Source organism: Bubalus bubalis, chromosome X (assembly GCF_019923935.1).
Source record: "Bubalus bubalis isolate 160015118507 breed Murrah chromosome X, NDDB_SH_1, whole genome shotgun sequence".
In the NCBI taxonomy this organism is placed as follows: domain Eukaryota; kingdom Metazoa; phylum Chordata; class Mammalia; order Artiodactyla; family Bovidae; genus Bubalus; species Bubalus bubalis.
In genome coordinates, this window is record NC_059181.1 from 78,493,682 (window position 1) to 78,637,860 (window position 144,179).

General features: G+C 37.5%; 2 protein-coding genes across 3 annotated transcripts; one reads left to right on the forward strand and one right to left on the reverse strand.

The window, feature by feature from the left end:
* Window positions 1–4,033: 4,033 nt before the first annotated feature.
* On the reverse strand, window positions 4,034–101,076 carry PLS3 (plastin 3). 2 transcript variants are annotated; one of them, XM_006054252.4, is made up of 17 exons: window positions 100,947–101,076; window positions 53,828–53,912; window positions 50,677–50,757; window positions 35,067–35,230; window positions 29,092–29,221; window positions 28,227–28,359; window positions 25,444–25,525; window positions 24,522–24,687; window positions 22,471–22,613; window positions 14,845–14,940; window positions 11,012–11,207; window positions 9,390–9,468; window positions 8,545–8,659; window positions 8,231–8,364; window positions 7,247–7,370; window positions 6,900–7,024; window positions 4,034–5,279 (listed from the first exon to the last, which is right to left on the reverse strand). In XM_006054252.4, the coding sequence occupies exons 3-17, from the start codon at window positions 50,747–50,749 to the stop codon at window positions 5,147–5,149; spliced, it is 1,893 nt and encodes a 630-aa protein (XP_006054314.1). In that variant the 5' UTR covers window positions 50,750–50,757; window positions 53,828–53,912; window positions 100,947–101,076; the 3' UTR covers window positions 4,034–5,146. The 2 variants fall into 2 exon arrangements, with proteins under 2 accessions (XP_006054314.1, XP_006054315.1); XM_006054253.4 differs by lacking the exon at window positions 53,828–53,912 and having other exon boundaries at window positions 100,947–101,071.
* Window positions 101,077–135,260: 34,184 nt separating this feature from the next.
* Window positions 135,261–136,994, forward strand: LOC102412241 (V-type proton ATPase subunit C 2-like). The gene has a single exon (XM_044936537.2). The coding sequence runs from the start codon at window positions 135,529–135,531 to the stop codon at window positions 136,324–136,326; it is 798 nt and encodes a 265-aa protein (XP_044792472.2). The 5' UTR covers window positions 135,261–135,528; the 3' UTR covers window positions 136,327–136,994.
* Window positions 136,995–144,179: the final 7,185 nt, after the last annotated feature.

Below are 144,179 nucleotides of genomic sequence, written 5' to 3' on the forward strand. Positions count from 1 at the left end.
TTGATAGCAAATGGAACTCTATTCTTCAATATTCTGTGATAACCTATATGAGCAAAGAATATAAGAAGAATGAATATATGTATAAATGAATCACTTTGCTCTACACCTGAAATAATACAACATTGAAAATTAACTATCCACCAAGAAAAAATTTTAAAAAGATATTTTTGCTGTCTTGCATACAGGGTTATCATTACCATCTTTCTAAATTCCATATAAACTAATACAATATTGTAAAGTAATTAACCTCTGATTAAAATAAATAAATTTATATTTTAAAAAAGATATTTTTGGAATCATCTGGAAATTTTTAATTTACACTTTGTATTAGACATATCTATGTTATATTTTGGAGATATGACAATGTTGTAGCATGTGGGAAAATGTCCTTATTCTCAGATTTATGATGAAATATTTAAGAGTAAAATGTCACTATATCTACAACTTACTTTCAAATGGTTCAGCAAAAAAACACGCAGATACAAAACAACTATGTCAAAATGCTAACAACTGAGGAATGTAGGTAAAGAATATATACATGTTCATTGTAACACTCTTAACTTCATTTTAAGTTAAAAAAGTTCTGTTATTTGCCTGATTATGGTAATAGTGTATTTTAATCTTAACCTTCTGATATTATAGAAATATGTAATATAAAAAGTAAAAACCCCTTGGTATCACACTCCATCTCTCCAAGTATAACTACTCAAATATATTTATGGAATTTCTAACACTTTTATCTATCTATCTATGTATATATATACACTATCATTTATTTTTCTAAAATGGGATTAACACAGGGCATCTTTCCTTGTCATTATAGAGCCACAGCCATCTTTTATTTTTTAAACTTTTTATTGGAGAATAGTTGACTTACAATATTGTGTTAGTTTCTGCTGTACAGCAAAGTGTATCAGTTATACATATATCTACTCTTTTTTAGATTCTTTGCCCATACAAGTCAGTGCAGAGTATTGAGTAGAGCTCCCTGTGCTATACAGTAGGTTGTTGTTAGTTATCTATTTTATATATATAGCAGTGTGTAAATGTCAATTTTATATATAGTAGTATGTATATGTCAATCCCAATCTTCCAATTTATCCCCTCCTTTCCTTGCAGTAACCAAAAATTTGTTTTCTACATTCAAGACTCTACTTCTGGTTTGTAAATATTTGTACCCCGCCTTTTTTTCAGATTCCACATAAAGAACAGACTATTGGACTAAGTGGGAGAAGGCGAGGCTGGGATGATTTGAGAGAATAGCATTGAATGTATATATGAATGTACATATGGTAATATGTAAAATAGATGACCAGTGCAAGTTCTGTGCATGAAGCAGGACACTCAAAGCCGGTTCTCTGAGCCACAGCCATCTTTTTAACAACTACATAAATATTGCATTGTGTAGATGGACCACATTTATCTCACCAACCCTTTATTGTATTACAAGATGTATCATGGCACACTGCTCTACTGCTGGCTGCAGAGTTGAAGGATATGTCAGTTTTGGTTTCTCTGTAATTACCAAATTGCCTTCAACAATCTATAAACTGATCACTCTTCCATCTGTGGTGTCAGAGGATGCCTGTATGCTCATACCTTCATCAGCATCAAATAATTTATCAATTACTTTTGTAAAAAAAATCAATAGCAGGCAGTTCATAAAACAGGCAGTTCTATTAAATGCCTATTACTCAGTGAAAGAAAACAATCTGAAAAGGTTATACTGTATGATTCTGACATTCTGGAAAAGGCAAAACTATGGAGATCGTAAAAAGATCAGTGGTTTCCAGGGGTTAAGGGAATACGGAGGGATGGCAAGGCAGAGAATAGAAGATTCTAGGGCAGTGAAAATCCTATATATTATACTATAAAGGTAGATTCATGTCATTACACATTTTTCAAAATCCACAGAATATCCAAGATAAGCTATGGACTTCAGGTGATTATGGATGTGTCCATGTAGGTTCATCAACTATAACAAATGTACCACTCTGGTGGGGGATGTTGTTAGTGAGGGAGGCTTATGCATGTGTGTGGGCTGAAGGTATATGTAAAATCTTTGTACATTTTACTCAATTCCTCTGTGAACCTAAAATTGCTCTAAAAATAAAGTCTACTAAAAAAGGCAGCTCTTTGTTGGTTGAAACTACATAATCCTCGTTACTTTTTGAGAATCAGCATTCCCTTTTAATGTTCTTTGTTTAATTATAGGCTTTGAATTGGATATTGATCTCCTTTGCCCATTTTTCTAATGGAACTTTCTCCTTTATAGATTTGTTAGATTTCTTAATATATTAGTGATTTTAACCCTTTATTTGGAGGAAAAAAGAAATGGTGTGTTCAGGCCAAGTTTCATGTGAACACTTAAGTAACCAAAGGTGCATTCCTATAGATGGTGGGCTCTGTACAGTGAACCACCCAAGAAACTAGCTCCTGTTTTGAATAAAGGACAAGATGGAATAAGTCTTTTTATTAATATCTTGCTTCAAAGCCACTTCAAGGTATTACAGAGAATTTTTGTACCTGAAGGGAAACATGTAGATAAGAATAGGAAATACAAAGTAGGAGACAGGTCATAAGATACAACTATCCTGTCTAATCAGTTACCCTGGTATATATTTGCAGAGACTGGTCTTTTAGCCTTATATTAAGAAAATCCATCATACAGATACTATAGACTAAATGTTTCAGGCTCCTCCAAAATTCATATGTTGAAACATAATCTCCCAGTGTGATGGTATTAGGAGGTGGGACATTAAGTTATAAAGGTGAAGTCATGAGTGGGGTTAGTGCCCTTATTAAAGAGACTCCAGAACTTCCTTGTCCCTATCACAATGTGAGGTTACAGCTAAAAGACAGCGATCTATGAACTAGGAAGTGTGCTCTCACTACACAACAAACCTGCCAGTGCCTTGATCTTGGACTTCCAGACTGCCTAACTGTGAGAAATAAACTTGGTATTTATAAATCACCCAGTCTATAATACCATGTTACAGCAGCCTGAATGGACTAAGACAATGGGACCAAACTTTTTTTCTTAGTCATCTATATTCTGACTTTGCTTACTCATTTATTGCAAAAGCAGAATTGTCACATTTATCTTTCTTTTATGTCTCTGGGGTTCATATCATATTAATAAAGGTCTTTCTTATTCTTAGGCTATAAATAAAAAATATTTTATAGTTATCACCATGTAGTTCCTTAAAGGACTGCATTTCATATTACTCATTCACACAAACGTTAAAATGGTACCATAAACAACAGTTTGTCAACTAGAGATGATTTTTCCCCCACCTTGGAACATTTGGCTAGTTCTGAAGACATATTTGGTCTACACACTGGGGGTATGCTACTGAAATCTAGTGGATAGAGGCCAGGGACACAGCTAAATGCCCTGCAATAATGTACAGGACAGCTCCCTCCCACCTCCAACAAAGAATTATCCAGCCCAAAATGTCAGTAGTGATGAGGCTAAGAAAACCTGTCACAAACCACCCTGGTTGTTTGGATCCCCATTGTTTTGACCTGTATATCATAGAACAGGCTTCCTTGGTGGCTCAGCAGTAAAGAATCACCTGCAATGCAGGAGTTGCAGGAGATGCAGGTTCTATCCCTCTGTTGGAAAGATCCTGTGGAGAAGGGAATGACAACCCACTCCAGTATTCTTGCCTGGAGAATCCCGTGGTCAGAGAATCCTGGCAGGCTACAGTCTGTAGGGTCGCAAAGAGTCGGACTAGACTGAGGTGACTTAGCACGCATGCAAACACATATCATGTCATTACTGAACACTGAAAAGATTGAGTAACATGGAAAAGAAAGAAAAAGGGAGAAACTGGATAAGGAAATTTTAGTAAGTTGGAGAAAACCATCTTACCTCATTCTGTCCATCCGTGTAATTCAGCTCCAAAAGCATAAATTTAACAAACATCATTTTATAAAATACACCAGAAAATGAGTTAGAATATCGGAGAAAAAAACCTGGCAAACATTATAGGCATACTACGAAGGGACAGAGGCGTGAAGAGACTAATTATGTAAATGCCTTTATTTGAACTAATACATTGCTATCAGAGTACATCACTTTTCAGAGTTAGAGTAACATTATGATCTTAAAAACTATAGCAAACAGCTTGACAAAGCAAGAGTACATTAGAATACATTAAGTCCTACATACATGTTTATTTTTTAGTGATCACATCTCCTTATCTTAGGTGTAAAATTAGAAAATTTAATATACACTTAGCATACTTGGCCTATCATATTCTTCCTAAATTCTGAGCCCACTCTCTCCTCAAAAGTGTCATATTCAACAGCATTTAAAATCTAAAGAGAGAGTTTGATGGTACATGTTTTAAAACAAAGAAGTATATATTGAACCAAGTGTTTCAGGACAAAATATGTCAAGTGTTTACAGCTTTAGTGTGGGAGAGAAGATAGAAATTCAAGGTACATTTCCCTATACCTATAATGTATGTTTTTTACTTACTTGAAGACCCCTTAAAAAAAGTAGCAAAATCAGCAGTCTTATTTAATGTAATCAAAATATTCTTAAATGTACAAAAAAGGATCATGTAGAAAGAATACTGTAAAAAGATACTGATTTTAAGAATAAAAGAATATGAAAAGCTTCTATTACATTCTGCACAGCCAGTTACTTCTGTCAATTTTCAGTACTAGAAAGACAAGCAAAGGATACTCATATACAAATACCCTCTGACCACAGTTCTTGAATAAGAACTAGCATACTGGATGGAAAGCAAATTATTGTCTAATACCAATAATATTCATATTCAGTCATCTAAGCAAGTCCCAAGAGGTGGACATTCTAAGAGAAAAACAGATACATAGAAATACGTACAGCAATGGGAAACGCCAAGGGCAGCGATCTAGGAGGAGCGAGTAAATGATTTGACTATGGGCACATTTCAGGTGGGCCTGACAAATCCACCTTGACTATGGGAAAGAGGAGTTGTTGTTACTAAAACTCTTTCACCTGAGGGCTCCCATGATGAGCTTAGTCTTGTTAAAACTAGTCCTTTCAATAACCAAAAGTTTCTTAAGCCATGAGCACTTCAGCCAGAAATTGCTGTACTGCTAAGCATGCACCTGGGAGCAAGGTTGTTTTTTATTCAAATTGGTTATTTTACACTCTCTTCATACCCCTGCCCATCAAGCATGCAAACACAGTCATGACCATCTTGGGCTTTACTTCCACAAGGTCTTCTGGTAGAGCATACACCCTGGCTCCAATTCTTCTAGCCATCGACACTGCGTACCTATTTTTTGGAGGAAACAAAAATTGAGGTTCAATTCCGGTTAGTCAAGGGCACAACATAAGGCATCTATTTCCTCTCATATACTCAATTGTCTGGGATACAAAACTTCTACAGCAAGAGTTCAAATCAGAATGACTTCATTTTTCATTGTTTTCTCTTTTGTGAGGTCACTCATAAGTGATACCAGATTTTTAAGCTCTACTATTTGGGGCTGATAATATTTATTCACTCCTTTTCTACAATGTAAAATGAGAACAATTTAGGAGAACTGATATGAAAAAACATTTTTCCAGAATATGTGTGTGTGTGTATATATATATATATATATATATATATATATACCCAGATGTTGAAAATATGTATATATACTCAGATGTTGATATTCTCATTGAGCATGTAATAAGATAACATTGGCTATCACGAGATCTTAGAGACACAGTGGAAAACTGTGCCATATGCAAAATACAATTTCACAGATGCAGTGAATACTTCCAAATATTCAAGGGAAGAGACAGAGTCTATATGGTACATGCCAGAGTGGCTGAAGCAAGGAATGAAAAGGGTAGAGAAAGGAAAGGAGTTAAGAACTGACATGTCCAGCTGAGGAAATTTTCAGGAGCACCCCTCAATTAATATACAAGGCATTTCTAGGTGTTCTGTAACAGAAATCTTTAAATATGATCAAGTTTCTGGAAAAAGAAGTTTAAAGAGTTCTCTATAAATCTTTATCATATTATGCTGCAAATATTTTTTTCAAGGAGGGAAGAAATGATTTGACACAGTATGTGATGCCAAAATGAAGTTTTGCAGTAATTCTTCTTAGCTATATTGTGAAGCCTTGTTGGGAGCTGATTTTCAGTGTATACTAGGAAAGCTTTCATGAGTTGCCCATGAAACCAGATCACAGTCTAGGTCTTTGGAGAAGAAGGGAAGAGGCAGGTGGAAAAGACCTTCTCAATATTGTCAAAATGCAGGAAACTTTCAAGGCACGGTTTCAGCTGAGGGTTTAGCATCCTGCCCACTGAAGGGACCAAGATAATAAACTCAACATATGTTGTAAGGTGGGCTATGCACAGTAAGTTTTACATTCATTCAAAAGAATTTAACAAACTCAATGGTTAAAATTTTAATCTCTGTAATTAGAAAGCTTCTCATAAGTCATTTAAAAAATCAAATTGAAATTTCCATTTAAAAATAAAGATATACTGAATCATCAAATTTGTCTAAAAAAATAAAAATAAAATAAAATAAAATAAAAAGAGTGTGACAAAGAAAACCCTATCAAAGGCATGCTTATCCTTTGCCCATTTTTCCCTTGCTTTAAGTTTGCAGCTAAGTTGCTTTAACACATACATTATTTCTATAACCTACAAACCAATGGCTGACTTAGCACCTACCTACTAGGTCAGGTGCAACAATGGTAGGCTCTTACGTATTTTACTCATTTCAAAATCTCCAAGGTAAGTATTATTGCTCCCATTTTATGGATGAGGAATCTGAGGCTAGAAGGCGTTTCCCCCAGCTGACACCATTCTTAAGTGGCAGAACCTGAATGATAATGCAGATCTGCCTGCCTACAATGCCTATGCCCTTATCAGGATATTAGGCAGCATCCCTTACTTGGCATTATTGTGCTTGTCATCTTCTGTCAGAGTGCCACTCTTAACAAGGTCGTAGTTTATGCAGCCTGGCTGGATGGCGTCAATCAAATCCACAACTGCCAAACTGGAGCTGATTGTCTTATCCTTGAGTAAAAGGACAATACATTTAAGAATTTCCATGTGTAAAAATTAATGCATGATCACTTATATAAAGTTGTCAAAAACAAAGTCTAGTGAATTAAAAAAGAATCATGTCATTACCCCCACAACAATCTCACTCACAAAAAAACCAAAGTCTAGCCTTCCAAACTATAGATACTTTCTATAGCAAACATAACGTTTAATAGTCAAAAATGGAATTCTTACCTTAAAACTCTGAATGGAGGTTGATTTTCCAGCTTCATTCAATGTTCTGTTCACCCAGCTTACAATGATGTCATCATTAGCTTTCTGACCATCACCAAGATCTTCCAGGACATTGAGGGTATATCTAAATGAAGCAGCAGAAGAAACAGGTAACTAATGAGAAGCTACTGTATAGCATAGGGAACTCTACTCAATGCTCTGTGGTGATCTAAATCGGAAGGAAATCTGAAAAAGACGGGATATATTTAAACATATAGCTGATTCACTTTGTTGTATTGCAGAAACTAACACAACATTGGAAAGCAACTACATACCAATAAAAATTAATTAAAAAAAACAGAACAGTTTCTGTTCTAGTTTATTAGAAAAAATACAAATATTAGAAAGATGCTCTCTTTCATTTCTTTTCCTTAGGTTTGAGAGATTAAAGAAAAGATTTCATGAGAAGACATTCACACTATATGAAAAAAAATTTCAAGTAGTAGTGGCTTGCCGTTGAGCTTCTTTTTGCATTGGTGGCAGGACGATTTTCAGTGCTCTAATGAGTAAGTCCACCAGTCTACTGCAGGCTCACTTTGTACTAGGCCAACCAATGGTAACAACTTAAAGTAAGCAGTGCTTTGGCTGGTACCCAGTTATAATGAATTGCTTTTTAGCATTACAGTTAAGAGATCTTCTTTCTCAAATGTATACATGTTCATAATTTTTGCTGCTTTTATTCATGAACACTAAATCTGTCACAAACACTAAGTCTGTGTCAGGCATATTATGAAAAAAGGGAAATATTCACAGTTCTGCTGCCTCACTTTCAAGAAGGCATTTCCCATTGACCATCCCACATATATTCATTACTTAAGCTCACTTCATAGTCTAAACACAAAAATTTCAAAGGTAGTCATTGATACGTTTCCTTAGAAATAGTAAAGACTAGATCACAGATGTGTATGATAGTGAAGCTTAAGCAGTTAAAATTGTGTACCATACCTTCTCATCAGCTGCCAGACTAAAGCTAAAGTCAGGGTTTGATTTCCATCATTCAGGTCTTGTCCTCCAATGCCAACCAGAGAGAATTTGGCAGGATGCTTCCCTAATTCAACAGCATAGTTGCAGTTTTCTAGCTGCAAACAAACAAAAGAAAATGTTTAAAGATTTTCACTTGTTTAATCTGTATATGCAGGTGTGCACAAAGTAAGACATAGTTTCTGTCCTCAAGAAGCTCAGAGTCAAAGAGTTTCCCAAACACAAAATGAAAACAAAAACAGTCTGTAACAAATATGTGCAGCAACTTAATTAGCTACCTTTTTCATGTTGGCTCCAAGTTTCGGGTATGGAGGTTTATTCACCTTACTCCAGTCAACAGGAACTTTAATTCGTTCATATAGCTGTAAAATTACCAGGGCATCTTGCAGGTCACTGATGATTTAAAGAGAGTTTGATCAGTGATTTCAGAGAGCAGGGCCTGTTTCCTTAAAAACAAGGACACTACACTGTCAAAAGACTCATGCATTTTATTAATCTGTGCTAAAAATAGAGCTAACACCATCCAATTCACTTAAAAGTAGTTATTGAGAGTTTACTGTTTGCAAAGAACTGTTCTAGAAGCTGGGCTCATAGGAGAAAAATCCCAGCCCTTTAGAGTCAGAGAAAGAAAGAGAATAAACAAGTATATGGATAAATGGGTTAGGGGAATGTATTTAATTGCTATGAAAAACAAAAAGAACAAGGTTAGGAGTTAGGGAGTGGTAGGTGGCGGCGGTTAGAATCTGAATCAGCGGCTTGAATATAGCAAGGGAATAAGGTATTTAATGTGGAAAAGAACATTTCAGGCTGAGAGAACAGTGAGCACAAAGACCTCAAGGCATCATGGATGATCTACTTAATGTACTCTCTGGTCTCCGTTTCAAAATATAAAGTCTCTGTTCCCTAGGGTGTTAGAAAGATACTTATACATTCTTTCACTTAATGACCATGTAAAGAAATAATCTGGGCTTTTGTGTATTTGGGAAATGATAATGGAAGTCATCACATTTTTCAATAAAGTAATGACTACAAACTAACATTTAGAAAAGGTTTAGAGCTATAATTATTTATGCAGCATCCATTCATGATGTTCAAAACTTTACAATAGCATTGGAAGGCTTACGCATAGAGATGGTTTACATGGGGATTAACACCAAGAGAGTTCATCCAGTTACGGAAGGTTCTTTCTTCACGAGTTTCTCCTATTAAAAATATTCACAGTGTTTATAAAATCATGAAACACCTTACATTTGTGCATATAACATCAACCCACAATTAGATTAGTTTATTTTTTTTTCAGATCTAGAGGTTTTCTCAAATATGAATCTCCAAGCAGTCTCTCTGAATACATTCTCTCTTATTCTTTAAATTGGATGACTTTATTTTAAAAGTAAAAATATAACCGTATTATAATCAGCTAAGAGGTATATGAACTTTTTATAATCTCTTCTCCATCTCCTCCTTCTCCAGTATCTCCCCAAATCCCCATACTTCTAAAGTAACTGGTATTATCAGTTTAGTTTTTATTAGAAAAATTTGCCATGGTCATACAAACCTCTATACTCACATTAACTTACATCTTCTCTCTACCCATTTAAAAATACTAAGTCACATATATGTACTTTTTTACATGTCTATATTAGAGCAACAAATTATTTGAAACTTCAAAAGCATAAAATTTAAAGATTTTATAGTAATCCTAGTATATATGCAATGAGCTGCTAACTGAGAGTTCAAAGTATTAGTTGCTAAGTTGTGTCCTGCTCTTTGCCACCCCATGGACTGTAGCCTGCCAGACTCCTCTGTCCATGGATTTCTCAGGCAAGAATACTGGAGTGGGTAGCCATTCCCTTCTCCAGGGGATCTTCCCAACCCAGGGATCGAACCCAGGTCTCCTGAACTGCAGGCAGATTCTTTACCATCTGATTTCATAATAATGCTAGTGGATATGCAATGAGCTACTAATTAAATTTGTTAATTTTTAAGTACTATACTTCATGCATATATAATCTGGCAAATGTATACTCTGCCTTTCCCAAATTAAATGAATATTTACATGCATTATTATTATTTTTTGAGTAGGTTAAAGGTGAAAGGAACTGAGAGCAGTTTCAGTTAGTCTGACTATGGAAGAATGAAACAAATACTGCAGATTTATATAGGTCAAATTTTATGCACATGGGCATTTTTTTGGAGGGAGGTTTAAAAATAAGTGACCTAAATATAAAATATTAAAATAAAACATTGGTTTACTAAGTGGCCTTATACTAAGTGATCCTAGGCTAGCTTACTTTAAAAGTTCCCAGACTTCCTTGGTGGTACAGTGGATAAAACTCCTCCTGCCAAAGCAGGGGACACAGGTTTGATCCCTGGTCTGGGAAGATCCCATATGCCGTGGGGCAATGAAGCCCAACTACTGAACCTACACTCCTCAACAAGAGAAGCCACCCCAATGAGAAAGCTGAGCACCACAACAAAGAGTAGCCCTTGGGTGCAGCAACTAGAGAAAGCTGGCATGCATCAACAAAGACCCAGAGCAGCCAAAAATAAGTAAATTAAAATAAAAGTTCCCTTGTTATCATCCCTTTCTATCAGGTGTCACTTATTACTCAGCCCTTGGGACTACTTCTAGTAGACAGTTGCTAAATGGATAAGGAAACTTATTAAATCAAGATTATGAAATCATCGTGGCCTATGTATTTCCACTGTGTAGCCCCAAACATAATTTAAGAAACCTTTAGTTACCTTCTAATAGAGTCCAATCAATATCTTGGTTCTCTGGCTTAGTGAGTGCTGGGTATTTATTAAACAGGTTAGCCACAAAGGCTAAGTTCAGTTTAGGGTTCCCACTGACGACATCAGCTGGGGTAACAAACTGTCTGCAACCTAATTTGTCTGCTTGCTGAAGCATACTCTCAGCTCTCTTCAAATCATCTGTTTCCTATTGAAGTAAAATAAGACTTTTTTAAAAAAAAAGGCCATACTAAAAATATAGAAACTTTGCCCTACAATGATAGGCTGGATACACAATTCTATTTTCTCTTAGCCAACACATGGTACTTATATTACTGTTTTGAATGCAAAACAAAACAAAACAAAACAAAAGTTGGCTGTGCTGGATATGCAGTACCTTGAGAATACCCTAGATGGCACCAGATCATGTATCTAAGGACACAATAGATTTAACTCAATTGAGATTACTTCTCTCATGCCAAAATTCATTAAGAAAAAAGTGAAACCTGTTCAGATTTTAAATTTAAACCCTAAAGAGGGTGTAAGGCTGAAAAAGATGAAGGAATTATGAAGAAATTTTTTTTAAATAATAATCAAGGATACCAGGCTCCAATAATTTTGAGGTTTAAATTGCATGTTTCAAATTATCATCTTTCTCTTAAACTATTTTTTGTTTTTACTTTTCCATCCAGGAAGCAAAGTTGTCTATTTCTGTGTAAAATACTTACTTTTAACTAATTCCTAGGACTCCTAACTTCGTTTTGTCTTCTCCCCCACCCCAACTTCTTTCCTTTTGGAAAGATGCATGCTGATTTCTTGACTAACGTACAGTTTGGTGAGGATTATAAATTATAGATCTGATAACTTGAGACCAAATTAAAAATAGTTTCCCCAGTGCTCACCATTCCCACCTCCCAACAATAAAAGTCAAAAACCTGAAGCTGCAGGAGGAACAATTGCTTTTGGATTATTCGTTTCTAGTGACCTGCCCCCTCCAGACTTCTCTTGGCAGCTACTATAGACAGGCCACCCCAGTATGCCCCAGGGTAAATGTAGCTCTTCTGGAAAACAGTTTCAGGTAAGAAGGGATTTTTATAATAAGGGGGAAATAAGAGATAAAGGAAATTTGAGAAATGTTACTTATAAACCAACATAGTTCGGATTCTATAATTTGAGTCTTAACTCTGTCTTTAATGGGTGATGCTATCTTTACTTTTTTCATCTCCAGGGAGGTGCCTCGATCATCTAGGTCTCCAGAAGAATGGGTATTTACTGTGTTACCCTTCACTGTTACCAATGCAGAGCAATCAGTAACCACCAGCAGATGGGCAATTGACTGGGATTCAGCCTTTGGGATTCTCCATGAGCCTAGTGAGTTCATCTCATAGAGCCTATTCTATTTCTTTTAATCTGTCACTTGTTACTTTAATGCTTCTGGTTCATGCTTTTTACTATCTATTTTTAAATCCCGTATTTTTTTAAATCATCTTGGCATTCTTAAACAAAAAGCATTGATAATATTGGAGTAGAAGGAAACGTTGAAATAGCAACAATTTTTAAAAATTAAGATACAGAATAATGAAACAAAAAATAATCAAATGAAAATATATATATGCCCAAAACAACTTCAGCCCATACCTCACATCATATTCAAAATTAACCTTCAATACACACGCACATGTAAATGTATGAACTCAAAACTATCAATATAAAACTAAATATAAAACCCCAACTATAAAACCTCTAAGAGAAGACATAAGAAGAAATGTTTGTGACCTTGTGTTAGGCTAAAATTTCTTAGATACAACATCAAAAGCATGATTTGTCAAAGAAAAAAAAAATGACTAAATCTGACTTTGTCCAAATTAAACAATGTCTGTTCTTGGAAAAACACTGGGACTAAGTATCTGAAAATCATATATCCAATCAAGGACTTATATCCAAAATATATAAAACACTCAAAACTTGATAAGAAAGCAAACAATGCAATTAAAATGGGTAAAGTGTTTAAACAAAAATGTATAGACAACAAATAACTACATGAAAAGATATTCAACATCATTTGTCATTAAGGAAATGCAAATTAAAATCACAATGAGACACCTCTACCAGTGTTAAAATTCTTAATGTTTAAACTAACCACATTAAAGTGTCAGTGAGCATGTGGATGAACTGGAACCTTCATGTACTACTGGTAGCAATGTGCAAGGTACAACCATTTTGAAAAACAACTTTGCAGCTGCTTAGAAAAGTTAAATGCACATATACCATTACCCAGCCATTCCACTCCTAGGTATTTACCAAAGATAAATGAATGCCTAAACTCACACAAAGACTTGTATATGAATGCTCAGAGCTGCTGTATTTGTAATAGCCCCAAACGGGAAACAATCGAAATGTTCATCATGGTGAATGGGTAACAAATTATAGCATATCTATCCACTGGACTATTATTCAGCAATAAAAAGGAATGAATTTCTGATTTATGTAACAACACAGATGAATCTCAAAATAATAATGCTGAAAGAAGCTTGATTAAAAAAAAAAGCACCTGTTATATGATTCCATAAAATTATCAAAAATTCAAACTAAATTGAAAGAAAGCAAATCAGTGGTTGCCTAGGATGGAGGAGTATGGGACAGAGAGGGATCACAAAGGATCATGAGGAAACTGGATGTTATAATGGAGATATATATCCCTAAAGAAGGTATAAGACTGACAAAAGATAAAGGACACTGAAAAATAAGGGAAAAGCATGATGAAAGACTCAACAGTAAAATGAGTGTGTGGACAGAGCAGTAGGAAATTGCCCTGGCTAGAAGAGATGGAGCAAGATGGTGTAGCAGGCCTTCACATGCTCAGCAGAACATTTCAGACTAAATTCTTGAGTCAATGGGGAATCCTTAAAGGATTCTGAGGACGATAGAGACAATGAAGGGAGTGCTTTAAGATCAACCAGGGAGAAGTGCCTAGAGAAGAGGTGTATCGTAATCAGAATCAGTACACTGGTGTTATCTACCTAGGCATAAGATCACCTGACTAGCCATCCCAGAGAGCTTCCTTCACGCACAGGAGGGCCCCTCATTTGTGCCAAGAGTGACCTGAACTGAAGAATTTCACATTTAAAAACAGACAGAAATATAAGTACTACAAGTCAGTGACAAATTCAGTTCTGGTAAGGGCAGCATAAAAGGTTTAGCAAGTGTAATCCACTCAATCTGAAGTGGATATGAAATATGCTAGAAATGTGCATTTTTTAAAAATCAGTAGAATCCATTCCATATCTAATGAATATAAAGAACAACAGGATCCTAGAAAGTTGAGACTCAATAGTCTAGGCCAACTTGTTACTTCATGTACGAACAAAGGAACTTGTCCAAGGTCATTGAGCAAATAAGTGATGTAACAAGGGAACATGGTCCGTGACAGTAATTCACCAAATTGGATTTCAGGGATCAGGAGTTTGTAAACACATTCACATTACTCTCAACATAAGAATATTACAGATGCATATATGAATATGTTTTCATTAAATCTATCATTATGATTATAATCCAAAAACTCAGAAAAGGTTAGCCTCTAGTGCTTATTTCCCTACATTTACTCTGAATATTTTATGCCATCCATAAAAACCAACACCACCATAACTACAGAACTCACTAATAAACTATTAACATAAATCAAAGCTGGTCTTTCTGTCTACAAATTATATCTACAGTAATAAAATTTAAGATAATACTTAAAACTGCCAACATCATAACATGCAATTATAAGCATTCTTGTTATTTATAAGAAATTGACAATTTTGTAAGCTTGTAGAATTCATAAGAACACCTATACTTACATTGAAACCTGACATGTTAATATCTATCCGTGGTTCACCTTCCTTTTGTCCTTTTGGTGCAATTTGATTGAGAAGATGAAAATAGGCTTTGGAATCCTAAAAATGAATTGCAAATATCAGTGAGAACACGTTTACAAAGAATGAATGTATCCTATTGTGCCATGTGTGGAAGGATATTTGCATTGGATTTTGTAAGAATGTGACACAAATCTCTATCTTCTAATTTAATAGTTCCTTTTCCCAGAAAAGTCCACCTATCTGGCCTTATGTCTGCCTTGAATATGGATTAACTGGATTTTGTCATGACTTTACAGTTTATTGAAATCATCAATACAATAATGCTAGAAAACATATAACTAGTTCTGTACCTTTACTGAGTTACTGAAGTCAATAAGCTTGACAGATAAAACAAGCACGAGAAACAAGTAGGATAGCAGAAATCCAGGAAGCATAGGGAAAGAGAAAATAAACAGGTTATATCATGACAAAGCATAATATGTATATACCATAACCTATGGAGAAGAGATTAGTTGTGTTAACAATGCATTAAATTATAAATTGAAATGACAAAAAATTTGAAATGAGTTCTACTTGAGGTGGTGAAATAACAGTAAACCCTTAATCATCTGAATATATTTAACCAAATGAGCTTCTCTTTAAGCCCTTGACCTTTCAACACTTGAACATTTTTACTTGGAATCCCAATACCTAAAACAAAAACGGCATTGCTCATATGGGATGTGGGCTGGATGAATTCAGGCTGTGTGGATGCTACACAGAACAAAACCTGAAAACCACTGTATTACTGTAAACATTTAATGAGGGTCTTCAACACACATGTCAAGTACAATTCTGCCTCTCTGGAATACCAGAGGACAGGAATTGGAGTGGTTCCTTTATCATGTTGAGGCAGGACATACAGGGGCCCCATACTGAACAGTTGGACAGAAAACTCCATAATATTAATAGCAGAAACTCCATAAAAGCTGGATGATGGATCAGGCTGGGCCCTGCCCAGATAAGAGATGGAAGAGGTAGCATCACGGTGATTTTGGGTAGCCTCAGTCCACAGTGCCTTGAAGCAGGGCTTTGGTTTCCAGCCAGAAATTGAGGTGATACCCCCTCCCTTTTGACCTCCATTGAGCCTTTCTGTGCATGTGTAGTTGGGAAGGTCTCCTTGACTTTAAGAATGAGGAATATATGGTCTTTTATCTCTTATCTGGGCAAGGCCCAGCCTCCTCCATCATCCAGCTTTTATGGAGTTTCTGCTATTATAGAATTTCTGTCCACAGGGGAGAAAATCTTCAGCCTGGACCCATGTATCTCCTGTCTCAAGCTCAAAGTAAGTGATGTCAACCTACCCATAGGCCTCTTCACTAGAATCCATCTTGGCTAAGAGATACACATGCACACATGGGAGGATCCTGAGATAAACCAAATATGGACTCAGAACCAGACAAAGCAAGATGACTGGCCAAAGGAAACCCAGAAGAAATGCTCCATGAAAGTGATATAAACCACCAAGAGGGTGCAACTGTATCTCTGAGCCAACCCATATGAGTCTATTCACATATACATTTCCCTGCTAATAAACACTTGTTTTACTCAATCTCTATGTGGAAATTCATTTCTACACAGCTGATGGGCCAGGGCCTTGGTCCCACTGGTCCCTGGTGGTCTACTGGCTAGGATTCAGTTCTCTCACTGCTGTAGCCCGACCTCAATCTCTGGCTGGGAACAGAATCCCTGCTTCAAGCTGCTATAGGCCAAGGCCACCTGAGATCAATGTTACATCTGAAGATCACCTTCCCAGCTTTGGAAGTTTTCTATTACTGGGCCTTGACAGTCCAAAGAGATTATAAAGGAATGTTTCTCATGGTAACTCCTATGGATTGTGTGCATTCTAATCCCCCAGGGAAGTTGCTTAATATGGAGATGGCCAGATGTAAGCTCTGACCTGCCAACTACAGATCTCTGGGAGAGGCCTAGAAAGCTGTATCTTCAATGAGCCAACTATATACATTTGATACATTTGCCAGAAATTATTCTAAGAATGGGGAGAATCGGGTGAGAGTGAAAGCCACTGCAGAGCAATTCATGGAATGCAAACCCAGATCTTACCATTAGTGGCACAGGGGTTATCTCTTAAAGAGTAGTGCATTACAGTTGTGAAAGTGCTTTCACTTACAACTACCTACTAAAGGTACAGAAAGAATTTGTATGTGCCTTCTCCCTATGCACTTGAGAAAGACAGGTAAAGAGTAGACCCCAAAGAGTCTGTAATTTACTACCCTGAAAAGAGGCTTTAGGTGAAAATTTGAACTCGAACATAAATTAGAAGTTCCTTTTCACATTATCCAGCAATCCTCTGCTTTTTAAAAATATTAAAAGCAGAATATGTTTTTTAAAAAATATCAAAGGATAATTTTTAAAATATTCATTTAAAAATAAGATTCCCTTTCTAAAACAGCAGAATACACTTTTTTCTCAAGTGCACACGGAACACTCTCCAGGATAGATCACATCTTCGGTCACAATCATCAGGAAATTTAAGAAAATTGAAATTGTATCAAGCATTTTTTCTGAACTACAATGCTATGAGACTAGATATGAATTACAGGGGGAAAAAAAACTAAAAAACACAAACACATGGAGGCTAAATGACCTGCTTCTAAATAACCAACAGGTCACTGAGGCATCAAAAAGGAAATTAACAAATGACAATGAAAACATGACAACCCAAAACCTATGGGACACAGCAAAAGAGGGAAGTTTATAGCAATACAAGCCTACCTCAAGAAATGAGAAAAACATCATAAACGACCAGACTTTACACCTAAAGCAAATAGAAAAAGAAGAAAAAAAACAACAAAAAAAAATAAATTAAAAAACCCAAAGTTAGTAGGACAGAAATAGTAAAGAAATAAATGAAAAATACATGAAGGAAACAATAGCAAAGATCAATACAACTAAAAACTGATTCTTTGAGAAGATAAAATTGACAACCCACTAGCCAGACTCATCAAGAAAAAAAGGGAGAAGACTCAAATCAATAAACTTAGAAACAAAAAAGGAGAAGTTACTACAGAACACAGAAATACAAAGGACCATAGAAGACTACTGTGAGCAATCATATGCCAATAAAATGAACAACCTGGAAGAAATGGATAAGTTCTTAGAAAAGTACAACCTTCCAAAACTGAACCAGGAAGAATTAGAAATCACAAATGGACCAATCATAAACACCAACATTGAAACTGTGATTTAACAATCTTTTAGCAAACAAAGGCCCAGGGCCAGATGGCTTCACAGGTGAATTCTACCAAAAGTTTAGAGAAGAGCTAACACCTATCATGCTCAAACTCTTCCAGAAAATTTCAGAGGAAGGAGAACTTCCAAACTCATTCTACATGGCCACCATCACCTTGAGAGCAAAAGCAAACAAAGATACCACCAAAAAAGAAAATTACAGGCTAATATCATCAATGAATATAGATGCAAAAATCCTCAACAAAATTTTAGCAAACAGAATCCAACAACACATTAAAGGATCATACACCATAAACAAGTATGATTTATCCCAGGGATGCAAGGATTTTTCAACATATGCAAATCAATCAATGTGATTAACCATATCAATAAACTGAAAGATAAAAGTCATACAATCATATAAATAGATGCAGAGAAAGCTTTTGACAAAATACAACACCCATTCATGATAAAAACGCTCCAAAAAGTAGGCACAGAAGGAACCTACCTCAACATAATAAAGGCCATATATGACAAACCCACAGCAAACATTATTCTCAATAGTGAAAAACTAAAAGCATTTCTTCTAAGATTAGGAACAAGACAAGGGTGCCCACTCTTGCCACTATTATTCAATCTAGATTTGGAAGTCCTAGTCACGGCAATCAGAGAAGAAAGAAAAACAAATAAAAAGGAATCCAGATTGAAAAGAAGAAGTAAAACTCTATTTGCAGATGACATGATAATATAGAAAACCCTAAAGATTCCACCAGAAAATTACTAGAATTAATCAATGAATATGGTATAGTTGTAGGATATAAAACTAATACACAGAAATCCCTTGCATTCCTATACATTAGCAATGAAAAATCAGAAAGAGACATTAAGGAAACGATTCCATTCACCATTGCAACAAAAAGAATAAAATACCTAGGAATAAACTTACCTAAAGGGACAAAAGACCCGTATGCAGAAAACTATAAGACACTGATGAAACAAATCAAAGATGACACAAACAGATGGAGAGATATACCATGTTCTTGGATTGGGAGACATATTGTGAAAATGACTATACTACTCAAAGCAATCTACAGATTCAATGTAATCCCTATCAAACTACTAATGATATTTTTCACAGAAATAGAACCAAAAAAAGTTACAACTTTTATGGAAACACAAAATACCCTGAAAAGCCAAAGCAATCTTGACAAAGAAAATCAGAGCTGAAGGAATCAACATTCCTGACTTCAGACTATACTACAAATTTCCATTCATCAAGACAGTATGGTACTGGCACAAAAACAGAAATATAGACTGATAAAACAAGACAGAAAGTCCAGAGATAAACTTATACACACCTACAAGCACCTTATCTTTGACAAAAGAGGCAACAATATACAATGGAGAAAAGACAGCCTCTTCAATAGGTGGTGCTGGGAAAACAGGACAGCCACAAAAGAATGAAACTAGAACACTTCCTAACACCATAGACAAAAATAAATTCAAAATGGATTAAAGACTTAAATATCAGGTCAGAAACTGTAAAGCTTAGAGGAAAATATAGGTAGCATGCTCCTTGACATAAATCACAGCAAGATCCTCTGTGAACCACCTCCTAGAGTAATGGAAATAAAAACAAAAATAAACAAATGAGACCTAATTAAACTTAAAAGCTTTTGCACAGCAAAGGAAACAATAAACAAGATTAAAAGATAACCCTCAGAAAGGGAGAAAATAATTGCAAATGAAACAACTGACAAAGGATTAATCTCCAGAATATATAAGTAGCTCATATAGCTCAATATTAGGAAAACAAACAGCCCAATCAAAAAATGGGCAAAAGACCTAAACAGACATTTCTCCAAAGAAGACATACAGATGGCCAAGAAATACATGAAAAGATGCTCAACATCATTAATCCTTAGAGAAATGCAAATCAAAACTACAATGAGCTATCACCTCATGCCATTCAGAATAGCCATCATCAAAAATTCTACAAACAATAAATGCTGGAAAGGATGTAGAGAAAAGCAAACCCTCCTATACTGTTAGTGGGAATGTAAACTGATACAGCCATTATGGAGAACTGTATGGAGACTGCTTAAAAAACCAGGAATAAATCTACCATATGACCCAGCAACTTCACTACTGGGCATATACCCTGAGAAAATCATAACTGAAAAAGACCCATGTACCCCAATATTCACATGTGCTTAGTCACTCAGTCATGTCTGACTCTTGCAACCCCATAGAATGTAGCCAGCCAGGCTTCTCTGTCCATAGGATTCTCCAGACAAGAATACTGGAGTGGGTTGCCATTTTCTTCTCCAGGGGATCTTCCCAACCCAGGGACTGAACCCAGGTCTCCTGCGTTGCAGTAAGACTCTACTGACTGAGCTATGTGGGAAGCTGAATATTCATAGCAGCAATGTTTACAACAGCCAAGACATTGGAGCAACCTACATGTTCATCAACAGATGAATGGATAAAGAAGATATGGTACATATATACCATGGAATATTACTCAGCCATTAAAAAGAAGGGATTTGAGTCAGTTCTACTGATGTGGATGATCCTAGAGCCTGTTATACAGAGTGAAGTCAGTCAGGGAGAAACAAATATAGTAGATTAATACATATATATGGAATCCAGAAAAATGACACTGATGAACCTATTTACAGGGAAGGAATGGAGACAGAGATGTAGAGAATGGACTTGTGGACATAGTGGGGGAGGGAAAGAGTGGGACCAATGGAGAGAGTAGCATCTACATATATACACTATCGAGTGTAAGATGGATAGCTGGTGAGAATTTGCAGTGTAGCACAGGGAGCCCAGTCTGGTGCTCTGTGATGATCTGGAGGGATGGGATGGGGAGAGGGGTAGGAGGCTAGAGAGGGAGGGGAATGTATGGCTGATTTGTGTTGTGGTATGGCAGAAACAAATACAACATTGTAAATTTTTTTTAAATATATTTAAATTTTAAAAATAGGGGCAGGGCTGAGGTAGGAGATGCAGACATACATAAGAGTATATAACCACTTCCAAGAACTGAATGCCTGAAGGAGGCAGCACATGAAAGAAGAGTTGCCAAATAAGAAAGGGGATGGGGAATCCTGAGTCCCTCTCTATTCTAGGCCTTTACTAACACAGGTACACTGAGGCCTGGGAAAGGCACTTAGGAACAGAAGTCATGACTGCCGATCTTTTCGTACAGTATGTTGAACGGTAGGCAGAATAGAAAATGTTAGCACTATAATACTTAAACCCCTTTCCACAAAATGAAAGCTAGAATTAGTGGTGGCGCTCTTACTTGGCTCAGTCTCTCTACTGAAATCTACCATCAGGGCCTAGAGGCAATGAGGCTGGGTGATAAACTCATAGGATTTTCCGTCCTTTAAGCTGGCCTGAAGTCTTCATGTTATTATGTGCCCATGAAGTAAGGCTGTATATTGTCACCCTGCTTATTTAACTTATACGCAGAGTACATCATGAGAAATGCTGGGCTGGAGGAAGCACAAGCTGGAATCAAGATTGTGGGGAGAAATATCAATAACCTCAGATATGCAGATGACACTACACTTATGGCAGAAAGTGAAGAAGAACTAAAGAACCTCTTGATGAAAGTGAAAGAGGAGAGTGAAAAAGTTGGCTTAAAGCTCAACATTCAGAAAACGAAGATCATTGCATCTGGTCCCATCACTTCATGGCAAATAGATGGGGAAACAGTGGAAACAGTAGCTGACTTTATTTTTGGGGGCTCCAAAATCACTGCAAATGGTGAAATTTCATTGCAGCCATAAAATTAAAAGATGCTTACTCCTTGGAAGGAAAGTTATGACCAACCTAGATCGCAAATTCAAAAGCAGAGACATTACTTTGTCAACAAAGGTCCGTCTAGTCAAGGCTATGGTTTTTCCAGTGGTCATGTATGGATGTGAGAGTTGGACTATAAAGAAAGCTGAGTGCCAAAGAATTGATGCTTTTGAACTGTGCTGTTGGAGAAGACTCTTGAGAGTCCCTTGGACTGCAAGGAGATACAACCAGTCCATCTTAAAGGAAATGAGTCCTCTGTTATCTTTGGAAGGGCTGATGTTGAAGCTGAAACTCCAATACTTTGGCCACCTGATGCGAAGAACTGACTCAGTTCAAAAGTCCCTGATTCTGCGAAAGATTGAGGGCAGGAGGAGAAGGGGACAAAAGAGGATGAGATGGTTGGATGGCATCACCGACTCAATGGACATGGGTTTGGGTAGACTCCGGGAGTTGGTGATGGACAGGGAGGCCTGGCATGCTGCAGTTCATGGGGTCGCAAAGAGTCAGACACAACTGAGCGACTAAACTGAGCTGAACTGAAATATTTAACTAAACAGTTACCTTGATGTCAGCACTAAAATTGTTGATTTTCTGCCAGCCTGAGTTTTCCAAATGAAAGTTTGCCCATCTAAGCAGAAGCTCTTCTGGAGATAATTTCATAAGCTCCTCCAAAGTCTCACCATCTCGGAGTAAAGCAGCCAAGGCTATAAAGGTAAAAAAGAAAAACCCAACCGATATATTACATGGTAACAGTCATTACATGTTTATGGAGTCTTTTGACACTCTGTTAAGTAAGTAACAGAGGTACAAAAAGTACTGTGACCTAGTTCCTAGTTTTCAGGTACTCACAGTCTAATAATAAAGATAAAAGTATATAAATAGTTATAAGATGATACTGATAGAAACACTTAATTACGAGAATACACAACATTACATATTTTAACATCTTGATTATTCTTCATATTCCAAATGCCAAGTAAGTTCTAGCTTTTAAGTTGAACATTGTCACATTATGTCATATATTTACATAAATTGTTCTTAAATAATATTAAAATCAGAGGCTTGGGGGAGTATGTTTAAAACTTTGGAGCCTTTTGATTAAAAGAGTATTCAAACCCTATGGTATTTATATTTAAGCATAACTAACTCTTGAAGTGTTAAACCTGTTTTTTAAAATTAATTTATTTATTTTAATTGGAGGCTAATTACTTTACAATATTGTAGTGGTTTTTGCCATACCTGTTTTTAAAGAAAAAGAATTCAACTTTACATTTTCTATAGCACCTAACATGTAAAGGCTCTTCAACAATTTTTTATTGTTGAATTGAATGTGCAGAAGCAGCCAAGGGTTTTTGGGTAAATATCCCCAGAGGTAAGAGGTAGCAGCTTGAGCATCTGCACAGAGAACTATCTAAATTTAGGCACTGTTTCCATGGAGAAGTTGTATAGTCCTTATGCAATAATTACCTCCCATAAGATAAAAGGAGATTTACACTGAACAAGAAGACTAAAACTGCCTGACTTCCAAAGAGGTCTAAGTAATATCTCTAATGGGCAAGTTTCATCATTCATAGACTCCACTTCACACCATGTCACTCTGGCACTGAGGGATTTAAGTTAGGGCAGAGGCAACATTGTCACTTGTACAGAAACCTCCACATGTTCTCCATCTCCAAGTCAAAAGGCTGGAAAGGATTAAACAGCCTGACCTCTCTGCACCTGAGACCTTGTCAGAGATAAATCATTTGACTTATTACATGAGCCAATGTAGTTTTTGTTGTCTTCCTTTCCTTGTTCAATGGACTTCAACTCTAACAAGATAAATACTTCTCTGAAGAGACCAGCAGCTAGAAAATTTTTATTTGTTCAAATACAGGCCACTTTGAGTGGACTGAAAATTGTAAGTGTCATAAAGTCTTGGATAAATATGCAGAATAGGACTGTTGACAGGTATTGTGAGACCCAGAAATACTGAGAACTCCCAATATATATTCTTCCCCCAAAGTAACTGAAGATTGATATGGTGATTTCTGGAAGAAAATGTGAATATTTGCAGTGATGCTTAATATTTTAAACTTCAAAAGGAGAGGACAATGTAGCACTTCCTAGGACCTTAGGACAATTGTATCACATATGCTTATACATTCTACAAGTCTATGATGTGATATCAAAACCTATGCTATAAAAATGGTGCTTCTGCTAATTCAGGAAATATGAAACCATCAAGGGCAGGTTACAATATTTCTGAAGAGCCATAAATGTATAATAGAATAGAAAAGGTATTAAAATTAAAGGAGATGGTGTGCCTGAGGGTGGTAATGGGGTGGGGACTATGTGAGTAGAGCAGAAAAGAACTTTGCACAAATTCCTTAAACTCTCTAGGTTTTCATGTCTTGATTGTGAAATTAATTCTAAAGAGCCAGACAAATGCTAATTACTACTAAAGAAGAAAGTTGTGATTAGGCTGTTTTCCTGAATAACACTATAACATTACCTTCTGTTAATTCTAGTTATCATCTAATCACCGCAATTAGGTGAAAGCATGGCAGTCTGCATGACTAGAAAAAAATAACCAATAAACAATTTTCAAGATCATGACTGTGTTTCATTACCTTCATTCCTGCTTAATTCAATGTCAGCAAACAAACCGATCTTAATGATCTGCCACAGCAGTCCCAAAACCAGGTGAGGTTTCCCAGCCCTCAAATCCTCTGCACCAATGTTCACAACATGACATCCAATGGCTGAAGCCGAGTTCAGTGCCAAGTTCAAGTTTTCCTGCAAGACAGCCAATTTATAATACTTGCTTCTTGACATTTCTGGTTTTTTAGTCTTTTTTTCCCTTCACTGAAATGAAATTATGTATTAAGTTTACCCATACATGATCCACAGAAAGCAATATCCAAGCTTTGGTGTTAAAAGCATAGCTAAAACAAATCTAGCCTCTTTTTTATAGTCTTTTTCAGATTTCCAAGGCAAGTTAACGGCATTTTTAGTTAGTCCCTATTGAAAGATACTGACCCTAAAGGAAAAGGCTGAGTTACTAGAGTAAGTATATCCATGTGGGTTATGTGTTGAATTTCTTAAAATGCCTAAATGAGAGGTCTACTGAATACACATGAGAGTTCTACAAGTTCTGAATCTCCTCATCCCAAGAGATGGTCTTGCATGAGGAAATACTGCTATATAACACCCTAATACTAGATGGAAAATAAAAGCTTTCTATTCTTAAAGCATGCTAATTAACTAAGAGCTTAAACATGCTTGCTTATTTCTGTATGTTTGAATGCAAAATGTAATGAAAAGAATATAGGGCTTTGCAGTTAGACCTGGATTTGAACTTTAGTTCCAGCATTATTAACCTTGGTACAGCTCTGAAATCTTTCTGCATCTCAGCTTCTATGAAATCTGGAAAATAATCCTCAACTCAGAGCTGTTGTAAGAATTAAATGAGAAGATGCAAAATGCAGAGCCTTCAGTCTGTAAAACAGGTCCTCAAATAATAGTTTCATGGAAGGAGAGAAGAGTGCATACCTGAATGATGAATGGTGTGAGTTTCTTCTTGTTGATTGCTCTCTCATCAATTGTATCAGGAACTGAAAGGTTGATCATTTTACTGAAACAGAAATTTTAAAATATTGACTTATTTTTTAAATAAACCATAAATATTCACAAATATTTTAAGGCTTATTATAACACGTATCTCATGTAATCTGAAAAAAAAGCAATGTATGACTTTAGTCAGGTTGATCAAAAAAAAACATACATATAAAAATGCAAATAAAGGAAAGACCAAAGTGTTTATAGTAGTTGAATATTTCTGAGTTGGGGATTATGGCATATTTTCTTATTTAATGTTTTGTACTTTTCACATTCTTTTACAAGAATGAATTACTTGGATATTAAAAACTTTGTTAAGTGTTAAAAACAGATAACATCCCACATTGAAGCTGAATCTCTCTGTTGGATTATATAATGTATAATTAAAATGATTTCATCTACAAAGAGTGAAAATTAGTTGAGCATGAGATTCTTCCATTCACCAAATATTTATTGAGTAACTAGATGATGCACAGGTACTATATTTGGTGCTAGAAATACAGTGATAATATTGATAAAAAGAAAAGTTGTATTAATTGGGGCAGGATCTGACTTAGAACAACCTCATTTGGTAAAATTTGGAATTAGACTCTAACATTTTAGATGTTTATACTACTGCCCTAAAACAAGTTATTTTTAGAGAAAACCATGCTTATTTCCATGCAAAATTTAAATATTAAATAAATAGTATCATATGAGTCTCTCTATTAAAATATTGGAAATTATTTCTTTACAGCCTATAAGTGGCAAGTAAAAGCATATCTCACATTTTTAGAAATCATCTTTTTAAACAACCAAAATGATCGTATTGGAAAAAAAATGAATTTTATATATTGTACACTGTCATCAGAAATGTACCCACTGCACTGTTCTAAGTGTTCCAATATGTATTTACTTAATGCTCACAACAACTTTCTGAGCAAGCACAATAATATGGGGATCATAATGGATGGATCCTGAAATGCAAAGCAGTCAAGTACCTTTTTTTAAAAAATAATTCTTCCCTGCTATGGTTTATTACTAGAGAAAGAAATGGCAACCCACTCCAGTATTCTTGCCTGGAGAATTTCAAGGACAGAGGAACCTGGTAGGCTACAATCCATGGAGTCAAAGAGTCAAATGCAAATGAACACACACACATGGTTTATTACAGGATATTAAATATGGTTCCCTATGATATACAGTAGGACTTTGTTTATTTTATATATAGTGTATGTCTATGCTTTTGAACTGTGGTGTTGGAGAAGACTCTTGAGAGTCCCTTGGACTGCAAGGAGATCCAGCCAGTCCATTCTGAAGGAGATCAGCCCTGGGATTTCTTTGGAAGGAATGATGCTAAAGCTGAAACTCCAGTACTTTGGCCACCTCATGCGAAGAGTTGACTCATTGGAAAAGACTCTGATGCTGGGAGGGATTGGGGGCAAGAGGAGAAGGGGACAACAGAGGATGAGATGGCTGGATGGCATCACTGACTCGATGGATGTGAGTCTGAGTGAACTCCAGGAGTTGGTGATGGACAGGGAGGCCTGGCGTGCTGCGATTCATGGGGTCGCAAAGAGTCAGACACAACTGAGCGACTGATCTGATCTGATCTGATATACACTATAAAACACTATAGTGCTTTACATATAGTGTATAGTGTACTTTATATATATTGTGTGTCTGCTAATGCAAAACTCCTAATTTACCATCCCCCTTTTCCCCTTTGGTAACCATAAGCTTGTTTTCTATGTCCTTGAGTCTGTTAGTTTTATGAATAAGTTCATTTTTTTAAATTTCCCATATAAATGATATAATGTAGTACTTGACTTTCTCTGACTTCACTTAGTATGATAATCTCCAGGTCCATTCATGTTGCTGTAAATGGCATAATTTCATTCTTTTTATGGCTGAGTAGTGTTCCAGTCATTTTCTTTATGCATTCCCCGTCGACTGACATTTAGGTCATTTCTGTGTCTTGGCTATTGTAAAACAGTGCTGCTATGAACACTGGAGTGCATGTATCTCTTTTAGTTTTCTCCAGACATATGCCCGAGAGTGGGATTGCTGGATCATATGGTAACTCTATTTGTAGTTTTTTAAGGAACCTCCATACTTTTGCCTATAGCAGCTGCAGCAATTTACATTCCCACCAATAGTGTAGGAGAGTTCAAAGGGGTCAGTGTCTTGATTACAGTTATACAGATACTGAGAGGCAGAGCCTGAAAAGGAACCAGGCAGACTGATTGTAGAGCATGCTGTTAACCACTGTGCTCTACTACTTCAAAAGAGAGGTAAATCTACTGACAAGCTGTTGATAATCTTTTACCTTTTTGGCTGAGACACTGTTGGGTCTAGGGCAGCAGCAGTGACAAACATATTTTTCAGAAATAAGTAATTGGAGATTGAAAAGTGGCAAGTGGCCTGTTTTTCTCTTGTGGAATTTATGGTACTTGAGAATAAAGAGATACTGACATAAAAGGCTTAACAAAGTTGAAATGCTTAGCTTGCTCCGTGATTAGAAGAAACTGGAAGCTGAAAGCTCCTCTAGGAAGATGTGTCCAGTCTGAATGACTGAGTTTTATATTCACCTTTGGTGGCACTTTCACAGACAGACCTGAAGATGAAATGGACAGAACCTAGACAACTTTCAATTCTAGTTTTCCCCAAGAAGAATCTGTCAGGCATCCAGAAACGACTGTATCAATTACATGGAACACTACTCTTGGAAATCTTACCAAAGCACAATTCCATCACCAACAGCTTTGAACAGGTCATCGGTATTTGGGTTCATTGGTATGACGTGCCGGCAATCTGGATCATTTTCCAAAGCTTTGTTTATCCAGTTAACAAAAGCATATTTTTCTTCCTCTAAAATTATGTGGAATAAGAAGACATTAGTTTATACTCTAGGTTAAATATTTGACTCCAAAGCCTAAAATAGGTGTTCATGAGCACGGCAGTTAGTGTGTCATAATCCTGTGTTATCCTCTTTGGAAACCCAAACAATTGAATGCAACACAATAGCTCTTAGCAGCTATAAAATTAACAAAGAAATAGAGCAAGGTTAACTGATATTTACAGAAATTACAAAATTCTTAGAAGTTAGTTACAAAATTCTTTAAAAATTCTATTTATATTACCACAGGTGGTGCTAGTGGTAAAGAACCCACCTGCTGATGCAGGAGACAAAAGAGACATGGGTTCCATCCCTGGGTCAGGAAGATCCCCTGGAGGAGGGCGTGACAACCCACCCCAGTATTCTTGCCTGGAGAATCCCATGGCCAGGGGAGCTACAGTCTATATGGTCATAAAAGAGTCGAACAAGACTAAAGCGACAGCACACACTGCTATAATAAAGCCTATTATTGTATCATGTGTTGTATCATATCAGTATTGTGCACATATTGTATCATGGCTCTTAAAAGCTAACAAAACTATATAATAAATACCTGTAATGCTTTTATGGCAAGTATTAGCCCCAGTCCAAATACAGATCACAACAACTTCAACTGTATTCTTACCTAGGAGGCAGGGTTTTTCTAGAGCCTCTCCTTGACATTATAGCAGGTACCCTATGTAGTTCACTGTGTTAACCATTACCTGAGTAAGAATGCTGCGTTCCTTCACTGGACAGCTCGGAAGTTCCTCCCAGAGCACAAATCCCTTCTTTCCTGTTGATGGCTTTGCGGAAGGTTTTGGCTATATCACTGCTTTTTACCTCTTGGAAAATCTATTAATGAAAACATGTTGCTGATTCACAGTTTTCAATCTGGCACAACTATAAGCATATTGATCTTCTTTTATATGCTGGTAACCTACATTCCCCCCCACAGGTGATGAGTGTTAAAAGATAAAGCAAACTAAGCTTGAGTTTATAAAATGCTAAACAAGTACTTCAATACTGCTACCAAAAATTAAGCACCAGAAATCAACTGTACACACTTGTCAAAAACATTAAATGTCACATGCATTGAAATCTGCTTTAAGCCAAAAACTAGCGTAGTTCAAAGGCATAGGTAAATCTATAAATTTTTTAGAACAAGGAAGACTCTGTTCTTTTCCTGCAAAGAAAAGACTGAAGGATTTCCCCCTTCCTTAAGCACAATATACAGTGCAAAGAAATATGGAAATTTTATAGCTCAACCAAAAAAAAACTATTTCTTATCCTAGGGTAGCTTGGTAACAGCTAGAACAGAATAATAAGGGGGAAAATATGCTTAGTTGGCAGCAGGAGATGAATAAACCCAGAAAAGAGGCTTTTCAGTGATTTTCTCTTCACAATAAGGCACAAAACCAGGATGGAACAAAGCAAATTTCACACCCTACTCTAACCCATTGACTGAATGACTGGACATTCCAAAGGTCTGCTTATGTAAGTCTGAAATACTGGAACTTACCTAACCTCCAATGTGTTCCTGAGCTATCAATGTGCATGGCTAAATTAGCCACCACCAGAAAAACAAGAGCAAGATGTAGTATTTTGATAAAAACTCCTTTAAAAGTTGTTTGGAACATACCAGGCTTATTGAAGGAAACTTAGAACCCTAATGGAAAAGTCACTGAGCAAATAGAAGATAACCCAAAGCCCTTTAGCATTATTGACAAGTACATACTCATACACACACCTCAGGAGGGGTAGCCTATATGTGAAGGTCACAGAACAGAGTCGTGGTATTTAGCAGTTCAGGCTGTGTCTGTGACAGCAGGCATGAGCAGGCATGAAATGCAGCCCACACTCCCCTAAGCAGGCCTGGGGTCTTGTGCAAGACTGTGGCAGGCAGAAACACGAGTGCCTTTTCACATTTAGTCTTTCCAGGAGGACACCTTTTTGTAATTAATTAATCAAGAGAGAGTGACTTTTGTAACCAGTAGGAAAGTTGCTATAACCCTGTCACAAAGTCATCTTTTCCTGTTACCATCCTTAAATTCTGGCCTTCCTTGGACTTATAAACCCAATTTTATTTAGGAAAATGGTAGGCACGAAGTTTTACAAAATCAAGCTTATTCACTTTCTATAGCTGTGATTTTGTGCTATGCCTGTAATTTCAGAGGTCGACTTTTAGAATGGGTGTGTGTGTTTGTGTGTGTGCACGCCTCCATCTATTATGTATAATATATAGACACACACATACTGACTACCAATGAAATCACTCTTCCTTCTCTCTGGCCATTATACTGACTCCTATTAAATATCAATAGTGTGGAGCTGACTCATGTACTCTGGGTAATTTTCAAATTATTAAAATCATTTTTACTCACACTCTGATTTCAACTGGAATTTCATTTATTTCACTTTACCATCCAAGCCAAGGTTATACAACAAAATGGTTGCTTGGGAATGTAGCAGTTTTCATTGTGATACATTTTGTTCAAACAAGTCCCTCTTTGGTAACTATCCATCTGCTCAGTGAAAAAGCAATATTCACTATCCCACCTCATTCTGAACTCTACTTCATTTAGTAGAACAGTGTCTAGTAAATTAAAATCCAAAATCTAAGCCTTTTCCTCAAGACTGAGATACTATAAATCACTGTAATGACAAAAAAAAAGCTCCCAATGTGAATGCCTTGGAGTTACTGCCTCAGAATGACATATGAAAAGTTATTTTTCTTATTACAATTATTTCTGTCTTAAGGATCATTACTTTCTAAAATTAGGTTGCTTCTGTGATCACAACTTCAGCTGAAAAAATCCAAATTTGCATACATCATGCAAAAGAGGAGTAGTATAAATAATAATCATTTAAAAAAAGAATCTCTACAATATTCTAATGCAATTACATAGCTCTACTTAAACCCTTGATGCTTGGGAATGACATGTTGAATGCAAAGATGCAATTAAATTAGTTACATTTTCAATTGTCTTACGAAATTTACATGACCTTTCTTTTCTAAATATCTCTAAATAAATTCTTCAAGCCAAGTGCAAATTTGCAGTTTCATGGTATTTTCATCTGTTCTTTATATTTTAAACAAATGTTAAAAGATAGGAGATGACTGAAGATTTATGTATTTATTCAATAGATTCACCATGTGAGAATGAACACTTTATTTTCTACTTTAGTAAAGAAATCTCTCCAGTGGATGATAAGGCAATTTGAGTATAAGCCTTGGCTTAACAAGAATCTCTGAAATCAGAGAAAACACCAGGCCAGCTACAGTGCTGGAGAGTTGTCAATGAATCTATTCAAAGCTGCCTGTTGTGATACTAATGAGCTCACTGTTTCATGCTGTTTTTCCTCCAGGAGGAGGGACTTGCTTTATCATGTATGAACAAGCTCTTGGTGTACACTGCTCTCTCTGGTTCTATACATCTTTTCCAGTCTCTTTTATGAAACATATATGTCCTGTATTCCTTTTAAAAGTGTCATCACCTTCCTAGATGAACACTAGTGGCTAAACCAAAGCAATGCAGAGACATAGGCGTTTAAGAAAGAAAGATTTCAGAAAGAATTGCAAAAAAATATGACTGGCTTCCAGTGTTTGAGGTTTGTTTCCAATATACTAGGTTTGAATTTTTAGTATTTGGAAATCTGTAGTAGGCCTAAACTTAGTAATAATAGGAAGAGAACACTGCCAGTTTAATAAATAGAAATAACTACCAACAACTAACACTTCTATAGTATTTGCTATATACCAGGTACAGTTCTAAGCACTTTGCTTATATGAAGTTACTTATCTCTATGATATACCAGTCTTTTGATAGATGTAGGAAAATACCTTACTACAATCTAAGAAGTATAAAAATCTAGTAACTTAGTTTTGAAATACTCAAGAGAAACAAGATCAGTTAATATATATTTAATTTTAATGTGTGAAGTTTACATATAATTTGGGGACTCTTTTCTGATATATATATATATATATCCTTCTCCAATATTAATACAGACATTTTGTTGGTAGCCTGGTTTGCAATTAATACCTTTTAAGCAGCAATTAAATAAAAACCAAAAATCTAACATGCAAGAACATGTTTATTTCTATTTCCTTATGTTAATCCCTGACAGGAATAACGCGCTTCTTTTAGGGGAAGCACACTGACTGAAATGGCCCACCCTGGCCAGGCACCATAATAACCATTTGCATGAGTTGTTTTATGATAGGAGATCCTGGTAAGGAACAGGGAACTAATAAGCCACCACCAACCGGAAGAGTTCAGAAAAGGTCAAAAGGAGACACCACATGTCCGACCACCTCCCAGAATCCTTCTCTCTGGCATCCATCTTGGCTGAAAAAGGTGTGCACCACCAGGAGGGACTCTGAGTCAGAATGATTGGCTAAAGACAACCTGGAAACTAATCCCATCACCATAAAACTTCGAGCCACTGGCAGAGCTGCCTCCCGGGTTCCCTTACCCTACTGCTCTCCACCCGGGTGCCCTTTCCCAGTAAAATATCTTGCTTTGTCAGCACATGTCAGCACACTCCTCAGACAATTAATTTCTAAGTATTAGACAAGAGCCCAGTTTCGGGCCCTAGAAGGGATCCCCCTTCCTGCAACACTTCCTTTTTCTCAGATAACTAGGATCTACCATATTTTGTCTAATGATTTGTAAGAGGTTTCATTGATGACAAGTCAGATGGGAGTGAACAGATGTCTGCTTGGTTAATCATACACCCATCTTTCTTTCAGTACAGTCATGGTGGTATCATTCTGAAACTGCAGGTGAGTTATTTTACTGTCTTCCTTACCAATTTTTTGAACAAAGAGGGGTAACTGACAAAGCCACTAGTTCCCTGTGTAATGCTGGGCAAGTCACTTCCTTTTTGAGAAACCCAGGCTTTTTTTTTTTTTTTTAATTTGAGAAATGAAGGCATATAAACATATTGATTTCTTCCAATTCTAAAATACATATATTTTAACCAACAAGGTTCTCATTAGTATTTTATTTTTAAAAAAGTCCCAGGTGATGCCAAAATTATGAAGCTTATTATTCACTTTTAAAGAAAATACTAGGTTAGTCACAGCCACAAACAGCTGTGTGGAATCAGCAACATTTCAAAATATACAAAATTAAATATTTCCCTAAGATGATTTTTCTCAAAGACAGTTTCATAACCGTCTCCTTAAAAATACTGGCACACTGCACATCTTGATTATTTAAGTCTGTTCTTCATAGTAGATTAAAAAATTCTAAGCAGCAAACTATATCAAAAGTAAGCAATCGTAGTTCACCACCACTCTAAGCTGCTTTAAACTCACAATTAAACATGCAGTTACAAGAGGGGCAAGTTATACATCAGAGGACATGCAAGTGCTCACATTGCAAGTCAATTGCAACTTACTATTGAACACAGGATTTAAAACAAAAGGCTTTGGCAATAGCTGGAGGCAAAAAATGGTGGGGAGGAAATCAGTATTGCAAAAGAAGATAGCAAGAACTATAACAGCATTATAATTCTGACCCTTGTGCATTTTAAAACAGTAATGCTCCCTTCCTCCCTGCCCTGCCCCCAGGCAAATGCTATCTATCAGAAGAGCAGACATCATTACTTAGTCAATTTGCTTCTGGAACACTCCAAGTGTTCTAAAGGGGCTAATTCTAATAGGAGAAAACATATCAGAATTTCACTTGCTATATTGAGCTGTGGTTACTGATGGGAGTATATGTTATCATTTCAGGTGTCTTGGGGCAAAAACAAACCTTAGAAGAGATAGGAGTGCTAGGAAGTTTGTGATAATATTAGGCACTAATTACTATCTGTAATACACATAAGGAATGCCAAATAAGATCTAGTCAAACTCAGTCTTAAATGAATAATAAAATGATGAAATCTTAAGAGTGTTTTTAATTGAGGAAACAGCTATTCTTTAACATCTATCTCAAATACTTTGTCAATGAATATGGATGGAAAATGTCCTATGTCCAGAAAAATTTTGACCCCACTAGCTAGCAGCTAAAAGCATTAAATTTCAATAATGAGTACCACACACACACTCTCTAAGCACTGAGTATGGAACACTAGGTGCTTGGGGGTAGAATTAAGAAATCAGCCCCTAACCTTGAAGAGTATTTGATGATACTAGAGAAGAAAACAAGAATTTTAACTGCCTCTTCCAATGGGTTAAAAAGATATGTTTCTAACTTTTAATTATCAAAATCATTATCCTAGGGAAAATGGTACAGTTAACTACTACTGCCACAAGATTAGCAAACATGTTTTTAATCAGAAAGTTGAACTCAGGAAGCTTCCAAGACTGTGAGTCAGGGTGTATCATTAACGTTTGGGACCACGCTGTTCACCTATAGAAAGAGCACTTCAAGGATGTGATTTCACACCTTGAAAAATGTCCTTTAATGATGCCCCTCCGCCAAGGAGACTGTTCACCTTACACAGCAAGCACAGTGTTATATCTTTGATTCTGTCAGTGTTTTTTTCTCAGTTCTTTTGTTAAGATATTCTAATAGCTAAAAGAATGAACTAAATGCAGTGGATGAGATGAGAGAAATTTTATTAGTTATAACAATACTACTATGATATATTTAGGAACTTAATAGGACTTATTACTAAAAGACCCCACAAGACAAAGAAGCAATCATTACTTCTAATAAATGGTAGGTTTTCACATACTTACATAAACAAATTCGTCAAAACTTATCTTCCCATCTTTATTCCTGTCACCATCCAGCATGAGTTTTTGAATAATTTCTCTCACTTTATATCCAGGTAATGGCATATTAGCTTCCTTGAAAAGCTCATGAAGTTCATAGTCACAAATGAATCCATTGCTGTTGAGGTCTTTTTGATAAGGGAGAACAAGCAAAAAAGTAAATAAGTTAACCTACAGAATATTTTTCTTCATTTTAGACTCAGTTCTTAAAGCTTAAAGTTTATAAGCTCGCCTAAATACAGTACTATCCTTTCTTATTGTTTGCTACCTAAAGAGGTCTGAAAGGGAAATGCAAATTTTAACTGAAAGGGCATGGCTTACATCATGTTTCTTGTATTTTGAACTGTATAAGTAGCTTAGCTTAAAAATAGCATCCCTAATATTAGGAAAGCACAGTTGTCTAATAAAATTATCATTAAATGATAAAGCTGACAGGACTTCAGAATAGATTATACACCAATAAAACACTGCCATGCTATAAAACAATTCTTACTGTAGCTATTTAGCAGTTTTATGCCCCTTATTCTCCCCTTTGTCAAAGATAACAGTTTGTGATTAATGCTAATTATATTACATAGAACACCTGAAATATGCTATCCTCTTGAGTGTCAATTTTTCAAGAGTTAATGTAAATAAATGTTAATCCAAAACAAATACAGAGTTCACAAAAATAAATATAGTCATAAGTAATGCAAATGTTTAAATGAAGTCTACAAATAATTTAAAAATTTTTGTGCTTTCATAATTTTAACAGAGTGTATCTAAGTGCTGATAATGCTTATTCTGAAACAATTAAAAATGAAAAAAAAAACTGATCAATGACTAAAAGTTAATTTATTGGAAAAGAGGGCTAATGTCCTGAGGTGTAATTTTTTAGTAGACAGTTGGACTTTCACCAGCTATTTCATATACTTAAATGTTCAGAAATGCTTTTTGTTCCTTAGGTCCTCCACTGATTTTCATATATAAATTTAATTATAATAGAGGGAAACAATCTGAATAGAGAAATGACTCAAGATGATGCCAACACCATTCAAGAATATATACTATGAAGTTAATCTATTTGATATATTACTTAAAAACTGTACCAAAACAAAAAATAAAACAAAATTGCACCAGATACCATTCCTAAGATTGGAGATACTGCAACCAATGAAACAAAGTCTTGCTAGACAAAAGCTCACCTTCTCATGACAATAAGCAAGTAACATATAGCATAAGTGCTATGAAGAAAAATAAAGAGCGGTAAGGGATTAGGATGGGGGCTATTTTGCCCTCCAGGGAACATTCAGTGCACAAAGGCCAGGAATGCTACTAAAAATCGTCCAGTGCATATGACCCCCACTCCCACTCCCATCCTGCAACACAGAATTGTGCAGCTCAACATTTCAGTAACGCTGAAGTTGAAGAACTCTGGGTTATAGTGACAGGTGGGGATATGGGTGATGGTGTGAGTGCTATTTAGATAGAATCATCAAGGATGGCCACTTTGATGAGGTAATATTTGAATGAAGACTTACCCGAGGTAAGAAAGTGAATCATGTGGCTATTTGTGGGGGGCAGATTTTAGGTAGAGGAAAGAGCAAATACAGTCTGTGATGTGAAAGTGTATCTGACGTGTTTTGGGGACAGCAAAGATCCAGTATGACTTGAGCAGAGTAAGCAAGGGAGAAAATGAGAGATGAGGTCAGGGAACTGATCATGGAAGCTCATATAGACCATGGTCCACACTTTGGATTTTCTTCTAAGTGTGACTGAAGCAAAACTGATATTAGCCAATGTGGGCCAATTATTACAATATTAAATCCCCGTATGAAACCATTTCCCTAATAAACTGAAAGCTGATGAAATTGTTATGTTTAGTTTTAATGAAGTATATGATTCTAGAGTCAAATATTCTTAAGCATAGATTACCCTATTTTAAATCTATCAATTAAAATATTCATACTTTTAAAGCATCATCACCAAAGTACCCAACACTTCTGAAAATCACTAATAGTTCCTTCAAGGTAAAGTACTTGATTCCCCTTAGGGCACATCTTCACTGTTTTTGCTTTGAACATATAAAAGGCCATACATCAAACACTTTATTAGTAAGTGTTTATATGCAGAAATCAATCCAAAAATGACATCTGCATTTGCTAAAAAGAACAAAGTAATCCACATGGCACTGCGGTAGGATTTTAGCAACTTCTGATGAATGAAATTCTTGGATTTAAATACACCTTTCCCTATGCACATACCAATCTGTTTCTCCCATTTTCTTTAAAAAGCGAAAAGACAACTCAGTTCTAGGGAGTGTGACAAAGCAAAAGATACACAGCATACACAACAAGAGGGAGTAATGTGACACAGGCTCTAACTACATTTAATTCACCTAAGTCATCTCTCCAGATCATAGTTTTCTCATCTGTAAAAGGGGGGCTTCATTTGATCTTAGAGAAGACCCCCTTTTAGCTCTAAAAAACTGGAGATAAAAAACCGTCATACATATGAAAAACAAATATAGAGTAATAACATTCTGATCATTATTAAACCTCAGTATCCAACCAGCATATTCCTTCATTTTATTATATCTATAGAGAAGGAGATGGCGTATTCCTTTTGACTATCAAAACTTGTCCACACAACCAATTTCTGATAGAAAGATATTTTAAAACATACTCTATTTTCCTCTGACTTCTGAAATGACATATCAGAACATAATTTAATTGTGTTACTTACTTCACCTTGGACCTAGCGTGTTGTTCTTTTTGTATTCTCAGTGATATAATAGAAGTGGAAGGCAGAGATGTTTATTTTTTTATTTATTATGCTGGAGAACTATAATGAATTCAAAGCTACATGAAACTGACAAAGGCACTGAGTCTAGTCTGTCTGGCAGTTTCTTTGCTTCAGGTAGAAGAGAGGTGCAGGCAATGGGGGAACTACCACTTGTGTGCACCCTCTCTGAAATAACCTCTCTTGAGCATTAATTAGAAGCTCACTGATGTGATTAAAAGATGCCAGGAAATAGCCACCCTAAAATATAACTAGCATAAAATAACCACATGTGGAAATACCATTTTGAAGTAAGAGAAGTAATAACAGATGCTTTCAGCAATGGACAGAAATGTTTTAAAGGGGGTCTGGAGGAATATGAGTTTGTCATTACCTGACAATCTTATGATATTGTAAAAATCTCCTGACAAAGATTCTCCTAAATCTTTCTCCAACCCCAGTATGTAGCACAGTACCTTGCACAAAATAAGCAGAGGGAAAAAATTATTTTTGTAGAACCAGCGATCCTGAAGTATTTTTAAATTAATTTTTATTGGAGTATATTTGATTTACAATGTTGTTGGTTTCTGCTCTACAGCAAAGTGAATCAGTTATACATATACATATACCTACTCTTTTTTAGCTTCTATTCCCATGTAAGTCATCACAGAATATTGAGCGTTCTCTGTGCTATACAGTAGGTTCTTATTAGGATCCTCAAGTATTAAACCAGGAAAATAATGCTCTAATCTAATGAACATTTTAAAAACATAAATAAGCAAACAACAATGAGCAAAAAATGAAGAAATAGCACTGATAGACTGAATGGCACTCCATCAGGAAACCCTGAGGACAGAAATATCCCTTAAATAACATTCAATCTTATTCCCTTTGTTCTAATTCTGTCCCCACCCAGCAGCCTTCAGATCTGTAATTTGGTTTTCTAAGTGAACACACCCACCAAGGAGTATCCAAGTAGACTACCAGTGATGGCTGTCAGGTCAGGACCTCTCTCTCATTCTAAATGTAGAAACCTGCTTTGACTTTATTAAGAAAAACTGTGCACTTGCATAGCATGAATCAATCTCCAGAGCAAATCAAGTACCTACTCTGTGGCAGGCACAGGGCTAGACACCAAAGATACAGAATTAACCAGACAGAACGTCTGGTTCTTACTTGAAACTATGGCTTCAAAATCCTTATAAAATCTGGAGTTACTTGGAATCTCTCTCCTGTATCTTTCCTGGTATGGGAAAAGAATAGTTGACCATATGTCATCTTCTTCTACATATTTGTAAAGTTTTACCTTTTACCTACTCTGTTTCTCCATATTTTAAAAGCAGGACAAGCTTGTACTACCTCCTGAGATCAAAGGCATTTTAGTGTTAGTACTAGTAAATTACTGCAAGGCTTTCTGTCTCTAAATCATACCTTTTGAAGAAAATAATTTTAATTTCAATAAGGCAGAGGGAGCCTTAAAAGGCAGCTTGCGATTAATTTTAGAAAATCTCCCAGCTGCTAAAGTACTTGAAAGACAAAATAGGGTGCAATTACTTTAAAACAGTTTTAGGCTAATTTTATTCCCAATCTCCAGCCAACACACACACAAAAAACAGTTTTAACAACTGGAAATCACAACCTCCTGGCATGATGGTAGTCCTTTATTTTCTCATTAAAGCTGTCAATATTCTGGAGGCCCTTTCTGGCTCATTTGCGCCTTCTTCATTAACTACCTATTGGCATGGGGTGGAACAAGTTTTGCATTTCGAAAACTCTTCTGTCCAGCATGGTATTTTTGACCACCTGATAACATAGACATTATCATACAGCCTATATTATCTAGAGCATTTTCAATGTTTCTGCAAGCACGGGTCTCAACCTTTTGGTTCACAAAATATGGTCAGTGTAGGTAGACACTGACGGGCTGGGGAGAGGAGGGAAGAAGAAACTCCACCTACCTACTGAACAAAGTTCCCACATAGAGTCTAGAGCTAAATTTCAAGAAATGAATTAAGTGTTCTATTTTTAAAGAAAAATTGCTACACTTAAAACACACACACACACACACACACACACACAAAGATGCTCCCAAGGGTGTAACAGAGAGGCCTCTGTCTTTTACACTGGCTGCTGAATTCATCAGAAAGGAATCAAATGTTTTTAACAACAGATTCTGTCTGTCTGTCTATGATGACATGTGTAGATTCACATCTGCACTTAAAAAAAAAAAAAAAAAACACAAAACCTTACTATGCTCTTAACAAGTATTATTTTAGATGTCAGTTAACTCTCCCCAAACCCTCCCCCCAAATAACCTTAAAGTAAAGAAACTTATTATACAGCCATGTTCCTGCAGAAGTTTGAATCACACCAAGAATGCATATCCTTAAAAGGAAATGTTTTCCCTCCCCTTGCATCCTGTTATTTAAGCTATTTTAAGTACTTGTCTGGAGAAAGCTGAGCCAGAATTCAAGTGGTTTTGATTTTAGCTGCTGTTTTACACTGCCCATGTCCAGGTGGAATGTGGTGCAATCTATCACTTCAAATGCATCTTTTGGGGTGTTACTTTGTCTTATAAATCTGACAGTGAGAAAAACCGGGATTTCCCTTGACTCTTAGGTTTGTGTGTGTGTGTGTGTGTGTGTGTGTGTGTGTGTGTTGCTTTATCCAGCCTTGATTCTGTCTAAATGTAGTGTCTTTCTTTATAAACAGGTCACATGTGTGTGTCCTCATCTGCAATACATATGCAACTTCTTTACTAACCCACTGCGGACAGTGCTCATTAGGACTTAAAGAAGAAAAACAATCAAGTGCAGATGCACATCCTTTACAAAATGCTGTGTTTAAAAGTTCCATTTAGTTTAACTGATAAACTCCACAAATTTTTTGCACTAAAAAATGACAAAAAGAATCTATGTATCTAGCAATAATGGATTTACACACACACACACACAATCCTGACCGCCTGTGAAAGCACACAAAATATTAATTTAAGACTCAGCCAAGAAATCTGTGCAGAAGAATTTAGATTATATTCCATCCTCAGATCTAAGCAATAAAGTTGAGCTTTCATTAGCCATTAAAACTTTAGAAAAGGGAGATGCTAAACATCTCCAGATGCTTAGATAAACACGGGTTTTGCCTTTCACGACTTATACCTTTTGAGGTAGCTCATTCCAGAAATACATAAAAGATGCAGTTTAATGAATCCCAGCTAACAGTAGAATAGAGATTGCTACCAAAGAGTTCATCCTAATACTGGATCCCCAAAGGTGGAGGTCAAGTACAGCTGAAGGCTGGACAAGATTAGAGGGCTGGAGACCATGCAATCAAAAATGTTGTCTATCAACTGTTTCCCAACTCAAAATAGGCCATGATTTCCCACCTGCTACCACTGGGAACACTTTTAACACGTTTCAGTGGGAACACTTAAAATATACACACACACAAGAACACATACACACATATGTATGCTCCTGCTCTTGCCCAACACACCTACAATCTGTGCACCTATCTTCTACCCAGTCAAAACATGGCTTTCAGACTATCCTGAGAACTTAATTTCCAATATTCCATTGATAATTAACCAGACGGCACAGTGAAAGAGCACTGGTCTGTTTATTTATTTATTTATTTTGTTGGGCTGTAGTTTTTATTTTTTCAATATAAATATATTTATTTTAATTGGAGGCTAATTACTTTACATCACCGTAGTGGTTCTGCCATACATTGACATGGATCCGCCATGGGTGTACATGTGTTCCCCATCCTGAACACCCCTCCCACCTCCCTCCCCATCCCATCCCTCTGGGTCATCCCAGTACACCAGCCCCGAGCACCTTGTCTCATTCATCGAAATGACTGGTGATGCATTTCAATGCCATTTTCCCAAATCATCCCACCCTCGTCCTCTCTACCAGAGTCCAAACGACTGTTCTATACATCTGTGTCTCTTAGACGTTACGCATATAGGGTTATCATTACCATCTTTCTATATTCCATATACACATGTTAGTATACAGTATTGCTGTTTTTTTTCTGGCTTACTTCACTCTGTATAATAGGCTACAGTTTCATCCACCTCATTAGAACTGATTCAAATGTATTCTTTTAAATGGCTGAGTAATACTCCATTGTGTATATGTACCACAGCTTTTCTTATCCATTCGTCTGCTGATGGAAATCTAGGTTGCAGCCTGGTAGGCTGCAGTCCATGGGGTTGCACAGAGTCGGACACGACTGACGCGACTTAGCAGCAGCAGCAGCAAGTTGCTTCCATGTCCTGGCTATTATAAACAGTGCTGAGATGAACATCGGGGTACAGGTGTCTCTTTTAATTCTGGTTTCCTCGGTGTGTATGCCCAGCAGTGGGATTGCTGGGTCATAAGGCAGTTCTATTTCCAGTTTTTTAAGGAATCTCCACACTGTTCTCCATAGTGGCTGTACTAGTTTGCATTCCCACCAACACTGTAAGAGGGTTCCCTTTTCTCCACACCCTCTCCAGCATTTATTGCTTGTAGACTTTTAGATAGCAGCCATTCTGACTGGCGTGAAATGGTACCTCATTATGGTTTTGAGTGATGATGAGAATCTTTTGATGTGTTCATTAGCCATCTGTATGTCTTCTTTGGAAAAAAGTCTCTTTAGGTCTTTGGCCCATTTTTTGATTGGGTCGTTAATTTTTATGGAATTGAGTTGCAAGAGTTGCTTGAATATTTTTGAGATTAATTCTTTGTCAGTTGCTTTGTTTGCTATTATTTTCTCCCATTCTGAAGGCTGTCTTTTCACCTTGCTTATAATTTCCTTTGTTGTGCAAAAGCTTTTAAGTTTAATTAGGTCCCATTTGTTTATTTTTGCCTTTATTTCCATTACTCAGGGAGGTGAGTCATAGAGGATACTGCTGTTATTTATGTCAGAGAGTGTTTTGCCTATGTTTTCCTCTAGGAGTTTTATAGTTTCTGGTATTACATTTAGATCTTTAATCTATTTTGAGTTTATTCTTTGTATGGTGTTAGAAAGCATTCTAGTTTCATTATTTTACAAGTGGTTGACCAGTTTTCCCAGCACCACTTGTTAAAGAGATTGTCTTTTCTCCATTGTATATTCTTGCCTCCTTTGTTGAAGATAAGGTGTCCATAGGTGCGTGGATTTATCTCTGGGCTTTTTATATTGTTCCATTGATCTATATTTCTGTCTTTGTGCCAGTACCATACTGTCTTGATGACTGTGGCTTTGTAGTAGAGCCTGAAGTCAAGCAGGTTGATTCCTCCAGTTCCATTCTTCTTTCTCAAGATTGCTTTGGCTACTTGAGATTTTTTGTATTTCCATACAAATTGTGAAATTATTTGTTCTAGTTCTGTGGAAAATACCATTGGTAGCTTAATAGGGATTGCACTGAATCTATAGATTGCTTTGGGTAGTATACTCATTTTCACTATATTGATTCTTTCAATCCATTAACATGGTATATTTCTCCATCTATTTGTGTCCTCTTTGATTTCTTTCATCAGTGTTTTATACTTTTCTATATATAAGTCTTTTGTTTCTTTACATAGATATATTCCTGTTGCTGCTGCTAAGTCACTTCAGTCGTGTCCAAATCTGTGCAACCCGATGGAGTGCAGCCTACCAGGCTTCTCCATCCATGGGATTCTCCAGGCAACTGGAATGGGTTGCCATTTCCTTCTCCAATGCATGAAAGTGGAAAGTGAAAGTGAAGTTGCTCAGTCGTGTCTGACTCTTAGCGACCCCATGGACTGCAGCCTACCAGGCTCCTCCATACATGGGATTTTCCAGGCAACAGTACTGGAGTGGGGTGCCATTGCCTTCTCCCAGTATTTTATCATTTTTGTTGCAATGGTGAATGGAATTGTTTCCTTAATTTCTCTTTCTGTTTTTTCATTGTTAGTATATAGGAATGCAAGGGATTTCTGTGTTAATTTTATATCCTGCAAATTTACTATATTCATTGATTAGCTCTAGTAATTTTCTGGTGGAGTCTTTAGGGTTTTCTATGTAGAGGATCATGTCATCTGCAAACAGTGAGACTTTAACTTCTTCTTTTCCAATCTGGATTCCTTTTATTTCTTTTTCTGCTCTGATCACTGTGGCCAAAGCTTCCAAAACTATGTTGAATAGTACTGGTGAGAGTGGGCACCCTTGTCTTGTTCCTGACTTTAGGGGAAATGCTTTCAATTTTTCACCATTGAGAATAATGTTTGCTGTGGGTTTGTCATGTATAGCTTTTATTATGTTGAGGTATATTCCTTCTATTCCTGCTTTCTGGAAGGTTTATATCATAAATGGATGTTGGATTTTGTCAAAGGCTTTCTGTGCATCTATTGAGATCATCATATGATTTTTATCTGTCAATTTGTTAATGTGGTGTATTACATTGGTTGATTTGGGGATATTAAAGAATCCATGCACCCCTGGGATAAAGCCCACTTGGTCATGATGTATGATCTTTTTAATATGTTGTTGGATTCTGATTGCTAGAATTTTTTTAAGGATTTTTGCATCTATGTTCATCAGTGATATTGGCCTGTAGTTTTCTTTTTTTGTGGGATCTTTGCCTGCTTTTGGTATTAGGGTGATGGTAGCCTCATAGAATGAGTTTGGAAGTTTACCTTCCTCTGCAATTTTCTAGAAGAGTATGAGTAGGATAGGTGTTCAGTTTAGTTCAGTTCAGTCACTCAGTCGTGTCCGACTCTTTGTGATCCCATGAATCACAGCACGCCAGGCCTCCCTGTCCATCACCAACTCCCAGAGTTCACCCAAACTCATGTCCATCGAGTTGGTGATGCCATCCAGCCATCTCATACTCTGTCGTCCCCTTCTCCTCCTGCCCCCAATCCCTCCCAGTAACAGAGTCTTTTCCAATGACTAAACTCTTTGCATGAGGTGCCCAAAGTATTGGAGTTTCAGCTTTAGCATCAGTCCTTCCAATGAACACCTAGGACTGATCTCCTTTAGAATGGACTCGTTGGATCTCCTTGCAGTCCAAGGGACTCTCAAGAGTCTTCTCCAACACCACAGTTCAAAAGCATCAATTCTTCGGCGCTCAGCTTTCTTCACAGTCCAACTCTCACATCCATACATGACCACTGGAAAAACCATAGCCTTGACTAGATGGACCTTTGTTGGCAAAGTAATGTCTCTGCTTTTCAATATGCTATCTAGGTTGGTCATAACTTTTCTTCCAAGGAGTAAGTGTCTTTTAATTTCATAGCTCTTCTCTAAATTTTTGGTAGAATTCAGCTGTGAAGCCATCTGGTACTGGGGTTTTGCTTGCTGGAAGATTTCTGTTTGCAGTTTCAATTTCTGTGCTTGTGATGGGTCTGTTAAGATTTTCTGTTTCTTCCAGGCTTAGTTTTGGAAAGTTGTAGTTTTCTAAGAATTTGTCCATTTTTCAAGTTGTCCATTTTATTGGCATATAGTTGCTGATAGTAGTCTCTTATGATTCTTTGTATTTCTGTGTTGTCTGTTGTGATTTCTCCATTTTCATTTCTAATTTTGTTGATATGATTCTTCTCCCTTTGTTTCTTGATGAGTCTGGCTAATGGTTTTTCAATTTTATTTATTTTCTCAAAGAACCAGCTTTTAGGTTTCTTGATTTTTGCTATTGTCTCTTTTGCATTTACTTCTACCCTAATTTTAAAGATTTCTTTCCTTCTACTAACCCTGGGGTTCTTCATTTCTTCCTTCTAGTTGCTTTAGGTGTAGAGTTTGGTTATTTAGTTGACTTTTTTCTTCTTTCTTGAGGTAAGCCTGTATCGCTGTGAACCTTCCCCTTAGCACTGCTTTTACAGTGTTCCATAGGTTTGGGGTTGTGTGTTTTCATTTTCATTCTTTTTATGCAGATTTTTATTTCTTTTTTGATTCTTCTGTGATTTGTTGGTTATTAAGCAGCATGTTGTTCAGCCTCCATATGTTGGAATTTTTAATATTTTTTCTCATGTAATTGAGATCTAATCTTACTGCATTGTGATCAGAAAAGATGCTTGGAATGATTTCAATTTTTTTGAATTTTCCAAGGCTAGATTTATGGCCCAGAATGTGATCTACCCTGGAGAAGGTTCCATGTGCACTTGAGTAAAAGGTGAAATTCCTTGTTTTAGGGTGAAATCTCCTATAGATATCAATTAGGTCTAACTGGTCTATTGTATCATTTAAAGTTTGTGTTTCCTTGTTAATTTTCTGTTTAGTTGATCTATCCATAGGTGTGAGTGCGGTATTAAGGTCTCCCACTATTATTGTGTTATTGTTAAATTCCCCTTTCATAATTGTTAGCATTTGCCTTACATATTACGGTGCTCCTATGTTGGGTGCATTGAAGAAGGAAATGGCACCCCACTCCAGTGTTCTTGCCTGGAGAATCCCAGGGATGGGGGAGCCTGGTGGGCTGCTGTTTATTGGGTCGCACAGAGTCGGACATGACTGAAGCAACGTAGCAGCAGCAGCAGCATGTTGGGTGCATATATATTTATAATTGTTATATCTTCTTCGTGGATTGGTCCTTTGATTATTATGTTGTGTCCTTCTTTGTCTCTTTTCACAGCCTTTGTTTTAAAAGTCTATTTTATCTGATATGAGTATTGCTACTCCTGCTTTCTTTTGGTCTCTTTATTTGGAATATCTTTTTTCCAGCCGTTCACTTTTAGCCTATATGTGTCCCTTGTTTTGAGGTGGGTCTCTTGTAAACAACATATACAGGTGTCTTGGTTTTGTATCCATTCAGCCAGTCTTTGTCTTTTGTTTGGGGCATTCAACCCATTTACATTTAAGCCAATTATTGATAAGTATGATCCCGTTGCCATTTAGTTTGTTATTTTGGGTTCAAGTTTATACTCCCTTTCTGTGCTTCCTGTTGAGAGAAGATCCTTTAGCATTTGTTGAAGAGCTGGTTTAGTGGTAATGAATTCTCTCAGCTTTTGCTTGCCTGTAAAGCTTTGGATTTCTCCTTCATATTTTAATGTGATCCTTGCTGGATACAGTAATCTGGGTTGTAGGCTTTTCTCTTTCATCACTTAAATATGTCCTGCCATTCCCTTCTGGCCAGTTTTTATGTTTTAAGCCGTAATTAAACAAATATACACTGGTGTCATTTTATTGAATACTAAAAGTAAATTAAATGAAACCACTGTACTTTTTGTCACATCATCTGGATGTGATTTTTATATACTAGAGAATATCAAGTAATTTGATAACACTTAACTTCCTGAGATGAGAAAATCTGGTACAGCTACAATTACCATAACCAAAAATTTTTGGCTTAGTTTGGTGGGCAGCCTCAAAGGAATATACCCACAGTATTCCTAGTTACTTATGAAGCCCCATTATTCTTTAACTTCAAAAGTGTAGAATTCCTGTTTTGTTTTTTAAAGCAGAGTGGCTGCTGCTAAGGAGAGAAAAAAGTCAGATGTAAGTGTTTGCAGGACTAAAGCCAATCTGAGAATTTCTATATTACATGAATTTACTTTTATGACAAGTAATCATTCAAATGAACTCTGGCTTCCCTAACAAGATTAAAGTTTCAAAATGTAAAAGACATTTTCTACTTGGTAAAATATTTACTTCCTAAGTGTTCTGAAAAGCTTTATATATTCTTCTTTAGAAAGAATTTATGCAGCCTTGCAGCATTTAAATTAAAACCGAAACATCATGATGTAAGAAAAAATGAGAGCCAAGGCTTCTGCTATCCCATTGAGAAATACTGGAAACAAATATTGAGAAAATGAAAATAATTAGATGAAAATATACTGCTTGGAACTTAACATTAAGCAGGTGCAGAAAGTGAGTGAAAGGAGAACTTTAAGTCTTAGTACTCGATTTTTATTGCTAATAAAGGGAATTTTAAAGCAGTACTAATTGATTGAACAAAACCCATGATTAGTGGTAATTACAGATATTTTCTCCATACACTATGATTTTGCTGAATTTCTAAAGAGATAATCAAGGCTATTATTGTTAATAGATGGGAAAAATCATATAAAGATTTCCATATTTTGTCACAATTGAACTGAGATAAAGTAGTCCTCCCTTCCCTCCCCATAAAAAAGAATTGTCCTTGTCAGGAAAATAAGTTATGGATCTTGTTTTTAAAAACAAGTTTCCCTGAATGAAGGAAAAAAAAAGGGATTTCCATAATACCTTTAATAGTTGCCTAAGGGCTCTGTAAATAAGAATAACTAAAAACTACAAAGATTTTAAAAGAAAATCTAGATTTATCTGGGTCTTTAAACACTTTTCTGAAAGACAATACACAGTTTTTAATATGCTGAAAAATACAAATTTTATGTGTTACACTGTAATGGCCAAATCCTTCAGCAATAAATTCTGCCATGATGAAAATCTTCATAACAAAGACCCTTTGTGATAAAGTCCTACTACATGAAAAGACTATGTATAATGCCTTAGAATGGAATTATTTATGTATTGAAAACTAAACGTGCACAACAGTGAGCTAGATACTGAGGGGGAATACAAAGAATATTATGTGGAACAGGTAGAAATTTTGGACTCCAGAATTCCTGTTTATAGCACACAGTGATAAGAGTCTACATATCACAGGAATATATGCCTGGTAGAGCTTCAGTAAGACACATGGTCCAGTCTCTCAGCTTTGAGAAGGTCTTTGCCTTCCTTAAACCCTCCAAAATATATGATTTAAAGTAAGACAGAAGTTCTACAATGACCCTTTGTTGCAGTCCAAGTTCTAATTGATTCCTCATTAGCCCAATTTAGCCCCATTTCCTCCTTGGAGATAATTGGTCAACCCCTTTTTATATCATTAAGCTTTAAAAGAGCAATTAAGCTCTTTTACTGACAAAACTATTCCAGTGCCATCAGGTAAATAATATTTGAGTTAATTTTATTTTTTAAAAAATATTTCACACAAATATTTCTAAGATGCTGCACATGAGAACAAAACCAGTATTCAACAGTAAACATTGATTTGAGGAGGTGAGGTCTTGAAGATTAAGTAATAGCAATAATAAGGTATCCACACCAAAATTCTAACAATAAAAAAACAAATTAGGCAGAAACCAATACAACATTGTAAAGCAATTATCCTCCAATTAAAAATAAATTCAAAAATAAAATAAAATGGATAACCAAAAAATAAAAAAATAAAAGGCTGTCCCCAACACTGAAGATGAATAAAAATAAAACAGAAAGTTCAAAGGAAACAATGATTAAACAAAAAACAATTTCTACAGAATAATGTGATATAAATAGTCTTGCAGCCAATAATTCACCTGCTGTTTTCCATAATCAATCTAATATTAAACTGAGTAGTACATTGAATAGTCCAGTAAGTGGTATGAATGGCAAGTTAACTATCTTTTTTTTCCATACACACACATAGTCATGTTAAAGATTCAGGACTATTTTTTCCTAGTTAGAATTCTGATGGGATTATGAATAGTCACTCTGGCTGTTAGGAGGGGGGGCTGTCATTACCTTTCCGAAGGCATGTTGTTGTTACCAAATGCCTTCATAAACATACTCACAAATATATGGGAATATAGCAAGGAGATCAAACCAGTCAGTCCTAAAGGAAATCAACCCTGAATATTCATAGGAAGGACTGATGCTGAAGTTCAAGCTCCAATACTTTGGCCACTTGATGCAAAGAGCTGACTCATTGGAAAAGGCCGTGATGCTGGGAAAGATTGAAGGCAAGAGGAGAAGGGGGTGACAGAGGACGAGGTGGTTGGATGGCATCACCGATTCAATGGACATGAGTTTGAGCACATTCCAGGAGATAGTGAAGGACAAGGAAGCCTGGCGTGACACGGTCCATGGGGTCACAAAGAGTCGGACATGACTGAGCAAGTGAACAACAAGAGATGTGTATTTTCTCACTTTTCACTTGGGGTTTCCAACATAGGTCAAAGAGTAGATTCTGGTTTAAATAACAAATTATTATGATTTAACTTCATATCAAGAAGATATCAAACAGTAATACTCCCCCTCTGAAAGCACCTGTTGAGTACACACATCAATAATCAGGTCTTTTCTCATTATCTTTACTGACTTGACCTGAGCACTGAAATAATGGAAGGTAAATACTATAAGTTGCTTCCATAGCTGCTAAATTTGAAGACATGTTATATGATGTTAAAGGATAAGACAAATGGTATGATAATCCTTCCCATCTTATACATATGATAATTCAAGAAGGTAGAACAGTGTGCATTATCCAAAGGCACAATACATCCATGAAAAAGGCAGTAAAGCCATGTTAATTAAAAGCGAACTATCATCCTGGATTCCCAGGTGGGTCAGGAAGATCACCTAGAGTAGGGAATGGCAATCCACACCAGTATTATCGCCTGGAAAATTACATGGGCAGAGGAGCCTAGTGGGCTATAGTCCATGGGGTTGCAAAGAATCACACATGACTGCATGACTGAGCATGCACATGCACACATGCGCACACACACACACACAATATCATCTAATGGTTCTTAACATTTTGGGGGTCAGTTGGCTCCTTGAGAATATAGTGAAAGCTTCAAATTCTCTCCTCAGAAAAATATGGTAAAACAAAATTTGTCTACAAATTTCAGGAGCCACAGAAGCCCCCAGTTAAAGACTGGGACCCTGGACTAAAAACCTTTCACCATATTAGATACTAGCTATAATTAGCAATGACACAGTTTAAAGTGTGGCTTCTAGAACTTTATTCCATAGATTTTAACTAGTTTCCTGATTAACCATTCACATAATTTTTCAGAGAAATAACTTTCATTAGTGCCAAATAAACACTGCTTTACCATAGTTACCCTACAAAAAAACAACTCACCAACTTTTGCAAAGGCCTCTTTGAGTTCATCAAGCTCATCTTTGGAAATCTGAGTGGTAGCCATCTCATCCATTTAAAGATCTAAAGAGAAACCAAAAAAGGTTAAGACTTGAAAACAGTCACAGATAAAGAGAACAAACAGGTAGATGCAGGACGGGAGGGGAGAGGGGGAGGAAAGAAGTGAGCAAGGTAAAGAGGTACAAACTTCCAATTATAAATTGAAAAATAACTGAGTCACAGGTATGAAATGTACAGTGTGGGAAATACAGTAAATAACTAATATCTTTGTGTGGTGACATAATTAAAACTAGACTTATCCTGGTGATCAGTTTGGAATGTACAGAAATATCAAATCACTATGTTAGGTAACAAGAACTAACAGTGTTGTGGGTCAATTATACTTCAAAAACAAACTGACAGAAAAAGAGATGAGATTGGTGGTTACAAGATGCAGGGGTTTACCAGAGGATAGGGAATTGGATGAAGGCAGTCAAAAGGTATAAACTCCCAGTTATAAGTAAGTAATAGGGATGTAATGTACAACATGATAACTATAATATGAAAGTTGTTAAGAGAGCAAATCCTAAGAGTTCTCATCAAAAGGAAAAACATGTTTTTCTTTTATTTTGTATCTATATGAGATAATGCATGTTTAATAAATTTATTGTGATGATCTTTTCATGATGTATATAAATCATTTTGCTGTTCACCTTAAACTTCTACAATGCTGTATGCCAATTATATCTATAAAACTGGAAGAAAAAAATTTTAAGACAAAAAATTTGTGATGAATATATTATAAGCAATTCTGTAAACTCTCATTTTAGGGACAATTTAGACAGAAATGCAAACTACTAGAACTATCTGAATAGGTTCCCATATTTCTAGCTACAGCCATAATGAAGAAAACAAATGAGAAATTATCATTGGTCAAAAGCTCCTCAGACAAAAATACTTCTCAATCTTCCTTTCAAGGACAAAGTCTTATGCTGCATTCAAAGAATGTAAAGAAGGGGGCAAGGTAGCAAGAAATGATAGATTCTTGGTTATATGAGCCAAAATGAAGTCAAAATTATGTGACTAAAGATTCAAGTAAAATATAACTTTTTTAGGACTTCCCTGGTGGTCCAGTGGTTAGGTCTCTGTACTTCCACTGCAAAGGGCACAGGTTCAATCCCTGGAGAGGGAACTAAGATCCCGTATGCCACATAGCATGGCCAATAAATAAAGAAATGTTTTCAAAATAACTTTTTCAATTAGCATCTATCTATCTTACTGGCTAGTTCCATTTTTTCCGTCTTTATTGAGATATGTGACATAATATTGTGTAAGTTTAAGCTGTACAACATAACAACTAGATATATACATATATTGTGAAATATATAGTAACTCAACCACAATAAAGTAAGTTAACACATCTATCACCTCACATAGTTACCATTTTTTCCCCTTAAGTCATTTAAGAGTCATTCACTGTGGAAAATCTTATGTTCAAATAGGAGCATACTAATAGCTACCAATCATCCCCATTAAAGAATGAATCAACTAAAACAAATTATTTTTGGGTTTGATACAGAAACACACACAAGAGCATGCTTATCAACACATCTTTGTGTACACAACTTATTAACATTATTTGAGCTTATACTCTTCCTGATTTGGCCCTATTTTACCTATTTAACCAACAAATAGGGCTTGGCAAACTATGGTCTGTGGGACCAATCTGGACCACTGCTTATTTCTGTATGGCCCCGACCATCTGTATGTTGTTTTTTTTTTGTTTTTTTTTTTTTTTTTCAGATAGACATCTGCTGTCAAATGTTTGAACTTCAATAAAATGAAATGTTATCCCAGAAAAAAAAAAAAGGAATTCCATTTTTTCTCATAACTACAGTTGTAGTGCTGAAAAAAGTACTCAAATAGTTATTATTTTTTGAATTTTGTCAGTAAAAAATTGTGGAAACAATAGTTAAATCCTTGACATAAATAATATAATATTCTTATTTTGCCTCTTGGTGTACAATATTTATGAGGGGACCTTTACAGAAAATCTTGATTGATTCCTGCAATAGAGAAAGGAGGTCTGTACTACAATGGAAAATCCCCACATACAAACCTATTAACAACTTTTAGACAGAAGGAAATGCACATGATTATTTGTTGCCTTTTTTTTTTTTTTCCTCATTTAATCTTTTTAACTCCTGGAGGAGGAAATGGCAACCCACTCCAGTATTCTTGCCCAGAGAATTCCATGGTCAGAGGAACCTGGCCAGCTACAGTCCATGGGGTTGCAAAGAGTTGGACATGACTGAGCGACTTTCACATACACAATCTTTTTAAAGAAATTTACTTTTTAGCCGAACTGAGCAAAAAGCAGAGAATTTAGTTTCCATATACCCCCTGCCCTAACACTCTCACAGCCTCCCTCATTATGAACATCTTTCATCAGTGATACATTTGTTACAACTGATGAACCTTCTTTAACACAGCATTGTCACCTAAGTCAACAGTTTACATTAGACTCACTCTTTGTGCTGTACATACTATGCATTTTGTATATACAAAATGGATACCATTATAGTATCATACAGGATAGTGTCACTGCCCTAAATGTGTTGCCTGTTAAAGTTCAAAAACTATATGAAAAGCAAATTTGAGATCTTATATTTATCTCTTTTAAACATTTTTATTAAAAGTTAAAAAATTACTTGCCAACTCTTCTGTCTGCCATGATGCCTAATATTTAATACAGAAGAGCTCAAAAGAGAGTGAACCACATCTGTCTTCTGCACACCCATCACTGTCACTTCTAGAACTAACCACAATTCCAGTCATGTAGTAAGGGACTCAAAAAAATAGTACTTTCATAAATTCATCCATTCAACAACTATGTGCCAAGCCCTACATCAGATAAATTCATATTCCTACTAATCATCTGAACCCTCATAACAGCCTTTTGAGGCAAATATTCTTACTCCTTTTAGAATTCAAACTCAGGTTTCTCAAATCCCTGCAAAGATTTAAAATGACCATATGATACTATTTGCTATGTTTCCACCCTAATACAACACACATTTACAATGACTCATATTTTTAAAAAGTTAAACAGCAGACTTTTCAAAAACTTGTCTGTTCATAAAACTTTTCTTACCTCTAGTGTTAAAATGTCACTAAAGATGGACAACTTCTCAGTAGATAAGCTGTGTAAAAAACACCTTTCAGAGCAGTCTCAGGATCTATAGGGTAAAGAAAGATCTTCAGTTGTATACGAAGGCAGTCATTTTCAAGATTTGGAGAGTAAAAAATGTTTTTGCCTAAGTTAGCCTGCAACCTGATAATGGTACTTTTAAAAATATTCTATACCTTACTAATATGATGTTCAACATTTCTGATTACCAAAATACTCTACAGGTTTCACTCTAATTTTCTTTACACATATTTTAAGTAATCATGTTTTCAATGTGAAATAATTGCCCCTCTCTAGTAATGATATCACACAGAACAATGGCACAGAAAGTTTGAAAGTGAGACTGTCTCAGAAAATTAAAAACACGTGGCCTCTCCTTCACTTCTAAAGTTTCCATCTTGTTTGGCAATTTGTGAGTCAATAATAATCCAAAATATATGTTTTTTTAACAATATATTATTTTTTGTTGTGCAGAAGCTTTTAATTTTAATTAGATCCCATTTGTTTATTTTTGCTTTTATTTCCAATATTCTGTGAGGTGGGTCATAGAGGATCCTTCTGTGATTTATGTCAGAGAGTGTTTTGCCCATGTTCTCCTCTAAGAGTTTTATAGTTTCTGGTCTTACGTTTAGATCTTTAATCCATTTTGAGTTTATTTTTGTGTATGGTGTTAGAAAGTGTTCTAGTTTCATTCTTTTACATTTGGTTGACCAGTTTTCCCAGCACCACATGTTAAAGAGATTGTCTTTTCTCCATTGTATATTCTTGCCTCCTTTGTCAAAGATAAGGTGTCCATAGGTGCATAGATTTATCTCTGGGCTTTCTATTTTTTTCCATTTATCTATATTTCTGTCTTTGTGCCAGTACCATACTGTCTTGATGACTGTGGCTTTGTAGTAGAGCCTGAAGTCAGGCAGGTTGATTCCTCCAGTTCCGTTCTTCCTTCTCAAGATTGCTTTGGCTATTCGAGGTTTTTTGTATTTCCATACAAATTGTGAAATTATTTGTTCTAGCTCTGTGAAAAATACTGTTGGTAGCTTGATAGGGACTGCATTGAATCTATAGATTGCCTTGGGTAGTATACTCATTTTCACTATATTGATTCTTTCAATCCATGAACATAGTATATTTCTCCATCTATTAGTGTCCTCTTTGATTTCTTTCACCAGAGTTTTATAGTTTTCTATATATAGCTCTTTAGTTTCTTTAGATAGATATATTCCTAAGTATTTTATTCTTTTCATTGCAATGGTGAATGGAATTGTTTCCTTAATTTCTCTTTCTATTTTCTCATTATTAGTGTATAGGAATGCAAAGGATTTCTGTGTGTTGATTTTATATCCTGCAACTTTACTATATTCATTGATTAGCTCTAGTAATTTTCTGGTGGAGTCTTTAGGGCTTTATATGTAGAGGAAACTATAAGCAAGGTGAAAAGACAGCCTTCAGAATGGGAGAAAATAATAGCAAATGAAGCAACTGACAAACAACTAATCTCAAAAATATCCAAGCAACTCCTGCAGCTCAATTCAGAAAAATAAATGACCCAATCAAAAAATGGGCCAAAGAACTAAACAGACATTTCTCCAAAGAAGACATACATACATAAACACATGAAAAGATGCTCAACATCACTCATTATCAGAGAAATGAAAATCAAAACCACAGTGAGGTACCATTTCAAGCCAGTCAGAAGGGCTGCTATCCAAAAGTCTACAAGCAATAAATAATGGAGAGGATGTGGAGAAAAGGGAACCCTCTTACGCTGTTGGTGGGAATGCAAACTAGTACAGCCACTATGGAGAACAGTGTGGAGATTCCTTTAAAACCTGGAAATAGAACTGCCTTATGACCCAGCAGTCCCACTGCTGGGCATACACACCGAGGAAATCAGAATTGAAAGAGACACGTGTACCCCAATGTTCATCGCCGCACTGTTTATAATAGCCAGGACATGGAAGCAACCTAGATGTCCATCAGCAGATGAATGGATAAGAAAGCTGTGGTACATATACACAATGGAGTATTACTCAGCCATTAAAAAGAATACATTTGAATCAGTTCTAATGAGGTGGAGGAAACTGGAGCCTATTATACAGAGTGAAGTAAGCCAAGAAGAAAAACACCAAATGCAGTATACTAATGCATATATATGGAATTTAGAAAGATGGTAACAATAACCCTGTATGCGAGGTAGCAAAAGAGACACAGATGTATAGAACAGTCTTTTGGACTCTGTGGGAGAAGGAGAGGGTGGGATGATTTGGGGGAATGTCATGGGAACATGTATAATATCATATAAGAAACGAATCACTAGTCCAGGTTCGATACAGGATGCTTGGGGCTGGTGCACTGGGATGACCCAGAGGGATGGTATGGGGAGGGAGGTGGGAGGGGGGTTCAGGATGGGGAACACGTGTTATACCCGTGGCAGATTCATGTTGATGTGTGGCAGAACCAGTACAGTATTGTACAGTAATTAGCGTCCAATTAAAATAAATAAATTTAAATTTAAAAAAAAGAAAAGAAGCAAAAGGCAAAGGAGAAATGGAAAGGTATACCTATCTGATGCAGAGTTCCAAAAAATTTTTAAAAAAGAATATATTATTCTTATATTGTTATATCACTTCTATAAAAGAGAAAATTAGGCAAAAGTGGTTCTGGACATGTACCTTCCACCCACCCCATACCCAGCCCCAGCCCCAACCTGCAGCACCTTTCATTCTGGCTAACCAGTGGGTTCTGAATCAGTCCTTCTCTCCCAGTTCTCCCCTTTGCAGGCAGCAGCGCTAACAGAGTAGAAATCTCTTGCTTCTTCTTTATACCCCTCCTTTAACACATATGCACTTCTATCCTCACACAATTTTACCCAGGTCTCTGTTATATGTCTAGTTCCTGCCCTCAAAGTATTTACAATCTGGGGAAGACAAAGATGTAGATAATTATAATTTGACACAAAGTGAATTAGTGGTTGCAGTAAAAGGTAGATATGGGGGAAAGACTCTTAAAACTTTAAGGATTATTAAATTCATCTCAAGCAGGCCAAGAAAGTAGCACTTTTGTTCATCCTGCAAAATTAGGATATACATACATCTCATAGAAATGATTTCAAGGCACATGCTTACTTAAAATAATTAATAAAATGCATCATTAAAAAAAAACACAAAATACACTTTCAAGTTTCCTAATTTCTTATTCCTGTCTAAATACCATCATGAAAGCCTAAAGTGACCCCTTTTACACTGATAGCTCAGATTCTTCAGCTACAGGAGACAAGAAGAGACACAACTAAGAATTAAAAGAACTGTAACACGTATATATTACCCAAAGAATATTTGTTTCGTTCCGGATAACAACATAGTTTAATTTAGGAGTCTCCCACTTAAATAAACTCCATTTTATTTATGATTATTTGAAAGTAAATAAATAAATGCTACACTGAAGCACCTGAACTAAAACTAAGAAATCCAATGCAAAGTTTAAAAGCCTCACAATACACACCTCAGTTGACAAAAATCATAATATTTAAATTAACTATTTAATGCAGATTTTTTTCCCACTATGAATAAAAAAAAAATTTGGAGAAGGAAATGGCAACCCACTCCAGTGTTCTTGCCTGAAGAATCCCAGGGACGGGGAAGCCTGGTGGGCTGCTGTCTCTGGGGTCGCACAGAGTCGGACACGACTGAAGTGACTTAGCAGCAGCAGCAGCAGCATGAATAAAAAAAGGTTTGTCCTTAAGATTACTTATGGGTACTTGATGGAATCCAGCAATTAAGTACTACCCTGGAAGAAAATACCATATTTAAATAATTTAGGGAAGACGATGGCACCCCACTCCAGTACTCTTGCCTGGAAAATCCCATGGATGGAGGAGCCTGGTAGGCTGCAGTCCATGGGGTCGCTAAGAGTCGGACACGACTGAGCGACTTCACTTTCACTTTTCACTTTCATGCATTGAAGAAGGAAATGGCAACCCACTCCAGTGTTCTTGCCTGGAGAATCCCAGGGACAGGGTGGGCCTCATGGGCTGCCGTCTCTGGGGTCGCACAGAGTCGGACACAACTGAAGCGACTTAGCAGCAGCAGCAGCAGCCAGGAACATCAGATTTTTAGAAACCGTACAAATTAAAACTACTGAAAGCTCTACCCTCTTTGGCTCAGACGGTAAAGTGGCTGTCTACAATGCGTAAGACCTGGTTTCGATCCTTGGGTCGGGAATGTCCCTTGAAGAAGGAAATGGCAATCCACTACAGTACTCTTGCCTGGAAAATCCCACAGACAGAGGAGCCTCGTAGGCCACAGTTCATGGGGTTGCAAAGAGTCGGACATGACTGAGCGACTTCACTTTCACTTTCACTACCCTCCTTATAGGACATTCATTGTACTCTTTCTCTCAAAATAAGTAAAACATCCCAGATTGGGGTTTAGGAAGCAAAACAGATGATTATTGCCCCTTAAACACCTTGATTGAATCCTGCATACTTGCAGCAAACTTGTTCCCCACCCAAGGATGTAGTATGTTAACACAGGAAGACTGAGAGATGTGGAATCAGAAGATATCAATCAGTGTCCCTGCTCTGAGACCTCCTAGCAGTGTGTCTATGAGTGAGTTTATTTAATCTTTCTAAGCCTCGGTTTCCTCCTTTGAAAACAGCCATAATAACTACTTCCCTAGGGTCCTGATGAAGATTAAAGATGGCATGTGAAGGCACACTATAAACCATGAAGCATTATACAGCAACTTCAAATCCTTAATGAAAGAAAAAGAGAAACAAATCAATTCCTAAGTAATTAAGAGGCTATGTGTAAATATAAGGCATGAGTTCTACTAAGAAGAACCTTTTAAATAAAATATACAAAAAGTTATGTCTTTTGCCCTATAATTATCAACTGCAGAGTATGACAGATCTCCTTCATATATAAAAACTATAAGCCTTTAAGTCAAAGTAATTTAAGAAGGCCGGGACTAATGAAAATTTATCAGCCACCTTTTATCCATGAGTCAATTTGGCTCCTGCATAAGGCCAGTTTCTAAACACAACTTGAAGAATGGCCAGGAGAGTTGTTTTGTTTTGTTTTGTTTTAAATTATATTCAGTTCAGTTCAGCACTTAAAAAATAGTTAACAGCTTGTCAATACTGTCACATTCTTCCTACTTTGCAGGGTTTTTTTTCCTGTGAGCAATGAAAAATGAAAGGTGAAGAGGTAAAAGGTAAATATTATTGCTGAATAAAATTTCACAGTATGTGATTGGTAGGCAAAAAGAAAGTCTGACTGTTGAAATATGTTGAAATGTGTCCTTTTCCCCAGTCTGTCTTCCCACGGAAAAAAAAAAAAAAAAAAGAACTTTACTTATATGGAGAGAGAGCAGGCACTGATATTAAAAAAATAATAATAAATGTATTTATATATTTTCCCTCCATTTAAATTTAGCCAAATGAAATACCAATCAAAAATAAAAGCTTCCAGGGTCTCTCGATTTTTCTGAATTCTGTCATCTGCAGAGCACTTTGTCCCAAATTCTGTTTTTCTCCCTAGCTCCAGTGCTGGCCTTTTCTATAAAGGGAAAATAGCAGGAAAAAAGCAAACCTCTCTCCTTAAACATCGAGAGACAGGAAAACAGATTTTTAAATAAGGGGATGAAACAAAAGCAAACAAAACTTTGTTTGTTTGTTTTTTCATAAAAGGATATGGTATACAACTGAGTCTGAATTCAGGGCGTCACCCATAGAGGAATCTTATGCCTATGAAGTCATCCCTAATTACAGCATTTGACTAACAATACAGCAATTACAAAACCATTCCACTGGCTCATTTAACTATACTTAAACTCTGAATACAAATCTTTGCTGAGAAAGGTGTACCTACAACTACCTGAAACAATTACTCAAATTCTGAAAAGCATTTGATGGGGGGGGTGGAGGCGGCGGGGTTGGGGGGGGGAGGAGAGAGTGCCTGTTTTTATCCCCTAAAGCGATTCACTTTAGGAATGCAGAAGACTAAATTTACTAATCTGTATCAATCACAACCAACCTTGGCTCAGGCAGCAGGGCACACACAGTGGGAAAATCAACCATGGATAATCAAGAGTTGATTATGAATTTTGTATTTTTTTCTTGAAATTGAAAGGAATTATAAGATAAAAGCAGGGGCTATTCATCAGCCACTAGCAGGTAAACAGAATTGGGAAAGTGAGGCTGATGACTTAAAATCAGCGATTTGGTCACACACACACAGTTAAGCTAATAAGTTCAAATCATGAAGAAGAGAAGGTGGATAAAACATGGAAGAATACATTATATGTATTTGTGTATTTGTCACCTTCCTCTGTCCAAAACAGGCAATGCTTCAGAACACCCATACTTCACATACCTAACTGTACCAACAGAAACTGCCACCCTGCCTCCTCCCTAACTGGTAAGTCAACAGCACTAGTCTCCAGGTCAGATGGGCATGCAACCCTATGAGCTAAAGCTCACCCACTCTCACTCTGATTACTCAAGCTCTAGTGACATGTTTCCAAACGACTTGAGAAGATTTCAACTTGAATGTCTATCATACTCACCCAACTTATTCATTTATATTCAAGCCTTAAGTGAATGTTTAATATGTACCAGGCACCATGTTGAGTGCTGCATATATAGAGATTTAGGATCCAAAGTATCCTCTCGAAGACTTTACTGTCCAGAGGGGACAAAGATGGAAAACAAAGACATAGTATTAATGCCATCATGCTAGTCACTGAGTGGTAGGGTGACAGTGACGGGCTTCAGGAAGTTTTCCAGAGAAGGTGACTTTTGAACTTTATCTTAAAACATAAGGAGGACATCCTCAGACAGATATCACTGGTAAAGGCACTCTAGGCACAGAGAAGATGATATTCTGGCGCTAGAGAAAGAAGATAGTGTGGTTGGAGCACTGTGCCTAGGGTTTATGACAAACACAGTTGGAGCAGAAAGTCAGGGTCTAATTTAGAAGGCTGAGACTCAAAATCTGGACTTAACCTTCTGGCCAAGGGAGAAGGAAGGTCAGAGAGGAAAACCCCAGTCAGGAAAGTCTAAGTGTTTACATTTGAACTTTCCATGTTATTTCTCCCCTTTTCGAACACCTCTGCTGTCAAATTCAGTCTCCTTTTCAACTTTCCTCAATCTCCAGGTTTATAAATTCAAGAAGTTTGGACATAAGAAGCAGGGAGATTGAGGTAAATCACTAAGCCCTTTGGATTATCATAGCCCTTTATCACTTCATGTCTAGCTTTTTCTAAAGACCTTTTAGTCTATCTATCTACAGTCCAATCTCCCTCCTATGTAATCTTTATGCTGCTAACTTCCTGAAGAGCAGATCTAAGGTATATTCCCTATGAAAGCAAGTCCTAACTTTTTGGCACAATATCCAAGAACCCTACACACTTTTCTGTATTGATAACTATATTTCCAATGTTTCTTCCCATTACATGCACTACACACCCTGGAATCACTCTATAAAGATAACCTCTGCCCCAATCAGGGCATCTACTCTCCCATCTACTCTTCAGAAGAATCTTTGAGAAAGCCTCTTTGGATGGTCCCCATCTGAGGGAAAAATTATCTTTTCCCAGGACTCTCACAGAACTGTATGTTTTCTTCTATTACAGCCAGCATGAATCCTTTCAGATACCTATAATTTTAAATATCTTACTGTCAGATCATATGTACCAATTTTTGAATGGGAAAATACAGTCACAAAAGGATAACATTTAATACTATTATACAAAAGCTTTTTGATGGAAGGGACTGTTTCTCCTTCATCCTCATATTCCCAGCCCCTCTCACAGTGGCTACAGAGTAGGTAATAATCATAACTAAGATAATATAATAACATATCATTGTAAGCTTATATTATAACAGTTAACATTAATGGAGGACTTATTATTTAAATGAACTGTGCTATACATTATGTAAAGTTACTTCTCAGAAAAACTCTGTGAACCATGTAATACTGTTATTTCCATTTTACAGTAAAGCAAACAGGCTTACAGAAGTTGAATAACTTGCCCAGTCACATGGCTCAAGAGAGGGAGACCTAGGTCTCAACCCAACTCCACCTGACACCAGAGTCAGCATTCTCAATTGTTATGCTGTATTATAGCTTTCTCAATCACAGTTTAGTGAGTGAATTTATTTCCCCAACAAGACTATAAACTTATTTAAGTAGTAACACAGCTTACTCATCTCTGTATTCACCACAGCACTTAGCACAACACAGGGACACAAGTGTATTCTCAATAAATCTTTTATTTTCTTTTTAAACTTTTTATTTTGTATAGAGGTATCTTCCCTGGTGGCTCAGATGGTAAAGCGTCTCCCTACAATGCGGGAGACCTGGGTTCAATCCCTGGGTCAGGAAGATCTCCTGGAGAAGGAAATGGCAACCCACTCCAGTATTCTTACCTGGAAAATCCCATGGGCGGAGGAACCTGGTTAGTCTACAGTCCATGGGGTTGCAAAGAGTCGGACACGACTGAGCGACTTCACTCACTCATAGCCAATTTAACTAGTGTGATAGTTTCAGGTGGACAGCAAAGGGACCCAGCCATACATTTACATGTATCCATTCTCCCCCAGACTCTTCTCCCATCCAGGCTGCCACAAAACACTGAGCAGAGTTCCCTTTGCTATATACAGTAGGACCCTCTCAGTAAATACCTTGAATCAAAAAAGGTCCACATCTAGGATTCACAATCATTTTGATCATGTCAGTCTCATTTCAGGAAGCTATAATTATTATGCTGAAATGGCTTGTCTAAACTTTGCCAGGTATTCTGGCTCTTCTGGCATTCCTATTAGTCACATCTAACCAGTTTAACCTTTCAACAACACTCAAAATTAGCTTTTTGATCACTATCACCCTCCTGTGGAGAAGGAAATGGCAACCCACTCCAGTATTCTTACCTGGAGAATCCCATGGGCAGAGGAGCCTGGCAGGCTACGGTCCATAGGGTCACAGAGAGTTGGACACAACTGAAGCGACTAAGCACACACAAGCATGCACCATTCTCCTGAACATGTCCTACTCCTACATCAGTACCTTCTGTTTTATCCTGACCCCACTACCTCTATCTCTCCCTCCTAGTAAGAACTCCCTCTCTCTGTATCTACCTTTCAGACTTAAAATGCCCTCCGCTTTATTCCTCTTAATTCCTTACCCAAATTCTACTCATCCTTCAAGTTTCAGCAGAAGCCTCATCCTCTCTCAAACCATGTTTTCCAATGACTACACGCCCCTGCTGATCTTTCTCTTCAACTCCCACAGGATTTAGAATGTCACCACAAAATTCAGCAATTTAATCACAGACATCCTCCTATAGTTATATAAGTGGGTGAGGACGGTCTGGCTGGGACATCCATTATCCTACTAGATTCAGTTCATCTGCCTCCTCCACACAGATCCTCAAACTTGGTCAAAGAGAATAATCTTCCCCCATCAAAGAAAACCATTCTTTCGCCATCAGCACACAAATACTTGTCTAATTACTTGTTCTGATGTCTTATTTCAAGATTGTTTGTTTCTCAAGAACAGAATCTAAACTTCATCTTCCTCTCGGATATTCCCACAATGATAATCTTTTGCTGGACGCTGGGTACAGAAGTATGCCTCAAAACATATTCCAACCGACTGCAATGTTTTGAGGGTGGTGTTAATTCCCAGTATTCCCAATATCCAATGATTACTGAAATTAGGGAAGAATCAAAAACATACGGTAGTTAAGTGACTTTGCCCAAAACAGAGCTGTGCAGTAAATGTAAAAAAAAAATAAAATAAAGAGTATGTGAGAGAGAAGGTAATTAACTACTCTTACCATAAAAATGAAAACGAAGAGGCTACACAGTGCTTTATGGAAAGAAGGTACATGCCTATTATATCCTATGGAAGATAATTTAAAAATTCCTAACCAGGAATTCACTGGTTGTCCAGTGGTTAGGACCCTGTGCATGGGTTTGATTCATGGTTAGGGAACTAAGATCCCACATGCTGCCAGGTGCAGCCAAAAAAACAAAACTTTTAACAAATGTGACCATGATATTGAGAAATATAAAAAGTTGCCAGAAAATGAAGATAGGAACCCTTTTAGCTAATGCTAATTCATTTTCATTATTTAAAGAAGGGATTCAATTAATCCTTGAACTGAAATCACCAAAACTGTAACTGTGTAAAACATACAGATAATTGGCAACAGGTTCAGTAGGGACTATATATGAAAGCGTTCTAAACGTTCTTTCTTCCAAACATTGGTGTTAAGTGGGTACTGACCAAAAAACAGGCCAGACTTTTTAAAAATAAGGACAAGAATGCTGACCTTCTCTTGTGGCACATTCATTCCTATATATGACACGTTTCTGTTTCCCTGTATTTAATATCGCTTAATTTCAGCCTCTTATATGCTAACTACTATAAACAACTATTCTCATTGTATCAGTGCTAATAATTTAGTATAAATATAAGCACACACTCAGGTATCAGTGTGATTTATTTTGAGTATATGATTTTTTTTTTTTTAACACACAAGAGCCATCACTGTGGTACCCATAGTTTTTGTTTTTGTTTTTTTTTTAATGATTAGTTTTTAACCTTATGCTTATTTTCTCCAGGTGACTGCAACTTGGAGTTTTGTTTGCTTCCTTTTAGAAAACTTTAGTGGAATCTTGGTAAAGGAGTAACTGTAGCAGTTTAAGAGTTTATATGATCTTTCTCAATCATCTGCTGTTCTGAAAGTCACAAGTGAGTTACTCTCTAAATGGTCTCACCTGTGTCACAGGTTCCCTGTTTCGACTTACAGGTTCCTAGCCCTGAAAGTTTAGGAAAGGTGAAAGCAGACAGAATAAGTGGTGAAATACGTTACTGTTTATTATTCCAGAATTTATTCCAGCATGATTAAAAATTGCTCATTACAGTCAAGTAGAGAATAAGCTTCTATGATGAAAGCAAAATTCAACAAGTAGAGCATATTTTGCCTACCTAGGTTGCTTTTTTGGCCTAGATCCTCTGGTAATTCTACTTGACATTTCAGCCACAAATTGGTAAACTACACAAGAGGACATTGCTAGATAACTCCCAATAAAACAGATAGTATTTTCCCATGAAGCACTGTTATATATGGACTTTCCTAGTAACACAGTGGTAAAGAATCTGCCTGCCAATGCAGGAGATACAGGTTCAATCCCTGGGTAAGGAAGTTCCCTTGGAGAAGGAAATGACAACCCACTTCAGTATTCTTGCCTGGAAAATTCCATGGACAGAGGAACCAAGTGGGCTACAGTCCATTGTGTCCCAAAGCATCAGACACGAATGAGCAACTGAGCATGCACGCACATGCACGCACACACATATATGCTGTTAGGCTGTACAAGAGTCCGAACTAGAGAATAAAGCAGCTGGCTGATTTGGATACATTTAGCAACTATGTTTCTACAATTCCTTTAGATCCTAATAATACAAACCCGAAAACATCATTTTGGTGACATAGCATACCATTTCAGGGACATTTGTAAAGTGACCTTAAAAAAATCTTTTTTTTTTTTTAATTTCTTATTACTTATTTTTATTTTTTAATTTGAATTTATTTATTTTAATTGGAGGCTAATCACTTTACTACATTGTATTGGTTTTGCCATACATCAACAAATCTTACCTACTATTTACATGACAAAATACATTTCAAATTCCAAATCAGTTGAGCAATGAACTTTGGAAGGTTCTATCAGGGACTGAAGGCTAACTCTCCCCAAGTAACTGCCTGCATATAGCTGCAGTTTTTTCTTCGTTGGATCCAAAAACGTCAAGGACACTTAAACATTAGCTTACTAGTTGATGTGAAGAAGAGATTGCTATCTTCTGCATGTATGCTGCTCCACCAAGGCCCACTGATGCAGGAGAGAAGGGTGAAGTTTTATTAAGAGGGGCAGGGGAGCCAAGGAGGCTGTTATTTGCACAGTGACACATGGGGGCAGGGGCACACAGACTTAAACTGAGCCATCTTAGTCTTCTCCCTATTTCTCCAATACCTACAATCAATTAAACCACCTCAACTCTTGTGTCTGTGTTGTTTTAAAGGAGACACAGCATAGGGTTCTGGTTGCTGACCAGTGACTCCCCTTCCCCCATTTCAGTACCCTCCTCAGTGTGTGATAACCATCTGCTTCTCTATCTCCTCTGCTAGGCTGTGAGTTCCTTGAAAGCAGGGCTGGTATCTTATTTGACTTTGTATCTTGGCTCACAATAAGCCCTTACAAAATGTTTGTTGAATAAATTGATGTTGGCAAGTAGGGAAAGGGAACAAACATAATGCAGGCTAAATAGCTGTCTCGCGTGGTTTCAAAAATGCACACTCTGTAAAGAAAGCTGGGAACAAAACACTTCAGACATAATAGTGCGCCCACATTCTTCACATGCACTTGGCCTGTTAGCATGGTTTAACTGTCTATTCTTATTTAATACTTCAAGATACTACAAAACTCTTCAAGATGTTTGCAACCTGTCCTTTGAATTTAACTGAAAGTCAAACAGAAAGTGTTTTTTTTTTCTTTCAGAAACAGTTTTTGCTTGGCAACAATTTTGACAATCAAGCAGCACATTTCACCTTTACAATAATACACATCATGTTTTGACAAACCTGCAAATTACAGATAAAAGTATCATTTAGAAATAGATGTAAATTGCTGCAAACTAAAGCTATACTTAAAATTTTTATTATGATATACAGAAGAGAAAATTGTACATCACCCACAATCCTATTATCGAGATTCTACATTTATCAGGATTTTCCCATTGATTCTCTTTACCTGTTCTCTCTTCAGCTGTGTGCTCTCCCTCTCCCTCTCTCTCACCCCCTCTCTTTTCCCTGAATTATTTTAAAGCAAACGCCAGACATCTAGTGAATGATTTCACCCTACGTAGCTATTAAATGAGTTCACTTTCTGGAAATAAACTTTCTTCTATTCTAGAATCTAGCATAAACTAGATTCTAATTGATCTTGTTTTTCAAGTACCGATATCTATGAGTCACTTAAACCCCAAAGAGTGCCCAATCCTGTGTCATTTCCTGGAGGAATATCAAACACTTCCATTTTAAGTAAAAGTTTCCTTTCCTCGTTTTGTCTTAATAAAAAAATAAGATGTTTAAGCAATGACTATTTAAAAATAAGTTAATAATTTTTCCAACAGAAAAAGTCAAATCAATTGTCATATTGAAGACATTCTTTAAATTCTTGCCAGACAAGAGTGTTGTACTCATTTAATGTACATCTTAACCATATTCAGAAAGCCCCCATTTTCTGTTATGAAGAATACTGTATCAAACCCAAAGATACAACAAAGTTATACCTCTCCTCCATCTTTACAAAGCTAAGAATTATTAAATCCTTGGATTGAAATACCATATTCTTTTTTTAAAAGGTCCAATCCCTTCCTCATTGCCTAAGTAAACTTTGACACTTTCCAAAAATATCTGAATGATTTATGAAAAAAACATATCTGCTTCTAATGAAATTAACTAACCTTCATACCTGAGGAGTATTTCCATTCTCCTTTCCTATGAAAATTAACACTGCAGCCAAGGGCAACCTTTAGATATATCTCTCTCACAGGGCAAGATCAGACTAGTTAATTCAAAACAAAATATTGTGATGTACAGCTCAGAATCACTAGAGATAAAATTTCAGCTTAGACTTTGAGCTAAGCTGAAAGTTTATTCTATTAGTCATTGAAATTGCCTCCTGTAGTGTAACGTACTTTGCTTATATATTCTCAAATAAGGTACTTGCTAATCGAGAAAACTAGATTATTTTGTTTCTTCACTTTTTACTTCGAGTTGTAGTAAGAACAACTAAGAGGTTGCCCTTGATTCAGAGTCGAGATTTATATAACCAGCTATTCTGAAATAAGAGAAATAATGCTTATATGACCACTATGTGATAGAAAACCCTGGTGGAGTCTGTGAGCATCAGAAATCAGTATCATTACCATGTTATTTAACACCACCAAAATCTCATCATCAATGATTTTCAATGTATTTTGGAAAGTATGAATAAACACTAGAAAAACTGTTTGTCATATTCTGTCATGATAGCTGCCCTCAACTTCTAGGACACAGATTTTTGAAAAACTATTTAACAGGGCTCAAAGGCATTTGTAATTCCATCCCCTTTTGCCTCACTTCCAAGATATAAAGTAAGGATCTGTCATTTAAACCTTTGAGCATCTGACTAGATAGATACAGCTATATAATTAGGATTACAAAACCAACTTTTAAAAACATTTTTAAAGCATATATTGAATTTGTTACAATATTGCCTCTGTTTTATGTTTTGTTTTTATGGCCATGAGACATGTGGGACTTTAGCTCCCCAGGAAGGGATCGAATCAGTACCCCCTGCATTAGAAGACAAAGTCCTAACCACTGGATTGCCAGTGAAGTGCCTACAAAACCAATTTTTAAAAAGTAAAAAGTCCCTAAAATATTCCCCAAATAAAGAAAATACAGAATATACATATATATTTAGAAAATGTCAGATTCTAAACTTCAAAATTTTCTTTTAGAACAAATTTGTTTCTATTTGAATACATAGATTTAGAAAGCATCTCCAAATGTATAACTACCCAAACGCATAATATGGATTTCGAGATGTTTCAATTTCTGCTTAAATGTTGCATACTATAAAAGTTAGAGCCTAATGAAATATTAAAATAGTTCCTCTTCTGAGAGGAGAGCAAGCCTGTTTCTCACAGTACTAATAGAAGGAACCTCCCACGCCCAGAACTGCCATTCTGGAAACCCAACATTCTTCTTACAACTGCAACTTTACAGAGCAAGTCATAACACTTCCTGCTAGAGAAAGAATACCCTGACAAAGGAATGATACAATACTTATGAATCCCCTTCCTGTCAGCCTCACAGTGTTTTGCCAAGTATTAATAAGTTTGAACTTCACAACATTTAGAGAAAAGTGAATTTTTCAGCTCTGCTGAAATCATGCAAAAAACACAAAGGAATTTTAAGTTGTTTCAGGTCAAATAGCTGCAACCCACATACCTATTTAAAGTTTAAACATTAGCCAAATAACCTGCTTATTTTAGAACACAAAGAACCAGCTTCTCCCCCAGAGGCAAAGTCAGTTGTAACTAGGAAAGTACATTGCTGCTGCTGCTGCTGCTGCTAAGTTGCTTCAGTCGTGTCCGACTCTGTGCGACCCCATAGACGGCAGCCCACCAGGCACCCCCATCCCTGGGATTCTCCAGGCAAGAATACTGGAGTGGGTTGCCATTTCCTTCTCCAATGCATGAAAATGAAAAGTCAAAGTGAAGTCACTCAGTCGTGTCCGACTCTTAGCGACCCCATGGACTGCAGCCTACCAGGCTCTTCCATCCATGGGATTTTCCAGGCAAGAGTACTGGAGTGGGGTGCCATTGCCTTCTCCAGGAAAGTACATTAGAAAGGCAAATTAACTGTCCCAGACCGTTTAACGTTCAATTATTCATCTAGAGCCATACTTATTCATGTCTTCATACAAGGCTTACATGCCACATGCTAGATGTCAGAGCATTTACTGTGAGTATCTACATCTTGTTTGCTGTTGAAAATGTAACCTATTAAGTATAAGAATTGTATTTTCTACCAGCCTAGCATATAGTAACGGAGAAGGCAATGGCACCCCCCTCCAGTACTCTTGCCTGGAAAATCCCATGGACAGAGGAGCCTGGTGGGCTGCAGTCCATGGGGTCACAAAGAGTTGGACACGACTGAGCGACTTCACTTTCACTTTTCACTTTCATGCATTGGAGAAGGAAATGGCAACTCACTCCATTGTTCTTGCCTGGAGAATCCCAAGGGCAGAGGAGCCTGGTGGGCTGCCGTCTATGGGGTTGCACAGAGTTGGACACAACTGAAGCGACTTAGCAGCAGCAGCAGCAGCATATAGGAAGGGATTTCCCTGGTGGCTCAGAGGGTAAAGAATCCGCCTGCAATGCAGGAGACATGGGTTCAATCCCTAGGTCTGGAAGATCCCCTGGAGAAGGGCATGGCAACCCATTCCAGTATTCTTGCCTGGAGAATCCCATGGACAGAGGAGCCTGGTGGGCTACAGTCCACGGGGTCGCAAAGAATCAGACCTGACTGAGCGACTAAGCACAGCACAGCATATAGGAACTAAGCTAGCACTTGCTGAACTGAATTTTCTATTGAAAGGCAGTACTGTTGAGTAGCTCAGCGTTCTTGAGCCAGACTGGTTCAAATCTTGTCTCCACAATTTTCTACATTGTCGTTGGGCAAACTGCTTAAGCTCTTGTTCCTATTTTCTCATCCAGGGATGATAATAGTAACTATGTCACTTAATAATAACTTTTGTACATTGTTGTGATGCTTAAATGATTTAATGTGTGTTCAAATTTTAGATCATAGCCTGGCACATGGTAAGCATTAGGTATGTGGTAACTGCTATATGCTTATTATTGAATTTTGTTTAACTGGTCTAGCAATTCTAATCAGTTACTTGCTCAATGAAGCAACTGGTGAGTTGTGAGTTCTTGCCCTTTACGGGAGACAACAATAAATCAATACAAGTACTGACCTAGGTACTGGAGATCATGTCTAAGACGGACATAGAGCAAGTCAGTCACTTGAAAGGAAATGGAGTGCAATGGGAGCATCCGGGTCTTAGGAATCAGACAGACTTGAAATCTTTGTGACCTTCATCACACAACTTAGCTTCTCCAAGCCCCAGGTTCATATTTATAAAAGTGGAGCTAATTCCATGTACTTCAAAGGGTGTTGATGATGATTAAATGAGATAAGTACATAACAGGGTCTGGTTCCAGCAAGGTGCTCAGCAAGTGGCAGCCACTGTTATTATCTATCTGGTATATTATATGCATAATACCATCTGCTCTATCTACTTAACCAGTATGAAAGTGAGATAATAGATCCGCCAGTCCTTTGTAAATAATATAAAACAAAGTGAAGCATTTAAGATAACATATTGAATTCTCAGAATAAGGAGACGATTCGTGTTACACCCGCTTATAAAAAAGATAGGGACACATCACATTAGGAGGCAAAAGTGTACTCCTATTCTCATCACTAACCACCATTAGTAGACACTGGATTATACTCTGTCTCCTTAATGCAAGCACTTTATTTCACCAATCACAAAAACTGCATGAAATATCAAAAGACAACACAATCCAAAACAGAAGGCATAGAGTGTCAGAGTCAGAGGACGTGTTTTTCCATCTGTTTTCATTGCTGACTCACTAAAGGAAGCCTCTCCAACTTTCATGGGTCTCAGTTTCACTGTCTGTGAAAGAAGGATAGCTCTAGCTGCCTGTGGCCAGTCAGGGATTATGTGGGGTAGTAACCTAGATAGCATATTGAAAAGCAGAGACATTACTTTGCCAACAAAGGTCCATCTAGTCAAGGCTATGGTTTTTCCAGTGGTCATTTACGGATGTGAGAGTTGGACTGTGAAGAAAGCTGAGTGCCGAAGAATTGATGCTTTTGAACTGTGGTGTTGGAGAAGACTCTTGAGAGTCCCTTTGACTGCAAGGAGATCCAACAAGTCCATTCTAAAGGAGATCAGTCCTGGGTGTTCTTTGGAAGGACTGATGCTAAAGCTGAAACTCCAGTACTTTGGCCACCTCATGTGAAGAGCTGACTCATTGGAAAAGATTCTGATGCTGGGAGGGATTGGGGGCAGGAGGCAAAGGGGACGACAGAGGATGAGACAGCTGGATGGCATCACCGACTCGATGGACGTGAGTTTGAGTGAACTCCTGGAGATGGTGATGGACAGGGAGGCCTGGCATGCTGCGATTCATGGGGTGGCAAAGAGTCGGACACGACTGAGTGACTGAACTGAACTGAACTAAACTGAAGCTATGCTCAAGCACCTTGAGCTAAGTAGAAGAAAGGGCATACGTGTATCAGGCTTTTCCAGGGAAAACCAGGGCATAGGCAACTGCCTCCACTAAGAAAATGGTATCAGTATCAGGCCAGCAATGTTGGGTTTTCCCTGCCTTACCTTTTATTTGGCTACACTTTTCACTTTACAACACTGTCCCAAGTACTATGAACTTCAGTGATCATGCTACCCAGAAACAGGTCCCTTGCTTTTTGCTTTCATGGTCATCTGAAATGTATATGCTTTCTAGCTTTCTGAACTCTAAGGCTAATCTTTGATCACAGTGAAATCTGTCAACACCCAAGCACTGATTTTAAAGTCTATTCATCGGAGAAGGCAATGGCACCCCACTCCAGTACTCTTGCCTGGAAAATCCCATGGATGGAGAAGCCTGGTAGGCTGCAGTCCATGGGGTCTCAAAGAGTCGGACATGACTGAATTACTTCACTTTCACTTTTTACTTTCATGCATTGGAGAAGGAAATGGCAACCTACTCCAGTGTTCTTGCCTGGAGAATCCCAGGGACAGGGGAGCCTGGTGGGCTGCCGTCTATGGGTTCCCACAGAGTTGGACATGACTGAAGTGACTTTGCAGCAGCAGCAGCATCATAACATAATAGAATTCATTTCGACAGCAAAATATTGCGATGAAAGTTCTAGGAATGGATACTCCTTTTAAAAACGGATGTCTTCTACTTAGTAAGGGGCTTCCCAGATAGTGCAGCAGTAAAGAATCTGCCTGTCAATGCAGGAAAAGTGGGTTTGATCCCTGGGTCAGGAAGATCCCCTGGAGTAGGAAAGAGCTGGACATGACTGAACAACTGAGTACGCACTTCTTGGTAAAATACCAGGACATTTCCTAAGACTGTTGTATCCCATCAGTAGTTCAGCCAGTTTCAGTAATTTTCTAAATGTCTCATCATAAGAGTTATGTACAGGTGTGTGGGGCTGGTGGAGGGATGGTATCACTGTTTGTGTTTGTGCACGTGTGTGACTATATGTGTGAACAGCATCTGTTTTTACTATGGGTAATGATAACTGGTTTGGGAATAGATGGTGGCAAGAGTTGTGTAATACATTTCACATTTTTATAAGCAAGCCACAGAATGAAACAAGTTTTATACTTCATTCCAAATCCATCATGATGAATGCTGGGGAAAGCCAATGGAAACCAACCCGTGTTTGATCTGTACACATAAAGCTCACGCTCTCTCTCAGATGTTACCAACAAATCCATAAAGTTAAAAGTTCAGACACATGCACCTGTGGACCTACACACCCTCCTGGGTGGAAAGGAAGGAAAGAGGCACACCCAAAGTTTCATGAGTTTCGTAGATGGATTGGTGTAATCCACAGTTAGGACACAAGACCTAGATGTAGTATTTTTAAAGTCCCTTCCAACTTTCATTCAAACGTCATGCTCTCTCCACCACACCCAGTACCGGGTATATTCTTTCCATGTCTGACACATACAATGGAGGCCTCTCCCACTGTACTTAATGCCACACCTCAATAACACTCATCTATTGTTCTTTAATGGAACAGGACTTTACCCATCTTCATGAGTTATAAAACAAACAAACAAATAACGCAAAGGGATCTAACATAAAACAGGTATCAAATTAAGATGCAGGATATTGCTACTGTAATTTTGGGCTAGATCAGAAAATTTAGGAAATTTATACTAGGAACAGTCTTAGGTACACAAACTTCCTGTTGAGTGGATGTGTCAGTTTCAGCAATCAAGTAGATCTGGTTTACGTGATGATTTGAGGGAGAAATAAGCCACAAGAACATCTTAATTTCAATATTCCAAGGGGTATCTCTCCAACAGAAAATATTTGTTGGTTCTGTATTTGCATAACAAAGTAATCAACATTTAAAAACAGGATGTCTTATTACATATTAAATTATATACCTTATCTTAATGCCCTAAAACAAAAGGTTGAAATAAATAGAAGGATTTAAAGCACGGGTCCTCCAGATTATCAACTGAACTACACATGGGATAAGGAACTGATTTGGAAGACATCTATGGTGACTATACATAGTTAACAATATTGAATTGTGTATTTCAAAGTTGCTAAGCAAGTAGATCTTAAAAGTTCTCATCACAGGGGAAAAACAGTGAAACTGTGGGGTGGTGGATATTAACTAGACCTGTAGGAAACATTTCACAATATATACATACATTAAATCATCTCACTGTACACCTTAAACTAATACAATTTTATAAGTCAATTATATCTCAATGAAATGGGGGAAAGACATCTGTGCTCTGTTCATAGCTATAAAAATCATATAAAGAAATAACTCAGGTGCTCCAGACCTTCCTATTCTGAGGGTCTCTCGTTCAAAAAAAGGGTAGGAAAGGAAAGGAAACAGGAAAGGACAGGAAACAAATGAAAAAAACCCAATTAACTCAGCATCTCCTAAACTTTTTGGCCTCAGGACCTGAGGATCTCAAAGAGCTTTTGAATATGTGGGTTAAATCAGTGTTTACTATCATATTAGAAGTTACAACTAGGAGATTTTAAAGATATTTATTTAAAAACAAGGATAAACCTGCTGCATCTGAATATAAATAACATTTAAAAATGAAAGCTACCTTAAAAAAATTAGTGGGGGGAGGCAGTGCATGTGGCACTCCTGTAGATGTTTCTTGCTTCAACAGTGTTTGGATGCAACAGATCCAGGGAAGCCCCCTTTCCCAGACTCTGGTCACCCTCAACCTCTTTTCCAGTCGTAATCTTAGGAACCAACCACTCTGCCATCCTTGGCCTCTGGAATCAATCAACACCTTTTTTTTTGAGGTTTTGCTCCTTACTGCTTATCAACCATGAGCTCCCAGATTGGTCAGAATTATTTCACTGAGATGAAAGCTGTGGTCAACCACTACATCATCCTGCATCTGGGTCCCCCTACACCTACCTCTCTCTGGGCTTCTGTTTCCACCACAAAGATGTAGCTCTGGAGGGCGTGGACCACTTCTTCCATGAGTCCACTGTGGAAAAGGGCAAGGGTGCACAGTGTCTCTTGAAAATGCAAAACCAGCGCAGTATCCTGTGCTCTCTTCTAGGATGTGCAGAAGCCGTCCCCAAGATGAATGGAATAAAACTCTGGACAATAAGGAAACTGCCATGGCCCTGGAGAAGAACCTGAGCCAGACCCTGCATGCCCTGGGTTCTGGCTGCACAGACCGCAATCCCTCTGACTTCCTAGAGAGCTGTTTCCTGGAGGAGTAAATGAAACTCATCAAGTAGATTACAACCACCTGATCAGCCCCATCCCCAACCCCCATAGACTGGGGACGGGGTGGGGGGATGTGAAGCTGAGCCAGTAGTTCTTCCAAGGGCTCACCCTCAAGTACAACTGGAGTCTCTAGAGCCCAGTGGCCTTTGAGGGGTGCCTCTGCATCCCCCTGAAGTCAGGGCTGGTGCCTGAACCACTACCTGCAGCCACTAGGCAGTTTTTTTTTAAACCACCCTGGGGCCCTCACCCAAGCCCTGAACCAAAAAGAAATAAAGATTTTGCAGGAAAAAAAAAAGTGAGAAGAGGATATTGTTTACATTTTTGTTTAATTTCAGCTGCATTTTCATATCTGCTTCTGCATTCAGCCTGTTGCAATGTTGTTTTGATTCAAGTATAGGAAGAAAATGTGGCCTCCTACAGATATATTGTTTGGAAAAAGGGAGTGTTTTAGGAGCCTTTCCGGATAATTAGATATTCTTCTTAATACCATGCCAAAACTGGGGCAGCTGTAGTTTCTTAAATGTTAGTTGCAGTGTGGAATCTGATACCAAATCAATGACTTTTTCATACTGTTACACTAAAACCCATTGGTTTGTCTTGTAGTTTAAATGGACCTTTTACTTGATTGATTGATTTTAAGTGCTTGATTTCATAACATCATGCATGGATTATATGGAACTAATACAGATCATCCAAATGTTGTCACACTTCATTTTACAATATCTAACAAGTCACTTTCATTAAAAATACCCCCAACTTCATTAGAAAAGTCAAAGTATTGATGTATGGTGGCTGATGCAAGTTTTCAAGAATTTGAATTTTTGTTTGAAATCTTTATCATTGGCAACAAATACCCTCAGTCGTTTTCCTTGCCGTGACTAGCACACGATTCATTTTTGATAATGTATCTGCCAAATATTCAGCTCTGAATAATCAGTTAATGCGTCATTCGCTCTTTTAAGTAAAATTCATTTTCTGTTTTTTAAAAAACATGGCTAGTTTAGCTTGCAATTCAAACAACTTCACATTTTCCTCAGGGCAATCACTGTACATCCATATGCAGCAGAAATTTTTTTATGTATTCCCATTTCATCAAACCCACTATTGAAAAGATGTATACCCAAGAGTTGAGATTTAATAAAATCAATTCTTTCTTAATCAAGAACATTCATTAATGAACTATATGGTGTAGGTCTTTTCCTAACAGGATGGGTATGGTGTTGAATACAAAGACTACTAATATAGTGTGGGGCCGCTGCCTTGAATGCTAAGGCACCAGCAGTTTTACCCACTATTGCTTTTGTCAGTACACTGAAAAAGCAAAGAACATCTTAGTGTCACTAAACAAGTAACTTTGATCTCCAAGGGACTCTATGGCATACTTCTTTATTGATAACTAGTGCTTTATTTACTAATATTTATGACGGAGTCATCCAATTTTAGAGAAACAAAAAAACATAAAATCCATAGGTTTTTAACAAGACATTTTAAAACTGAGAATGAAATTACCAGAATAAGTTTTAACATGTATTCTGTGCTGTTTAATTGTTAAAAGAAAAACTAATTCATTAATATCAATTCTGAACATTTTGAAGAATCAGGTTCATGTCCCTGAGACAGGGGCTTATCATGATAATGTAATTTTTACAAACTTTTAATATATTTTTTAAAAGATTAAGAAAGGCAATATATTTGCTACAAAACTACTTAAAAATATCCAGCTTATATGTAGCAAATGGATTTTTCTTCTTATAATCAATAGGAGTTTCCTTCTCTGACACATACTCTAGAAAAGAAAGGGTTTGAAAGTTAAACTCTGTATGAAATGCAGAAATTATTACTACTTTAAAATATTAAAAATAAAGAACACTATAGTATTTATGTGTGAAATAAGTAGGTTATTTTAAAGCAAATCCAAAACAACAATAAAGATGAAGGGGAGGGACTTCCCTGGAGGTCCAGTGGCTAGGAGTCCAGGCTCCCAAAGGAGGGGACCTGGGCTCGATCCCTCATGTGACATCTAAGTGTACTCATGTCTCAAATGAAAATTCCACATACTGCAACTAAAGATTCTGAATGCTGCAACTAAAAGTTCCCACATGCCACAATGAAGATCTAAGATCCCACATGCCACAACTAAGACCTGATGCAGTCAAATAAAGAAAATAAATATTTTTTAAAATCACTAAATAAAAGAAGAGGAGAGAATGGATGAAATATAAGAACATCAGATATTGATAAACTGTTGAAACTGAGGGGGTTCCTTATGCTATTTTATTTTGTATGTTTAAAATTTTCCATAATAATAAGTATTTTAAAAATTCCTTGAGCTTATAAAGTATTTGGTATTTTGGAAAACAAAAATAAAATTCCTGGCTCATATTCATTCATTGCACAAACACTGAATGAACATCCAGTCTATAAAAGGCACTGTACTATTTGGCATCAGGAAATAGAAAGATTTATGAAACCTGCCTTTTACACCCAAGGAGCTCAGGATGTCTGTGTCCATATATGTAATCAATTGCTTAAAATGGGTATAATGTCTCTACTACGACCATTCTAAGGGGTACTTACAGTATTTCAAAGCACAACTTGATCCAATGAATTGCAAATTATGATAATGCAATTTTAAGGGGAAAAAAGGAAAATGGCATGAAAAGAAAATACAAAAAGGAAACTTAAGAAAAATAAGAAATGAGACTCTCTTTGGTTTTCCTCTATAAAAGGAAATGAACAAGAGATATGAGCAAATATGGGCATGACCACATCATTTTTCCACCACAACCCCATCATCTTATTTCACTTCAGGACAGGAACCATCATGTCATCTCCTTTGAGTCAGCTCTTGTACTACTCACATAGGCAAAAATAACTGAGTAATACATCCACTTTCCATGGTGAACATTAAATATATTAAGTATTCTATAATTCTTCCAATGAGTGAAGATGGTGTTTATAAATGCCATATTTTAATTTTCAAGATTACTATGCCTATTCACATCCCCTTGTATAAATTAAGACCATCCTAAAGAAGAAATCCACAAGTTAAATCAGTAACATTCCTAAGTTACTCAAGGGGTCTAATTGTAACACTGATAAATGAAAAATAAAAGCAAGAATCAAAAAAAAATTTGCTTTAATTATCATCTTCCAGTTTATTGCCATATATTCCAAACAAATGGTCAAATTATCCCTGTTTAAACTTCAGGCAAAATGTGCAAGAGTTCTCAAAACTCATTCAATGTATGTCTTTAAAATCTGAGTGACAGATTAAAAGATTTAAAAGTTCTCTATTTCATCTTTAATATTTATTAAGCTCTATGAGGGCAGTGATTTGTCTTTTCTCCAATCTATCTCTAGTATTGAGAACAGTGCCTGACACACAGTAGGTACTCAATACATGTCTGTTAAGGAGGGTGGGGGAGGAAAGATTGGATGAAAGTAATCAAAAGGTACAAACTTCCAGCTCTAAAATAAATAAGTATTAGGGATGTAATGCACAATATGAGAAATAAACACTGCTGTGTGTTATATACGAAAGTTGTTAAGAGAGCAAATCATAAGAGTCCTCTTCACAAGGAAAAAATTTCTTTCTTTCTCTTTTATATTTTTTATCTATATGAGATAATGGATGTTCACTAAACTTACTGTGATCATCATTTCATGAGGTATGTAAGCCAAATCATTATGCTGTATACCTTCAACTTAAACAATGCTGTATGTTAATTATGTCTCAACAAAATGGAAGAAAAAAATTCAGGAATAAATATTTACTTTCAAATGAAAAAAAGTTATGTTAAATAATATGTGATAATAACATTGCATCCTAAAGAATTAAATTCACTGTCATTGGCTGTGTGGTTTTACATAATCAAGAACAAACCTGTAGCACTTTTAATGCAAATCATATAAATAAACATAAAAGACATCTACTTCTATTGGATAAACTACAAAATAGTATGATTCTTGAGAGCTAATCCAGCCAAAGAAATGGTAGGTTACATATTTCTAGTGGCACTGAATCTATTATCATATTTGGCAGCTGAAATGATTTTTTAATTCTCCACTTTAGAAAATAAAGGCATTTCAGAGAAAAGTGGAATGGAAAGTATAAAGAACTCTGAATTTTATCCAGTTTTTCTTCAAAGTTGCCACATAAAGAAAAAAAAAGTCTCACTTAGCTGTCATGATCTCAATGATTTAGCTTTCTTAACTTTAAAAACAACTACTTTTTGACCTCACAAGCAAATACAAAACCTTCAAAGGGAAGAGCTGCTTCAGCATTTCCTGCCTGCCTGCCCTAGCCCAAGATTAACCTTGTCAGTTCTTAGGAAGACTTATAAAACCCCCTTAAATGACTAACTCAGATAAGTGGTAATGTGAAGCCAGAGTTTATAAGATGCTGGTTTATACTTGTTACCAGATGTAGCTATCACTTCAAAGTGTTAAATATATTCACGAAGAGGTTCAGATATATTTGCATGTGGAACACTTTCTGACTTCTGCTAATATTGTGGAGACATGTTTCCAGAGGAAAAATGTTGCCTTGTTGTCTAACAAAATGTCTTTAAAATAATCAATGGTCACTTCAACGACCACTAGGCACTCTGTCAGTCTAATTCTTTCCTTAATTCTTTCAAACACATACATATACACTTTCAAAACACATCACAGATAAATACCGTTTCTTTGGGAGCTTGTCATGAAACAGCCACCTTAAAGACCTATCTGAAAAATCCAAACGTGTGTGTGTGTTTATAGTATTGGAATTGCCTTTTTAGACAAGTAAACAGTCACTGGATTCACATACTTCAGGGTTCCTTTGCCAGGATAACTCAAAAATTGCATTAGGTTTTCTGCTTCTATCCACTCTTCTCTGGTTATGTTAATTTCTTTGGTTATGTTGCCATTAAGGTTTTATTCAGTTCAGTTCAGTTCAGTCGCTCAGTCGTGTCCGACTCTGCAACCCCATGAATTGCAGCATGCCAGGCCTCCTTGTCCATCACCAACTCCCAGAGTTCACCCAAACTCATGTCCATCGAGTCAGTGATGCCATCCAGCCATCTCATCCTCTGTCGTCCCCTTCTCCTCCTGCCCCCAATCCTTCCCAGCATCAGAGTCTTTTCCAATGAGTCAACTCTTTGCATGAGGTGGCCAAAGTACTGGAGTTTCAGCTTTAGCATCATTCCTTCCAAAGAACATCCAGGACTGATCTCCTTTAGAATGGACTGGTTGGATCTCCTTGCAGTCCAAGGGACTCTCAAAAGTCTTCTCCAGTACCACAGTTCAAAAGCATCAATTCTTCAGCACTCAGCTTTCTTCACAGTCGAACTCTCACATCCATACATGACCACTGGAAAACCATAGCCTTGACTAGACGGACCTTTGTTGGCAAAATAATGGTCTCTGCTTTTGAATATGCTATCTAGGTTGGTCACAGCTTTCCTTCCAAGGAGTAAACATCTTTTAATTTCATGGCTGCAGTCACCATCTGCAGTGATTTTGGAGCCCCCCAAAAATAAAGTCTGACACTGTTTCCACTGTTTCCCATCTATTTCCCATGAAGTGATGGGACCAGATGCCATGATCTTAGTTTTCTGAATGTTTAGCTTTAAGCTATATTTTTCACTCTCCTCTTTCACTTTCATCAAGAGGCTTTTTAGTTCCTCTTCACTTTCTGCCATAAGGGTGGTGCCATAAGGGTGGTTATTGATATTTCTCCTGGCAATCTTGATTCCAGCTTGTGCTTCTTCCAGCCCAGCGTTTCTCATGATGTACTCTGCATATAAGTTAAATAAGCAGGGTAACAATATACAGCCTTGATGTACTCCTTTTCCTATTTGGAACCAGTCTGTTGTTCCATAGGGTTTTATTATGTTAATTAAAAATGTTTTTTAGTCTCCAGAGAAAGCTTAGGGCAACAACAATGGTTGCTATTTTCTACACATAATGGTCATTGTTAAGTTTGGCCCAACACAGCATCCTGAATACAATGTTGATTTATCCTTAAGATTGGCTGCAAAAATATCCACAGTCTTACACAGTGTTATATGCCCTTGCTATTCAAATGTCTGGGAGATACCCCGTAACTTTTATTTTTGCTGAGATACCCCAGTCGTATTTCACGGATGAAGCTGAGTCCATAAACATAACACTACTGCTGGCTCAGATTTCTAGAGACTGAATTATAACTGACCAGTCTTGCACAGTATTTTATTTGGCAGTCTGGTAACCCTGGTCCAGCTAAAAAGTCTCATTCTAATTAATTCTCCCATAAATCAAATGGCTTTTGTGGCCCTTGCCTGTTAAAACTCATTGTTAGGAAAAAGTCATCCAAAGTAACTTCTTACTTCTCCTAGTTTATCCCTCTCCCAGGTACTGTTACCTCAGAAATTGGCTAAAGCCATTAGCAGGGTTCTTTTGATGGGGTAGACTATAGTAGGCTCACTGGCTCTGAGAGTTCTTGGCTTTAGAGAATGAGCATTAAAGAGTCTCTCATTAGACAAAATTTTAAAAAGGCTGATAAGCTATATGGGAAGAAAGAAGTTGGAGTATCTGTTTATGGTGAGTAGTACCATTATACTGCATTCTTCCTTAAATTACACTTTCTTTCCATCAGAGAATACTTTTTGCTATAATGTGACTATTACCTAAACAAAGGAGTAGGTGGGGAAGAAAAAAATCACTGATATTAGTGGTACTAATTTTTTTCAGTATTAATTCTGTACTTAAATAGTTTGAATGATCATCACACATCCTTTTTCCAAGACTTCTCAATTCTTAAAATCTTAATATTGCCCTATTTTTCAATTGGCTGAATTTCACTTTCAAGTATTTCTCTTTTCTATTAGTTCTTTTATATTTACAGGAACTGCCTAATACCTTTATTTTTAAATGATGTCTTGGCTTACTACTCTTGGCTCACATTTTTATTCTTTCAGAACTCTGAAGACAATAGTAGTAGTAAATTTCACTGTAATAACTATATTAAAACTATGAGCTACATTTTTATAATATAGGTAAGTTTTCCTTATTGATAAGTAATTGTGTTAATTGTGTTTAAGGTAGTATAACTGGACGGTGATTTTCAAATTCCTGCTTTCTGAGTGTAACCACTTAATACCATGTTTATAGGCTGCCAGTGATATATTTATTAAAACAATAAAAGCCAATTTAGAATATAAACAGGATGGGAAAGAGAGCCAGGTTGCTTTTTTTTTTTTTTTTTTGGTGCTTCCACCCTGAACCATGAAGCAGAAAGAAGGGTGGAAAAGCTTATCTTGAGAAAGCAAGACACAAATGAAAGCATGATCTCATTCCCTTTTCCCACACCCAAAAGCAACAAGGTGACATTTTCTCTTCCTCTCATCAGTTTAACAATCCTCTTCTCTTTTTTTAAATCCCTAATAGTAAGTTTTCAAGTGCTTTTTTTAAAATTAAGAGGTTTACCAGATTCTTTTTGTAATTTTTAGGATTTTAGTTTTCAGAATCAAAGATCAAAGCACGAGAATGCACAAAAGTTCTCATTTAAAAACTTTTGCATTGCTATTTATGACTAACAAACATATCCTGAGGTCCAATAACCTAAACCCCAAAGATATGGGGCATATTCTATTTTGCTCTTTGGGGAGATTCATTTGTTTAAAACTACAGAAGAGGTAAACCATACTTTCCTTAAGGCAGTAAGTTTAGGAGTCTTGTAAAGAGAAATCTAATGGGGGAGGGTCTTTTAAAATTCTACAAAGAACTCTTCAAATAATTTTAAAATTCAAAAACATAACAATGATTTAGAACTTGAAAGTTATACACCAAAATCAAGAATGTGTTACTCCTATGGTAAAGAAGTTTCAATTTTGGCAATGAAAAAAAGATGTCCAAGTTATATCTGAAGAGAAATGACCAATTAATATGTGTTCAGTGATTTAAAAATCATAAACATGGCCACCACTTTAGAAAATAAGACCTAGAATGAGACTACAAAAGAAATTAAATTGTCTTCTTTAAGAATGCCATTACCGTTTTTAACTAAATTAACATTACATATGCAATCTCAAAATTCTAGTTTATTCATTATTAATGAAATTTCTATCGACAGCACAGTTTTTTTGTGGTCACAATCCAACTTATTCTAAAAATGTTTTGTGGAAAGGGAGAGGTCTTAGAACAGGTAAAAGATATTTAAAAATTTAAGTGGGTGGACTCTCTCTGCCTGGTGTTAAGACATTTCTTACAGCTACAGCAGTCAGGATAATGTGGTTACAGAGCAACATGTGCAGATCAATGCAACAGATCAGAGGACTCAGAAATAGGCCTACACAAATATGCTCAACTGATTTTTGACAAGGGTACAAAAGCACATCAGTGGAGGAATGGTGCTACAGGAACTGGACACCCATAAGAGAGAAAAAAATAAGAACTTTGACCTAGACCTCATTTTTTATAATTTTATTAAAAGATTTACACAAAAAATGAACTCAAAATGGGCCATAGATTTAAATGTGAGACATAACACCATAAAACTTTAGAAAAAAATTGAAAAATTCATCAGGAAGCATGTTTGGTGAAGGGACCTTAGATGTGACTCCAAAAAGACAATCTATAAAAGGAAACATAGATCAATTTGGCCTTGTCAAAATAAAGACTTTTGTTCTGTGAAAGACCTTGTTCAGAGAACAGAAAGACTAGCTACAGACTAGGAGAAAAGAGTTGTACATCACTTATCTGATAAAGGATTGTTATCTAGAATATATAGTTCAGTTCACTTGCTCAGTCGTGTCCAACTCTTTGCGACCCCATGAATTGCAGCACGCCAGGCCTCCCTGTCCATCATCAACTCCCGGAGTTCACCCAAACTCACGTCCATCAAGTTAGTGATGCCATCCAGCCATCTCATCCTCTGTTGTCCCCTTTTCCTCCTGCCCCCAATCCCTCCCAGCATCAGATTCTTTTCCAATGAGTCAACTCTTTGCATGAGGTGGCCAAAGTACTGGAGTTTCAACTTTAGCATCATTCCTTCCAAGGAAATCCCAGGGCTGATCTCCTTCAGAATGGACTGGTTGGATCTCCTTGCAGTCCACGGGACTCTCAGAGTCTTCTCCAACACCACAGTTCAAAAGCATCAATTCTTTGGCGCTCGGCTTTCTTTACAGTCCAACTCTCACATCCATACATGACCACAGGAAAAACCATAGCCTTGACTAGATGGACCTTTGTTGGCAAAGTAATGTCTCTGCTTTTGAATATGCTATCTAGGTTGGTCATAACTTTCCTTCCAAGGAGTAAGCATCTTTTAATTTCATGACCTCTCAAAACTCAGTATTAAAAAAACAACCCAATTAGAAAATAGGCAAAAGATATGAAAAGATACTTCACCAAGGAGGATAAACAGATGAGAAATGAACACATAAAAAGATGCTCAGCATCATTAACCACAGGGAAATGCAAAATAAAACAAAACTGAGTTATCTCTACACTAAATAAAAAAGTGACAAAACCAAATTATATCAAGGATGTAGAAAAACTGGACCATTCATATATTGATGGTAAGAGATTAAATGGTACATTTACTATGGAGAAACATTTTAGGATTTATAAATTTAAATATGTACTCTTATATGACCCAGAGATTTGTATTCTTTGGGCATTAATCTCAGAGAAATGAAAATTTACAGTCACAGAAAAACCTGTACACAAATATTGATATTTGTAGCAGTCCAAACTAGAAATGGCTCAAATGTTGTTCAATGTGTGATTGATTAAATAAACTATGGTACATTTACACCATGGAATACTACTCAGCAATAAAAAGAAAGAATCATTAAACACTACTTGAATGAACTCTAGACAATTATGCTGAATGAAAAAAGCCAAAAAATTGCATATAATTCTGATTCTGTTTATATATTTTTGAAATGACAAAATTATAAAAATGGGGAACAGATTAGCAGTTTCCAGAGGTATAAAGAAATGGGGCAGGTGCAGGGGAAGGAAGAAGAAGTGTGTGCTATTACAAAAGAGTAACAAAAGGGCTTCTAGCAGTGAAAGAATTGTTTTTCATCTTGTCTATATCAATGTCAACATTGGCTTTAGTACTGTACCAAGGTCCTGCAAAAGGTTATTATTCGGGGAAACTGGGTAAATGGTACAGATCTCTCTGTTATTTCTTACAAGTACATGTCTACAATTTCTGCTATGTAAAAAGTTCGGCTAAAAAACCAGAATTAAACACAGAATATAGTATCATTAAATTGATGGGGATAAAAGAAGAAAGTTTACTTGAAAAATTTCATATCTTATTTTAAACATTATTTCCACAAAGTTTTCCAAGACACTATAGACATAACTACAACTATTTTGGAAGAAATATGAGTGAGAAATCCTTCAATGTATATCCAATATATTGGCATTAGAGTTTTCAAAATTCTCTGGATGCAATGCTATGTAGGAAACTCTTTAACATCAGTGATTAGGACTGCACAGTATAAGAATGCCTTGGTTGAAGATATAACCTAGAAAATAATTTACTACTTTAATGCTATAACTAATGAATTCCCATAAGCTATGGAAGAGTTGGTCAAGTTAAATAATGCTGCTTAAGTCATAGGTGTAGTGAGTTTTGGAGAATTATGTCAACTTTTAATGACACGGCATTCCCCATTTTGTTAACATCTGAAAGAAAACTCCAGTTAGTATAAATTGATTCACGGAGGAAGAGGAAGAAGCATTCCCAGTAAACAAAGTTGGATTCTGGATGTGATGTTTAAATTTATGGTGAGAAGCGTGACGGATTAGGTATCAGGAGACTCTGTACCCCACCACCGCTCTACCACTTCATGATGTGGCAAGTCAAAATCAATTTCTCTGTTGCCTCATTTGCAAAAATCAGTGGCTGGATTAGACTCTGAGCTCTTCAAATAACGGCACATTATTTTATTTATCTTAGTGATAACAGTGCCTAGCACACTGTTGATCATTAATAAAGCCCTGTTAAATGAATTAAGTAATGGAGTAGGAAATGTCAACCCACTCCAGTATTCTTGCCTGAAGAACCCCCATGGATGGAGGAGCCTGGTGGGCTGCAGTCCACAGGATCACAAAGAATGGGACACAACTGAGCAGCTAAACACAAAACAAATGAGTTAAGTAATGAAATGCATATGTGCATGCTAAGTCCCTTCAGTTGTGTCTGACTCTTAATGAGTCTATGGACTGTAGCCTGCCAGGCTCCTCTGTCCACGGGATTATTCAGGCAAGAATACTGGAATGGGTTGCCATTTCCTTCTCCAGGGGATCTTCCCGACCCAGGGAGCAAACCCACATCTCTCACATCTCCTGCATTGGCAGGCAGGTTCTTTACCAGTAGCGCCACCTGAGAAGCCCCAAGCAATTAAATAGGAAGTTCAACAGGAAGTTCTAAATGGGTCTCCTGGAAATTATATCTTTTCTTGACTGAACTACAGCTCTTCTCTCTCAGGGAGGCCCATCCTTTCCTAGTGGGTTTACAAGGTGCTAGCTGCCCAGAAGAGGAAGGAAACTAGGCCCAGGAAATTCTCTGTGGGTTGAATACAGAAGATAATTGCCGAGATTGGTTCTAGGCATCATTAGCTATTTTGACCAGAAGGGTTCTTACAAGAAAAACTCTGTAACTGAAAGTGATTCTTTTTCATCGTCCTTGGATGATAATCCCTCATTCTCATGTTCATCCCTAAAGAGTCAAAAGGTAAAGGCTCCCTCAAATGTAATGCTGCACTTTCTAAATGTAAAACACCAAGCTCTTCTGAAAATGTCAAGTGTCAAATGTATTCAGTATTATTTCTGGGTAGATACACAAGGGACTAGTACTAATGGTCACCTCCTGTGAAGGGAAATGGGGATCAGAGTCAGAGGCACATTTATTTTCTTTATGTCCCTTTATAGCATTTGAATTTTGTCCTGTGTTTATATTTCATATTTAAAGAATAATATTAAAAATAAATATATTATATATGCTCAATAATGCTTTAGGTTGACTGAAAACCACTGTGTTTCAAAGCATTTTTCATTTACTTCTGCAAGACTTAATACTGCTTACTTTTGATCCTTATACTAGGTGTTTGATAAATGTGTTTAAACGAGGCATGTTGGATAAATCTATTATATAAAAAATTTAAAAAATGTGATTATACAACTTTTACAGATTTTCCATTATTCAAGTAAAAATATTAAGGAAAAATTAGTATTGGGAACAAGTTGATAATAAGCTACTAAGCTTCAGGAAACAGAAAAAAATAGCTTCACTTAGATGTAGAAATCAGTACTGCTCAGAGTGAAAGCAAGGATGTGCATTAACTGCAGAGTAGTGATACATGAAATATTATCTTGTCAGTACCACTTCTAATCCATTAGCTGACCTGTAGTTAGACATTTAATATTAACATGTCCCATTATTCATAACAGCCAAACAGTGGAAAAAACCCAAATGTCTATCAATGGATGAATAAATAAACAAGATGTCATATATCCATACAATGGACTATTATTCAGTCATAAAAAGGAATGAAGTGTTGATATATGCTACAACTTCAATGAACCTTGAAAACAATATTCTAGGTGAAAGAAGTCAGTCAAAAAAAGACTACATGTTCCATTTATATATGAAAGTCCAGAACTGGGAAACCTGTAGAGACAGAAAGTAGATTAGTGACTGCTTGGGGTTGGAAAGATAGATAGATGGCTGGGAGGAGGGATAGCTTAAAAGTATGGGGTTTCTTTCTGCGGTGATGAGAAGGTTCAAAAATTGGTGACGGTCGTACACATCTGTGTATATACTAAAATCCACTGAACTATACAATTTACATGAGTGGTAGAGAATCTGAATTTTATCTCAATAAAACTGCTTTAAAAATGAAAAATATTAATATGTCACAATTTTCTTTTTGATCCTAAAGTTAAGCAGTTCTCATAATGAAAGTGCTATCTGTAACATTCATTCCTGACCATTTAAAACAAGTGAGAGGAAGAAAACCAAAGAAGCCCTTTGCTTAGTCTTCTGATAGGTTCACATCATGATGTATTTTATTCAATTATGATTCATAAGCTACCAATTTGCTGATTAGGTTTTCACACTTTAATCTTTATTAACAAAGACCTCTTTCAAATGTATTTATGAAGACCTGCTATGTGCCAGGTGTACTGTGAAAGAATCAGGAGAATGGGTTTATTTTCCTTTCTCCCTAGAAGAACAGTGTTTTCCATGGTATATGGCAGGAATTTAGTGCTATCTTTCAAGCAAACCATATACAGAGGACATAGTACATCCAGATATGGTGCATCCATTTGATCCTCTCCCATCAAACAGAACGATGACCACATTTGGAATCCTGGGTCATTTCAAAGTCTGAGACAATCAAGAAGTTCAAGGCAGAAAATTAAGGTGTCAGTTATACCTGTGTACTGGGCTTCCATGGTGGCTCAGATGGTAAAGAATCTGCCTGCAAATGCAGGAGACCCAGGTTCAATCCCTGGGCCGGGAAGATCCTCTGGAGAAGGAAATCGCTACCCATTCCAGTATTCTTGCCTGAAGAATTCCATGGACAGAGGGGCTTGGCAGGCTACAGTCCACGGGGTCGCAAAAAGTCAGACATGACTGAGTCACTAACACTTTTATACCTGTGCACATATGCTCAGTTGCATTGACTTTTTCTGACCCCATGCGCTGTAGCCCATTCAGTTCAGTTCAGTCGCTCAGTCATGTCTGACTCTTTGCGAACCCATGAATTGCAGCACGCCAGACCTCCCTGTCCATCACCAACTCCCGGAGTTCACTCAAACTCACGTCCATTGAGTCGGTGATGCCATCTAGCCATCTCATCCTCTGTCGTCCCCTTTTCCTCCTGCCCCCAATCTCTCCCAGCATCAGAGTCTTTTCCAATGAGTCAACTCTTTGCATGAGGTGGCCAAAGTACTGGAGTTTCAGCTTTAGCATCATTCCTTCCAAAGAACACCCAGGGCTGATCACCTTTAGAAAGGACTTGGTTGGATCTCCTTGCAGTCCAAGGGACTCTCAAGAGTCTTCTCCAACACCACAGTTCAAAAGCATCAATTCTTCGGCACTCAGCTTTCTTCCGGAAAAGGCAATGGCACCCCACTCCAGTACTCTTGCCTGGAAAATCCCATGGATGGAGGAACCTGGTAGGCTGCAGTCCATGGGGTCCCTAAGAGTCGGACACGACTGAGTGACTTCACTTTCACTTTTCACTTTCATGCATTGGAGAAGGAAATGGCAACCCACTCCAGTATTCTTGCCTGGAGAATCCCAGGGATGGGGGAGCCTGCTGGGCTGCCGTCTATGGGGTTGCACAGAGTTGGACATGACTGAAGCGACTTAGCAGCAGCAGCAGCTTTCTTCACAGTCCAACTCTCACATCCATACATGACCACTGGAAAAACCACAGCCTTGACTACACGGACCTTTGTTGGCAAAGTAATGTCTCTGCTTTTGAATATGCTATCTAGGTTGATCATAACTTTCCTTCCAAGGAGTAAGCGTCTGCTACACCTTTTCCCGACCAAGGATCAAACCCAGGTCTCCTGCATTGCAGGTGGATTCTTTATTGGCTAGGCCACCAAGGAAGCCCCATTATACCTGTAGTTACTTGCTATTATCCTTGAATCAGATAAAAATTAACAGAATGCTATACTATAGAAAGTATGAGAGCTGCATGTGCAAGTAATAGTGAATCAATGTTTTTAGGGCTTCTGCATACATGGATATTTCCACAGCTGCAGAACCGACTACTGCAGAAGTACATGCTGTGCACAACATCTACAATTTAGTAAAGCTGGAAAGAATTTTATTTTTGTAAAAACTAAATGGGGAGTGGCTCACTTTCTTGCCAAAGGGCTATTTTATTCCAAGACACTGGTGTCTGCTGACCTTCATTTATAGGCTGAGCAATGTTCTATTTAAGTAAAATTAACTCATGGTGGGCACTTTTTCTAGGATGCAATAATTATTGCAAAGAAATAACAATGTTTAAACTTGATTTGTTCTTAGTTTAGATTTGATTATATTGGGTTATACATGAATGTCTTTGTTCACACAAGGTTTAAATTTAGAAATTATTTTATGTTGAGAAAAAAGGCCATGTTTAAGTTCCTTTTCTACATGTAAAAATATTTTTAGGTTTTATGAAATCCAGTATTATGTCTTTTCTTCTAGACTGCAGGAGTATTTTACCATCTTTGTAGCCCTAGCACCTGCAGCTTTCATTAAACTTATTTTAGTTGAATGATGAAAGAATTCCACAAATAGACTAATTAAGGCATTGTCCATTTTACTATATTTGGCTAACTCTTACTCCATCTGTAGTTTGTACTATCAGCAATATATACATGAGAACTCTGGGCATATTTTAAAGTTTCCCTGAGTTTTACATCTCTTTATAAATGCCTTATAGGCCTGCTTTTATATAATCCTTACACATTTCTAAGTACTTGACATAGCAACATTCCCTTCATCTTTACACAAACCCTCTCTGGTAAGGGAAGTTTGCCATGATCTGCTTGCTCCTATAAATATATTCTAGTTTGTTTTCATTTCTGGAGGGGAGCAACTAATGCTGGAAAACTTTGATTTAGGAAAAGATACCAAATATATGGATTGGCTTATATCTTTACACATGTTATTCTATCAGTATTACTTTTTGGCTACCTATACTTAATTTGGCTATATTGTTTCCTAATTATTGTAAGACAAAATATAAATTTTTAATTATTCATAACCACTTACAAAAGCTATTCAACTGTAGCTTTAAACTGGAGACCCACAAACTGCTCAAAATATTTGTTGAATGTGTCAATTTCCTTCATCATTTCCTGATTTTTGCTTTTGAAAACTTCCACTAGAGGAAATAATAGGCATCGTAAATTTAAAATGAATATGTTTTGGATTCACCCATGACTAAGATTCTGATTTAATTTATAACCCTCTGCCTTCCCCAGCATTTGACTAATTTAATTTCTCTTTTCTTCTATTTTTCAAAGGTAAACTTTTAAAATTCATGTTTATGCTATTTCTACTATTGTAGAAACAAATACTTAAGAACTTGAAGCTTCTTTTCCCTACCCTCCAAAATAGGCATCAACATTATCTATTACCTTCCATCCTGATCTAAGCTAAATTTGTTAGTAGCAATGAGTTTATAGTGGTGTCCGTAATATATTAAAAGAGTATCATTTCCAATTTTCGTTTGAGGGTGAATTTAGACTGCTGGATGGCATATCCTCATAAAAAGGCAAACGGTAAAAGGGTTTCTAGCTAAGTCAAGGGGCTTCTTCAACCTGGAACATTGTTAAAATCCTCCACATGTGTAATGCAAAGCATTAGGAAGTCATATTTTCACAATACCATTAAATAAACAAAAAAACACCTATCTTATTTATCTTCAGTGGTGATACTTAAGAGAAAAAAAGAGTAAATCAGAGGAAAATGAAGAGTTAGCTACAGACACCTGATAAAGATCACCTAAGGCAACATTAATTGACCTATAAATTGGCGTGCCACATGGCTTGTGGGATCTTAATTCCCTGACCAGGAATCCAACCCCTGCTCTCAGCAGTGAAAGCGTGGATTCCTAACCATTGGACTGCCAGGGAAGTCCCTACTAGTTTCTTTATAAATGTTCTTTAATTTTAAGGACAACATTAAAACAAGTCATATCATCCCCATTTTATAGATAGTAAAATTGAGGTTTGGAGGAGTTACAGAACTTCCCCAATGTCACAGAGATATAAAACAGCAAAACCATGGGAACCCACATTTTATACTAAACTCCAGTCTGACTACAAAATATAACATGTACATAATACCTCTGAGAACAAAAAAAGGAAGTGGTGAGAACGAGTTGTCTGGTCAAACATTTTCCACATCATTTCTGGGTCATCAGAGGATGCCCAGAACAACATGGTCCTTAGTGCCACCGATGAACTGGGGGAAGGAAACAAACATCCGGGAAGGGTCTATAAAGCAGCATGAGATAAGTTTAGAGAGAGAGATGCAGTGTACAATGAGTCATTTAAATATACAAAATATTTGTTAAGTGTTGTAATTGGGGGATTCACTATACATGGAATCTAGGCACAAATTAACTGATGGCATCAGAAATTTTACCACTATTTGATCTCAGTTTAGCTATTTAAGCAACTTGAATGAAATATATAACTGAGTTTATTGAGCAGTGTCAAAGTACAGGCGCACCTCATTTTATTGCACTTTCCAGATATTTCATTTTTTACAAATTGAAGGTTTGTGACAAGCCTGCATCAAGTGAGGAATCTATTGACATCTTTTTCCCAACAGCATTTTCGCATTTTGTGTCACATTTTGGGAACTCTCACCATATTACACAATTTGTCATTATCATTATATTTGTTATAGTGATTGGTGATCAGTGATGTTCAATGTTACTAGGATACACTGAAGCCTCAGATGATTAACTGGCATTTTTTAAACAATAAAATATTTTTAATTATGTACTTTTTAAAGACGTAATGCTATTGCACACTTAATAGACTACAGTATTGTATACATAACTTTTATATGTGCTAGGAAGTCAAAAAAATTGGTGTGACTCACATTATGGTGGTAGTCTGGAACCCAACTGATGTATCACTGAGCTGCAACTGCACAGCCTGAGATAAAAAAGCCTATCGACAAACAGCAATTTGTTTGTGAGTCTATTTCTGTTCTGTAAATAAGCTCATTCATATCATATTTTAGATTCCACGTATAAGTGACATCATATATTTTATATTTGTCTTTCTCTGTCTGACTACTTCACTTAGTATGATCGTCTCTAGGTCCATCCATGTTGTGGCAAATGGCATTATTTCATTCCTTTTATGGTTGAGTAATATTCCATCACATATACACACACACACACAGCACATATTCATTCATCTGTCAGTGGACATCTAGGTTGTTTCCATGTCTTAGCTATTGTAAACAGTGCTACTATGAACATCAGATTATGTGTATATTTCCAAATTAGAGTTTTCATCTTTTCCAGATATATGCCCAGGAGTGGGATTGCTGGATCATATGGTAGTTTATGGTTACTAAAGGGGAAGGGGGAATAAGTTTGAGATTAACATATACATACTGCTATATATAAAATATAAAACAAAGACCTACTATATAGCACAGGGAACTACACTCACTATCTTGTAATAACCTATAATGGAAAAGAAACTGAAAAAGAATCCATATGTATAAAATTGTATCACTTTGCTATACACCAGAAACTAACAACATTGTAAATCAACTATACTTCAGTAAGAATAAATTAATAAAACAAAAAAGAACCCCCAAACACAGCCATTTAACCAACTTCAGGATTAAAAGTTTTTTAGGATACTGAAGGTTTCTGGTCACAAATAGGGTTTCCATACTTGAACAGAGTTTTACAGCAATCTGAAATCTAAAGGCTAATTAAGTACAAACCTGTCTCCCTTCCCCCATTAACAGTTCCATTTCAAAAAATAGAACTTCCTAGGATTGTGCACCCCACAGGATTCTACTTCATCCTGCTTTGCACCTGCTAACTAGATCAGAGGAAACCACAATATTCCTAAGACATATACTTTACCTAAACCAGCTCCAGTTTAGTCACATACAAAACACTATATAAAGAATGGCTTTTTGTTTCCTGAGTTCTGTTCTTTAAAATCAAGGCTCTTTTTGGGTAAGCCAGTGTTTAAACTTCAAAGATTGTCAAAGGAATTCATCTTTAAAAACAAAAATCTTTGCAATTTTTCTTCTAAATACTTATCCCAAAGAAATTCTCAGAGTCACAAAATGCTTTTTGCCCCAGGATGTTCACTGAAGTATTATCTATAACATATGAAAAGAAAAAAATTTTCCAACAACCTGGAATTAGTGAAATAAATTATGAAATCTCACTCAGTAATTTTAAATATTTTCAAAAATATCTTATTACATGAAAACATTTTCACAGTATAATAAGTGAAAAAAAAGAGATACAAACTGTATATACAACATGATCCCAATTTTTAAAATATTTAACTTTCTATACAGGAAACATTAAAAAATATGAACAGGTCGTATGATTACAAGTAATCTTTACTTTTATTCTTTATAAAAATTTTTGCTTTCTTCTAATATTTTTACAGTGCCCTTGTATTTTTTAATCCAACATAAAGTGATTAAAAACATCCGAAGTACACACTACTTAAGACACTTTTCCAGCAGATTAACTAAATATACCTATTGACTACTATAGCAATAGGATATACTGAAGGAATCATCTCTTGTCATTTTTACCTCTGAGAAAGCAGTCTTAAATGGAAATTCTCCCTCACTGAAATACAAGCTCCAAAATGTCAAAAAGACATTAAGAAATGGCAAAAACAGGGACATATAAGTAAGTAAATAAATACAGAAAAAAAGCTTAAAAATTACATTCATCTATAAAGGACAATGTATTAATATTATAATTCAGTGTCAATAGCAGAATGTCAATATGAGCACAACACTATGTAATTAGAACATATAATGTAGAATGTAATAATATGAATATTCAAAGCTATTATACTGTCCTCACAAATTCTATTTTATAGAAAGTATTTATATTTTATATAAATATATATACACATATAAACTAAAAACAGCTTAAGAGAATAAAAATTTTATTTTCAATAACTGGGTTACAAGGTTACAAAAAATGATTTGCTATTTTTTAAACCAGAGATGGTAGAAATAAGATCAGATTTTACAAAAGAAAATGATTTCTTTTAGCAAAAAGAACCTTCTCTTCAGAACTAGCCACACGATACCAGTTAATTTCAAAAGTCCTTTAACTTAAGGCTTTCTGCTTATTTCAATTTCATTAGATACTGTTACTTCACAAATGATATTTTAACAAATGTTATCAAACATAATTTTAATAAAATAAAAACATATGATAATGCAAAGAATGACAGAGTTAAAGAACCATTATGTAACTGGCAAGATGACAACAGACATTGAAAATTAATTCCAAGTTAACAATTTTGAGGGTGGGGGTTTAAAATGACCCCTCAGAAGTTATCTAGCCCAAGGTTTGTTTTTCAAAAGAAAATCTACATTCACTTCTCACCTTTTCTGTATTAATGATGGCATGACACTTAAACATACAGATTATCTCCTTCATTATGCACTTTTCCATAGTTAACATATGCAATTTAGAGTGCAACTACACAGAGAAACATTTGATTTTTCATGCGCAGTTTTACACAAAACCTCCTATAACAGGCAATCACAAAACATGAAGTATGATAAGCCAAAGTGCTTTGTAAGCTTTAGCAATGAATGCCAAAATACTGCTCTATAGTTGCTTGGGAAAAATAAGAAAAAAACCCCACACCACATTAATGGCTTTAACGGCTACTTGGCACAATATTTGAGGGAAAAGAATATAACAAAGTATTACATGTATAGGGCTTAATGCTCTTGTTATCAACCACTTCTCTTATTTTTCATTATATTATGTCTGGCTTTATTTCTCCTTAGCTTGTAAAAGTGGATGGTTGGAGACTATTACAGACAAGTAAAAATGTGGCAAGACTTAAGTGATGAGAATTCTATTTCTGTAAACTCTTGTTAAAATTTTGGTGCTTCTATGATATACTACTACGGTGCTTTGAATTTATATAGCACCTGTCTGCTGAAGAGCCAAGGCTTACATAGCTCATTTATCCTTTCAGCATCCCTGTGAAATACGTAGATCGGAAACAGATGGTTTACAAATAAAGTAAAATCCAGATATGAACACAGAGAACTTCCATAATTTACTTAAGATGGCCTATCTGTGCGAACTGTAGAGGATTAGAAGACCCTGGAGTTTTTTCCAGTAAACAACACTACCTCCTTATCATCAAACCAATTTCTAGACTGCTAGGAAAAATTAAGCTTTCTTATAATATAAAATCAGAAAGTTTAATGGGCCAAAAATCTCTGATAAGGAAAGACAGAAATGGTCTATATTTTAAAGAAATAACATTAGTCACTGCATAAGCCACCAGTGATCATCTTCCTATATAGTCACCAATTCTCCAACAAGGTATTTAGCTTAAATACAGTTGCTTCTCAGGTGGTGCTAGTGGTAAAGAACCCGCCTGCCAATTCAGGAGACATAAGAAACTAGGGTTCAATCCCTGGGTTGGGAAGATCCCCTGGAGGAGTACATGGCAACCACTCCAGTATTCTTGCCTGGACAATATCATGGACAGAGGAACCTGGCACCCTATAGTCCATAGGGTAGCAAAGAGTTGGACATGACTGAAGCAACTTAGCATGCAATATAGTTGCATTAAAATTGGCAAACAAATCAACTGATAAATAAAATTGAAATAAGTGATACTATTTCTATATAAAAGACACAAAGTCCTTGAGCCATGCCCTCAGTTTATAAATGAGAAAATGTGTGGTGTCTGGCACACATATGTACTCAATGTTATATAATAATGTAATAATCTTTAGTTACTTTCTCAAGGTCAAATTATGAGTCAGTGGCAGAACCATGTTTAGAATCTAGTTCTTCTGAAGGAAGTCCAACATACTTCTCCCTTACCATTGTAATTTTCATTTAACAGCAATACTTTTTCATCCCTAAAACAGTTTATACTCAGCAATATTTGTCTTTCAAGTGCTAAGAATAAGGCAAATTCAATTAAACATATTAAAATTTTGGAAACTGTCACCTCCATAACTACCAGTTGGCCCAAGTATTATCAGATTTTTTCCTGAGAATGACATTTCATGATTAGACTGTTTTTAATATTTCTAGACCATAATTTTAACCAAAGCCCTCTCATAACTAAAAACAGCGAGTCATGACCACTGGTATCTAAAAGACCTTCCAACAGTATAATGTATCCAAAAACTTTTGAAACCACCAACACATTGAACATACATTATATGGTATGTCATTCCCTAGAATAATTATATAGACTCAAAATGTGATCTAGCTGTTTTCTTCTAAACTGGGTTTTATCATTTTCACACATCAAACTTTCCCCCCGGATTACTATTCACCAAAACAGCATGAGCAATTACAAAGTGATTCCAAAAACAGATACCCAAGTCGTCATGTATTGATAGATGTTAGATGTTTGTTTTCAATTTTATATCTGCTACTTCTGGAATCTGTACTAAACAGCAAAAACAAACAGTTTCACATATACATTCCACCTAGATTATGATAAATTCTGATAAGGAATGACAGAAATGGTCTATATTTTAAAGAAATAACATTAGTCACACAGTAGCAAATTCACAAATTTATCATATGTGCCAAGAATATTATTATGTCAGTATATTTCTTGGATAGGCAAGCAGAAATGCCTAAAACAGAATATGGAAAAATTGCAAGTGGATTTCCTTCCTTTTCTCTGTCAGTTTCACCAAAAAGAATCTCCTTAGTGCTCAAGCACCATGGTGAAGCTACTACCCACTTCTTTTCAGTAACAGTCACACTGTTTGCCTTGGAGAGACATCGACTCAGTGGACATGAATTTGAGCAAACTCCAGGAGACAGTGAAGGACAGGGAAGCCTGACTTGCCAGTCCATGGGGTCGCAAAGAGTCGGACATGACGGAAGAACAACAAAAATTTCCATGTAGTTCCTGATAGTGCCCTGGATACTGACATTCTGCCAGTATAAATAGTCACAGTTAAGTCTAATGTACTTGTAACCATTTGTAGAAGAAACTTAATCTCAACCCAAATATTACTCACTAGTCATAATTAATCCTTTTACCCAAAATGTATTAAGCCTAGACATTTTTAGCAACTGACCCTAAATGATGCCATCAGATTGGATTCCTTTGACCTGAGTGTTGATTATCTGTGTAAAATCAAGTTGTTGTTTAGTTGCTAAGTAGTGTCCCACTCTTTTCTGACCCCATGGAGGCAAAGCATAATTTATTTGGCTCTCCCACCCCAGACAAAGAGTTTGATCACTTTCTAGATCTAACAATAGAAATTAAGTATTAGACTCGTAATCCTCTAATTTTGATGAAAGCCTGGGTTCATAAGAGCATACCACTGAAAAATGAAGTCAGTAGTTTTAAACAAGTGGACACCTCCGAGACAAAAGACTGTGGACAGAGAGCCTAGTGAGGATCCTGTTTTGACATGAGTTAATATTATTTTAAAAAGAACTTAACTCCCTACCACTTTAACCTAGTTGGATAGTTGTACTGTTTCTTTTTTTAAGGTTAAATATTTATTAGTTCAATCTAAAATTATATTATCACCTCACTTCCACTAGGGGGGTCTATCTAGCAGTGTGTCCTTAACTCCCAATGAACTCAGGTGCAGCTTGAGTCCACTTCCAGCTAATCTGCGCTGCCAGGTTAAGTCTAGCGGTCAGAGCTATGTGCTTTAAAGTTGTTCTAGTTTTTAGGCTCAGAAACCCATGCACAGCATGAAAATGGAGTGCTCAAGTCATTCAGAGGTTGCTGCAGTACGTAGACAAAGGGTTTTTGGCTAAAGCATACAAAGCCAAAATCTCTTAACTGTTCCCAGTTTCATTTTTAGCTGCCCTAGTTGTTTTCAAGACTGAATATGTGTCAACTGGATCCATTTTTGTAAATAAGTAAAGCATTTAAACTCTTGACCTCAGAGGTTCTGCTGCCCATTTTTGTACTCTGCAATACATAATCTAAATCACAAAAACCGTAACGGTTTTCCAACAGTAGTCTTAACTTGGGTCACTTGGGTGGGTATTGGTCATTACGGAAGTTGTTTCTGTGGCATCTCATTATTCCGCTAAAGTATTGAGAGGCACAAACCCAATCAGCTCCATTTCTCAAATTTAGTGTCCTCTGTTTTTGTGCCTTATTTCTGATCCAATTTCAAACCACAGTAACTGATGGTTAATTTTAGCCAAGAGATTATCCACCACTTTCAAGCAGATGCCTAATATAGAGAACAGTTCAACTGGAATATAGGCCAGACCTAGGTACATGGACAAAGCCTAATTTTTTTTAAAACACTATCTTATGGGAAAACACTATCTTATGGGATATGGCTTCAAATCAATCATTTCAGAATGAAACAGGGGGTGAATAAAAGGACAATTTTCCCAGGAAATAATTAGTAAGATATTTTTAAAATTCAGAAAAGCCGTAACTAGATTGAAGAGCCACAGGGGAGACATATATCCCAGCACAAACATATTTCAAGCCCTTAGTTTAAAAACAGCTTCTGTTTTTATTCTGGATAAAATCTGAGCACCAAATTCCCTTTCTGTTCCCCTCATCTACATCCAAGTAGAATTCCCTTGAGTAGAGGCTAGTTCACACCCTCTCCCCTTTTTGGTCGCGTATTTTTGGGAAAATGGACTTCAGCCATTACATTCCAGTTTTAAAGTCAAAAGAAGTCATGTGATCATGACCCCAGGGGCATCAGAGACTTGGGGCACGTGATGCCAATTGGCATGTGTCCGCCAGTATGTTGGAATTCGCTCTAAATTGCATCTTCAGGATCCAGTTTAGGCGCCCAAATACACTGTGACATCTTATAAAGCGGACTATCTGCTTATCTCTCAGTAGTTTTTCATTTCACCTAGGTATGTACTGTGCGGCCTGCCAGGCTCTCTTCCCAGTCCCCACCCTCATCCCCGGTAACAAGTCGGGTACCCCCAGCATCCTGTCTATCTGATCCTAAACTGAGAATTAATTCTAAACTCAACCTTGAGCACCAACCGGGATGTCGTGCAGATAGGGTGTGGAGCAAGAAGCGTCGCGTACGGGAAGTATCTTAAAGCCTTAAGTTCACTCCACCTCCCAGGTTGGGATCTTCTGCCCAAAAGCCCGGCGGTCGGAGCCGCCAGCACATTAAAGCCAGTAGCAGCAGCGGCGGCGGCTGCAACTTTGGGACTGGCGAGAAGCCAGGGCGCGGGTGGTCGGCGTTCCCCGCCCCCCAGCCCCGCCGCTCATTAGGGCGCTAAGTACTGCTGGTGCGGAAAAGTAAACACTGGCAAGTGCAGCTGTGTGGGAGAAGGGGGCTGTTGCCCCTCTCCCACCGTCCCTTTAGACTCTGTCTCCCGAGCCGCCGGGACCCTGTGCGCTGGAGGGTGCGGAGCCAGAGGAGCTGAGAAAAGAGCAGACGGGGCGGCGAGGAATCGGGAGAGTGAAGAACGGAAAGGTATCCTAATGGCATGGGGATGTCCAGCTACTGAAAGGAAAAAAGTGCTTACTCATAGGGAGACGCGGTGCGATTGCTAAGCGATCGCTACTGGCCAGGGAAGCAGGCGGAAGGCAGGCAACCAGAGCCTCGTTCTCTCCCTGGGCCACCGCACCCCGCGGAGCCGGGGGCCGAGGTGAGCCTGCGAGGTCACCGGAGGCGGGCGAGCCGGTGCTGGAGGCGTAGCAGGCGGCGAGCTCCGGGATTTCCTGAGTCCGGAGCCGGCGGAGGCGGGGGGAGGAGGGTGGCAGTAGCTGGAGAAGGACGATCGAGGGAAGTTTAGGCGCTGGGTTTCTACTTCGGGGCCGCCGCCGGTAAAGGGAAGAAGGGCAAGGGTTGGCGTCAAGGACTCAAGCCCAAGGTTGGCAACAAGTTAAGAGCAACTATTGAGAAAACACCATCTCCCCCAGTGAACGTCTGAAAGCGTGTCTGCGGCGGGTAGCAGTCATGGGGAACACTCGGTCATTCCCACCCATCCCTGCTGCGAACGGTCGCTTTGGCGCCCAAGGCTGGGACAGAAATCTCTCCAGCCTCCCTCTCAGGCCCCCGCCCCCCGTGCCAGGCATGTTCCCGCCGAGGTTCCTGGAGATGCTCTCCTCTGGACCCACTCCTGCCCACGCTCAGGGACCCTGCTCCCCTCGTGCCTTCCTGTACCTGCAGAGCACTTACAGAAAGTCGCAGAGTACCGGATCTGGCCCAACTGTCTCCGCCCGACGCACTCAGACAACTTCTGCCGCTCGGAATCTTTGCGGCTGTGGTTCTAAAGCCAGCGCTCCCGCCCCTTCTGCCAGGCCCTCCGCCCCTCGGCCGCCGCCATTGGCTCGGGTGGTGCTAGCAGTCGGCCTGGGAACCAGGAAGGGGATTGGGCCACGAGCCTGTCACATCATCTGGGTGGGGTGTTGGGACAAAAGGCACAGGGATGGGCGCCCTGGAGGGATGGGGACTGTAACTACGGCTGGGAGCGGAGATTGGTCCTCTGCTCCCTTTCTCCCCTTCCCTAGCTCCGAAGAGACTAGAAGTCCTCAGAGCCTGGCTGGGGTACCACGTTCTCAAAAACCGTGTACAATACATGAAAAGATGAGAATGTGGGAGTGAGAGTTTGAACGTTACCAAGACCCTATTTAAGTCTGGAGAGTACAGTTTCAACCTAGAATCATAAAAAGAATCTGGACGTGGGAAGGGACGTTACTAATTATACATCAGTAGTCTCTTCGGCTCCAATCAGCTCAGGTGCGAAGCTAACGCAGAGGGAAAACCTCAGCAATCTTCCCTTTCTAACTAGTTCTCTGGAGCAGATACATGGACAGGAAGAGGCTCTCATGTTTTGGGTTTCATGCCAAGTAAATTGTTGGCCAAAATCACCTGTGTGGTCTGTTTGTCCATGCGGAAAGGAGTGAGAGGTGGAGGTGCGGAAGGACGTGAAAGTTACGTGGTTCCAGTTGGTTGACTGTAAACAGATGTCAATTCTCATCAATCTCCTTTCACCAGAGAAAACTTGGAGACATACTCCTGCTTCCTAGAGTATCTTTTCTTCTTCTTAGCCTCTGTGTCATAGCTGACCTCTTTCATTACCATGCGCTGAGGTTTTCCCTGCTTATCTGCATTCCAGTCTTTGGAATCAAGAGACTGGCTTGTGGCACAAGAAGCGAAAGGCTAAGCCCTTTCCCGTTTCAGTCGCAACCATTTTGTTCAGGCAATGTGTGCTTGAAAAATTTTTTTAAGAATTTTAAGTTGGTTCAATTAAGTTGGCTCAAATCCATTTCATTTTATATGCACTAGGAAAATCTACTAAATTCAGAGTGGCCTGAAACATTGAATGGTCTTGTCAAGGAAACCTCCCTTCATCTGCTGTTCTGGATTTCTTTAGAGAAATTAACCTATAGTGAGTGTCCTGGCTTCTTAAATGGGCATAGAAGGAGAGTTCATATACTGCCTAAAGGCTATACTAGCAGAGAAGGAATTGGCATTGTGAAAAAGCCTTGTTAAATATTAATTAATAATTAACCAGCTGGAAGAACATATGAAAGGCACAGAAAGGTGAAAAATAAATGAGAGGGAAATCATCAGGCTTTTAGAAATATTAAATTTCTGGTGTGAGAGATTTTGTACTGGGTCAGGCTAGGGTCAACATAAAAGTACCAATTTAAATATGTTCACATTGTGTGAACTGTGCACTCTATCGCTACACACATTTACAAAAGGCTCCAAAATGAGATTTCTAATTTTCAGTAATAGCCCAAGGTTTGGTATGGTTTCTGGAATTCTTCACACAAAATTTCTAGATACACTGATACAGTACTTTAGTTTTCTACATTTTATGTTCTCTGTTAATCACTCCTGAAGAGCTTCCAGTCTCATTTAATTTTTTTGGAGTTTAGTTGCTTTACAATGTTGTGTTAGTTTCTACTGTATAGCAAAGTGAATCAGCTATACATATATGTATAATCCCCTCTTTTTTGGGTTTTCTTCCCACTTAGGTCACCACAGAGCACTGAGTAGAATTCCCTAGCTTTACAGTCCACCTGCTTTAAAATTGGGAGAAGGCAATGGCGACCCATTCCAGTACCCTTGCCTGGAAAATCCCATGGATGGAGGAGCCTGGTAGGCTGCAGTCCATGGGGTCGCTAAGAGTCCGACATGACTGAGCGACTTCACTTTCACTTTTCACCTTCACTTTTCACTTTTGTGCATTGGAGAAGGAAATGGCAACCCACTTCAGTGTTCTTGCCTGGAGAATCCCAGGGATGGGGGAGCCTGGTGGGCCGCCATCTATGGGGTCACACAGAGTCGGACACTACTAAAGCAACTTAGCAGCAGCAGCAGCTTTAAAACTTAAATTTACAGACTTAGAATGTCTGTATGAAGGGACTCTTCAAGCTAGATTTTCAAGAATAGGTATATTTGTCTCAATTACCTTAGTATTCTATTTTAGTATATTTTTCAAGTGTTAGAGTTTAGAATAAGTCAAAATATTAAGAATCCTAAGGATATGCTATTTAGGCTTTCCTGTTTTGTTTTGTTTTGTTAAAAAATTTACATAGGAGCTTTACATAAGCTTTAATTTATTTACTAACACTAAGGATGTCAGAATTCAACAAGAGTTTGTGGTCAAGAAATGTCACTTTACTAGAAGTTCGGTGGTCATAATTTCGAAGCCATGGGGTGCCCAGACAGTAGCACTACATCTCACTGCCTCCGTAGTTTCCAACAGATAAAACATGCCCTATTTGGATGGTGGTTGAGATTCCTGTTTAACAAGCTCAACAATAAAATCCAAGTAGAACTCCATTTTAATGAAAATTCCTAAAATAGCTATTCTGATGTAACTAAGCTACTTTTGTGTTACCCAAAATCTAAAAGTCCTTTTCAGAGGTTAGTGTTTTGCTCTAGGAAAGGGGCCTTGGACTCAAAGCTCTAATAAAACTGCATTTCATTCTGATCTTTCAAACTGTCAGTTTAAGACATATAGAATCATTCACAAAGTAACCCAAAGTTCATAGTTTTTTCTATCCATATAAAAGAATCTTGCATAGATGATCTTCAGGGTCTCTTTCAGAAGCTCAAAGGCAGGTTTTTGACTCTTATTCATATTTAAAAAATTGAGTTATAATTAACAAACAAATTATATTAGTTTCAGGGGTACAACATGTTGATTTGATACTTTTATACATTACGAGATGATCACAAGTCCAGTTATCATCAAAAGTTTTTACGATTTGACTATATTCCATACATGTACATAATATCCCCATGAAATTTATTTTATAGCTGGAAGCTTGTACTTCTTATTCCTCTTCACCTGTTTCACTCATTCCCCCATGCCCCTCCATTCTGGCAACCACTAGTTTGTTCTCTGTATTTCTAAGCCTATTTATGTTTTGTTTATTTGTTCTGTTATTTTAGATTTCACATAAAAGTGAAATCATATATTTGTTTTTCTCTGTCTTATTTCACTTAGCATAATACCCTCCAGGTTGATCGATGTTGCCACAAATGGTAAGATTTCATTCTTTTTCATGGATGAGTAATATTCCATTGTGGTCTTCCCTGGTGGCTCAGCAATAAAGAATCTGCTTGCAGTGCAGGAGATGTAGGAGACATGGGTTTGATCCCTGGTTTGAGAAGATTCCGCTGGAGAAGGGAATGGTTTCCCTCTCCAGTACTCTGGCCTAGAGAATTCCATGGACAGAGGAGCCTGGCAGGCTACAGTCCATGGGGTCATAAAGAGTTGGACATGACTGAATAACTTTGACTTTCACTGGGTTCCTTCCCATATTGTGGCTATTGGAAATAATGCTGCAGTAAACATATGAATGCATGTATCTTTCAAATTAGTGTTTTTGTTTTCTTTGGATAAATACCCAGAAGTGGAATTGCTGGATTGAATGATAGTTCTATTTTTAGTGTTTTGAGGCATCTCTATATTATTTTCCATAGTGGCTGTACCAATTTACATTCCCACCAACAGTGCACGGGTGTGCCCTTCTTTCCACACCCTCTCCAACACTTGTTGTTTCTTATCTTTTTGATAATATTATGAGTTCTAACTCACCTTAACAGCACCATGCATAGCACCGAGCACACAGGAGTTCAGTAGGTGGTTTTGAACTAATGGATATTTTATGTTTCTATTCTTGTAAAAACAAAAACAAAAGGCTCTATACCTAGATCTCTCACAGATCCTTTGAATTAATAGCTTAAATATTTTCCCTTTGCTTCCATCTCCAATTGTCAGCCCCACATGTCTTTGTAATAACTTAAAATCAACATCACAAAATTTTAAAAATCATTTCTTCTTCCTGTATTCCTTTGATATCATAGAAGGATCCAAGTTTCCCCATAGGTTTTATCTTTATCCAATCTACCTTTCTTTCCTCATTTCCAGGAGCACATCCTTTCTTTGCTCTTTTTCCTATAGCTCCGATGAACACTCTGCCCAGTAAACAACTTATTGTGTGCACATAGTCTGAGTTTTTTCCAGAAATTTTCCTAGGGCAAATTATATTTTTTCCTTTTTATCCACTTCTTTTATATATATATATATAAAAAAACCCTCCTTTTTATGGTCTACTAAAATGTGGCTTTACTATACAACCATTGTATAAGTAAGAACTAAGGATTCGTGTTCAATTCAATGCTAAATAATTTTTTGAATTCATCTGACTGTTTTCTCAGTGTCTAAATGTATGATTGTGTACCAATCTATTTTTTAATTAATTACTTCTTAATGTATCATTTCATTTCCAGGAACCAATCTATTTTTCTTTCATCTTATGATTTATATGATAATTGTTTACCATGTTGTCAGGTTGGTTTATTTATCTCCCTCAGTTCTTGTCTTGTCATAACAGATTTGGAATAACGGACTAATTACAGCTCAAGCAGGCAGGATTTCTCAGCTCCTGTCTTGTCATAATAAGGATTCAAAACAACAGGCTGGTTACAGCTCAGTTACAGCTCAAGCAGATAGATCTTTTATTAAACAGACAGCAGATATTACACCTCCAAGACATGGGAGTGGGCTGCCCCAAAGGAGTGGCCATGATCCCTCTTGGCTTCTCTTTTTATACTCCCCATCTCTTCCTCTTGGATCTGCCTTGTGCAAAATAGGGCTTGTACCCACCACCAGTCAGGAAAGGGAATGCAAATAGGCTAGGCTCAAGGTTGATTGACAAGTGCAAGTTACATAAAAACGGCTGTATTGCACGTGTCATCAATGTATCAGCCCTATTGTACTGATACATTAAGAAGTTAGTTTGTATCTACTGTGTGCCTAGGGTAGCATGTGCAGGAGTTGGAAAACTCTCTGTGGTTATTTTTGTACCATATCTGTGAGGATTCCTAGATATGTCTGGGATGGGGTTTAGAGATTGGCTTACATCCTTTTCTACTAAGCCACCCCTCACTGCTCATACCTAACTTCCTACCTAAAAATGTTATGATACTTTAGGTTCTTGGATGGATCATCAGTTATTCTTTTTATTCAACATGTCACATCTTATTAAAAATAACAGTTTAATGTCCACAGAGTGGACATTTCACATTAGAGTGAAACTGGAATTTTAAAAAAATTAAGTGGAATTTTAAAAGATTTTTTTCTGTTAAAATATTAGACATGGAGAAAATCTTGGTAGACCTGGAAAATTCTTGATCTAGAATATAAAAATTTGAGCAGTTGTCTTCATTGTTTACTAAGTGAGGGGTGTTTTCATGTTTCCAACTCAAAATGTACACATATATAAGCATATATGTTAATTCCTTAAATAGGTACTTTCAAATATTTTTCAAACCTCAAAGGTTACTAAGAATCTGAATGTCTCCTAAAACGTGCCAATCATCTTACAAGCAGGTTTTCATAAATAATTATGACATGACCAAGAGTATTTTCAGATTTCCACTTGTTTTAAAAAAAAGACAAAAAAAAATCAGAATAAACAGCAAGGTCCTAATATATAGCACAGGGAACCATATTCAATGTCCTATGATAAACCATAATGGAAAAGAATATGAAAATGAATATATATGTATAACTGAATCACTTTGCTGTACAGCAGTAATTAACACAACATTGTGATTCAACTATTAGTTTGGTTCAGTTGCTCAGTCATGTCTGACTCTTTGAGACCCCAGGGACTGCAGCACGCCAGGTTTCCCTGTCCATCACCAACTCCCAGAGCTTGCTCAAACTCATGTCCATTGAGGCAGTGATGCCATCCAACCATCTCATCCTCTGTCGTCCCCTTCTCCTCCTGCCTTCAATCTTTCCCAGCACCAGGGTCTTTTCAAATGAGTCAACTCTTCACATCAGGTGGCCAAAGTTTTGGAGTTTCAGCTTCAACATCAGGCCTTCCAATGAATATTCAGGACTGATTTCCTTTAGGATGGACTGGTTGGATCTCCCTGCAGTCCAAGGGACTCTCAAGAGTCTTCTCCAACACCACAGTTCAAAATAATCAATTCTTCTGCACTCAGCTTTCTTTATAGTCCAACTCTCACACCCATACATGACTACTTGAAAAACCATAGCTTTGACTAGACGGACCTTTGATGGTAAAGTAATATCTCTGCTTTTTAATATGTTGTCTAGGTTGGTCATAGCTTTTCTTCCAAGCAGTAAGTGTGGCTGCAGTCACCATCTGAAGTGATTTTCAGTTCAGTTCAGTCGCTCAGTCATATCCGACTGTTTGCAACCCCATGAATCGCAGCACGCCAGGCCTCCCTGTCCATCACCAACTCCCGGAGTTCACTCAGACTCACGTCCATCGAGTCAGTGATGCCATCCAGCCATCTCATCCTCTGTCGTCCCTTTATCCTCCTGCCCCCAATCCCTCCCAGCATCAGAGTCTTTTCCAATGAGTCAACTCTTCGCATGAGGTGGCCAAAGTACTGGAGTTTCAGCTTTAGAATCATTCCTTCCAAAGAACACCCAGGACTGATCACCTTTAGAATGGACTGGTTGGATCTCCTTGCAGTCCAACGGACTCTCAAGAGTCTTCTCCAACACCACAGTTCAAAAGCATCAATTATTCGGCGCTAAGCCTTCTTCACAGTCCAACTCTCACATCCATACATGACCACAGGAAAAACCATAGCCTTGACTAGACAGACCTTTGTTGGCAAAGTAATGTCTCTGCTTTTGAATATGCTATCTAGGTTGGTCATAACTTTCCTTCCAAGGAGTAAGCGTCTTAATTTCATGGCTGCAGTCACCATCTGCAGTGATGTGGAGCCCCCAAAAATAAAGTCTGACACTGTTTCCACTGTTTCCCCATCTATTGCCCATGAAGTGATGGGACCAGATGCCATGATCTTCGTTTTCTGAATGTTGAGCTTTAAGCCAACTTTTTCACTCTCCACTTTCACTTTCATCAAGAGGCTTTTTAGTTCCTCTTCACTTTCTGCCATAAGGGTGGTGTCATCTGCATATCTGAGGTTATTGATATTTCTCCCGGCAATCTTGATTCCAGCTTGTGCTTCTTCCAGTCCAGCGTTTCTCATGAGGTACTCTGCATATAAGTTAAATAAGCAGGGTATTAATATACAGCCTTGAAGAACTCCTTTTCCTATTTGGAACCAGTCTGTTGTTCCAAGTCCAGTTCTAACTGTGGCTTCCTGACCTGCATACAGATTTCTCAAGAGGCAGGTCAGGTGGTCTGGTATTCCCATCTCTTTCAGAATTTTCCACAGTTTTTTGGGATCCACACAGTCAAAGGCTTTGGCATAGTCAGTAAAGCAGAAATAGATGTTTCTCTGGAACTCTCTTGCTTTTTCCATGATCCAGCGGATGTTGGCAATTTGATCTCTCGTTCCTCTGCCTTTTCTAAAACCAGCTTGAACATCAGAAAGCTCATGGTTCATGTATTGCTGAAGCCTGTCTTGGAGAATTTTGAGCATTACTTTACTAGCATGTGAGATGAGTGCAATTGTGCAGTAGTTTGAGCATTCTTTGGCATTACCTTTCTTTGGGATTGGAATGAAAACTGACCTTTTCCCTTCCTGTGGCCACTGCTGAGTTTTCCAAATTTGCTGGCATAGTGAGTGCAGCACTTTCACAGCATCATCTTTCAGGATTTGAAATAGCTCACTTGGAATTCCATCACCTCCACTAGCTTTGTTCATAGTGATGCTTTCTAAGGCCCACTTGATTTCACATTCCAGGATGTCTGGCTCTAGGTCAGTGATCACACCATCGTGATTATCTGGGTCGTGAAGATCTTTTTTGTACAGTTCTTCTGTGTATTCTTGCCACCTCTTCTTAATATATTCTGCTCTGTTAGGTCCATACCATTTCTGTCCTTTATTGAGCCCATCTTTGCATGACATGTTCCCTTCGTATCTCTAACTTTCTTGAAGAGATCTCTAGTCTTTCCCATTCTGTTGTTTTCCTCTATTTCTTTGCATTGATAGCTGAGGAAGGCTTTCTTATCTCTTCTTGCTATTCTTTAGAACTCTGCATTCAGATGCTTATATCCTTCCTTTTCTCCTTTGCTTTTTGCTTCTCTTCTTTTCACAGCTATTTGTAAGGCCTCCCCAGACAGCCATTTTGCTTTTTTGCATTTCTTCTCCATAGGGATGGTCTTGATCCCTGTCTCCTGTACAATGTCATGAACCTCATTCCATAGTTCATCAGGCACTCTATCTATCAGATCTAGGCCCTTAAATCTATTTCTCACTTCCACTGTATAATCATAAGGGATTTGATTTAGGTCAAATCTGAATGGTCTAATGGTTTTCCCTACTTTCTTCAATGTAAGTCTGAAGTTGGCAATAAGGAGTTCATGATCTGAGCCACAGTCACCTCCTGGTCTTGTTCTTGTTGACTGTATAGAGCTTCTCCATCTTTGACTGCAAAGAACATAATCAATCTGATTTCATTGTTGACCATCTGGTGATGTCCATGTGTAGAGTCTTTTCTTGTTGACCATCTGGTGATGTCCATGTGTAGAGTCTTTTCTTGTGTTGTTGGAAGAGGGTGTTTGCTATGACCAGTGCATTTTCTTGGCAAAACTCTATTAGTCTTTGCCCTGCTTCATTCCATATTCCAAGGCCAAATTTGCCTGTTACTCCAGGTGTTTCTTGACTTCCTACTTTTGCATTCCAGTCCCCTATAATGAAAAGGACATCTCTTTTGGGTGTTAGTTCTAAAAGGTCTTGTAGGTCTTCATAGAACCGTTCAACTTCAGCTTCTTCAGCATTACTGGTTGGGGCATAGACTTGGATTACTGTGATATTGAATGGTTTGCCTTGGAAATGAACAGAGATCATTCTGTGGTTTTTGAGATTGCATCCAAGTACTGCATTTCGCACTCTTTTGTTGACCATGATGGGTACTCCATTTCTTCTAAGGGATTCCTGCCTGCAGTAGTAGATATAATGGTCATCTGAGTTAAATTCACCCATTCCAGTCCATTTGAGTTCGCTGATTCCTAGAATGTTGACATTCACTCTTGCCATCTCTTGTTTGACCACTTCCAATCTGCCTTGATTCATGGACCTGACATTCCAGGTTCCTATGCAATATTGCTCTTTACAGCATCGGACCTTGCTTCTATCACCGGTCACATCCACAACTGAGTATTGTTTTTGCTTTGGCTCCATCCCTTCATTCTTTCTGGGGTTATTTCTCCACTGATCTCCAGTAGCATATTGGGCATCTACTGACCTGGGGAGTTCCTCCCTCAGTATCCTATCATTTTGCCTTTTCATACTGTTCATGGGGTTCTCAAGGCAAGAATACTGAAGTGGTTTGCCATTCCCTTCTCCCGTGGACCACATTCTGTCAGATCTCTCCACTATGACCCGCCCGTCTTTGGTTGCCCCACAGGCATGGCTTAGTTTCATTGAGTTAGACGAGGCTGTGGTCCTACTGTGATTAGATTGACTAGTTTCCTGTGAGTATGGTTTCAGTGTGTCTGCCCTCTGATGCCCTCTTGCAACACCTACCGTCTTACTTGGGTTTCTCTTACCTTGGACGTGGGATATCTCTTCACAGCTGCTCCAGCAAAGTTCAGCTGCTGCTCCTTACCTTGGACGAGGGGTATCTCCTCACCACCGCCATTCCTGAGAGCCCAAGAAAATAAAGTTTGTCACTGTTCCTATTGCTTACCCATCTATTTGCCATGAAGTGATGGGACCAAATGTCATGATCTTAGTTTTTTAAATGTTGAGTTTTAAGCCAACTTTTCCACTCTCCTCTTCACTTTCATGAAGAGGCTCTTTAGTTCTTCTTCACTTTCTGCCATAAAGGTTAAAAATAAATTTAAAAAGAAACTAACTCATACACAAAAAAGACAAAAACCTAATGATGTCTTTACTGGATTAAGACATATTTGATCAACATTAACCTTCTATTATATAGGCTCAATGAAGATCACTATCATCACTGGAAATCCTCAAAATTAAAATGCCCTCCCCAAATTTGACTGTCTGCTAAATATATAATTAGTCCACAGTATTCTTTTAATTCGGAGAAGGCAATGGCACCCCACTCCGGTACTCTTGCCTGGAAAATCCCATGGATGGTGAAGTCTGGTAGGCTGCAGTCCATGGGGTCACTAAAAGTCAGACGCGACTGAGCAACTTCAGTTTCACTTTTCACTTTCATGCATTGGAGGAGGAAATGGCAACCCACTCCACTGTTCTTGCCTGGAGAATCCCAAGGATGGCGGTGCCTGGTGGCCTGCCGTCTATGGGGTCGCACAGAGTCAGACACGACTGAAGTGACTTAGCAGCATTCTTTTAAGTGTCTATCATGTTCTCAACATTGTATTAAATATTGGGTTGACCCAAAAGTTTATTCGTGTGGGGAATATATTGTTCAATAAAGTTCTTGATGAAGATGAAAAATGTCTTTAATTTTTACTTAAAACCAAATGAACTTTTTGCCCACCCAATATTACAAGCCACATAGAAAAAGTATGGTCTCAACACAAATGGAATTAATAGCCTAATAATGACTCAGTAGCAAAAGCAACATGTAAAATAATCAGAAAATAATTCAAGATAGAATATATAAAGGATGCTGTAGGAATTCTGAAAAGAATGAAAATGATTGGGCTAAAGTAATCAGAGAAGGCATCTTTTATACAATAGGACTTGAGTTAGTCTTTAAAAGATACATAAGACTTGGTAAGGTTAAATGGAAAGGACAGGCATTCCATTCCTGGAGAGAAACAAAAAGGATGGCTTCTGGGTCATTTCTGGGATTGGGCTCCTGCTTCCTCATAGGCAACACAAGAGCTTCAAATTTGCCTATCCTAAAGGCCCAGTGATAACCTCAACAAAAAGATGATTGCTTGAAATCTCACCTATTTAAACTATTTAAGAGAGAAAATATTTGTTAAACTTAGAGGTTGAACAGACTTCCAAATCTTGTTTTATAATGATTAAACTGCAAATTACAGGAGGTCTTGGTTTTAGTTACAGCAGTTCTCAGGTACTTTAGACATAGCCATATTAATCTCCACCCCCCCCCCATGAGGTTTACATAACTAACTGGAATATATCGCATTTTGATTTTAGAGGAAAAATGAACATGCCTGAAATTATAGGGCAAGAGAGGTGAGTGCACTGGCTCACGTACATATCTTGATTTCACCATTTTGTATGTCTGGGTTATAAAAGCATTCTTTTGAATGAAATATCCAACCTAAACCTTCACCAGAGTGTATTTCAAATATTGGAGGTTTCCTATGAGAAGGGCCTGGCAAAGGTATACTAGAGACTCCTTGGAATAAATTGTAAATCCCCCAATTCATAGGGATTATCCATAATTTTCCATGCCACTAATCAGGCTCCTAAAGAGGCAGTCACGTCTAGCCTTTTTTTTTTTTTTTTTTTTTTGCAGTGCCACAGGGCATACAGGATCTTTGCTAGAACCCTCACAACCTGCAGTGGAAGTGTGGAATCTTAATTATTGGACCATTAGGGAAGCCCCTAGCCTATTATTCCTGTTTGTTTGATTCTCCAATAGGTTTGCCAGATTTTGGTGAATTTAAAAGTTTCTGTGTGCATTAGAGTGTGTGTATCTGTGTTAGTGTATGAGAGAGAGAATATAATAGTATTTTTAAATGCTATAACTATTTGCTGGCAGATGGGTGGATCAAGAGACAGAAAAAAGAGCTTTCACCACATAGGTTATTGGTTAAATGCTATAAATATTTGAGTCTATGTCTACTAAACATGCAAAATGTGACTTTAAAAAGAGATTGACAAAGTTACAGCATAGGTGAACCTTGAAAATATTAATATGATGCTAAATGAAAGAAGCTAGTTACAAAAAACCACATGTTATATAATTCTATTTATCTGAAATGTACAAAAAGGGAAAATCCATAGAGACCAAGAGTAGATTTGCTGTTGCTGGGGGCTGGGGTGGGGATCAGTGGATTTGAAGGAAAATGGGGAATTACTGTTAATGGGCTTCCATTTTGCGGCTTTGAAAGTGTTGTAAAATAAATTGATGGTTGCACAATTCTGTACACTAAAAACCATTGAATTGTACCATTTAAGCAGGTGAATTGTATGGTATTGTGAGTTATAGCTCAATAAAACTGGTATTAGAAAAAGAGAGAGTGACACAATTAGGCTGCTTAAGCACATGAAAACCACACTAGTGAGGATATATCATGTATACAAGTATAGGAAAGATCTATATTGCAAGAGACAAACTAAACTCAGAAATCAAAAGGACCTTGAAAGATAAGTCATCTACATCTTATTTAGAATGATCCCTTGTCTGCCACTGTCATTGCAAGAAGGACAAAGGACAAAGTGCTTTAATTTACTACATAAGAGATTTAAACATTGCAGAAACATTTTAACAAATCAAATAAGCCAGAAACAGAACCTGGATAACAAAAAAGAAAAAATGATGTATTTCTCCTCTGATACTTTTAGAAAGGTTAAAGTAATCCTGTGACTATATTTGATTTAGGGATTAAATCATGCAAATGTTTTCGTAACTAATTGCCATCAGAAAGATAATTGTACATTTGGTCTAAATAGCCAATAGTTTCCTTATAAAATGTCACAGAAACTTCATTTGAACCAACAAACATCTTTTTGATAATTCAGGACCAAGAGTATATCTACTGGTTTGTTTATTTGTCAGTATCATAGGGTCACCTAACAAAGGTGTAAGTAGAGTGTTAACCTGTCCATTCAGAGAGGGTTCCCTTTTACACACTGGCACTGTTGTTGTAAGATACATCTCATCTAGTGGTGTAATGGAGTAGATCTAGAACTAAACTAAGCTTTAAATTAAAAAAAAAATATTTGGGAGTCTTCAGGAAAGGTTATCATGTGAAATGCGATCAGACTCCTAGGAATATTCTAGGTCAGGAGTCAAAAACATTGTCTATAAAGGGCCAGATAGTAAGTATTTTTGGAATACAGGCCATATAGTCTTTGTTGTAACTACTCAAATTGGCTGTTAGAGTACAGAAGCAGCCATAGAGAATGGCCATAAACAAATGGCCTTGGAGATATGCCAATAATGCTTTATTTACAACAACAAGGCTGGGACTGAAACAACTTAGTTTGCTAACTGTCTGGGTTCCTGTGCTTACCCCAATATGGACTTGCTATCCAGATGGAGTTGTATTCTTAAAGGGGTGTATGTATTTACATTAGAATTGGTTCATGACTGAAGATATGAAACAGATTAAGACAGAAATTAGCACCCTTTGCACATTACAATCTTAGGTCTTCACAATCTTTAATACCAAGCAGTTGATGGATAGCTGTATTCTACTCTCATTTCTTTGTCGCCTTTCAAATTTGAATGTCATCACAATGGCAGAATTCCATCAAGGGGAAAAAATGACAACTAGCAGAGAGTCAGACTTGACTGGGCAACTGAGCACCCACGCACAACTATCCCTTAGTGAGCTCCTTCTATGTGGCAGGACTTGTACTAGAAACTTTATATGTATTATCTCATATAAGGCTAATGATTATTCCATGAATGGAAGTGTTATTATCCCCATTTTAGAATGAGAAAACTAAGGCTTATGGAATTTAATAATGTTTTCCCAATATCATTTGGCTGGTAATGCAGAAGTTGGGAGGTGTAGGGGTGGGGAAGAGCTAGATCTCCATCTTACAGTGTGTGAATACATTCACATTTACAGCCTGTAAATAGAACCATAGGATCTTACAGGAAATGTTCACTATACTTTGTCCCAAGAAATAAAGCATAGGAGCACAACTGATTAAAGTCATCAATTTCATGGAAAATTGATTAGCCCACTAGTGGTAAATTTCATTGATAAAAAGCCATGTTTATTATACTTATGAAGAATCTAATGTTAGCTGTGTATAGTAGCATGTATTTATTTTTATAATGTTACACATGGTGCTTTCTTTCCACCAAATGACACTGTCAACTTTGAAGAGTAAGTCAGCGGACCCATGAAATAGAAATATATGCCACTGGAAACAGAAAGAGTGTAACTCTGTCTTCCTCTTTAATAATATTTTAGGTGATGTCCAGGATTAGTAACATAGATATTTCAGGACTATGAAGACTATAAGCAAATAATGTTTTCAGGCTATATTCTAAGGGATATTAAAATATAGGATAATTTCAGTGAAAAGCTTAGTCAAACCAGTTGTTATTACAAATACAAAATAACAAATTTTCAGTTTACCCTCTAGGCAGGATATAGACAGAGGCCTAATTTATCAAATTTTCCAGAAAATGCACTATTATAACCCAACTTGTCTTACCTAATGAACTCTTAATTCTGGGTTATATAAATCATTATCTGTTGGAGGGAGGTAGTTTTAAACAAATGAAATATATTCTAAAATAAATGTGTTAATAACAAAACTCAGCATATGGCTGACATTTTCCTTAATTTTGTTTAATAGAGGGTCTCCTGAAGCATCAAATTTACAAACTAAAATAGCTGGATAATGAAAATCATAGAATTTTGTGTTGGAAGGAACATTATAGACCATCCCCTTCACTCACTAAAACAGAGGCTCACAGGTGCAAAACAACTTGCCATAATATTTTGGTTTGTTCAAAGTCCTTTTAAAGTTACCTTACCAAGTGACATTTTGAGGATTATAGTCTTTCTATGTAATTCAATTTTAAGTGTGATTTTGCATATATGCTACAGATTGATGCATTCCAGTGACCTTGCCTTAACTCAAGCTATTTAGCAGGGTAGAGTCCCTTCCAACTGTCAGTTTCCTGGTGAAGAGAAGACAACAACAACAATACTGTACTGGCTAAAGTCAGATAGCAGGTTGGGTGTAAGTGGGTCTCCAAAGCCTTTCACTTACAGAGCAAAAGTAGGACTGGGACTGACCTAGATCAGGAACCCCTGTCAATCAAAAGAAATGCAAAATCCAAGTTTTAAGGATCCAATCCAAGATGAGGGCTTGACAAGGAAGCAAGGGAAGGCAAGGAAAACCCGAAAGCAGCTCAGTGTAGAGGTGATTTGCTGTTTTTTGAGACAATGACCTGCACGGGTCCTATAAAGCGAAGATCTCTTATTTGGACTCCTCTTTTAAGTCTGCTCTCTCCCTGGTGGCCCAGATGGTAAAGAATCTGCCTGCAATGCAGGAGACCCAGGTTTAATCCTTGGGTAAGGGAAGATCCCCTGGAGAAGGGAATGGCTGCCCACTCCAGTATTCTTGCCTGGAGAATCCCATGGACAGAGGAGCCTGGGGGGCTACAGTCCATGGGGTCGCAGAGTTGGACACAGTTCAGCGCCTAACACTTTTACCTTCACTAATTAATTACTTTGATTCTAAAAGGCATGAAAGTCACTACATTATCCCTGGGGAAGCTGGAGTAAATTATTTACAACAAGAGTGAATTCAGTGTCTGCAAAGAGGTCACTTTACAGGTCATTCTGCCCCACAGTGGAAAGTCTTCACCTAGTTTGCCTTCTTATTCTCATTTCTCCCTTTCCTTATTTTTGAGTATACAAAAGTCCTTCTCTTTTGTTAAAGGAGAGTAAGCCCTTTCCCTTCACCAAATCTGAGCAGATTCTAGGCTTATTTATCACTTCCAATTTCTTTGTTACTTTGATTGAAGCAGGTACTGCCTAATCAAGTGCATGACATAGTCATTCTAGAGCAGTGTAAGTTTCAACTTTTAACAGAGTCGAACACCCAGCAAGAAGAGAGGCATAGGTAATAGACTGCAAAGTGTTGGTAGTACTTCCTTTACATCCAGATATGCATACCAGCTTCTCCTACCACTCAATGACATATGATTATGTGTTGGAGTCCCCAAGATACCCAAAATGAATGGATATGCCAGACTAGAGCCAGTTATCCAGGAATCTATCTTCTTTAAAATTTATCCTAGAATATTTAAAATAGTAATATGCATCATTCATTTTACTGTAAATGATTTAGAACATTAAGGTCTTTCCTCCATCTTACTTTCCATTTTGAATTAAATATACATTTTTCAAAAATGAATCAATACTTCCATTAGTATTTGTATCAACCCATTTTTTGTGTATCTGTTAAGTTGTGTCCAACTCTTTGGGACCCCATGGACTGTAGCCTGCCAGTCTCCTTTGTCCATGGAATTTCCCAGGCAAGAATACTGGAGTGGGTTGCCATTTTCTCCTCCAGGGAATCTTCCTGACCCAGGGATTAAACCCACCTCTTTCGAGTCTCCTACATTGGCAGGTGGATTATTTACCACTAGCACCACCTGTGTGGAGGAAAGAAAATCCTCTGAAGGTTTGGAACATCTTATTAACATCTACAAACTTAAAACCAGCATCTTAATTCTCAGTAAAAGAGACAATTCTTTTTCATGGTAACTAAAATTGGTTATTTCAATTATTGCCTTGAAGGCTTAATAGATACCCCATGAAACTGGTGATTTGCACCACTCAACAACTTAAACATTATCGCAAACACTTTCTTCTGTAACACTGTTAAATATAGTTGTAGATGATTTAATGAAATTTAATTTTCTAAGAAATGAATTTTCAAGATATATGCAGAATTTGACAATGGTTTTTGGAAAATGAAAACATGAAATTACACAAATGCAATATAGCTATGATGCAACATGAAAGTTGTCATCTTTGTTTGATATCGTCATATTTGCTTTAAACAACTGTTCCCTTTGTGGTTGGGTTCAGGGATATTATCTGGAAAGCTGGGTGATAAATATTCATGGTGTTTTAATTGCAAGTAAAAAATGGGTGCATTGAGAATCAATTTTAATTCTTTCTTCATTTATTTTCCTCCTCAACTTGTGGGGTCATAAGTTTCTAAAACCTTTAAGAACTTATTATTGTACCTGTTCCAGAATTTTCTTGAAAAGGCACAAAAAGGAATTATTTCCTCTTTTCTAAAATTGAATGCAAATGATCAGATATATAAACTTTAACATGCAAATTAGTGAAACATTCCACAGATTGTCTGCTGCCACTTCCCCCCCTACCCACACATTCCCTCATATTTGAACTAAATCGGCTGTTTCATCATTTCCCAAATATGCCTGTACCTATCTAATCCGGTTTTGGCAGTGGGATAGAAAACGTGTATTTAAGGACAGTCAGAACTTGGTTTGAATCTGTCTCTTGCTCTCTGTGTAGTTTTGGGAAAGTTATTTAGTTTTCATATGCCTTGTATCCTCATAAGAATATTCAGAGAATTGGCCCCTGAGCGTAGTGCCAGGTATATATTATATAGCATGTGCTCAGTTAGTTGTTATTGAATGAAAATGAAGGATCAAATATATATAAAGTATCAGTAAATAGTACCCTCTATCCCTCTCTGAGATAACCCTTTTTTTTGGTCACACCTCTGGACATGAGGGATCTTAGTTCTCCAACCAGGGATGGAACCCACACCCCCTGCAATGGAAGCACAGAGTCATAACCACTGGACTGCCAGGAAAGTCCCTTGTGTTCTTTTTTAAACTAGCAAATCCCTAACCATCCTTCAAGTCCCCCATCAAATGATATATCTTTGGAGGGGACTTCTCCAGCTTCCACAAGGCAGAGCTAATAGTTCTATCTCTGCACTCTCATAGCATCTCATACTTGGCTCCCAGAGCATGGTGCTGTCATTGTTGATTGTCTATGTTTCCAAACTAGGTATAGGAAGCTCCTTGAGGGCAGTGATACCATCTTATTGGCACCTGTCCCTAGTTTCTAAGTCCCAGGTACATAATAGAGCAAATAAATGTGTGATAAAAGATGAAGAAGAGGCTGAATTGTCTGCCAGAGCTTTTACTAGATTGTGAGAATCAACTAAACTTTCAAATTTGCATATTCCCCAGTTCCCACTACACCATGAAATCTAAGGGAAGGCCACTTCCTTTGTATTTGCTGTGCTGACACAGTACCTGGTTCAACAGATGTCACTTGAGTTCATGTAGGCAAAATTGTCTATAGGGTTCTTTCATGCATTCTTTTCTGTTATTGAGTAACTCTTCCCCCACTTCATAGGATCCCTACAATATCTGCCTTTCCTTGTGTGCTCTCAGTCTCTGCTTTCTTTCCCTAAGTACTAAAGGATAGGTTTGCATTAGATAAACTCATCTCTGCTAATGTGTTATTAGGTAACTCCTTGCCATCCTTCCCAAGCAGTAAATGCCTTGGTGAATGCTGGTATATCCAGCCTCAAGACAGCCTGTTTTGAGGAGATAGAGGAAGGGAGATATGGATGCATAATCTTTAAAATATCTTTCAAATTACACTGTATACAATGACTACACATTGTGTTAATTGGCATGTCTAGCCGTGGGCAGAGCTGTGATAAATTAGATATAGTGCATCAACCTCTGAAATCTCTGTTTTTTTTTTTTTTAATTAAAGATTTTTTTAATGTAGACCATTTTTAAAGTCTTTAATTGAATTTGTTACAATAGTTTCTGTTTTATGCTTCAATTTTTTGGCCATGAGGCATAAATGACCTTAACTCCCCTACCAGGGATTAAACCTGCACCTCCTACATTGGAAGGTGAAGTCTTAAGCATTGGACCACATAGAAGTCCCAAAATCTCTCAGTTTTGAACCTCTTCTTTTAAACATGGAGAATTAAACTCACCAAATCTAATTCCCCACTATGAGTTGGGAATGTTCAAGTAGTGACTTCTTATGGGGCTGGGATAAAAAGTTTGGCTCTAACTCCCTTCCAGGTTACCTGAAGTGACCCCTGCTTTGTTTTCATTTGCCCAGCAACCAATAAGACCATTTTCCATGCTGATTTTCATATGAAGAATTTTTGCCTCTAGGTGGGTATTCAGCTAGCAAGTAGTATACCAAAATTATCACTGGCCCATCAGTCTATCAAACGTGATACATACAAAATTCATATGGATGCCTAAGATTCTTTGGTATTTTATCCTGAAAAGTTGATCTTTGATGGGTTGGGTCAAGTACCTAGCCTGTGTCATCTTCCTTTTCAGTCTTTTAATTACCAAAATTAACCCCTACCCAACCATCCAACTGTTAAGGATGGAATATGACATTTCTCTTATAATTACAACTTAAATATCTTGAAGGAAAGTCTTTTCTGTTAAAAAAAATCTTATAAGTATTTATGATGTTACGTTGGTCAATTTGGGTAGTGGATTATACAAGAAATGTTTTGGTCTAAGAGTTCTAAATTAGAATATAGTTAAACAAGGAATGTTAGTAAAAATTTTATTTTGCTTTATCCTGCTAATCGTTTTATCTTCCTTCAGACATCTGTTCCCAGAGACTGTTGCCTTGAGTCTATATCCCTCTCTTTCAATTAGGGAGACAGATAAGCAGTTGTCTTGAGAATATAAGGTCATTGGCATTCCATAAATGGATTTCAGTGCCTGCTACAGAAACAAGTGGTGAATGTTCTCTGTCACTTGCAAACTATAAATTAATTAAGTTGACAACTTTTCCTTCTTTATGTTATGCTTTCAGAAGGACTTTTGAAATACCATTTGTTGCATTTTCTGATTTAAAAAGTAACATATGGTCATTGTAGAGAATTGCTAGCACAAAGTACTAAAAAGAGAGTAAAAATCTCAACACCCAGATATAACGATTGTTAGCATTTTGATGTAGTTACTTACATATTTTTAAAGTGCATATAAAATATTTTTTAATTCAGATTATATTATACATACAATGCTATGTCTTAGCTCTTCAAAGTATCCTTATATTTGAAACATTATCAAGTGCTGTTAAGTATTTGAAAACACCCATCTAAATAGTTATATAACATTCTGTCATATGAATATACCATGGGTTGTTTATTAAAAATCACATACTTTTATTGTTGGACACTCAGTTTGATTCCAATTTTTCCATCTTAAAAATAATTCTGTAATCTTTGTTTGAATTTCTGATCATCTCATTAGGTTAGAATCCTACAAAGGAACTTAGTGGGTCTAAGTATGTAATTTTTTTTTTTCAAAAAACATACATGATAAGAACTTTAAAAATATCTTAAAGAAAGTTTGTATCAATTTACCCAGCCACCAACAGTTTAAGTGTGCCTGTCCTTTACACTGAACTGTCTCCCAAATAATCATTTAAAAGTTCCTAATTTGATTGACCAAAAAAAAGGTATTTTAAAATATTGAACATCTGTAAAAAAAATCTAGCCATTAAGTTCTTGAACTTGTCTCATGTGTTTTTAATCTCTTTTCTTGTGTTTTGCACATTTTCCTTTTTGATTTTTGTGAGCTATTTAGTATTTCAAATCGATCATCCCTTTTTAATGTTTGTTGCAAATATTTTTCCCAGTTTGCGGCTTGTTTTTTAGGTTTTCTTATTTAGTAATGGCTTTTGAGCTTTAAGTTTTTCCATTTTTGAGTAGTCCAAATCTATTGATTTTTCCATTTGTGATTTGTTCCATTGCTTATATGCTTAAAAATTGCATTTTTATTCAGTAAAGTTTTTTGTTAGTTTTAATTAATCAGACATAATTTTGAAGGCAATGGATCTGTTCTACATTACTGCAGATATAGCTGTAGCTGCACTTTGTTCATTTTAAGTATTTTATAGACAGATTTGGAAGTGTTAGTTACAAAAGTTGGAGCAGCTGTAATTCCTTTTAAACAGGACCATGTATAGAGGGAGTGATTCTTTAGAAGGCTTTTGAAAAAATGACTTGAAATGTTGACATTTTATTTCAGTGAACAACTGTGTTGATTGAATGTTCCACATTATTCACGTCACATTGTGTAAGAGCTCTGTAACTCAAGGCAACACAACACTCAAACTCAAGAATCCCCAGCAGTTTTCACTTTGAGGATTGTCTGCCTGTAGCCTTATTTCAGAATAATTAAAACAGCATTTCTCAAAGGGTGGTCTCTGACTCCCTTCCATCACAATCACTTAGACTAATTGTTAAAATGGTGATTCCTCCATCCTCCCTTCACACATACTAAATCACATCCCCTGGGTTTGGGGCCTCAGAAGCCACATTTTAACAGGCATCCCAGGAAATTTGAGAATCTCTGGGCTAGAGAGGAAAATGAGTTAAAGAAGTGGACCCACAGATGCAAAATAAAAAAGCAAATTTTTGAGAACTTGAGGTCAAAGATAGATCTGAAACAAGTGTATCAGCCAGTGGACAGAAAGGATAGTCAGAAAGCAACAGGGCAGAGACTGAAGAGCACTGGTCAGAAGATCAGAAAAAGGAGCTCTGCTACTTTATATTCTTGTGACCCAGGCTAAGTAAAAATTCTTCGGGCTTCTTATCCCTAAAATGAGGGTAAGAAAATGCTTGTACCAAAGCATACAAGACTGTGAGGACTGGGAGAAATAAACAAATCTAACAATGCTTTGTAAAGTTCACAGATTTCATTGTTAATAATAGAATCACAGAAAGTGCTGGTAGTGGTCAGCATCTGTAAGATATGACACTGGGTACCAGTGAGTCACTGGAGTTATTAGAGTTCAAAGTCCACAAATCCAGTCCTTGGAAGGATTTGAAGCTGGAGGCAAGGATGTCAAGGGAGAGAGAAGGCAGGACAACATTAGAAGGGCTAAAGTAGAAGAAGGAGCACAAGTTATATGCAGGCCTACGTGAGAGAAGGAACAAAGTCTCCAGTGGCTCCTTCAGTGGTCATGGTCTCACTGAGCGATGTGGTTAATGACCACTAAGTTCTTTTATCCGGCTTCACACTGGCCCCACAACCCCATTTAGAATCAGGATTGGGCCAGGGTATGAGGTGAGGCTCACCTGTAAGAAGTGACTAAGTTAAACTATTCCTTGAATTAGAGGATTGAGGGCTACAAGGGATGAGGGGAAGTGGCAGGAGTCCAAGTATGTACTTCTCCTGTTGTCACAACCTCATGAAATGGGACATATGCCTTCAAATAGTCTAATTTCCCTTTTGATTTCTCTCCTCTGAAGGATTTCATTCACCTTTATTTACTGTGAAATTAAATACATTCCAGTGTTATTAATATTGAAACCTCGGGGTAACAAATAGGATGTATATGTGTGTGCTCAGTCGCTTCAGTCGTGTCTGACTCTTTATGACCCCATGGACCGTAGCCCACCATGCTTATCTGTCCGTGGGATTCTCCAGGCAAGAATACTGGAGAGGGTAGCCATTTCTTTCTCCAGGAGATCTTCTTAACTCAGGGATTGAACTCGTGTTTCCTGTATCTCCTGCATTGGCAGGAAGATTCTTTACCTCCTGAGCCATCGGGAAGCACAACAAATAGAATATATAGCAGTAAATATAGATACAGTCATTTAAACCAGGCCCATGCAAACTCTGTTCATTAAGTGTAGTGGAAAGAGCATGGGCTTCCATGTGTCAGGAACCATCTGAATTACCCCTGAGCTGGAATTCTCTCTCAATTTCTTCCTATCTGTGTGATCTTGAATATGACTGTATATGAGCTGCTATCTATAGAATCTGGAAAATGGAGATAAAAAATGTCTACCTGAATAGTTACTGGAGGATTAAATCAGATCACCTAGCAAAAGAAACTGGTACAATGACTGGTATCCTTGTTTAACTGATTAATCAAATTTCAATAATTCTTACCTGATTTTCTAATAGAGGGCTTAGGCATATTCCTTTACCCCAATCCTATGGGGTCCATAATTCTCCCCCTCAACTTTAGCCATTTTTGCTTGATCCATCTCTTTGTCTTTTATGTTTTCTCCCTCCAACCTTTATTTCTAAGGAATCAAGATTCATGTGTTCTGGAATCTAGGACGACTTCTCTCTAGATGAAAAATTCTCTCCTTAGCTTCCTGAATATTGAATACATTCCCTTGGTTTTCTACTCAGAGAAGTTTTTCTATATTAGCCTTCCACTTTTTTTTCATGGCCACTTTCTTATTTTGCATGATTTATCCTGTTATTATATCAAAGATTAAAAAAAAAAATTCTTCTCTCCACTTGTTCCAGAGTAACTTTTCTAGCCCTTCAGTGTTTGTCATCCTTTTCTGGCCACATTCAAGCCTTCCTACAAAGATGCAGAAACACACTGACCTAAAACCCACCTAATTATGGATGAGATCCCAACCAGTCTGGAGCTTTCACCACTTGGCTTAGAGGATGATAAGAGGCCTGTATTAAGACTCTAGTCTACCCTGTACTCACAGTCAATACTAACTTCAGCTAAACCTCTCCACTCATCCACAGGGGCCCAGAAATCTAGTTACTGAGGATTACTTATATTTAAGACTTTGTTAGTGAGGAAAATGCCAAAATCTTTCTCCTCTTCTTTTATGCATCCAAGTACTTTTGGATAACAGAACTGCAAAGTCTTTTATTGTGAGTTAAGAAAAGGGAAGAAAGTCCTTTCTATTTGCTTGGAAGTCCCACACATCTGGGTATGATCATTGTATAGCTGTAGTTAGTACAAAATAGAAACAGTCCACACATTCATTCATTCAGCAAATATTTATCAAGAATTTACAATATACAATGTAAAGTTCTGGATAAGGGGATTAGGATGAGTAGACATGGGCCCTGCTGAGATCTCACAGAGTTTTTATTATCGAATAGGGAAGATAAGCCACAAACAACTATAATACACAGCATAAAGGGATAAATACCATACAAATGAAAGAGATTGTGTCTTCAGAGAGGGGAGAGATTCCTCCAGGCTGAAAACCTCATGTGATTAGTTTCCCTCAGTGACTGACCAAATGGTAAGACAGTCTCATGAAACCAGCTTCAGCAACAAGACTTAAAGTATTTCAATTTAATATAAGGAAAAAATGAAATTCAGTTGTCTCAACAATGAGCATAGTGTCATTGTATGAGGGCAGCCTGTGGACACCAGAAGACCCTGACAATTGCAGTGCTCTATTTGTAAAGCCTTCTTTCTTTTCCTCAGGTTGTGGAAATAGAATAGAACAGTCTTCAAAAAGAGCAAAGTGGAGAATTTCCAATTTTGTCTTTTAATAAATGGCTTCTTGACACTGCATAGAATGAAAATAATGATAGCTCTTTTGCCACCAAAGCATAATGACCTTTGTGGCCTTTCTCCTCACTCTGTACTCTGTACTTTACATGGTAAACAGCAATTTGAGTGGTGATATTATAAAAGATTTTAACCCTCTGTTGCTCAGCAAGTATGAAGCAGACACAGAGCCCATATTGTGCACACTGAGTCAGGACTAATAGCAAAGGGGTGTTTCTGGGTTTTCCCCTTCCCCCAGTTCACTGAAACAGAAAGGGTAGTATTAATAGAGAGCCCTTACTGAGAAGGCAAAGGATCCATGGATGGTCAGAAAACTTATAAATCTGAAACATTGAAGTTGACACTGCATGGGAACTTAGAATCTGAATTCTGTAGATGAAATTATTACCAGCCTAAATTATTAGAAAAATAATGGAACAGTTAGATTTTAAATCTTTTGTTTTTACAGTTATGGGAAAAAAAAAAAAAAAACAAAACACATAGCAGTGTAAGAACTCTTTGACTATTCTTTTTTTTCCCAAGTCATTTCTGTGAGTGCTAAGTTGCTTCAGTTGTGTCCGACTCTTTGCAACCCCATGGACTGTAGCCAACCAGGCTCCTCTGTCCATGGGATTTTCCAGGCAAGAATACTGGAAGGTGCCGGGGTCCAGCCCCGGCTGATCCAGGGTATTCGAAGGAGAGACGGCTAGGCGAGGGTCAGGGAACAACTGCTTAAGTACACTTTAATTAAGGATACAAAGAGTAATAGAATAAGGATAGCTCAGTGAGGAAATTCAGTGGAGAAAAGCGGCTGAAATAAGGATAGCTCAGTAGGAAAATTCAGTGGAGAAAAGAAGCTGAGTGGCTTGGTTTACGCGGAAAATCAATATAACCCGTGACACCAGGTTAGCTCTGACCACGGAGGCCGCAGGCGCCCTCTCGAATAGCGGAAGGTGTCCCACCTTAGACACCTTCTCGAGTGGGTCTTAGAAGCCCAGGCAAATAAATGGTCGCAGAGGACATCCGCGCTCCAGATGGACGCTCAGCCGGAAGTTAAAGGGAAGAATGACATGGGGAGACCAAGTTTCAGTGAACAAGGCCCGCACTTTATTTTCCAAAGTAGTTTTTATACCTTAAGGTATGCATAGAGGATAATGGGGGAAGGGGTGGAGTCATGCAAGGACAGCAGTTCCTGGTTCTAATCTAAGCCAGGCTTTCAAACTTATCATATGCAAAAGTTCAGGTGATTGACATCATCTTCTTGCCCGGAGGCCTGTTAACATTTTAAGAAACTTATTTTTCTCTAAAGGTGATTATTCCAAAGTCAGGCACCAGCCTTCCAAAAAGCATTGGACAAAGCTGCATTTTACATTTCTATACACCCATTATATCAATCAATACACTGCCAAAGACACAGTAGGTAAGGAGTATGGAGACTTAGCAGCAAACATTGGCCCAACAAGTGAAAAACCCTTCACCAATACATTTTCTAATCAATCTTTTAACTACTCAAAGGAATCTGTGTTTAGGCAGTTTAGAACATCTCCTGCCTCTCACAGTTGGGAGGCTCTGAACAATCACATGTGGCCGGAAAAACCTATTCAGGCAGGCTAGAGGATTTCCAAAGGAGTTTGTAGGTTGAAACACTGTCACATCCAGGAATTATTAACTGGAGCTGTAAGCTAACTCTCTTTTCAGAGAGAGGTAGTGGGGGACAGCCCCCCGTAAAGTCAGAGGTGTAGGTGAAAGCACAAAGCAGAAAGTAGGCAGACTCTGGTTTTGGGGGTAGATGCTCGAGAATTTCCAGGGGGACTCCTGAGGCTCGATCCCGCCTTTGCGTATGCTGAGCCTCCTTCCTCATGACCTTTGTCATGGGCGGAGTGCCTCACGCTGGCTCCCGGCAGTGATAGAATTCCAGTTGAGCTATTCCAGATCCTCACTCAATATGCAATATGCCGGCTCCCAGCAGGAAGGGATAAATGCCATACAATGAAAGGGATACCAGAACATGTGGGTTGCTATGCCCTCTTCCAGGGGATCTTCCTGACCCAGGGATCAAACCCGTATCTCTTATGTCTCCTGCATTGGCAGGTGGGTTTTTTACCACTAGCGCCACCTGGGAAGCCCCTTTCAGTCATTTCAGTTCAGTTCAGTTGCTCAATTGTGTCCGACTCTTTGTGACCCCATGGACTGCAGCACGCCAGGCCTCCCTGTCCATCACCAACTCCAGGAGTTTACTCAAACTCATGTCCATTGAGTCGTTGATGCCATCCAACCATCTCATCCTCTGTCGTCCCCTTCTCCTCCTGCCTTCAATCTTTCCCAGCATCAGGGTCTTTTCAAATGAGTCACCTCTTCACATCAGGTGGCCAAAGTATTGGAGCTTCAGCTTCAGCATCAATCCTTCCAATGAATATTCAGGACTGATTTCCTTTAGGATGGACTGGTTGGATTTCCTTGAAGTCCAAGGGACTTTCAAGAGTCTTCTCCAACATCACAGTTCAAAAGCATCAATTCTTTGGCACTCAGCTTTCTTTATGGTCCAACTCTCACATCCATACATGACTAATGGAAAAACCATAGCTTTGACTAGACAGACCTTTATTGGCAAAGTAATGTTTCTGTTTTTTAATATGCTATCTAGGTTGGTCATACCTTTTCTTCCAAGGAGTAAGCGTCTTCTAATTTCATGGCTGCAGTCACCATCTGCAGTGATCTTGGAGCCCCCAAAAATAAAGTCTGACACTGTTTCCATTGTTTCCCCATCTATTTTCCATGAAGTGGTGGGACCAGATACCATGATCTTAGTTTTCTGAATGTTGAGTTTTAAGCCAACTTTTTCCCTATCCTATTTTACTTTAATCAAGAGGCTTTTTAGTTCTTCTAAATATTAAACCAAGCTTCTCCAAAACTACAAGGTCCTAGGAAAGTGTAGAGAATTATCAAAAGCACTGAATGAATAGTTGATATTCTGTACAGACATTATCAACTCAAGTATTCTATTGAATAACTTTTTTGGATGACATTTTTATTGAGATAGAATTGACTAGAATGCCATATTTGTTTTAGGTGTACAATGTAATGATTTGACACTTTATTGTTCGTCAAAGAATTGTTGTTTAGTCACTAAGTCATGTCTGACTCTTGTAACCCTATGGACTGTAGCCCACCAGGCTCCTTTGTCCATGGGATCTCCCAGGCAAGAATACTGAAGTGCATTGCCATTTTATTCTCTAGGGGATCTCCCCCACCTCCACAGATTAACCCCCCATCTCCTGCATTGGCAGGTGGGTTCTTTACCACTGAGCCACCTATGAAGCCCTCTTTAAAGAATGCTTAATTATAAAGCCTGACTCTGAATTTTAAATGTTATAGATGTGATAGAATAACACCTTAATAGGGTTGCCAGATTTAGTAAATAAAATTGAAGGATGCCCAGTTAAACTTGAATTTGAGATACCAAAATAATTTTTTAGTATTATTATGACACACACCACACCTGGCAACTCTAACGTTATTTAGAGGGTGTTGCTTGATTATATAATATTCCAGTGGGCTGGTTAATTTTTAGGAGGCCTGTTTGCTTTAAGTCTCTAGGTTTTAATCTTTCCCTGTTTCTGCATGTCTGCTAAGCATACAAGATTTATTTGAATGAATGGAAAGATCTTCAGTGAAGAAGACTATTCATTTCATAAATGAATTATTTTAAAGCCCTGCATCCCTCTGCAAAAAAAAAAAAAAAAAAAAAGTGAACCAAAAGCCCTTTTTTGGCCATGCCAATTGCTCTTCACTTGTTGATCTGGGTTGAATCATCTAGATAAGTGTCTTAACTATAAGTGCCTCATTCTACACTTCTTAGTATAAAGGCTCAACCAGAATGAGGTGGGGGTGAGGCGGGGGAGGGAGGAGGCTAGGAGCCGAGTCAAAAAAAGTATAAATATATTAAATTGAGAATTTGGAACACACCCAAAATGAATATGTAGTGAGCCAAAATGTACACCTCATTTGGAGTTTTCCTTTATTTTAAAGCATCTCACCTCCTCAGCTAAAACTCAGCTAGTTTACCTGTTCTGATCATTTCAATGAGCATTTAATTCACACTTCCATCAGAAGGTTTAAAAATATCTGAAAAGTTGATGGTTCTGCATTTAGTTCTGAATAATTTTACAAGGAAAAATACACTCTCTTCACATTTGAATACCTTGATGTCTTGATGTCAGCATCTGGCATTACTTCTTATCCCCTCCCCCACAAAAAAAAAGATTAGTTCCCTCTCCACATCAGGCTAGCTCCAAGGACAGATTCTAAGTATGATAAAATAGTACAAAAGAATCTCAGTAACATGGTCTGTTAACTAAGTTTATAACAATTTTCAGAGGGGCATTAAATTATGCAAATCAAAACTTATAGGAAAACAAATATTAGAGATTTTCAGTTGTTTCTTTATTGTGTCATAAGAAAACCTTTTAATGAAATCCAAGACAGCTTATCAAAGTTTTAATTCTGTTATGACAGATAATCTTCATGATGAAATAACCTTAAATATAATATTCAAAGTTTTAAATTGTTGCTTTTCAAACATTTCTTATAAATCTTTATTCTTTTAATTTTAAAAGTATTTACATACTCCTGTCTTTTGTTTATATAATTTGTTAAAACACACAATTTTGTATATTATACTTGAAACCCCATGAGTTTTGAGCTATGTAGGTAATATTATTTTATTTTACTGATGAAAAATATTGAGGTTTAGAGACAGTGATATTCAAAAGCACACACAGCGATAAGTACCTCAGTTGCCTCTAGAAATGAGTTAGAACTCTATTTACGCAGTTTCACATGTACTATCTGCCCTCTCAGGAATTTTTTAATGGAAAAATATTGGTGTGCTTTTGTTTATGATGATTATTAAATCTTTTGTTCAGCCCCCAAAACACTATACGGGCTTAAAGAGATATCATGTCCTCAAGATGCTGACATAAGGAAAAGCATACTTTCAGATAGAGCTTCAGTGGTAATTAAAATATATTTTTCTGTATGTGACTTTGTACCATATACATTATATAGTATATCTTTTGTCCAAGGGAGCTTCATTTATAATAACTAAATTTAAATATATGCCTACATGCAGATAAAAAGATATTTTAAGGGTAATTAAAATTTTCCCACACTATGAAATATATATATCTGACAATACTATTGGCATTTAAATAAGTATGTACTATAAAACCACAGTAACTAAGATTCTAATAACACAAAATACATGATAAATTAGTTATAAGTTAGCCATAAGTATATGTTTTCACTATTATTTACAAAAAAAATTGCCAAGAAATTAAATCAGGTCCATAATCTTTAACACATGTACTCTGAGAATCTTTTAAGCATGTACACATACATGCACACACACACATATACATAAATTATATAGTAATATGCTGACCATAAAATATTCTTTTTAATAAAAAATGTCTTGACAGAGCCTTGTAATGAAAACTTGATTAGCTTAGTTTAACTTAATGTACATTCTCAAACATAAGAACCTCATATTTTAACACACTGGAAGCTCTAACCAGAACATTTGAGCGATAAAAAGAAACAAAGGGCATACAGATTAGAAAGAAAGAAGTAAAGATATCTTTATTTGCAGATGAAGTGATCATATACATAGAAAATCCTCAAGAAGTTACAACTAATAAGTGAATTCAGCAAATTTACAGGATATAAGGTCAAAATGCCAAAGTTAATTGTACTTCTATATACTAGCAATAAACAATTCAAAAAGGGAATCGAGAAAACAATTCCACTTATAACAGCATCAAAATGAGTAAAATACTTAGGAATAAATTTAACCAAAGAGATCAAAGACTTATACATGTGAAACTGCAAAATACTTTTGAAAGAAATCAAAGAAGCTCTAAATAAGTTAAAAGGCAGCCTATGTTCATAGTTTGGAACACAGTATTGTTAAGATGGCAATTATCTGCAAAATGATTTACAGATTCCACGCAATCACTACTGAAATGTCAATGGCCTTTTCCCAGAAATGTAAAAACCAGTTTTCAGATTCATATAAACTTGCAAGGGGTCCTAAACAGTCAAAGCAATCTTGAAAAAGAACAATGTTGGAAGACTTACACTTCCTGATTTTAAAACTTACTGCAAAGCTACATGACCAGTGCGTTCTCTTGGCCAAACTCTATTAGCCTTTGCCCTGCTTCATTCCATATTCCAAAGCCAAATTTGCCTGTTACTCCAGGTGTTTCTTGACTTCCTACTTTTGCATTCCAGTCCCCTATAATGAAAAGGACATATTTTTGGGGTGTTAGTTCTAAAAGGTCTTGTAAGTCTTCATAGAACCATTCAACTTCAGCTTCTTCAGCATTACTGGTTGGGGCATAGACTTGGATTAATGTGATATTGAATGGTTTGCCTTGGAAAAGAACAGAGAACATTCTGTGGTTTTTGAGATTGCATCCAAGTACTGCATTTCGGACTCTTTTGTTGACCATGATGGCTACTCCATTTCTTCTAAGGGATTCCTGCCCTCAGTAGTAGATATAATGGTCATCTGAGTTAAATTCACCCATTCCAATCCATTTTAGTTCTCTGATTCCTAGAATGGTAACGTTCACTCTTGCCATCTCCTGTTTGACCACTTCCAAGTTCTGTTGATTCATGGACCTAACATTCCAGGTTCCTCTGCAATATTGCTATGTACAGCATCAGACCTTGCTTCTATCACCAATTACATCCACAACTGGGTATTGTTTTTGCTTTGGCTTCATCCCTTCATTCTTTCTGGAGTTATTTCTCCACTGATCTCCAGTAGCATATTGGGCACCTACAAACCTGGGGAGTTCCTCTTTCAGTATCTTATCATTTTGCCTTTTCATACTGTTCATGGGGTTCTCAAGGCAAGAATACTGAAGTGGTTTGCCATTCCCTTCTCCTGTGGACCATATTCTGTCAGAATTCCCTCTTCCAACCACACAAGAGAAGACTCTACACATGGACATCACCAGATGGTCAACACTGAAATCAGATAGATTATATTCTTTGCAGCAAAAGATGGAGAAGCTCTATACAATCAGCAAAAACAAGATCAGGAGCTGACTGTGGCTCAGATCATGAACTCCTTACTGCCAAATTCAGACTTAAATTGAAGAAAGTAGGGAAAACCACTAGACCATTCAGGTTTGACCTAAATCAAATCCCTTATGATTATACAGTGGAAGTGAGAAATAGATTTAAGGGCCTAGATCTGATAGATAGAGTGCCTGATGAACTATAGACTGAGGTTCATGACATTGTACAGGAGACAGGGATCAAGACCATCCCCATGGAAAAGAAATGCAAAAAAGCAAAATGGCTGTCTGGGGAGGCCTTACAAATAGCTGTGAAGAGAAGCGAAAAGCAAAGAAGAAAAGGAAAGATATCAGCATCTGAATGAAGAGTTCCAAATAATAGCAAGAAGAGGTAAGAAAACCTTCCTCATCAATCAATGCAAAGAAATAGAGGAAAACAACAGAATGGAAAAAACTATAGATCTCTTCAAGAAAATTAGAGATACCAAGGGAACATTTCATGCAAAGATGGGCTCAAAAAGGACAGAAATGGTAAGGATCTAACAGAAGCAGAAGATATTAAGAATAGGTGGCAAAAATACACAGAAGAACTGTCCAAAAAATATTTTCATGACCAAGATAATCACGATGGTATGATCACTCACCTAGAGCCAGACATCCTGGAATATGAAGTCACGTGGGACTTAGAAAGCATCACTATGAACAAAGCTAATGAAGGTGATGGAATTCCAGTTGAGCTATTTCAAATCCTGAAAGATGATGCTGTGAAAGTGGTGCACTCACTATGCCAGCAAATTTGGAAAACTCAGCAGTGGCCACAGGACTGGAAAAGGTCAGTTTTCATTCCAATCCCAAAGAAAGACAATGCCAAAGAATGCTCAAACTACCACACAATTGCACTCATCTCACACGCTAGTAAAGTAATGCTCAAAATTCTCCAAGCCAGGCTTCAGCAGTATGTGAACCGTGAAATTCCAGATGTTCAAGCTGGTTTTAGAAAAGGCAGAGGAACCAGAGATCAAATTGCCAACATCTGCTGGATCATGGAAAAAGCAAAAGCATTCCAGAAAAACATCTATTTCTGCTTCATTAACTATGCCAAAGCCTTTGACTGTGTGGATCACAATAAACTGTAGAAAATTCTGAAAGAGATGGGCATACCAGACCACCTGACCTGCCTCTTGAGAAACGTATGTGCAAGTCAGGAAGCAACAGTTAGAACTGGACATGGAACAACAGACTGGTTCCAAATAGGAAAAGGAGTACGTCAAGGCTGTATATTGTTACCCTGCTTATTTAACTTATATGCAGAGTACATTATGAGAAACACTGGGCTGGAAGAAACACAAGTTGGAATCAAGATTCCTGAGAGAAATATCAATAACCACAGATAGGCAGATGACACCACCCTTATGGCAAAAAGTGAAGAGGAACTAAAGAGCCTCTTGATGAAAGTGAAAGAAGAGAGTGAAAAAGTTAGCTTAAAGCTCAATAATCAGAAAAGGAAGAACATGGCATCTGGTCCCATCACTTCATGGGAAATAGATGGGGAAGCAGTGGAAACAGTGTCAGACTTTATTTTGGGGGGCTCCAAAATCACTGCAGATGATGACTGCAGCCATGAAATTAAAAGACGCTTACTCCTTGGAAGGAAAGTTATGACCAACCTAGATAGCATATTCAAAAGCAGAGACATTACTTTGCCAACAAAGGTCTGTCTAGTCAAGGCTATGGTTTTTCCTGTGGTCATGTATGGATGTGAGAGTTGGACTGTGAAGAAAGCTGAGTGCTGAAGAATTCATACTTTTTAACTGTGGTGTTGGAGAAGACTTGAGAGTCTGTTGGACTGCAAGGAGATCCAACCAGTCCATTCTAAAGGAGATCAGTCCTGGGTGTTCTTTGGAAGGAATGATGCTAAAGCTGAAACTCCAGTACTTTGGCCACCTCATGCGAAGAGTTAACTCATTGGAAAAGAATCTGATGCTGGGAGGGATTGGGGGCAGGAGGAGAAGGGGACGACAGAGGATGAAATGGCTGGATGGCATCACTGACTCGATGGACGTGAGTTTGCGTGAACTCTGGGAGTTGGTGATGGACAGGGAGGCCTGGCATGCTGCAATTCATGTGGTCGCAAAGAGTCGGACACAACTGAGTGACTGAACTGAACTGAACTGACAAAGCTACATTAATTGAAAGACATAAGAGTAGACATATTGACATATAGATTAGTGGAATAGAAAACAGAGTTCAGTAATAAACCCTCACTTTTATGATCAACTGATTTTTCCCCAAGAACATTCAATGGGGAAAGAATAGTCATTTGAACAAATGGTGCTGGGGCAACTAGATATTCCCAGGTAAAAGAATGAAATTGTGCTCTTACTTCACCTAAAATGGATCAAAGACCTATGTGTAAAAGATAGAACTATAGAACTTTTAGAAGAAAACAAATATGCCAAGTCTTTGTGACTTTGTATTTGGCAATGGCTTCTTAAATATGACACCAAAGGCACACAAAAAAAAACAAAAGAAAAAATTTGTAAATTGGACTTCATCAAAACTAAAATCGTTTTTCCATCCAAGAACATTATTAAGAGAGTAAAAAGACAAGCCACAGAATGGGAGGCAATACTTGCAATCACATTCCTGATAAGGGTCCAGTATTCAGAAATTTTTGAGATCTCTTATAATTCTGCAACAAAAAGGTTATTTCTTATAAAATTCTCAGAACACTAGAAATAGAAACTTTCTCAATTTGAAAGCATTCTCATCCATGAAAACTCTGAAGATATATTCACACTTAATGGTTCAGGAACAAGAGGAGGAGGTTTGCTCTTTCCACTTCTATTCAACATTGTACTGGATGTTCTAGTAAGTATAACTAGTAAGTATAATAAGCTGAGACATAAAGGGCATTTGAGAAGCCGCTGCCTCCTGGGAGCCGGCCGTGCGCTTCGGCCCCGTGCCCGCCCGCTGCCTGCTCGTGCGGCCCGCGGGCTCCGGGTAAGGACGTGCTGCGGCTTGGAGACCCGAGGCGGCGAGGGGAGAGGGCGCGCGTCGCGACCCGGGGGACCAGAGCGAGCTGCCCGCGTCCCCTTGGTCCCTGCTCCTCCTCGGCCCACGCGCGCCCTCCAAGACTTTTCTCCGTGGGAACCCGGGAGCCCGCGCTTCTGCTGTGCCCTCCCAGGGGCCAGGGCAGGTGGCATCTCCTCGGGGCCAGTTTGTCCCCAGGCCATCAGCGATCGAAAGCAAAGGAACTGCGTTCGGTGTGCTCGAGCTGGATCAAAGAAGACTGGAAACATGTCGGAGTTTTGGTTAATTTCTGCCCCCAGAGATAAGGAAAATTTACAAGCCCTGGAGAGGATGAACACAGTAACCTCCAAGTCTAACCTGTCTTATAACACCAAATTCACGATTCCTGACTTCAAGGTGGGGACCTTGGATTCCCTTGTCGGCCTCTCTGATGAGCTGGCGAAGCTTGATATCTTTGCTGAAAGTCTCATAAGGAGAATGGCCCAGAGCGTGGTGGAAGTGATGGAAGATGCCAAGGGAAAGGTCCAGGAGAACCTTCTGGCCAACGGAGTTGACCTAACGTCCTTTGTGACCCACTTCGAATGGGACGTGGCCAAGTATCCCGTGAAGCAGCCACTGGTGAGCGTGGTGGACATTCTGGCAAAGCAACTGGCACAGATCGAGATAGACCTGAAGTCCCGAACAGCTGCCTACAACACTCTGAAGACAAACCTAGAGAATCTGGAGAAGAAATCTATGGGAAACCTCTTCACTTGGACCCTGAGCGACATTGTGAGCAAAGAAGACTTCGTGCTGGATTCTGAGTACCTGATCACACTGCTGGTCATTGTCCCCAAGCCGAGTTGCGTACAATGGCAAAAAACCTATGAATCCCTCTCAGATATGGTGGCCCCAAGGTCAACCAAGTTGATCGCTGAGGACAAGGAGGGCGGCCTCTTCACCGTGACTCTGTTTCGAAAAGTGATCGATGATTTCAAAACCAAAGCCAAAGAGAATAAGTTCACTGTACAAGAATTTTACTATGATGAAAAAGAAATTAAAAGGGAAAGGGAAGAGATGACCTGATTGCTGTCGGATAAGAAGCAACAATATCAAACTTCCTGTGTTGCTCTTAAAAAGGGATCATCCACCTTCCCGGACCACAAGGTTAAGGTAACCCCGCTAGGGAACCCTGATAGGCCCGCTGCGGGACAGAGTGACAGAGAGAGAGAGAATGAGGGCCAGGGTGAGGGCCTGCTGCTGCGATGGCTCAAGGTCCACTTCAGTGAAGCCTTTGTTGCCTGGATCCACATCAAGGCACTGAGAGTATTTGTGGAGTCTGTGCTCAGGTATGGACTGCCAGTGAACTTCCAGGCGGTTCTCCTCCAGCCTCATAAGAAGTCATGCACCAAACGTTTACGACAGGTTCTGGACTCTGTCGTCAGGCATCTGGATGAAGTTGCAGCTGCAAGTATATTGGATGCATCCGTGGAGATCCCTGGACTCCAACTCAGCAACCAAGACTACTTTCCTTACGTCTACTTCCACATCGACCTTAGTCTTCTCGACTAGAAAGATGAGCTGGTACTGCTAAACTTGAGTATTCCTGTGAACTACTACAGACACTTCTTTCCTCTAGTCCGAGAACAATTTAAGTATCCTACAGATTTTAGATTTTTAGAGAAATTGCTCACAAAGATTAGAGACAGTTGTATTTATTTTTTGTAAGTTACAGTAAAGAAATGTTCTCAGTCCAAAAAACAAAAAAAGGGGGGGGGGCATTTGAATTGGGAAGAAATAAGTAAGACTGTCTTTGTTCACACATAACATGATCATTTATAGAGAAGATATTAAATCTACAAAAAAGCTACTAGATATAAAAAATGCATTAACAACATTGCAGGATACAAGGTAATAGAAACATCAATGTTTTTTCTATATATTAGTCACTAACAATTGGAAATTGTATTTAAATAAAACAATACCATTGACAAGAGCATAAAAAGACATGAAATACATAGGTGTAAATCTAACAAAAGATGCTAAAGACTAGTATACTGAAAACTACAAAACAAAATTAAAGAAATTATAAATAAATAGATATATGGTGTTTATTGACCAAAAGACTCATTTTTGTCATTTTGTCAATTTTATCTAAATTGATGTTTAAGATCCATATATTATATTCAAGTTCATCTGGAAAGACAAAGGACCAGCTAAAACAACTTTGAAAAAAAGTGCAAAGTTTGAGGAGTAAGAGTATCTGTTTTCAAGACTCATTATAAATTTATAATAATCAAAACCTTATGTTACTAGTGTCTTTGCACTAGTTTATCTTTATAAACATGTAGGTCAATGGAACAGAATAGAGAGTTAAGAAATAAGCCCATACATATATATGCTGCTGACTTTCAACAATGAATCAAATGCAGTTCAGTGGAGAAAGAATAGATTTTTTTCCCCCAATTGTGCTGGAACAATTAAACATCTATATGAAAAAGCATTAATGTAGGCCCATACATTTGTCATAAATGAAAATTTACCCCAAATGGTTCATAGACCTAAATTTAGAACCTCAATATATAAAACTTCTAGAAGAAATCATAGGAGAAAAGTTTTGCATCCTTGGATTCAGAAAATATTTCTTAGATATGACACCAAAAGTATTTACAATCCGTAAAAGCCAAAAGTTGATAAAATGGGTTTCATCAAAAATTTTAAATTCTGCTCTTTGAAAGACACTGTTAAAAGAATGTAAAGACAAGCCACTGTCTGGGTGAAAATTTTGTACTTAGGTGATAAAGACTTGCATGCACAATAACAAACAACCAAATTTAAATGTGGGTAAGATTTGAAAATATATGAATGACAAATAGACAAATGAAAATATACTCATCATTAGTCATTGAAGAAATGAAAATTAAAACCACAAAATAAGGTACCACCACACAGCCATGGACATGCTATGCTATGCTATGCTAAGTCACTTCAGTCGTGTCCAACTCTGTGTGATCGCATAGACGGCAGCCCACCAGGCTCCCCTGTCCCTGGGATTATCCAGGCAAGAACACTGGAATGGATTGCCATTTCCTCCTCCAATGCATGAAAGTGAAAAGTGAAAGTAAAGTTGCTCAGTTGTGTCCGACTCCTAGCGACCCCATGGACTGCAGCCTACCAGGCTCCTCCGTCCATGGGATTCTCCAGGCAAGAGTACTGGAGTGGGGTGCCATTGCCTTCTCCATCCATGGACATACCTCACTGTATTGTGTTTCATCGTATTGCATTTTTTAGGTCCTGCTCTTTTTACAAATTGAAGGTTTGTGGTAACCCTGTGTCTAGCAAGTCTAAGGGTGCCACTTTTCCACTTCATGTCTGTCTCATTTTGGTAAGTCTCAAAATATTTCAATTTTTTTATTACTTTTATATTTGATATGGTGATCTGTGATCAGTTATCTTTGATATTATGGTTGTAATTTTTGGCAGGGGAGGGGGGCACCACAAACCATGCCCATATGAGATGGTGAACTTAACCAGTAAACGTTTTGTGTGTTCTGACTGGTCAGTCGACCAGACGTTCCCCCAGCTCTCTCCCTCTCCAGGGGCCTTCTCATTCCCTGAAATACAACAACATTAAAACTAGGCCAATTAACAACCCTATAGTGGCCTCTAAGTGTTCGAGTTAAAGAGTCAATCAAAAACGATAAGTTCCTACTGTATAGCAGAGAGAACTATATTTAATATCCTATGATAAACCATAATAGAAAAGAATGTTAAAAAGAATATACATATATATGTAAAACTGAATCATTTTGCTGTACAGCAGAAATGAACACAATATTGTAAATCAACTATACTTCAACAAAAGAGTCAATTCAGCAAACTTCATTTAATCATTTTTTAAAGAAAATTCCACAGCCATCCCAATCTTCAGCAAATACCACCCTGATCAGTCAGTGGCCATGAACATAAGGCAAGACCATCTCCCACTAAAAATATTAGGACTCACTGAAGGCTTGTATGATGGTTGGCATTTTTTTGCAACAAAATATTTTAATTGTTTTTATATATATTTTAATAATCTGTTGCACACTTAGTAAACTATAGTATAGTGTAAACACAACTTTTATATGCACTGGGAAACTAAAAAATTCTGTGACTAACTTTATTATGATATATTCACTTTATTATGATATTCACTTTATTAGTCTAGTAGTCTAGAACTTAACCCACAATTATCTCTGGGGTATGCCTGTATTAGAATGAAAATGACTGACCATACCAAGTGTTGACAAGGATGTGGAGGAACCTGAACACCCATATACTGCTTGTGGGGATACAAAATGTAAAATCATTTTGGAAACCAGTTTGGCAGCTTCTTTTTTTTTAAATTAAATTTATTTTAATTAGATGCTAATTACTTTACAATATTATATTGGTTTTGCCATACATGAACATGAATCTGCCACGGGTGTACACGTGTTCCCAATCCTGAACCCCACTCCCACCTCCCTCCCCATACCATCCCTCTGGGTCATCTCAGTGCACCAGCCCCAAGCTTCCTGTATCCCGCATCAAACCTGGACTGGCAATTCATTTTTTATATGATATTATACATGTTTCAATGCCATTCTCCCAAATCATTCCCCCCCTCCCTTTCCCACAGAGTCCAAAAGACTGTTCTATACATCTGTGTTTCTTTTACTGTCTCTCATACAGGGTTATTGTTACCATCTTTCTAAATTAAATATATATGCCTTAGTATACTGTATTGGTGTTTTTCTTTCTGGCTTACTCCACTCCGTATAATAGGCTCCAGTTTCATCCACCTCATTAGAACTGATTCAAATGTATTCTTTTTAATGGCTGAGTAATATTCCATTGTGTATATGTACCACAGCTTTCTTATCCATTCATCTGCTGATGGACATCTAGGTTGTTTCCATGTCCTGGCTATTATAAACAGTGCTGCGATGAATATTGGGGTACATGTGTCTCTTTCAATTCTGGTTTCCTCGGTGTGTATGCCCAGCAGTGGGATTGCTGGGTTGTATGGCAGTTCTATTTCCAGTTTTTTTTAAGGAATCTCCACACTCTTCTCCATAGTTGCTGTACTAGTTTGCATTCCCACCAACAGTGTAAGAGGGTTCCCTTTTCTCCACACCCTCTACAGCATTTATTGCTTGTAGGCTTTCGGATCGCAGCCATTCTGACTGGCATGAAATGGTACCTCATAGTGGTTTTGATTTGCATTTCTCTGATAATGAGTGATGTTGAACATCTTTTCATGTGTTTATTGGCCATCTGTATGTCTTTGGAGAAATGTCTGTTTAGTTCTTTGGCCCATTTTTTGATTGAGTCATTTATTTTTCTGGAATTGAGCTTCAGGGTTAGCTTGTATATTTTTGAGATTAATTCTTTGTAAGTTGCTTCATTTGCTATTGTTTTCTCCCATTCTGAAGGCTGTCTTTTCACCTTGCTTATAGTTTCCTTTGTTGTGCAGAAGCTTTTAATTTTACTTAGATCCCGTTTGTTTATTTTTGCTTTTATTTCCAATATTCTGGGAGGTGGATCATAGAGGATCCTGCTATGATTTATGTCGGAGAGTGTTTTGCCTATGTTCTCCTCTAAGAGTTTTATAGTTTCTGGTCTTATGTTTAGATCTTTAATCCATTTTGAGTTTATTTTTGTGTATGGTGTTAGAAAGTGTTCTAGTTTCATTCTTTTACAAGTGTTTGACCAGTTTTTGCAGCACTAGTTGTTAAAGAGATTGTCTTTTCTCCTTTGTATATTCTTGCCTCCTTTGCCAAAGATAAAGTAGCTTCTTAAAATATTAAACATATACTTAACATATGATATACCCATTAAACTCTTAAGCAATTATTCAAGAAAAATTAAAGAATTATGTCCATGAAAATTCTTTTACACAAATGTTCATAACATTTTTATTTGTAAAATAGCCCCAAACAAGAAACATCCTAAATATCCTTCAACAAATGAAAGGATAAACAAAGTGATATATCTTAAAATGTAATACTACTCAGTATTAAAAAAAAAATGAAATTTTCATACATGCAAAAACTTGAATGGAACTCAAAATAATTATGCTTAGTGAAATAGCTAGCCAAAAAGTGAATTCAGACTGTATGATTCCATGTTTATATAAAATATTATAATATGCAAATAAGCCTGCAGTGAACAAAAGATTAGTGGTGCCTGGGAATGCAGAAGGTAGGGACTGAGTGTTAGGAAAGGATAACAAAGGGGTGCCAAGAGAACTTTTCAGGAGTGCTATATTTTTCCACTGTGTGGTTCTAGAGAAGACTCTTGAAACTCCTTTGGACATCAAGGAGATCAAACCAGTCAATTCTAAGGGAAATCAACCCTGAATATTTATTGGAAGGACTGATGTTGAAGCTGAAGCTCCAATACTTTGTCCACCTGATACAAAGAGCTGACTCACTGGAAAAGACCCTGATGCTGGAAAAGATTGACGGCAGGAGGAGAAGGGGATGATAGAGGATGAACTGGTTGGATGGCATCATTGACTCAATGGAAATGAGTCTGAGTAAACTGTAGGAAATGATGAAGGACAGGGAAGACTGGTGTGCTGCAGTCCATGGGGTTGCAAAGAGTCAGACATGACTTAAAGACTGAACAACAACAATGTTTTTTAAAAGTGTTATTTATTTATTTGTTTAATATATTTATTTTTTTGGCTGTACTGGGTCTTCGTTGCAGCATGGGCTCTTCTGCAGCAACTGGAGGGTACTCTAGTTGTGGTGCATGGGTTTCTCATTGTGGTGGCTTCTCTTATGGAGAATAGGCTCTAGGGTTAGCAGACTTCAGTAGTTGCAGCACGTGGGCTCAGTAGTTGTGGCTCCCAGGCTGTAGAGCAAGGCTCAGTAGTTGTGGTGCAAGGGCTTAGTTGCTCCTCAGCATGTGGGATCTTCCCAGAACAGGTATCAAACCCATGTCTGCTGCATTGGCAGGTGGATTCTCTACCACTGAGCCATGAGGGAAGTCCTGTCTACTATGTTGGTTGTGGTGATGATTTCATGTATATGCACATGTGTCAGAACTTAATTGTAAAATTTAATTGTATCTAGTTTATGGAATGTCAAATTACATCCTAATAAAGATGTTAAAAATTAAATATCAGGTTATAATATTTTTCCTGAAAATCTTTCATAGTGAATATCATAGAAGTATCTTGCTGGCATTTCTATGTTAATTTAGAGCCAATTGTGTTCCTCTGAATAAACACATTGTATTTTCCCTGAATTCTTACTGGTTATCATTCCATCTTAAAATGAGAGCAGAATGGCCTAGCAACTGTTCTGAAAAATGGAAATAAATGAAGCCAAGAAAACAGTGTTTTCAGAGTGAAATGATTTTACTTAGCTGCCAAAAGAAGTTGAATATTGTCTGAAATGAAAGATGGAGAGATATACCATGTTCATTGGTCAGAAGACATGATGTTGCCAATGATGTCAGTTCTTCCAAATAATAAGTTGACTAGCACAGAGTGGGGGGTACCTACCAGGTGGTCAGTGAATTGTTACTCTTCCTATCACTTTAAAATCAGAAAGTTCTGTAAAATAGATCATCATATACTATTGGCAGTGACCAATTAAAATTTGTGACAATCTCTTGAAGTCAGAAGTATACTGTGCTGGAAAACTGGAGACCTAGTTGTATTCCCACTGCATCAGCATTTACTTCTGTGATATATAGCACATCGTTTCACCTCTCTGGGCTTGAGTTCCTTCCTTATGAAATCAGGTGGTGTATATATACACACACACACACACACATATTTGTGTATATATATATATATATATATATATATATATATACATTCTTTTGGAGAAGGCACTGGCACCCCACTCCAGTACTCTTGCCTGGAAAATCCCATGGATGGAGGAGCCTGGAGGGCTGCAGTCCATGGGGTCGCAGAGAGTCAGACATGACTGAGCGACTTCACTTTCACTTTTCACTTTCACGCATTGGAGAAGGAAATGGCAACCCACTCCAGTGTTCTTGCCTGGAGAATCCCAGGGATGGGAGAGCCTGTTGGGCTGCCATCTATGGGGTCGCAGAGTCGGACATGACTGAAGTGACTTTACTTCACTTCACTTCATACATTCTTTTAAACAATATTCTTATCCATTATGGTGAATATTGAATATATCTCCCTGTCTATACAATAGGACCTTGTTTTTGATCCATTCTATATATAAAAGCTTACATCTGCTAATCTCAACCTCGCACTCCAACTCTCCCCCAACCCCCTCCCTTTTGGCAACCACCATGTCTATTCTTTATGTCTATGAGTCTATTTCTGTTTCATAGATAGGTTCATTAGTGTCATAAGGGCCTCCCATGTGGCTCAGACAGTAAAGAATCTGCTTGCAGTGCAGGAGACCCGAGTTCCATCCCTGGGTCAGGAAGATACCCTGGAGAAGGGTACTCCAGTATTCTTGCCTGGCGAATTCCATGGACAGAGGAGCCTGGCAGGCTACAGTCCGTGGGATCGCAAAGAGGACACAATTGACTAACACTTAGGTTCCCCATATAAGTTATATCACATGGTATTTGTTTTTTTCTGTCTGGCTTACTTCACTTAGCATGGTACTCTCTAGGTCCATCTGTGTTGCTAAAAATGGCATTATTTCATTCTTTTTATGGCTGAGTAATATTCCATTATATATACTATATCTTCTTTATCTATTCATCTGCTGATGGACATTTATGTTGTTTTCATGTCTTGGCTATTGTGAATAGGGCTGCTTTGAACATAAGGGTGCATATATCTTTTTGAATTATAGTTTTGTGTGGATATATACCCAAGAGTGTGATTGTTGGGTCATATGGTAATCCTATTTTTAGTTTTCTGAGGGACCTCCAAACTGTTTTCCACAGTGGCTGCACCAACTTAC

What these genes read in the sequence shown, in the direction of transcription:
- PLS3 (XM_006054252.4), bottom strand. Translation starts at nt 50,749, where the DNA reads ATGGATGAGATGGCTACCACTCAGATTTCCAAAGATGAGCTTGATGAA. An exon ending in TTAACATGTCAGGTTTCAAT is followed by an intron (nt 11,208 to 14,844) that starts GTAAGTATAGGT and finishes TTACTTCAATAG; the next exon opens with GAAACAGATGATTTGAAGAG. An exon ending in TGATTGGACTCTATTAGAAG is followed by an intron (nt 9,469 to 11,011) that starts GTAACTAAAGGT and finishes TATTTTTAATAG; the next exon opens with GAGAAACTCGTGAAGAAAGA.
- LOC102412241 (XM_044936537.2), top strand. Translation starts at nt 135,529, where the DNA reads ATGTCGGAGTTTTGGTTAATTTCTGCCCCCAGAGATAAGGAAAATTTA.